The sequence below is a fragment of the Leguminivora glycinivorella genome, chromosome Z, assembly GCF_023078275.1.
Source record: "Leguminivora glycinivorella isolate SPB_JAAS2020 chromosome Z, LegGlyc_1.1, whole genome shotgun sequence".
Lineage (NCBI taxonomy): Eukaryota > Metazoa > Arthropoda > Insecta > Lepidoptera > Tortricidae > Leguminivora > Leguminivora glycinivorella.
In genome coordinates this window covers 38,172,779-38,298,855 of record NC_062998.1, presented here as the reverse complement: position 1 = coordinate 38,298,855, position 126,077 = coordinate 38,172,779, and the positions used below count along the sequence as shown (strand labels likewise).

The window sequence follows — 126,077 nt, the reverse complement described above, 5'->3', positions numbered from 1 at the left end:
TACCGTCCTTCAGGATATATTTCCGGTAGTTGTTCGTCATCATAACTTCGTCCGCAATTGCACAGGCAAAACCCTCGGTTTCTCCGAAGAGGTCCCCGAATCGTAACCAGTTCACCGATGCGAGCAGATCTACATCGGGTCCCGTGAGGGCCTTGTAGAACCGCCCGTGTAGCTGCTTGCTTTCCCATACCGCCTTGCGGTCCGCAGTATTTAGTACCACAGGTTTGCGCCAGTTCTCTTTCGCCAAGGAGAGCGGCGTGAGGTTTCCGTCCACTGCCACCACATCACGATGCATCCCGCACTCGTTGTTGAGGAAGTAATTCCTGAGATTGTACACCTCACGGTTGTGGAGATCTTTGGCGTTTAGGAAGCCTCGACCTCCGCACTTCCGTGGGATGTACAATCTCATAACAGACGAGCGCGGGTGTAACATACGGTGTGTGGTAAGCAGTGAGCGGACCCTCCGATCCAGGGCGTCCAGCTCAGTCTGGGTCCACCGTAGTATGCCAAAGGAGTATGTGAGTAGAGGCATTACCCAGGCGTTAAAGGCGCGCACTTTGTTGCCTCCTGACAAAAGACTGTTAAGGACTTTTGTCAGCCGACTGAAAAAGCGCTCCTTCACCGACCGTCTAATGCCAACATCCTCAATACCCAACGACTGTGACATACCAAGGTACTTATAGGTTTCTGATTCAGAGATAGATCTGAACGACATCGTCTCAGAAAGTTGTAAATTTTCTGAATTTACAACCTCCCCCCGCTGTACATGCATGACCGCACACTTATCGACACCAAACTCCATTCTGATGGCGGTACTGAAAACTTCTGTGGTTTTCAATAGCACCATGAGGTCTTGGGTGTACGGTGCAAATAGTTTGAGATCGTCCATGTACAGAAGGTGAGAGATGACTTCACCCTCTCCACTGCCTCATACATGCAGCCAGGAAGGATATTAAAGCTGCATCAAGTTTATACAGCTCCAATACCCTTCTCAGCCATGAATGAGGCACCGAATCATAGGCCTTCTTATAGTCAATCCAAGCGGCCGAAATGGCCCCCTTATTCCGCCGAACTTGTTGGCAGATGGTCATGTCTATGAGGAGCTCTTTAGTACCACGGGACCCAACCCTACATCCATTTTGAGCGGGAGCCAGAATGTTGTTAGCGACAATATGCGCGTTAATTTTTGCTCTCAAAATGGATGTAAGGAGCTTGTAAAGTGTAGGCAAGCACGTGATGGGTCTGTAGTTTTTTGCTTCCGTGGTACTACCGGACTTATAGAGCAGGAAAGTAACACCAGTTGTTAGGGAAGGTGGGAGAGAACCAAGATCGAGGGCTTGTTGAAATTGCGTTGCCAAACGCGAGTGCGAGCATCGAAACCATTTTAGCCAGAAGTTGTGCAATCCGTCCGGTCCAGGACTTTTCCAGTTCTGGGCCGTACGGGTAGCACAACTTACGTCGTCGGGGCTGATGGTGATAGCCCCCATAGGCTCGATGCTCTCGCACTCGCGTTCGACAACGGTCATCCACTCACCCTCCGTGTGTTCGACGGGCACCGACCAGATGCTACGCCAGAAATCAGACATGGCAGTAGCATCCGGCAGCCGCACGTCAGACACACGAGGGTCGGTTTCCTCCCACCTTCGGTATACTTTCCTTTGGTCGCTTTGAAAAAGACGATTCTGCTGGAATCGGTCCACACGCTTTCTGTAGCGGCGAATACGGCTTGCCCATGCATAGACTTTCTGCTTCAGGAAGTCGATGCGCTCTGTGACATTGGCCAAATAGTCGCGGGGCCTGATGTCCGTCCCCGCGAACGCCTGGTTCACAAAGCGCATTACTCGGGGGCGATTATTACCCCTCTGAAGCAGATCAGCTTTGCAATGAGAGTCCTAAACGAGTTGATACGACGTTCGATCCGTACTTGCCATGCAGGGACACCTTCGGCGGTCCTAGTTGCACGGTCAGCGTCCGGAAACTTGACTCGAGCAACACGGCACGCCGCGATGGCCCCGCAGTACATGATCGAGTGTGTATCATCTAGATCTTTACTAGTCCGCATATATGGATCTAGTAAAGCATTTAAGGCTCCTATTAGCGCTAGATTGCGTCTATTCATGGGCAGACGTGGTAATCGTGGCCTAGGATTGCTTGTCGAGCGATACTGCGTAATCGCCTCTTCCAAAGACCTCCTCAGTTGCTCATTGGCAGGCTCACTCTCGCTCTGACTCGCGAAGTCCCCGCCGTCGTTACCGGAATCAACCCGCGGCGCCTCCGGTGCCAGGTCGGGTTCGGGCACCGGGTCCGGCGACATGGCGGGCAAATCCCGCCCCGAGGCAGGGTCCGCGCGAGTAGCGAGAGCCTCCTGGCGGAGCCGATCAAGTGTGGCGTCATCCAACCGCTTTGACCGCTGAATGACGCGCACCTGATCCGATAGCCGCTGCTCCGATACGGTGGTGGATGGCTCGAGTGCCTGAAACAGAGGCAGCATTCTCGAACGGTACGCGGATAGCCGGGTTCCCCCCTCTGTGGCCCCGTAATAGGCGCGCATGACATTCTCGTTTATTTCTCGAGTCCATGTCATGCGACGCACTACACCACCGGCAGCGGGAGCCGTGGGCGGGGCAGGATGTCCCGCAGGCCCCAAGCGTGCCGGCAGCGGTGGCCGCCCTCGTCGCGCAGGTGGTCGTGGCGGCGGCGGCGGCGGCCCGCTCTCGTCGCTCGACTCGCTGGTGTCGGCCGCGGTGGCGAACTCGTCACTCGACGGCGGTTGCGAGGAGACGGACGAGGCGGGCGAGGGTGGTGGGCGTGCGTTTACTCGTGGTGACGCTTGTAGAGCTCGTGTTTTACTTCTCGTAATCATTTCTGTTCTATGTACATGTTGAACTTATTTCTTTTGCAGTATATTAATAAATTACACCATTTCAAAATTAACAGTTTACACAATCAAAGATATATTAACGAATTAGAAATACTACATAAAATTATTCACAATAAAATAGACTCTGACCTTATTAATAACATACAGTTCCGAGTGTATCCTAAACCATGTCGTAACCCAAGCCAATTTTTAGTTCCTACTGCTTCAAATAATGTTTCACAGCATAGTCCCCTGGCTCGTATGTGTAATTCTTACAACAAGATTTGTAATGATGTCGATATCTTTCATTTAAGTTATAACAGATTTAAAAACAGTGTAATAAAATTATCACATAGTTAAGTATACTTATGATCTCAATTTAATTTAATTATTAATATTTTCGCTCATATAATTTATATTTGAATGTTGTGCTTGGTTGTTATAGAAATGTAAATTTAATATTATTAGTTTAGAATAGTATTAAGATATTTGTATCCAATTTACATTTTGTAACCTCGCCGTAATAATAAATAAATAAATAAATTATCCCACCAAAAATATACCTATGAAAAAGGGGGCCAAGTTCCTATCGGCTATTTGTTCCCCTAAAAAAGGGAAATAATACCATATTATACCATATTTTAAGTTGCATCTGAACTTGGCATTGGATTAGATTTCAATTCAACCCTTTTTTAGGGGAACAATAATTAGCCGATAGGACCTTGGCCCACTTTTTCGCAGGTATGTTTTTGGTGGAATCTGGAATCTCAATACTTTTTCAAGAAATCTTACCTATTTTTTTCTTTTTGTCCCATGTTATGTAGGTATACATGACAATATTTTATACCCCCTCCCCTCCTCATGGTATCACTGGTTCATAAATATTTTTATTAAATTTCGATATTCGATTAAGCCAACTCACGCTTGACCGATTTCTTATGGCCGCTGTACACATATGGCCAACGGTTCTACCAACCCCCTTGGCCAAGCGTGTAGAGGGCTACTTGGCCGTAAGTTGGCAGTTGGCGCTTGCGCTTGCCGGCCAACCGATTGGTGTCGGTTTTTTGTCCACACATCAAAGGATCTTGGCGCCAATGGCCAACTGCGTTTACACGTTGGCGCTTCATTCAGTTGGTCGTCAGCCGTCAGAGAGGACAGTAGTGAAATATTTACGAAAATAATAAGTTTATCTATGCCAATAATAGTGTAGATTTCAGGAAATAAAACAACCTTGCAAATGTTTAATGTATTTCCTAAAAAAGATAAATGTTCTTATCATAATATTCAAAAAATTGTTAATATTTCAAATAATTTAATTTTACTACGGGGTTATTATTTTTTAATCAAAATTTTCTGTCAACGTCTATGACCTAGAATTTCCTAGACTTTTCCATTCCACGTCCATCTTTCATGAAGAGCCAATGCCAAGTGATTGGTTCGCCAATGTGTAAACAGCGGCTCTTATCTTGGCCAAGGGGTTTCACAAAGGGTTGGTGGAACCGTTGGCCATATGTGTACACTGTACAGCGGCCATTAAATTTCTTATGACAATATTTTATTCCCCGTCCCCATCTTCCCCCTTCCTCTTCGTATTTTCTCATAGTATCACTGGTACATAAATATTTTAATTAAAAATACGATATTAGATTCAGCCATTTCATGCTTGACCGATTTCTTATTTTTTTTGTTAATCTTCATATAAAGTACGACCTGTGTGCCAAATTTTATAAACGCTAGGACAATTGACAACGTTTCAAAATTTTCAATGTCCTCAAATCGAAAACCATTTTGAGACACGCCTGTAGATCACAAAAATATATTTTTTAATATTTTATTTCCTTATTTTTAGTAAAAAAATCTTAAAAATAGAATCCTTTCGCTTGCTCGTTTTTCAATTCCACACTCGGCGTTAAAATACAATTTTGCACTCTTAGTATAACAAATAACTACCTATAACCTACGTGCCTTGAAACCCACGCAACGCTCAAGATTCCACATTCTGAATCGGTCGACAAAACAGTTGGTATCTTATATTTATATATAGAATATTGCCTACTTTCAGTTTTTCATCCGGTTACCGAACATTCTGTATTTGTATGTTTAAGAGGCGTTTTTTTACTTATTTTGCGATATTTGCTGGTCAAGATGTGGCTAATATTGTATGTTCGAGCCAAAAGATAAACGACGGTCAACTTATGGGCAAAGGCTCGTTTTCTTAAATGTTGTTATAAATTTAAATAAAATAAATAGATGTACTATTTTTACATCAAACTGATTGTTTGTTTGTTGTTGATTTTTAAACCAAAAGATGAACGGAGCTTTTTAAATCTTAATAAGGATTTATTTAATTTTCTATTTGTATGAAAACGGAATTGTTCAACTAAAGAGTCTGTCCCCAAAACGTGAACTAGTCTAAGATCCGTACTATAAGCTCGATCTTCACCAACGTGTTAACCAGGTGAAAATAATATTTTATTAAATAAAATAAATTTCTGAACATGTCTTACTATGGCAACCTCAATAAAAATGGTCAAATTTTTTTTAAATCTTTGAAAAATAAATATTTTTTACTAATTTCACCGACGTGTTTACCAAATGAAACAAACTCCAGGAGAAAGTGTGCTCTATACACAATATGCAGCACCTCAGTTGCTTACCTTTTGCCAGTTGCCCGGAATAGCTAAACGGGGTCTAATAGAGTTTCTAAAATAAAGGCATTTTAAAATTACGCTCGCGGCGTACCGACGCCGCGCGTCTTAAAGTAATTTTTTTGTGGAACTTAACGTTAGTAAAGGTGGATAAAAGTTATATTTTTAATAATCTATATTAAATAGGCTATCATGTCATATTTTTTATTTATAGAAAAAGCAAACAGTTTGTCATTTATGATGACTTGAATTTGTAAATCATGGATGAAAATTTAAAATTTTTTAGTTTTTTTTATTTTATTTACCATTAAATGATAATTTTAGTACTGAAAACGAATTCTACGTTATTGATTTACTCTAAAACGATACCAAACATGACCTATTAACTAATCGGGGTAAGTTAGAATTTTTCAAACCAAGCCGGGTGAAGCGGTACTTTAACCCCCCCTCCCGGGCCCCAGGGGGGAGGCTCCCGAAGGCTCCCGATCTTAATCGGCTTATTTTGATATAAGGAACAACTGTGCTAAGTTTCATGCTGTGGTCAAAAAATTTAAGGTTTTTCAATAAACTCCCCAACTATGTTTGACAGCGGCTGCCAGGTATTAGGGACCAAAAAAAGGTAAGCAACTAAGGTGCTGCATATTGTGTATAGAGTACACTTTCTACTGGAGTTTGTTTCATTTGGTTAACACGTCGGTGAAATTAATAAAAAAAAAGATTTAAAAAAAATAATCTTGACCATTTTTATTGAGGTTGCCATATTAAGACATGTTCAGAAACTTATTTTATTTTATAAAATATTATTTTCATCTAGTTAACACATCGGTGAAGATCGAGCTTAGTACGGATCCTCTACTATAGGAAAATTTACTGGTTCATCTTTTAGGTTGGATTCCAATAAATGAATCTTGCATCAAATTAATTCGTTCAATTCATTAATATTGTGTCCAAAACATGAACTCAATAAATTGATTCGTTCAATATTTAGGTAGCGGTTTAAAAAATTAAAGCTTTAATTTTCAAATATTTTTTTTGAATTTATTTAACGATTGCTGTTTTTAAATATTGTAAACCATTTTATATTAATCTCTATTCATTTACAATAGGGGCAAAGTTAAACTGTTTCCTACAAATGCTACTTTTGTCCCCACCTGTTCATCTATTGGAATTACATCGTTCATATATTGGGCACATTATACTGCCCTTATGCTGGTTCATCTATCGGGGTCAAATCGTTCAGAGACTCTGTTCAACTACTGGGAAATTGGACCCCTTTTTAGATATAATAATTTTTATAAAATTACTGAATCATAATACTTTCGGGCTGCGGAATTAAATGCAGTATCGCATAAAAAAATATCATTTTTGAAAATGAGTTACATCATATATGTAGAAAAAGAATTTCAAAGTTGGGAAATTCGCTTAACTGTTCATCTTTTGGTGAGTTCACCCTATTACTACATATTTCACTGCACCAACTGGAGGCTCTCTTGATACTTTCTAAACGGATGAAAAGTCGCATTTTATCTACAAAGTTACTAAATTGATGGATTCGAATTAGTTTAATGTTTTGCAGTTTGTATTTTCCTCGTGTTGATGTGGTGAAAATATTTTATGCTTTGGCAACATTTGTTTAACCTTCGCGCTTCGTGACTTGAGACGGTGTTTCAACGCCCAAGATTTAACTTTTCGAAGACCTCTCGTGGTTCAGCACCTCAGCACAAGTGGTATAACTACAACTTTGCCCATTGTAAGACAAATAACTTCAGGTATGAATCAGTGGGCCACACTGTTATTTGCATTTCGTTTGAATTGAATATCTACATATCTATCTAGAACAGGAGAAATGTAAAAAACCCCCAAAATACCTATTTCATTTCCAGTAAAAATTGTGAATAGATATCTCTTACTTGCCCCAATTCGTAGGTTCAGGGACTTTGATGGGTAATCCTTCATCATATTCTGTCGAAGTAAAATTTCCTGGATAGAAAATGCTTGTGGAATTGCTAAATTTCGATTCTTGTGAAATGAATTTAGGGGGAGGATATCTATCGTACTTATCAAAGGTTCGTTTGGCATATATATTGTACAGCTTAGTCATATTTTCTTCTTTATCCCACGACTTTTTATCAACCCACACCAATAATTTTCTAACCCATTCGGGTACGAACACATCTTCAAAGTAGAATCGTCGACGCCATACTTTGTGCAATTGGCAGAACTTCTTATAAAATATGTCCGGATATCTGGGTGACAAGAACAAGAAAATGGATTAGGTACTGAAACTAAATTCGCAATGGGCACTTTAGTTAGGTCTACTTCTTTTTTTTACTAAGCTCGTTCACATGCCTGTAGTACGAACTAGGTATTTTCGTAACCGCTAACGAGCTAGGATTTGGCACGTAGCCGAATGGCTCGTAATAGAGAGAGAGAGTGAGAGAATAGAAATTATATATATATAGGTATATAATTTCTAGCACCGTATCCAGTAGGTACCGACGGAGATATCGAGGAACAAACATAAAACAAAACAGACGAATAGACAGCCCCCTTTTTTGAAGGGGTTAAAAAAACTAGATGAGGGCTATTGTTGACGAAATGAAAACGTACCTAAGGTATCTGTACACTATTCCGGGATAGTAAAATGTGGTACATTATTCCGGGATACTTTGGTTTTTGTCGCAAAATAAGGAAACTATCAGTAAAATCTTAAGTTAATGCAATATTTAATTAACTATAGATCAAATAGAACCGAAAAAGTCGATTTTCGGATATTTATCTTATCTTTTGAAGCCATGAGGTACCTCCAAATGCGTCAGTCGCAACCACGCAGTGGTTTCTATGGGCGTGTTTGACGGTGAGCTTAACGCGGCAGCGGAACTTCGTAAGGGTTTGCTGTGATGATGGTAAGTTTATTGATATTAAATTTGTATCATAATTGTCTTATAGTTATTAAAAGACATTTATATCATCTTTTCAAGTTAATTTAAAACATATTTTTATTAAAATGCCCGCTCCCGGAATAATGTACACCATTTTGACGAGGTGTACATAATTGCGGGAGTATCACGGAATAACGGAAACACAGTCCGTAATGTTTTTGTGTCCTATTACTATTTACGGTTTAGTATATTTATATATTTGATGTAAATACATTAAGTAAAGATTACAGATTATAGTGACATAATTACGGTACATATATTTTTTAGATTTTAATCTCATAATTGAATACGAAATGTATACTCATTGAGTAATACGTGCGAAATATTAGACTGTGCCATCAATATTAAATTTGTTTTATTTCATAAAATTAAAGCACAAAGTTTATTTATTTCAATGTTTTGAGTGTAATTGTTATATAATCTTCCAATATACTAAGAAAAAAATCTTGTTTATGTTTTAATATAGCCTGTTTTTGACTGCCGTAATTAAGTACACGACTTTATATGAGTGTATCTTATTCCGGTATACTTATATAAAGTATATTAAAATATATAAACTCATAAAATAAGGTACAAAGACCCGGATATTATGTTCTTAAACTTCCTTAGTTAGCTAAAAATTTTATACCGCATATTGGTTTGTCCGTCAGCCAGTCTGTCCGTCTACGATTTAGCTCAATCATCATTCGTACTAGAAAGCTAAAATTTACATGAGGACAATACATAATAGGATAGACATATATAAATATAAAATAGTACCTATGTAAACCGATTTCATCAAACATGGCTAAGAAGAACACTCTCGGTTAATTCAGCTCTTTCAAACGAAAAAAACTAATCAAAATCGGTTCATCCATTCGAAAGCGATGCATTAGACAGACAGACAGTGAAACTTATAACACCCTGTCGTTATATCATATAATCGTTATACCGTAAAATATCATATTTCCCTTCCCATTCCAGCTCACCAAAATATTGCCAATTATAAAAAATACACTCTGTATAAGCATTTATCAAAACGATATGTGCATTATATAATTATGTAAACAATATTTTTAATTCGTTTCTTTACATTATGCTTCAACAAAGTGGACTTTAAAGATATCCCGTAATAATGTACAACGACTCCCGGAATTAAAGCCATACCAAAATTGTATCCCGGAATAATGGGCAAACTAAGGGTTTAGTAAAACAACGGTAATTTCTATAAATTAGAAGTTACGATGCAAAATAGTGTCTTAAATCAATCGTAGAAGACTTATCCTCAAAATAAAATAGTTAACACCACTAGAAACCTCGCATTTTTGTTTCAAACCTCACTTAAAGTAGGAAACGTCTTAAGTTCCCGTAATATGGTACAGTTACCTTACATAAAGTCAATTAATAGTTTACCATTTTTTTGTTTAAATTAATTTCTTTTCTATCAAGTATTATGTTGTATCATATCCACAAATTAACTGAAAAAAGTGAATTAAATGAGTTAAAATTATGTTTGGCCACTTTTTATTGTGAATATCGTAAGTTCAGTGAGCGGAAGTTAGGCTATTCAGATTCACACTGTTTCTTATCTGCCGTGGCATACGCTATGTGCGGAGTAGGTAAAAGTAGGTAAGTTGTTCGTCTGTACTAATACACAAAAACAGACCTTATAAGTGTGCACATATCCCAACGCAAAGCATGACAGAAATATGTGTACTGTAATGTAAGGTATTCATCGGGTTTTCCCTTTCGAATTGTCGGAAGACGGTATTGCTCTAAGAACCTCTAGTTAATCACTTCCGCAAAGATTCGTAGGCAGAATAGTATAGGTACTTACAGACTCAACTGCCTTAAGGTCCATCTCCATGCAGTGGTGTGATAATGGGCAAGTTTGGGATCTAAATGTGGATAGTTCTTCTGGCCCTGCGTTGCTGCGGCAATTGCCAAAACTGTCATTCCCAAATCATAGCTGCTTACAATAGTAAGATATTGTTTGTATACCCTGAATACTGAAATAATCGATATGTTTAAAGGTTAGTTATTACATACTACATAGGCCGGGAGGAAAAGACTTGTTGGTCGACATCAAGTAATTTTCATGGATAATAATTAAGAGACTCATTACCTTTTTTGTACAGAGGTAAAAGGTCACGAACTTTAATTGTTGATCCACATCTAGTCCATTTTATACCGGACACGTCATAGAAAAGAATAGAATATAAATCATAGCTTAACTCCTCATGATCATCATCATCATAGCTTAACATGACATAAGTATTGTGGACTTGTACATAGCGCAGGTACTGTGTTTATTATTAGGTATACGGGCTACATTTTTATTTATATCTATACCTATGATATAGGTATATGAAAAAGTGATAAATTTGATTTTCTAACTGTTTAATTGAAACGGAAATTGAATTCCTCTAAATTTTGTACTGTACAGTCCGATTGATCCGTTATGAAATTGAGTAGGTAGAGCGCTGTCGAGCTCAAAATGGTCACGTTGTTCCATTTGTCGTATTCAAACATTCACGTCATTTTTTACTAATAGTCCGAGTTCTTAACCAGATGTACAGTCCGGTCTGGCAGAAAGCATGAAACTTGGCATGTATATAGCTTATAGGTTTATAAGAAAATATGGAAGTAGAAACACGCCGAGGTGTCAATGTTTCCCCTCTTTCCCCCCACTTTTGTATCCCTGATTCCAGTTTTTTAATATTTCCATTAAAACCGTGAAAGCTACCATCACGATGTCCAGGAGAAGTATATTCTTCATAAAATTTTCTACAATATTGTCTTTGGAAGTATAAAGCTAGAACTTATAATTTTCAAAATATGCTGATTTTCCCCTAACGATATTTCTCTTTGGTGACCTGAACGATAAGTAAGACTAGCGACTTTGCTTGGGTCAAACTGATCCAATTTAGCTCAATAGTCATGAAATCGCACGTCACTACCCCCCACAAAGACATGGGGAAAGGGCCCGTTTCCTCGGTGAAATCTATGCATTACTTCTTTTTGCTCTTAGTGACTAGGGCAAATCGTATATCATTTTCGTGTAATATAAGGACGAGTTTCTGAAAAAATCATTGCACCTTTTCATACAAAAATAACGATTTTATAGCAAAGTAATGATTTTTTTGTATTTCATTAAGTATGGAAGTTATGGCATTTACAGTTACATCGCAGCAATTATCAACAAATAAAACATAGGACAGATTAGCCAATAACCCAGTTCTGATGATGGAATCCTGGAGAAGTCGAGGGAACTCCTGAAATATTAAAGGCATAGGATATAGTGATTTTTGTGTTTCTATAAGAACAGCATGCATTTACGTTTAGAACAGTGACAAATCGTTATTTTTGTATGAAAAGGTGCAACGATTTTTTCAGAAATGATTAACTCATCCTTAAATTACACGAAAATGATATACGATTCGCCCTAGTCACTAAGAGCAAAAAGAAGTAATGTATAGTTTTCACCGAGGAAACCGGCCCTTTCCCTTTGTCTTTGTGGGGGGTAGTGACGTGCGATTTCATGACTATTGAGCTAAATCGGATCAGTTTGACCCAAGGAACAATTTCGTGAAGCAACATCGCCACAGGTAAAAGAGCAAAGTCGCTAGTCTTACTTATCGTTCAGGTCACCAAAGAGAAATATCGTTAGAGGAAAATGAGCATAGTTTGAAAATTATAAGTTCTAGCTTTATACTTCCAAAGACAATATTGTAGAGAATTTTATGAAGAAAATATTTCTCCTAGACATCATGATGGTAGCTTTAACGGTTTTCATGGAAATATTAAAAAACTGAAATCAGGGAAACAAAAGTGGGGGGAAAGAGGGGAAACATTGGCACCTCGGCGTGTTTCTACTTCCATATTTTCTTATAAACCTATAAGCTGTATACATGCCAAGTTTCAGGCTTTCTGCCAGCAGGGACTGTACTCTCATACTAAGTAGCCGTTTCAGCCCCGCACTATAAGTATTTTGAGGCTTGCGGTTTTGACAGTAGACAGACGACATAGACATTTGTATCTACATAATAATTATTATAATAAAATTAGAAAATATACACAGAGTCACTAAGAGCATCGATAAAAATGTCAGGATTTTGCGACGGCGATTATGATCATAGGTATGAAGATATAGTTAAACCATCCGACTAAGGTGAAAAAGCCATAACGTATAGTATGTACATATTAAGGTCCAATGCAGGTCCATAGATCAAGTATCTAAAAATGAACTCAGTCACTAAAAGCTTGTCAATTTTTGTAAGTTGAGTCAACCAAAACATAAAAAATACGTGATATTCAATTGCAACAACACAAAAATTATGAACAATCAGGGCCTGACTATCGGCAAGTACAAAATTTGACACGCTCGGCCTCTATACAAATATATGAATTTGTTTCTTCTATCTAAATCTGTGGTCCAATGTACTCACTCACTTGACTATCTCAACACCTCACTACCTACTAATAGGAAACGTGTAGGGATTGTCAGTCCCGTTAAGCGCGATCCGATTCTTTCTTCGTAGGTCAGCAATTCCCGTCAACTTTGTACAATGCCACGTCAGCAAATTTTAATTGATCCTGTTTTGTTACCAACATTTAGTAATATAATTCGACTTTCGTAAGATATATACAGGATAATTGTTATAATTAAGAAAATATACGAGTAGATACTAGAGAACCTTAATGACGAAATAAAACTTAATAAAATCTCAATTAATCAACAAAATCTTGGTAACAAAATAGGAATTAATAAAAACTAATTTAACTTTTCCCTTAATTTTTGTACAAAGTTGACGGGAATTGCTGACGTATCGAATCCACACTCGCGTTCGATACGCGCGCGACTCGCGCGAGTGTGGAGAGCGCTCTATAGGTATATAATAACTATAATAAGTATATCGTCCTTGCTTGTACCAACCTTCAGCAGAATTAGACATATTTTGTTCAAGAAACGTAAAGATCTCTTTAGCTTTAAGTTTACTGTGTTTACCCATATAACCATAATCGGTCGCCGTTCCTACGCAAATCCTCCTATTTTGTGTACACAGTACACACAGGTCTTCGGATCTCAATGCTTAGTCGCAGTACGGTCGCCGTTTAGTCGAGGCGACCCAAATGGGGACGATTGGTAACAGGCACAAATGGTCACAGAAGTGACAGAAGTGTGCACTACGCGTGCACACATTGTTACCGTTTGGCGACTACTTTCCCAAAATCATTCGTTCATTTCATTCTTTTCAAATGGCGACTGTCAGAGACGTCAAAGTATAAAAGAAATAAAATCATTTAACATTAAAATGTAATGGCGTAAGAATTTGTTAAAGTTAAATATTCTTTGCATTTGTAATATAATGTGGGCTAATTACCATGGCCAATTAAATTGCTCGAGTGATTTCATAAAATAAGTCTAAATTTATCAACGCGCCATCAATTTACCTCAGTTTAACCAGTAATAATATTATTGACTACTCGGTGTTTGCGTGTTATGTATATTGATTGGTGAAGTTTTAGTGCTCCGGTGCATATACTATACTGAAATAATAAAAATAATGCCTAGAAAACCAATAAAGATGTTAAAATATGGATTAAGACGGTAATATTCCATGTAAAAAACAGTCGCCAAACGGTCACCAAACGGTCGACAAACGGTCGCAAAATGATCGCAGCGTACACGCGTGACCGAAAGCAGTGAATATTTATTGTATTTTCAAAATGGCTTCTTGTATTCATTTTTTCCAGGTATCCTCAAACTTTATAAACAATTAAATATGCCGTCGTACTCAGTTGTCCTCACTAAAGAAGATTAAAAAAAATTGTAACGTGCGTACCGAGCTGCTGGGTTGTAAAGGATCGGGGATCATATTATTATGGTCTTCTATAGAGCAACTAGTATTTTGCGGCATTTCACAATTGACACTTGTTGAAGTAGTCGTCATTAATATTACTATCAACATTAATTTCAGCGATCTGTACTTCTTTTGTCAAGATTTTTGTATAGATAAGTGTCCACAAATTTGTAATGTTAAAGAGACATAAATAAAACGTAGTAGAGTAAATAATGTGTTTTTTTTGTAACCCAAACAAAATACTTGTAGATACGAGTGCGGAAAAGAGGAAAATCGATACGAGTAGCGATAAATTAATACACGAACGAAGGGAGTGTTTTAAATCGACAAGAGTTGTGAATGTCCTTTTCGCACGTGTATCGTACGACGATTTTCAGTACCTAAATCTAAGCTAAGAGTTTCGACCAGACAAGAAATGAATCATTGCTTGATTTGCTCGCACTACTGCGTTAAAAAAAGCAGCATCTGTACTGAAAAAAACTATCATTGCGCAACAGAAATTCTATTAATATCACAGTAAATACTCTATTTCATTTGATTCCTACTTTTATTGTGTAAAGCAACACTACACTTCATTTTTGTCAATAAGAATTAAAAATTATATATTTAATACATTAAGTAACTATAAAGTGCTTATCTATTTGTATTATCATTCTGCACTTTTCTTAACTTTCCCACATTTCTATAAAATGTCGAAGAGAGCTTAAATGGTCGTCGTCGTTTATTATTATTTAATTCGCTCATATTTAAATGATTCAAAGCAACCAGTCCACAACTTCACAAGACAGTTTGAGAAACCTTCGTATTTCAGATTGTCATTTGCGGATAAAGTGGTTTAGGAGCAGTTCGGTAATCAGACCTACACATGTGTGTACAAATTCTGTCAATGTCACTGTCAGAAACCGTTCTGACAGTGACAATGACAGCCACAAATTCGTCCACATGTTGTTACCGTTATGTGTGCAAACGTCGACTAATAAAGTGTCGTTAAAAGTCATTCTGACAGTGACATTGACAGCCACAAATTCGTACACATTTTGTTACCGTAACGAGTGCACACGACGACTACATTTTGTTATTGTATCAATACGGTCGCATTGTTTGCACGACGTTACCACGCGTTATGTCACATTTGACAGTTAGTTACTGATTTGAAGATTTTGCGACTGAAATGGTTGTATGGGTAGGTAACAAGTGTCACAACACAATTCACTACTATAGCTATAGTAATATAGAAATGATATTGCAACGAGTTTTATGACTTTTCAATCTTGCAGAAGCAGTACGACTGTACCTGGACTCGGCGACGAGTGATTTGATCTGCGGTAGCGGAGAATGGTTTTCTTTGGAGGATTTCTTAATGTGGCGCACTGCAAAAAACAACACCTGTTTACTTTCAAATTCAGTAGGTATTAAGATTCTGCGAGGAAATACTGCCAGCAGTGCCAGCATCTCAGGCACTATGCTGAGGCATGGAGTGTCTAAAGAAGGCGTACTTGACGCTGTTTTATTTCAATAAATAAGACATGAGAAATACGGACAAAATGACATCATGATATATATGTGGGTAAAACGACATACTTAGAGTCTGAAATAAACCCAATTTATATGATAACATGCATGTATTTTGTATATTGTGAGCTATACCGTAAATTCCTCTTTTTGACTTATTTGTATTGAAGTATGTAGCGATGTGGTTTACGACCAACTCTGTGCTCTATAGTAACGTAGCCCATGCAAGCGATGGTTGCTAACATTGCGGCAAAAACGATCACCAAAAACGACCGACTGACTTGACGCCTCTACTACACAAGACTTAAACATAAAAGAAAATACCGAACGCAGCCTACTAGGACTAGCTATTGATACCCATCTGGACTGGAAAAAACATATAGCCAAAGTAAAAACAAAATTATCTTCCTTCCTTTACGCATTGAGCATCTTAAAATCAAACACACACACCCAGTGCGCCCTGTCTGCCTATTACGCATATGCCCAGTCCTGGCTCCGTTACGGTTTGCTGTTATGGGGACATAGCAGCGACGCCCACGATCTTTTTATAACACAAAAAAAAGTATCCGCAATTTAGCAAATATTCCACAAATCGACAGTTGCAAACCTCATTTTCAGCAGGGCAATCATGGTCGCGCGATAAATGATAAAACATCGGACCGTCCGGGATATCGCACTTAAAAATAGTGCGATACTTTATCGGACGGCCCGATGATTTATAGTTTATCGCGCGACCGTAATTGCCTGCCTGGACCTTCAAATAATGACTCTCATCTCTCTGTATATTCTTGAAATAGCTGCATTCGTAAAGAATAATATACTTACACCTATTTGAATGTAATAAGAGTGCTCGTCGCAAAGATAAACTCATTCTTCCCGAACCAATTTTAGACATTTATAAAAAAGGACCATATTTGAATGTAATAAGAGTGCTCGTCGCAAAGATAAACTCATTCTTCCCGAACCAATTTTAGACATTTATAAAAAAGGACCATACTATCGGGCAATAATAATATAATGAATTACCTTCCCATATAAAATACATACAAAAACTTCAAGTCCGTTCTATTAAAAAATCATACTACACCATCGAAGAATTTATACAGGATGATTCAATATAAGTAATTACGCATAAGTACCAAGTTTTCATACCAAATATATAATAATACTTAATGTAGTTCATCATTCTCTTGCCCTTATCCCAGTCACTTGGGGTCGGCGCAGCATGTCTTTCTCTTCCATGTAGTTAATAAGTTTTCTTATTTTAACTATAAAACTCCCGTGAGACTCATACATATTTAAAAATATTTTAAGCGGGTTACTCACGTTAGTCGATATAGCGTTCGATATGTTTCGATCCAATTTTCGAGGATCTTTCTCAAGTGAGCTCCGATCTCGCCGCGGTGACGTCGCCCGCGCCGCCGACCCCCCCTCCGCCCGTCCTCAGCAGCCGCGCACACCGAGCAAGCGCCCGAAGTATGCGTCGCGCTCTCGACACGTAAAGGCGGGGGCCGTGGTCGCTACTCTTGAGAAAGATCCTCGAAAATTGGATCGAAACATGTCGAACGCTATATCGACTTAATACGTGAGTAACCCGCTTAAAATATTTTTAAATAAGTTTTATTATTTATATGAAATATCATAGCTAGAATATTGTTTCCGGTTACCGCGATAGTTACTCATGAAATAAAACTATGGAAACAGATTAAATCGTGTATAATGAATTTACAATTCATCCCGACGTTTCGAACACTTTACAGCGTTCGTGGTCAACGGGTGACTGAGGGAAAATTATAATGTGCAAAACCTATCCACATACAAGAAATATTAACGAACCATGACCATAAATAATATAGATTTCTAAGGCAGGTTCACACACTATAAATAAAGAAAGTTATACAATATTTAAAATCAGTTGTCGGCGCATGTGGCTATTATTCTTTTACGCAATTGTTTTGCAATGCCGCGCATAACATACACCCTGAGAACGACGCCTACTTGGTTCTTTAGACAGGAGGTCAACGACTTTGATAGTGTACTCAGACGAGGGCTTGAGGCCATTTTGAACGTACACTTTGAAGAGGCTCACAGTGGCGGCAGGCAACACTGCCTATTCGCTATGGGGGTGTAGGAGTCCGCGCCATGCAAGACGTCGGAGTTGTCGCCTTTCTTGCCTCGGCTCACGCGTCGTCGGTACTAGTCACTAAGATATTACGTTTACATGGTGACAGTATCTACGTCCCGTTTGTTCGCGAGGCGCTGGTTGAGTGGTCCTTTCGCTCGCCAGGAGGGCTGCAGCCCGAAAATCTTGCTTCACAAAGGCTTTGGGACGATATACTCTGCAAACAAGTCTATGCAAACCTGCTTAATGGCGCTCATGCATCAGATGCGGCACGACTGAAGGCTGTTGCGGAACCGGAGTCAGGCGCTTGGCTGCATGCACTGCCTTCGCATCACATAGGAACACTACTAGACAATGACACTTTGAGGGTGAGTGTCGCCTTACGACTAGGGTGTAAGGTATGTGAGCCTCACAAGTGTCCTTGTGGCGTAATGGTCGGGTGTAATGGACATCATGGGCTCAACTGCGTTAGGTGCAAGGGGCGAATACCGAGGCACCAAACTATCAACGAGCTTCTTCGACGGGCCTTGGCCTCAGCTAATATCCCCAGCGTTTTAGAGCCACCTGGTTTAAGCCATACAGATGGCAAGCGGCCGGACGGCCTAACACTGGTCCCATGGGCAAAAGGTCGGAGCCTGTTGTGGGATGCCACATGCGTTTGTACCTTTGCTCCCACGCATGTCAGCCACACGAGCAAAAAGGCAGGTTCCGCGGCCGAGACCGCTGCCAAATTAAAACATACCAAATATGCGAACCTGGGACCAGTTTACGACTTCGTGCCGGTTGCCGTCGAAACGGCTGGACCTTGGTGTACCGAGGCCAAGAAGCTGGTTGCTGAGATTGGGCGCCGGTTGAGGGACAGAGGGGGTGACCCCCGGGCTGGATCTTATCTGGTCCAACAAATATCCCTTGCCATTCAGCGTGGCAACGCAGCTGGCATATTTGGGACATTTGGGCCAGGTAGGGAACAATTCGGGGGCAGTCGGTAGTCCTTGGCGGGATTATTTGTAATATTATTTTTTTCAATATTTGTTATTATACTGTTTATTTAAGTTTAGATACATTTAGGTTTACTTATTTAGTTTAATTTGTTAGTTTATTTTAAGATACCTATAGAAATTGTATTTTTTCCAGTTAATAAAGAAGATTCAATATTTTAAAAAAATAGCATTACTATTAAAGAATATTATCCTAAACTAGAACTTCTTATTGACCTATAAAAAAAAAAAATCATACATATAAGACATACCTTTTTGTCGATAAATATGTTTTTAAAACACCTAAAATTCGAATAAAAGACACTGTGCTAACGCGAGCCCGCTCAGTCTGCGCCGACCGCTCGAAGACAACGGACCTGCGTTTGATCGTCCGGCGCACCTAGCTTTCGTTAGCAGTGCGATAGTTCCGAGTAGGGCTTGCAATATCGGACGATTTTCAATTCCGGAACTGGTTTTCGAGATTGGACTTCAATTCCGGAATTCCGGAACTAGTTCCGGAATTGAACAATTTTTTTTGGTTTGGTTTTCTGGTGGGTTTTTGATGAAATAATACAATTTTAAATTGAAATTTATTATTAATCGACGTTTAAGACAATAACTCCGTACCTGAAAGGCATATAACACTGAAATTTTCATTTTAGTAATTTTACAGGAAAGCCCATTTTGTGTCAAAATCGGTCTTGCAAGTTATTTCGAACTACAGTTAACGATACAAACGACGTTTTAGTGCCAGTTTTCTGGTAGTGGTCAACGTTAAAGTTATTTTTTTATCGATTGACCATCGAAATAATATAAAAGTAATAATTTACAAGAATGGCATAACGTCTTGTTCACATAACTGTAATAAAAGAAATATTGAATTACCTTTATCAGACTCGAGTAGGGACAAAAGATATCCAAGCTAGCCCAAAAAGACAGATTTTATGATTTATTCCTAGGTACATGTACACCTTAATTTTTTGTAAAAAAAAAATCATTCTTTTCATATTCATTATTTTCCATACATTTGCTTCTCAAATCCTTTGATTTTGTGGTAAGTGGTAATAGACTTCACGTCTTTGTGAAAAGTGTATAAAGTAACTACTACCTTATGCTTGTGAATGAATGTAATACCAAATACCACGATTGGCGTCTGAACAGACTTTATGCCTAAAATATTCAGTGCTATGATTTCTCATAGCACTGAATATTTTAGGCAAGAAGTAAAATTTAGATTATTACTGAAATTTAAGTTCGATCTAATAAATTGAGCATAAATAACGCTAATAAAATAATAATGTACCTAATGTTATTTATTTATATTTAATTGTCCTTCAGTATAGATAGCATAACACTCAACTCCCGGCTAGTAATTTTAAATTATCACAAAACACAACTTTCTACAGCAAATATTTACTTTAAACTGATTATATATTTCACTTATTAGCTAAAACAATTGAGAGCAAAACCAGAAAGTGACAATGGTATAATATTAGCGGGTTAAACTACACTATCTCGCTCTAACTAGCCCTGGATGCAACCTTTTGGTCATAAAATAGGCACTACCTGAATCCGAGCAGTGTCTAACTTATGAATTTACATATCTTTTATAGACGCGGTGGTAGTTTTGTAAAATAACCAGGCTGATATTACACGTTTTCGTCCAAAAGTATATCTTTTTTTAATTCCGGAATTTTCGAGATTATGTGTTTCAATTCCGGAACTGTAATATCGGAAAAATTGTCCGAAATTCCGGAATTTCGAGATTCCGGAATTCCGGAATGCAAGCCCTAGTTCCGAGAAGTGCCGTAAACTGCGACTAAACAAATCTTGATCCTTTTTACACCTTATGCAATTTTAGCATTCGACATGCTTTTCATATGATTTTGGATTTTAAGTTATACGTGAAGTTTGTTGAGAGTTTGAATTATTATTATATTTTGGGACCAGGATGAGGTTCTGGTTCTCATGATGATGGAGTCAGGCAGGAGATGTTCAACAGAACTGCTATTCTACTTATCATAACTCCACCATGTTTGGGCTCATTAGATTTGGGCTGATGAGCACCATCGATCTAGATGAGGTCCAAGGTCTCATGATGGAGTCAGGAGGTGGTCAACAGAACTGCTATTCTCCTCATCATAACCCCATCATGTTTGGGCTCATTAGATTTGGGCTGACGAGCACCATCGAACTAGATGAGGTCCAAGGTCTCATGACGGGGTCAGGAGGTGGCCAACAGAACTGCTATTCTCCTCATCATAACCCCATCATGTTCGGGCTCATTAGATTTGGGCTGACGAGCACCATCGAACTAGATGAGGTCCAAGGTCTCATGATGGAGTCAGGAGGTGGTCAACAGAACTGCTATTCTCCTCATCATAACCCCATCATGTTTGGGCTCATTAGATTTGGGCTGACGAGCACCATCGAACTAGATGAGGTCCAGGGTCTCATGATGGAGTCAGGAGGTGGTCAACAGAACTGCTATTCTCCTCATCATAACCCCATCATGTTTGGGCTCATTAGATTTGGGCTGACGAGCACCATCGAACTAGATGAGGTCCAAGGTCTCATGACGGGGTCAGGAGGTGGCCAACAGAACTGCTATTCTCCTCATCATAACCCCATCATGTTCGGGCTCATTAGATTTGGGCTGACGAGCACCATCGAACTAGATGAGGTCCAAGGTCTCATGATGGAGTCAGGAGGTGGTCAACAGAACTGCTATTCTCCTCATCATAACCCCATCAACATCATGTTTGGGCTCATTAGATTTGGGCTGACGAGCACCATCGAACTAGATGAGGTCCAGGGTCTCATGATGGAGTCAGGAGGTGGCCAACAGAACTGCTATTCTCCTCATCATAACCCCATCATGTTCGGGCTCATTAGATTTGGGCTGACGAGCACCATCGAACTAGACGAGGTCCAAGTTCTCATGATGGAGTCAGGAGGTGGTCAACAGAACTGCTATTCTCCTCATCATAACCCCATCATGTTTGGGCTCATTATAAATATGTGGAAGGTCGTTAATAATAATAAATGTTTTATTAGGGTACCCCTACATGTAAAGAGGGGACAGATATTTTTTTTTTTATCTACTACTTTTTTTTATCTGTATTCATATACATTCAATAATTTTTTTTTTAATCGGTCCAGTAACAACGGAGATATCGAGGAACAAAGATAAAAAAATAAAAAAAATAAATAAACATACAGACGAATTGAGAACCTCGCCTCAAATCTCTCAGATTTGAGGCGACGGTTAAAAAGTGACACATCATGAGCAGTTCCAATGCACCAAATGTCACTGTTCTGGAGTAAGTGCATGCTGTTCTTATAGAAATATGAAAGTCACTATAACTGTGATAATTTCCGAAAATATTAATATTATCAAAAAACGATCTTAGTAAACCCTTAGACTTATATTCACCGGGATATAGACCGTGATTACCTTTTTGATTTTTGTCGAGCTCCCGATATTTCGACGCAGTTGCATGCATCATGATCACGGAAAACTGACGAAGGCGGGTGGATGTTAAAGTTGTATAGACAGCGCGCGATCTACCCTCCTTCGCGCGCGTTTGCTGCGTTCACTTTCAGCGTTACCACTGGTCGCGTTCACACTCGATGGTCTGTCCAAACACACTACACTCACAGTGTCACTACGTTTGTTCAATTCTGACTTCACCGGCCAAAGAAGCCATTCAGAGAAGCCATTGAGATTCACAAATATAAAAATTTCAATCGTGAGGATGGCTTCAAACTATCTAATGTATGGAATCCAGTGATTTGTTTGTGTAAAAAACCGGTGAAGTCAGAATTGAACAAACGTAGTGACACTGTGAGTGTAGTGTGTTTGGACAGACCATCGAGTGTGAACGCGACCAGTGGTAACGCTGAAAGTGAACGCAGCCGACGCGCGCGAAGGAGGGTAGATCGCGCGCTGTCTAAACAACTTTAACATCCACCTGCCTTCGTCAGTTTTCCGTGATCATGATGCATGCAACTGCGTCGAAATATCGGGAGCTCGACAAAAATCAAAAAGGTAATCACGGTCTATATCCCGGTCAATATAAGTCTAATGAAAATAACCGTGAATCATTCAAAACTCTTAGTAACCCCTTATTAATTTTTAAATACCTATCCAAAAATATATCACACGTTGGGGTTGGAATGAAAAAAAAAAATCAGCCCCCACTTTACATGTAGGGGGGGGGTACCCTAATAAAACATTTTTTTCCATTTTTTATTTTTGCACTTTGTTGACGTGATTGATATACATGTCGGCGCAAGGCACCTGTAACCCTATAGTGGCTGAGGCCCGTGAAGGTGGCCCACATTCCTGGTCCAATGTTTACATTAACAGCATTAGCGGAATTGTCACAGTGATATCTTTGTTCTTTGAGACGGGGCGGATATTATAAACACCGCCGAACGTAGCCGTGGGTCCGATGTGGTACGTAATGAAATTAGTTGTTTATTATAAGCATTCCTTGAGGTGCCAAGAGGGCATTAAGATTTGGGACATGGTTGAATATAGACGCGCGACCGCGCGCTATCCCAGAACCGTGCCGTGAGATTACGTGTGCGCTTTAACCCTTAATAGGGCAAGGGACATATATATTTACCACCATAGTTTAGACTTTATTTGACAATTCGACAGAATTCAAATTTGACTAATTTCCGAAATTCTTCTGCCCTATTAAGGGTTAAGTACCGACTTGTACCACTTGACCCACGGATTCGTTTCCGTTTCTGATAACTTGGTGATGTTAAAGCTTTGATTGACTTGGTGTGATTTCTTTGTGATTTGGAACTTAATTAACTGTCGTTGTGATTTAGTAATATTCGTTACCAGTTACATAATTTATTTCATAAACATTTATTGGACTTGTGTCACTTGTGTGTGTGTGATATGCCCACCGTTTCCGCCCACCATGGAGCTGGTGCCAGGCCCCTGATGCTTTCGTAGAGCTACCGGCTCCGACATCAGAAGTGGGATCGTGAAAGAGGAAAATTCGGGAAAGCTGTGGAAATTCCGAAATCAACAATGTATTGGAATTTGATTGGAAATCGATTGGAGGTTGTTTTGTTCGTGATTTGAGGATCTACCGTATGGAATATGCAACCTATTAAGATGGGAATTTCCTAAAATAAAAAAATAAATAAAAATACCTGTTGAAATGTTATATGATGGAAATATTACACCTGCAATTGGTTTGATTACTTTCCGGAAGCGGAATAAGTGCTGCGATATTTAGTCGCGCGATGGTTGCAGAGTGCAGCAATTTTGACTGCGGACACTGCGATGCAGTACCTACGAATTTATCCAGACTGCACAGCAATCGTTTATCTATTGGGATGACAAGATAAGTAATAGACATTAAGCCTTTATACACTTCTGTGTGTTGTTTTGTTGAGTTTCAATGTTTTTGATAATATGATATGAAGTGTTAACTCTTGTGTTAACAGAAAGTCGATATAAATAGTATCGAACGTAATTATTTGATGTCGATTACATTATGCGACGAACTTACGGAATAATGTTTTATGACTGAGATTTTATTACATGAATGGACTATTCACTTGTTTTTGTTTTAGATACCATAGAGATTAATGTATGTTTTATCAGAACCTTGACCATGTCATTTAAATGGTTTCAACGATATTTTGTTGACCTGATTTTGAGAAGTTTTTTTTCGAAGATTTCTGAGAGAGATGCTGAGTATTAATTACTATAAGATGTAATTAAAGTTTACTGAATCTGAACTACACATTGTTTAGTGTTGTAATTAGAAGAGCCTAGCCGGTGAGAAACCATTATTAAGAAAATGTGTGTTTTTTTTTGTCAAGTAATCTGGATAGCGAAATATTGAGCCAATCATAATTGCTTTCGTTGAATACTTGATTAAAGGTATCAAGCTTTTGTATGGTTATAAATTACTTAACAGCGAAAATGATGCAGTCTAATGTGTTATCTACATCTCGGTGGAAAAGACATTACCATATGATAGTACCTGATGTTCAGTGAAGCACCCACTGTGCTGTCGTGATGAGAATTTGTTTGATTTGATTATCGGGTCGTCAAGTAACGTGACATATTTAGTTGAACTTCTTTGATAACATTGTCTTTAAAAAAAAATTAAGTAGTATCAAGATATTCATGAATCATCGATAGATTATTTTGGTTTGTTTCATGCAATTTGCTAAATGCTCACTGAAAAGAAATGGATTCTTATCTTTTGATTTATAAAGATGTGGCAATTATTAAAACCATGAAACAGGATCAACTGAGGTTTGATTTAAGAACTATTTCATTTATTAAGGAGACAATGACAAACTTTGTTTCGATAATTTTTAGAGAAAGGGACATTGTAGTCCACATAAAATAGAAGGCTTGCATTCTTTATGATATGTGTTGGCATTGGCATTTGTGGTGTCGTTGTTGCCAGATTTCGTTGTGTTGTGTTTGACTCCGGTTGGTGAGTCGTATATGTGAGAGAGTCGCTTGGCTAGTCTCGGCTCAGGTGGTGACAGAGTTGTCCAGTCTGTATGAGATGGGTACGTGTCGGCCAGCCTGTAGTGTGATGGCAAGCGTGATAATCTCAAGTAACATTAAAAAAAAAAAAAGTGGCAATCTTGGGTAGATTGCGAGTAAATAGGTACAACCATTGAGCAGAGAATGCACAGCGTTAGCGTAGTAGGTATACGCATTTGAATTTTGATTAAAACTGAATATGATTTTGAGAATGAATAGTTTGTCAATGCATCTTTAATCATTTTGTTGGGTTACTGCGTCGTTTTTAAGATATCCGTTGGATTGGTTTATTGCCTTAATATCTGGTAGACCAGAGTCGGCTGAACAAATTATATGTTGGGAAAAGTGAAACAATTTTTGGCGAAATGAGACCTAATTTGAATGAACTGGTTGATGTTTGATGTATTATAGACGTGGTCAGTTTCGACGTATGACGTGTAAAGTGCCCCTTGTGGACTATTTAATTGCTAAATAAATAATTTAAAGTTTAGAAACTTTAAACAAGGTTTACGAAACTAATAACATGTCCTGGTTTACCTAAAAGTTATTGCAAGTCTTTAAGCTTTTGATTTCACTGTCAGTTCTGTTAAAGAAGACAATAAACTTGAAACAACAATATTAAGGTACAGTGATGCGTTTCTGGAGAGATGAAAAAAAAAAATGACAAAATTATAATGTACCTATCTGTTAACGAACAAAGAGCTATTTATTCTAATGGCGTCATCAAATAACGTCTGTTGGGTTTAGCAAGCCCTTGTCCTTTAGACATTTATGTTGCTGGAGAATATTGCTACTGTACTGGTTGGATCAGTAACTTTATAGTGTGATGGTTGTTTTTGTAAAAGCAACAAAATACGTCGTTTTAGACCACAACCACAGGAAGAAAATATGATGAAAGAAGAAAAGCCAGTTATTTACAGCTTTTCTTACAATGCCGACATTTTACATCACGACTATCACGAGTTACAAATGTTGTTGTTGTTGTAAGAGTTCGTAGCTGATGAGGCTTCTGTACAAGTAAAGTATAATCGAGCACTTATGTTATTGTTTATAGAAACGGTACACGAATGGGTCCTGTTAGTATTTCTGTTGAAGCAAAATACAAGAGCCAGAGATTTTTAACAATTAATTAGGAGACCCTGAACTGAACATTCATAATCTAAAAAAAAAAAATAAAAAAATAAAAATAAGTTACAGTACTGTACTTGTACAGTACATATCTTCTAAATATACTTCGAAATCTTATGTTTCTTATCAAAAATGAATTAGATACACTGTTGACAGTGTTGACCATTTCATTTCAGTTCATTTAGTTATTTTTTTTGATAAAGCACATTCGATTACTTCACATTTTGGCTGAAGCAATAAAGTACCTACCTAAACATGATTCTTGGACATAATAAGTTTTTGCCGTTTCCTGAATAAACAATGATAATGTATTATTAATTGGAAGATATATTTAAATTGTACTTGAAGAAGAAAATTTAGTCCGGATAAGCTTCGTTGTGACATCGTGTGTGTTCGATGACAAAAAAAAAAGAATGTTATTACCTACTACTTAGGTATTACTTGAATATTGGTCATGTGAGACTGTAGAAGCTTTACTATCACAATATTAGTTTATGGCCGATGGCTAGCAAATAAACTTAAATTGAGTCACGAAGACAAATTTTCCCCGTATATATGGTATAATATAGCACTGGCATAGTATGCTTGAGCGCATAATGCTCAAAATTAAGAATTCTATTCAAGATAGCAATGAAGAGCAAGGAAGCAATGAAGAGAAATGGGGTATGGTGTTGAGCTCTTTTAATACAGTAATTAAGGTTATTGTTGTAGAATTATAATCCCAGTGAATTGTTTATAGCATATTGAAGAATACTACTGACCATCGTGACATTCATTTGGTGATTATGATAACCTAGTCATGCTAAATGTTAAAAAAAATATAAAAAAATTGTGTGGATGAATAGCACTTGAACAGCAGTATGAAGGCTATTTAAGCAGCAGTGTAAAAACAAATTATGAAGAAGCGTAGATAGTTATTTGTGAGTATAACAATTGTGAGGAAATCTACGCTGTGAATTGATATTGAATGCATTTACGAAATCACAAAGGAAATCAACTTAAGTCTATTTGAAGTTTTAAAGTCCATTTAAGATACCTTATTAATTTCCTTCGATACAAATTGATACTTCTTGTTGATTTCTTCGATTCTTCGACACAAATTGATTTTGTGCATTGATAACAACAAAATATGCACTAATAGGTGCGTGCGATGTGGCGCTACAATGTCAGATTGTTACGTTCTCATGAAATATGGTTAATGATCATCTGTTGATGAAATTAGTGAACAGTCAGGATCAGCCCGTGTCGGCGAGGTGTGATGATACACATGGATGCCGTGTTTCTGAGTTTTGATGTCACATGGTTGGCATTGTGTTTTGCAACGTTATCTACTGCCTTGGTTGCTAGCTGTAGCCGTAGGTCATATTCCTAACCCAGTGTAGCTGGTACGGAGACTGCGCGGTGGTAGTGACAAGCAGGAGGAATACGGTTGCTTTGTGATCTGTTTTGGCGTGTGGCCTGAATTGATGTTGAGACAATTGATTTGTGTCGAATTTGTGAAATTCGATTTTGGGCTGTTTCTGATCTGTGTTTTATGTGAATATTGGTTTTGATACATTGACAACTTGATTATAAGTTGTGGCATGGATTTTGGGAACTTAACTTTCTGTCATAGTTGTGACTTGATGGCAGGATAGCCGAGCAGAATGAGTGATTAAAATTGAACTTCTTTTGAAAGCCTGCGATTTTATTGGGCACACTGGGACGTGTGACAGTCAGGATCGCCGTGTCGGCGCAAGGCACCTGTAACCCTATAGTGGCTGAGGCCCGTGAAGGTGGCCCACATTCCTGGTCCAATGTTTACATTAACAGCATTAGCGGAATTGTCACAGTGATATCTTTGTTCTTTGAGACGGGGCGGATATTATAAACACCGCCGAACGTAGCCGTGGGTCCGATGTGGTACGTAATGAAATTAGTTGTTTATTATAAGCATTCCTTGAGGTGCCAAGAGGGCATTAAGATTTGGGACATGGTTGAATATAGACGCGCGACCGCGCGCTATCCCAGAACCGTGCCGTGAGATTACGTGTGCGCTTTAACCCTTAATAGGGCAAGGGACATATATATTTACCACCATAGTTTAGACTTTATTTGACAATTCGACAGAATTCAAATTTGACTAATTTCCGAAATTCTTCTGCCCTATTAAGGGTTAAGTACCGACTTGTACCACTTGACCCACGGATTCGTTTCCGTTTCTGATAACTTGGTGATGTTAAAGCTTTGATTGACTTGGTGTGATTTCTTTGTGATTTGGAACTTAATTAACTGTCGTTGTGATTTAGTAATATTCGTTACCAGTTACATAATTTATTTCATAAACATTTATTGGACTTGTGTCACTTGTGTGTGTGTGATATGCCCACCGTTTCCGCCCACCATGGAGCTGGTGCCAGGCCCCTGATGCTTTCGTAGAGCTACCGGCTCCGACATACATATTGTTACTAAATTTCAGCTTTCTAGTGCTTACGGCTACTGAGATTATCCGCGGACGGACGGACGGACGGACGGACGGACGGACGGTTAATTAATCTGCAAAAATTGACAAAAAACAAACTGCAAATGTCCAACACCATACAGCACAAATGCCTCACAGTCTTCGTCGTGCTTGTTCCATTATCAGATGTAGGTACTACTGGATCCCAAGCCGGTGGTAAAGTAAAGTCATCTTCTCTATTAAAGTTTGACCATTTCTTGAACTCAATGGCCTCGCGCAACATTCTGGGTATATAAGGTCAGTCGGGATAATATTGGGTTGGTAAGAAAGTAATGAGCGATCGATTGAATTCCACATAAAATTTTTGAGAGAGTTCTAGAATTTCCTATGGTCGAAAGTATATAAAGGGCGAGTCGCACAGTTTCTCGTCAGTTATTCACGAGCTGTCGCCGAGCTAATATAAGGAAGAAAATGGACGAATTAAAAGTGCATGTAAGGCATTGCTTACTATATGAATTTCAGTCTGGCCATTCAGCCGCCGAAGCAGTGCGTAATATATGTCAGCGTGTTGCTCCTGAAGTTGTGTCTGAGGCCACGGCGAAGCCATGGTTCCAGCGGTTTCGTAGTGGCGACTTTTCATTATCAGATCAACCTAAGTCTGGTCGATCGGTGAATATTGATGTAGCCAAATTAAAAACCTTAATTGAAGGAGATCCGATGCTAACGAGTCGTACTCTTGCTACCGAGTAAGGTTGCTCTCATGTCACCATAGAAACACATTTACACGAGTTGGGAAAAAACTACAAATACAGTGTTTGGATACCGCACGAACTTGATAGAGATCAACTAAGCCGCCGTGCCGATATCTGCATACAACTTCTGTCTTTTCGCCGCACATTCAACTGGTTGGACCATCTTATCACTGGAGATGAAAAATGGGTCTTATATATAAATCACACACGCAAACGTCAGTGGCTAGCTCCAAACGAAAAAGGAATAGAGGCACCAAAAACAGAGCCTCACCCGAAAAAATTTATGCTGTCCGTTTGGTGGGATATTCATGGTATTATTCACTGGGAACTCCTACCAAGTGGAATGACTGTTACCGCATCAGTATACTGTAATCAGCTTGAAAATTTAAACCAAAAAATCTGTCAGAATCGTCCACAGCATGCTAAAGTTTTTTTCTTACACGACAATGCTCGCCCACACATTGCAAAAGTGACTCGGCTAAAGCTATTGGAGCTAGGTTGGAAAGTGATACCTCATCCACCGTACTCTCCAGACTTGGCACCTACGGATTACGCATTGTTCAGATCGCTAAGCAATGCCTTGAATGAAAAAAAGTTCGATGATCAAGCCCATCTACGACAGTACATAGCTGAGTTTTTTGAATCTAAACCTAAGAACTTCTTCGCCGATGCTATTCATTCTTTACCAGAACGATGGAGACAAGTAGTAGATAACGAAGGCCGTTATATTTTTGATAAATGATTAAAATCATAAATTAAATAAAAATTACAAAATTGGTTATGATTCGCTCATTACTTTCTTACCAACCCAATAGTAACTACGGGGCAATTGTAACTAATCGAAATATCTTCCATATTTTAGATAATTTACTGTGGCTCCATATATGTCCAGATAGCGTATGAGCTCTTTCATCATTTCACCGTAGATGGGGTTGATAGTCCTAATGATCTCTGATCTTCACGACCGTGAAGTTTTCGACGAAATTGGTAGTATGTGCGTGAGAGACAGCCTCTCAAACATTCCATAAAAATATGATGGCACTCTAAATTAAACGCGTTATATTACCGAAGCGAAGGGTACCAAACTTGGTAACTCTGGTTAATATTTTGAAGAAGGATTCGGAATGAAAGGTGGACTCTTGAAAAAGAGCAAAAGGGAAGTTTTACGACGAGACAGGTTTATTTTGGACACAAATACCATGCTTAGTGTTTACAGATTTTGATATAGATGTAGGTTTCTTTTTAGAGCGATTGACGTGGAAAGGCTCGCTTTTTAAATGTTAATAGTGCGGTGCGTTTTAGTGCGGTTAAGAAAAGTCTAATTTAAAAAGAGAAACGCTGTTTTTGTTTAATGTTTACTTAGATATATAATAATATTAAAAAAACACGTACTTAATTGTTTTTATTATTTTGACTATGTGGTGAGAGTTTCTATAGTCCGATTAGTCGATCTAACAGGGAAAAAAGGCCAGGTAGACCGATCACTCGAACTAAGCGGAATGCGAATCCATACAGGCCGATTAGTCGATCTAACTGGAATTAAAAAGATCAAGTAGACTGACTACTCGGGCGAAGTGGAATTAGGATTCTTTATAGCCCGATAGACGAACCTACGGGAAAAATAAATCCACGTCTTCCGACTAGTCGGGCGGAGTGGAATTGCGATTCCTTATAGTCCGATAGAATAGACGAACCAACAGGAAAAATAAATCCATGTCGTCCGACTAGTCGGACTACGTGGCTACAGGGGTGGGTATCAGAAGCAGAATCGGATATTGATAACATTAACATCTCAAATGATAACTCTGAAGAAGATGATGTAGAATTGATTTCTGTGGAAAATATTTTAAATACGTTCAATTCTGACCGGTGCAACGGGACCAATGAAGGCATCTTAAGCAACTTTAATAATACCTTGCCAGTTCACATGAGACGTGCTGCGCACACATTCAATCTGGTCACCAGCAAAGATGCGGATGCTGCTCTACAAATAAGTATTTTAAGAATCCATATAGAAGTGCTATAGCCAAAGCTTGCAGTCTCTGGAACCAACAGTCATGCAGCACGGTAGCGGCAGACAACATTCAAGCCGAATTAGACAGACGACTCGTTCTGCCAAGTACCACGCGGTGGAACAGTTTATATCATGCTATATTGCCGTCCTAAATATAATTTTGGAAACAAAACGGCCGCCTCTCCACCGGCTCATGACTCAGCTGAAAATTCCAAGTATTCCAACATTCAATGACCAAGACGTAACAGTATTGAAAGAATATGCAAAGGTAAACTTTAATGTCTTTAATAACTTTATAATACTTATACATCGTGGCCCAGAATAATCCGAAAGATTTTAACAGCGCAACCTGATCGAACAGCAACAACCTGACCAAATTTAGAAACTATAATGATAAACTTTCAACTTCAAAAAAAAAAAATCTCCAAAAATTACAAAAATCATATTTTTATTTTATTTTATTTTATTTATTTAAGGGATAACAAACAATTGTACAAGGGATATTACAACAACTGTTACATTAAGTGTTATTATATGTACAATCAACAACATTATCCACAAAGTGCTATGCAACTTTTTATTGAACACCAACAATATATATGGCGTATTTCGAAAAATATGCAATATTGAGTCTTCTATCACTTTCTAAATTTATTGTCAGGTATGCAATTTTTACTTACATACCTATTAATATTCTTTTTCATCACATTTGCTGTTTAAAGGTATCATTGCGTCTACGTGTAGGTACTGAAGCATAATGTACTATTTTATTCCCAAGGGAATAATGGATTTAGTTTTAAAAATGAATACAATCAGTACAATACTCCAGGCAAAGGATATTTCAATCTACCTAGGATTTTTATTGCACAACCAGAATTTTACTATTAAGCTATAAAAGATATTATACGGTATGAAAAATGCATTTTATTTATCTTTTACGATTATTTCAGTGTGTTTCGCATTTATTTAGTAAATTTAACTCAGATAAATTTCTATAATTTACAATCTGACAATATGCTCTCTACTCGCGCTTGACCGCGTGCATACGCGAGACACCCACCGTTGCCTGGCAGCGGATAGTACAACAGATCAAAATATTTAAATGAATGAAAAATAAGTAAAATTTTAGTTCAATTATATGATTTATATGCTTTTTTTAACGTTGCATTTAATTTATATGCAGTATTTTCATGTTTGTTTTCGTTCAAAAAGTGTTTGTTATCAAAAACAATGGATTTAACATGAATAATCTGATGTAGATCAAGATACACTAACTGGTCGCAACGCCGCTGGTTGAAGGTTTTGCCTTTTGACTGTTTCCTCTGTATTTTTCTCTCAAATGTGATGAAAAGCATTGTGTGTAATTTAGGAGTCAAGGACATTAAAGACGTGTCTATTATTCACTCCTGCCTGCGGCACACACGTCTATAATGTCCCCCTTACCTCCCTTGTTGCACAATGTACTATTAATTTCAATAGTTACCTACTTACTTTTTTTACAAGACCCATATTTAAAAAAAAATACCCATATTATAAGTACTTATATTTTTTATGAAATTTGACATTGTTTTAAAAACATTTTTACTTCAATGAAATCTAGACTTTTATAAAAATGCAAAAGCGATTTTAATTTAAAACTAATTAAGGCAAAAAATTTGACCAAAGAACCAGTTTCGGTCCTAAAATAGTTCAACTTTGATGATAAATATCACAGAATCAATGAGCTGTGAAGTAAGTACCTAATTATGGGATGCTAGTTTGTTTAAAGACGATTCTGTTAATATGATATGCTTTAGAAACTATCGTAATATTCATAATACCAATGGATTCAAATTGAAGCTCATCGGAGTAGAGAATCCCCTTAAGAAATGTAGTTATTTCATGTATCATGGGAAAAATACAAATGTTTGCAAACAACGGTGGCTTTATACGTAACTGCAATATTTGCAGGTCAAAACGAAGTAATGAAATGTATAGTGAAGGTTAAATACGAATAAAAGCGCGAGCGGAGCGAGCGCGAAATTTTTTTCATTATCAAAACGCCGCTCCTGGCGGTTTGACCCTAGTGTAAATTCGCCACTGGCATGGACCCCAAAAATATAGTACTTTTGCGTACTATATATGCTTCATATAGAATATAGTACGCTGGGCCAAAATATAGTACAGTACTATATTATATAGTACGGTTGGCAACCCTATATGCAACTGTTGAAGGTTGTCAGACACGAGACTGATGTCACTGATGTTCATAATAACTTAAATAACAAACAAACAAACAAACAAAATAACAAAATAACAAAAATAACAAATAACAAATATAATATTTATTTGTTTGTTTTACGAAAAACACGAGATTAAATTATTTTAAAAAAATCTTTCGGTTATTCAGGCCCACGGTGTATAGGTATGTGAATATTATGTATTTCAAATTAATATGTACGTATATAATTATGTCATTGCATCACGTTCTTTATATTGTCATTTCATTACATATTTCAGGTTATGGCACCTGTCGCTTGTGCTCTCGATCACATCCAAGGAAAAGCTCAAGCATATCTCGGGTCACTGCTATTGCAGCAACTGTCATCAAATTAAAAAATATAAAATCTAAGGGCTTAGTAAATTGAACAGCTTTAGCCGATGCCTTGTTGAATGGTATAGACTATAGAGAAAAGGTTTGGATTGGACCACTTCTGGACGACGAACAGTGCCTGTAGGATCTCCAGAAGCTCGTTATACCGCTTTACAAGTTCGAGCCCGCAACTGTATAGAGCTGTGTTTCGGGCTTCTAAAAACGATTTTTGTCGTCAATGGGGAAACTGAATTACAAGCCAGCAGGGACAGCTAAGATCATTAACGCGTGTTGCGTGCTTGACAATATAGCCAACAAAGCGAATTGTGAACTGCCTCCGCTGAACCCACACGAAAGCGGCGGAGTTTGACACCCGTGAGGAGACTGCTAATATTTATTTGGCAATGGCTCCTGCCTGACAGGCATCGGCTACACGAAAGGCTGCAGCTGGGTCGCGCTTCTCGTCAAGCGCTTGTCCGGCAGTTAGCAAATTAAGTAGTTATGTTACGTCTATTTCAGTTCACACTTCACACCTTCACCATTAGTATAATTATCATTCATTTCATTACAAAACTCATTTTTTCCAAAATTTTGTGTATAACTAAATATATAATATAATAAAGATAATAATTATCATGCCATGGAAAGCGTTAATTTTAATGATGTTTATGTTCTGTTATAGACTCACCGTCAGTATATGGCTACAATAACCTGGAAAAGACTCCACGTAAAAAAAAAACTCATAAAAAAGTTGGAGAGAACTAAATGTTTGTTATCATCATCTGTAAATTTGGACAATTTAGATTCCAGTTTTCTGAGAAATATTGTATCCATATTTTTGACAAATAAATCCCGGAAATCTAGAGGAAAGCGGTGGAATCTAAAAAACCAAATTTCCGCTTTACAAAATTTTAAACGGTCACTTAAGACATCGTTTTCTGTGGCATATAATGCCCATGTCCAGTGTTCGAGCGCTTCAGCGCTTACTTAACTCTGTAGATATGAATCCCCATCCCCACACTCGTCTAACCCTTTTCTCCTCTTTCTAACCCCCCACTTCCCTAAAATGCAGAATAGAAGTTTGATTTTAGAAATTTTAAAATTTAACTCGAGCGAAACCGCTGATAAAAGCTAATATTAGACTTTAATTACCGGGACATAGACCGTGATTTGACCTTTTTGATTTTTTGTCAATCTCCCGATTATCTCCCGGTAAGTATTTCGATGTATGCATCACGAAAAACAATCAGTATGAAAGGTTTCAGGATCTCGAAAGTCAAAGTCTAATGAAAATAACTGCGAATCTTTCAAAACTCTTAAAATAACTTAATGGAAAGCGAGAGTAGAGGAAGAGAAGCGGGAACAAAGATTAAGAGCATTATTCAATAATTCCGTTCAACATCACTCATCTGTCGGAATCGGAAACTGAGCGAAATAGACTTTGCATCGTGGCGGGTGCAGGAGAATTGGTGTCTTTGAAACGTATTATTTAGGTTTTCCCATCACTAAATGTCGACCGTGACGTCACAATGAGTGGTAAAAAGTTGGAACGCTTGGTTTCAATACATATGGTGCTATTTGTTTCGTCTATAGTGTTTATTCATATCTGAGGTTATGCGGATTCGGATCCGGCACCGGAAATGGGTTCAGGTCTAAGCCAGACGGGTAACTTATCAACAAAGGGCAATGTTTTAAAGAATTTTATCTTCTCATAGTCATCATTATCAAATCCTCACCTTCAAATACTACTATTTTTTATGTAAATCTTTGATTATTAGATGGAAATACAAATCAATATAGGTACCGTTAAGGGTTGAGAAATTCCATCGATTCCTCATGAATCCCATCATTAGAACTCGACCGTTTTTATTAAAATTTACAACCCGAAGTGTCAACAAGGAGGATATAAATCATTACATTCGTCCCTCCCCATTCTTAATCACATCTCTTCGATAGGTCTTCGAGGTGGTCTTATTGTTCGTTGACTACGGCGCAGTGTTGTTGAATCCTTACATAATTATAATAAGAACGTTAGTTGGTCTCTACATTTTAGCAGCAATGTCTCATGGTACCAATATTTTTTGTCTAGTCAGTACTTGGAGTAGAAATTGTACCTGGCTCCCAAACATTCTAATGTAAATATATAAAACAGCTTATAAATAAAATATAAAAACTACAATTGTGAAAAGTGTGATCTGACATCTCACACATCCTCCTTTCCTTGTGGTGACAGTTTGTTGTACGATATTGAACTTCCTGTACGAAAGATACATACTTATCATTATCACTCTTTTCTTTGCTTTCAAGGGAAGCGGGGGGGACACGCGCGTGTAAAATAAAATAAATAAATGTATACCTATGTAAATTTACGAATTGTTCTGTGATTGTAATATAATATGTAAGATTGACCTGTAATTGATATTATTAATAAATATGAGTATGAGTATGAGTATGAGTAAACATTACTTTTAAATCGCTCCGTTTCAAAATTAGTTTTAAGTGGTCTAAAGTCAACTGTTTTGTCTATTTTTTGCATCAAAATAATCCACAAAGAACAGTGATTGTGAATTTGTTAAGGCTTGTGTAAATAAATATTGGACTGAAGTACAAACAACAAAAACATAAAGTAAATAAAAGTGCGCGCGAATCTAGTGACAGTGCAATGTATGTACAAAACGCGTAAAGTTATTCGAAATCCTGCGGCGCTTCCGCCTTTCTGGACTTAACATACGCCAAAGCTACTTCGCTTGGGCGAATTTCGAGAATTCGCGACGAACTGTGTTGAACTTTATGCAAAAGAAACTAAAATCATATCATATGATTATTTGAAGGGCTTACTGTTGTTAAATAAAATAAAGTGCTTATTAAATTCATAAACTAAAATGCCGCCAAAAACAGAAGTTACAAAGAGTGCTGGAAAAATGACGGCCACGCCCTGCGTGAGATGCAAAAAATACGAGTATAAAAATAAGCCTAATTTCATGTGTATTATGTAACAACAAATACCACTTTGATTGTGCGGGCTACCCTTAAAAATTATACCGCTTAAGAAGCGCGGCCTCTAAGAAACAATGGAAATGTAAATCGTGCATAGAAATAAAAACAGATCTACAATATCCAAATAACCAATCTCAGATCAAAGATAAACGAAGATCCATACTTTTTAATGATACTTCGAACACGACAGTATGTCCTATGTCCACAAAACCACGCTCTGACTCACAACACGGGCAAGAATTGATTGATAAACCTGCACAGTGCTGATGCCGACTATAGTCAAATATCAGGTAATGAATCTTCAGACGAGTCATTTTTTTCTCCCAATAAGTTGCCAAATACATGCTCAACCTTAACAAACAGCATAGAGTTTTTGAATGATACGGTTTATCACCCAACCGATTACATAGAAATGCAAGACACAATATCTCAGCTAAAATTACAACTGAGCGATATGCAAATAAAACTTGAGAATTCTACTATAGAAAACAAAGAACTGCAAATAACAAACTGCAAACTATTAAAAGAAAACAATGCCCTAAAAACATTATGTCAATCTCCGACGGCCAACCAGGGCAAGGCTGTAAATAAAAGAAGAAGACATTCGTCGTTGCCTCCAGGAACCACATCAACGCACTCTTCGTGTAAACCCGAATCTGACTGTATGAAAAAAATACTACATTTACAAGAAGAAATTGCAAACCAACAACAACAAGAACAATTACAAGAAGAATTACAAGAAGAATTGAAGACAATATTAAGAAATTGCAAAATTAGAAAAACAATATGAAGAAATAAAACTAGTGAACGCCGAGCTCGTTAACAAATTAGAACACCTGACGCATCGATCTCAAAGTCCGGATATTAAAAATACATCTTCAGTCCATACCAGTACAATGAAAACTTCAAGAAAAATATGCATAATTAGTGGGAATAATGAAAAGTATACCAGAGAGTTACTTCTAAACAACTTTGCATCAGATGAAGTTTACCACTATATTATTTCTGGTGGCAACATCAAGGAATTAGTAAAAGGGATTCACACAAAATTAGAAGACTTCACACTGAACGATTACTGTATATTATTTATAGGAAAATCAGACTTCGAGATTACACAGCTTAGCACTCATGCATAATTGAAGACCTGAAAAACCAACTATTGACCGTTCAGCATACTAATGTAATTATATGCCTTCCTGTTTTTAAACTAAATAGATTCGCAAACATATACATATAATAAACGAGTAGAAGCATTTAACAACCTGTTGTACCTGGACAATCTTGTTCACGAGCATGCATATATTTTAGACAGTAGTAGGAATTTAGATTACTCTCAAACAATGTTTTTATTTATTTATTTATTTAAACTTTATTGCACAACTAAAGAAACATGTACAAATGGCGGACTTAATGCCAAAAGGCATTCTCTACCAGTCAACCATTGGGTTAAACAGAGACATATATGTTGGCGCAGGAGAAATAATAGCTAACAGAGACAAATATAATCGTGACATCAAACATAAATTTACTAAACTCAGGTTGAATACTAATACTTATATAAATTTATATAAAGATAGACTAATATATATAATTACATATATATGATGGTGAACATTATTTGAATTCTCAGAAGATGCTTGCGGAGCAGTCGTTTGAAAACGAGTTTGCTTGGGGCTTGTCGAATAGAGAGGGGGAGAGAATTCCAAAGGCGGATTGCCTCGACGGCGAAGGAGTTAGAGACGAAACCAGAACGGTGAGAAGGAATGGAGAGTTTGAGAGAGCGGGAGGAACGTAGTTCACAGCCTGGACGGGGGTAATGAAAGTGAATTTACATTTCAGATAACTGGGAGAGTAGGGCTCGAACAAAATGGAGAATAACATGCTCAGGATTCTAAAAGACCTACGACGACGAATGGAAAGCCAATTTAACTGGCGACGATATGAAGAAATGTGGTCGTATTTGCGTAGGCCGAAGATAAATCGAATGCCATTGTTAATAAGACGGTCAAGTTTGTTGAGATGCTCCTGTGAGATATTGGTCATGCACGCGTCTGCATAGTCAATGACTGGTAAAATTAGCGCTTGCACGAGTAATTTCTTAGTACCGACTGGAAGAAAATTCTTAAATTTATAAAGATAACGGAGCGTTCCACACACCTTACGACTGACTTCAGATACCTGGTCATTCCAAGTAAGGCTTGAGTCTAAAACAAGGCCGAGATCTTTCACTTGCTTAGATATTGGAATGACGGTGCCATCAAACAGGATCGGTGCAACGGCAACAGCACCGAGCTTTACCAGCTGATGTTGGCTTCCTAAAACAATAGCCTGACATTTCGCTGAATTGACGCTGATACCGAAGCTACTGGACCATTCAGCTATGTGATCCAGGTCGTCATTAATCAGCGAAATGGCAGAGTCTATGTCTTCTACAGGAGCTTGAGTGTACAGCTGCAGGTCATCTGCATACAAGTGGTAAGAGCTACGGATTTTGGAGGTGATTTGATCAATGAAGACGGAGAATAAGAGAGGAATGAGAGGAGGAATGTTCTACAGAGCATCTGGAAAAATAAATAGGAATGGAATGAAACCATTGTAACTGACCTAAATAAACTAATGTTAGAAATTGACTCTTGCATGCCCTATCATATTACAAGCAGAAATTATATCGAACACAGTATAAACATGCCTTCAAACCAATGTCATACATCCCTGTCATAAAAAAGAAAGATTTTTTTCGTGCCAATGATTTCCCCTCTATGTAATTTCACAATCCTCCATCAAAACATAGCGAGCATTTTGTCAAAACAAGACTTACTAGAACTGACAATACAAGAATTACATGTAATGGGACACGACCCGAATGTACTATGTTTAACGGAGACATTTTTAAGTGTAGGTTATGAAAATTTCGTGCAAATTTACAATTTCGATGTCACAACCGGTTTTTTTAGATAAAAGCGAAGAGGTGGTACCTGTATTCTAGTTAAAAAGGGCCATAAGTACAAAGAGCTTACTTTTTTAAAAGACTTCGCTACCGAACAGGTATTCGAAGTATGTGGCTTAGAATTTCCACAGCATAAACTTATTGTAATATGTCTTTATAGAACCCCAACGTCAAACACAAATGTATTTTTAAATAAATTAGACAATCTTCTCCACGATTTGCAGATTAGATACTCGTCAAAATATAAAATAATCCTCGCTGGTGATCTTAATATAAATACTCTTAAGAAAAGCAATACATCAACCGAATTACAAGATCTTTCCAAAAACATATAACCTGATTTTACACATTAATGCACCGACCCGTAAGCTCACATTCATAGACCACATAATCAGCAATATTCCTAACGCAAAAGCAGATATACTTCCACTTCATTTATCCGATGATGACACGGCACAAATGTTGAGCTTCCCTACTCAAAAAGTCGCTGAGGCGCCAACCTCATTCTTCGTCTACAAAAGAGACTACTGCACTGACAACATTAGGAAATTCAAGGATTGTTTGAGCAGTCTATCATGGTCAGAAATTTATGAGCAAAGTGACCTAAATTTAGCATTTAACATGTTTCATGAACTACTGTGCCTGTTCTATAATCTATGTTTTCCATTAATACGAATAAAGATAAACAATAATAATAGAAATACACAAAACTGGATTAGCAAAGGTCTAAAAAAGCTGTAAAACTAAACGTTACATACGATATAGGTATTACAAACGTAAAATTGAAAGCGATAAGTTGTTGTACTAGGTATAAATATTCAAAAATATTAAAACAATGTATTTATTTATCAAAGAAAAAAGCAAATGAAAAATTTATAAATAATAGTTCAAATAAATGTAAGGCATCGTGGTTGGTCATTAAAAATCAAATATCCAACAAGAAGGCAAAGGGAATGATTTAACACATAAAACAATAACAATGATATATCTGACCCCGTAGAAATTGCTTCTATTTTCAATAATCATTACATAGATTCCACGCACACAGTTTCAAATAACCACCCTGCCACCTATCGCGCTATTAATCAAAAGGTGAACTCAATTTTTCTAAAACCCTTATCAGTAAACGAATTAAAAAATGAAGTTTTATCACTCAACAAAACAAAATCGGAAGGATACGATGGAATTAATTTACACATCACAAAGGTAAGTTTCAATGAAACTGCAAACATTTTAATAGTCCGAGTTCTTAACCAGATGTACAGTCCGGTCTGGCAGAAAGCATGAAACTTGGCATGTATATAGCTTATAGGTTTATAAGAAAATATGGAAGTAGAAACACGCCGAGGTGTCAATGTTTACCCTCTTTCTCCCCACTTTTGTATCCCTGATTTCAGTTTTTTAATATTTCCATGAAAACCATGAAAGCTATCATCACGATGTCCAGGAGAAGTATATTCTTCATAAAATTCTCTACAATATTGTCTACAGAAGTATAAAGCTAGAACTTATAATTTTCAAACTATGCACATTTTCACCTAACAATATTTCTCTTTGATGACCTGAACGATAAGTAAGACTACCGACTTTGCTCTTTTACGTGTGGCGATGTGGCTTCACAAAATTGTTCCTTGGGTGAAACTGATCCGATTTAGCTCAATAGTCATGAAATCGCACGTCACTACCCCCCACAAAGACAAAGGGAAAGGGCCGGTTTCCTCGGTGAAATCTATGCATTACTTCTTTTTGCTGTTAGCGACTAGGGCAAATCGTATATCATTTTCGTGTAATATAGGAACGAGTTAATCATTTCTGAAAAAATCGTTGTACCTTTTCATACAAAAATAACGATTTTTTATCAAAATAATGATTTTTTATGTATTTCATTAAGTATGGAAGTTATGGCATTTACAGTTACATCGCGGCAATTATCAACAAATAAAACATAGGACAGATTAGCCAATAACCCAGTTCTGATGATGGAATCCTGGAGAAGTCGAGGGAACTCCTCAAATATTAAAGGCATAAGATATATAGTGATTTTTGTGTTTCTATAAGAACAGCATGCATTTACGTTCAGAACAGTGACAAATCGTTATTTTTGTATGATAAGGTGCAACGATTTTTTCAGAAATGATTAACTCGTCCTTATATTACACGAAAATGATATACGATTTGCCCTAGTCACTAACAGCAAAAAGAAGTAGGTATGTTTAATGTTCACAACAATGCCGCCATTTTAAATTCTTACCTACCGAACGGACCGCACGTGAGCAGCCGCTATTGAGTTCTAATACGGCGCGTTAAGGTCGTCTCCAATAAATGGGCCTTGCACTCGCGGCCGGGCGGCCGGCAAATACTTGTAGCTAGGTGGCAGAATGAGCCGCCCCTGCTAAAACTGATTTATTTAATCTTCTTAAATAAAGATATATGACTCCAAAACAATACACCCTATCATTTTGTCCGAACTTACCGGATATAAACTATATAAATATATAATGCTGATTTCAGTACCTACCCCTCAGTATCCTTTATTATGAATGTTACTATGAATGTATTAAAAACCACAAACAACTTTACCTCACATATTGGTAATAATAACACTGTAGTTATAATCGATTTTAATTCCATAATTTTTAATTAATTTCACGTTAATTATTCTTTATTCTTTATTCTTTCTTTATTGCACCATGGTAATTACAAATTACGATATGCACTGACCACTGATGACAAGCAATTGCCTGAAGACACTGACGCATACTATGAAAATTACCTACTTATTAAATCGGGGTCTGCGGACGACTAACGGCTATGTTGTCATAATACAAGTAATCCCCGAAAAGAAAAGACGTCAAGATTGTTTGTTAATACTTATTGTTCTCTCTCTCCTTCTCGGAATGAACCTGTTGATGACCAGTGCTTACCTACCAGTATTTCACACGAGAAAATAATTAAAACGTAGATTAAACCTATTCCTTACACAACGATGCCTATTACATAATAGTATAGTACGACAGTGAAAAGCTTGACTATATCACTATTGTATACAATACTTTTTCTATGAGTCATCATCTTCATCATCATTATCATCAATGATTCACATTCAGATTCAGATCATTTATTCATAAAAGTCAAATATTTATACGTCAGTTATAATACATAGTATACATGCAGATCATTGTTAATTAATTAGGTACATTATTCATAATAATCATAATTGTAACTTCAAATGATTTACTTAGCAAACTGTGCTAAATACATTTTACATTTTGTTGGTACATCTTTATTAATTAGGTACTAAATTACATATTTGATGTGTTAGGGCCAATGGGTTTGTCACTTGCAGAAACTCAGGTACATTGAAACATGCAAGGTCTATTAACATAGTCTTTAGTTTTCTAGAGAATATTGAATTGCTTTTCGCATTTTTTATGTTTAGGGGAACATGGTTGTATATGTTAGCACCGACAACACCGAGCGCCGCACGGGCCTTCGCTAGCCGTCGGCTCGGAGCTATTAGCAGCGGCTGCCTACGCGACGTTCTGTTAAGAGTTTTGTAGTTATGCAGGTTTTCGCGTCCATAGTTACAAGCTGTCAGTATATATATACTTGGCAAGGTCAGTATTTTATGGCTTCTAAATATATCTTTCGCGGGATGATCGAGTGGTTTCCGGTCAACTATTCGTAGGGCTCGTTTTTAGGGTTCCGTACCAAAAAGGTACAAACAGGAACCCTTCTGGTGCGACTCTGTCCGTCTGTCTGTCCGTCTGTCACATTCCTAAATATCTCGAGAACTACTAATCAACTTGAAATTTGGAATAGTTATGAACATTGTAAACCTCTACAAATAGAAAGTATATTTTTTTTAAATTTATGAATTTTAACTGTAGAAAATGGCCAAATTAAATGAATGGGGGGCAAACTGTAAATTTCAAGTTACTAGATCAAGTGGGATATCGTTAGAAAGAGCGCAAATTGAACGTAAATAAACTATTTTTTATAATTTTTTTGTTGTGGAAAAAAAGAATTTTGAAAATGTAAAAAAAAATACCGCCCCCCCCTTATCTCCGAAGTTTACCAACTAAAAATTATGAAAATTTTAGGAAACATTGATTTATGCTAAATATTACAGGAAAAATATAATCGTGTTTGTATCTTGGAAACTTTTTTTTAATTCACAAAAAACTTTTCATATTTTTACTTTCAAGTTACCCACCCTTGCGAATGTATATCGTACGTCAAATTAATACGAGATGTTACGTAAACCGTCTTCTTTCCAATAAAGTAAAAACTGTTTAAATCGGTTAACATTATAAAGAATTATCCCTGAAAAACCAACATAGTATACAGGTCGCGCAAATTAGTTAGCGAATTCACGAAGAGATGGCGCTATACACAATAATGCTCATTATTTAGTACCTATACTTTTGTCTTCTAGTCAAGTCATTAGAGTTATATGAAAACATGAGATTATTTTAACTAGGTAGTTTGAAAGAAAGTTTGTACGGGACACTCGGTGGGCGAGTCCGACTCGCACTTGGCCGGTTTTTGTAATTTAAACAGTCTTTCCCAGGTGGCCGACGTAGCCCATAAGTCAATTCCTTGAATTAGGACGGAGTGGAAATATCCAAAACAGACTTTACGCATGTTACTGGCGGACAGGGTGGGCGCGAGTCTGGACAGGGCGTAGCACGTCGAGGACTAGGGCTTGCATTCCGGAATTCCGGACAATTTTTCCGATATTATAGTTCCGGAATTGAAACACATAATCTCGAAAATTCCGGAATTGAAAAAAGATATATTTTTGGACCAAAACGTGTAATTTCAGCCTGGTCATTTTACAAAACTACCACCGCGTCTATAAAAGATATGTAAATTCATTAAGTTAGTCACTCCTCGGATTCAGGTAGTGCTTATTTTATGACCAAAAGGTTGCATCCAGGGCTAGTTAGAGCGAGATAGTGTAGTTTTAACCCGCTAATATTATACCATTGTCACTTTCTGGTTTTTCTCTCAATTGTTTTAGCTAATAAGTGAAATATAATAATTTTAAAGTAAATATTTGTCATAAAAAGTTTTGTTTTGTGATAATTTAAAATTACTAGCCGGGAGTTGAGTGTTATGCTCGAATACTGGAGGACAATTAAACATAAATAAATAACATTAGGTACATTATTACGAGTAATATTATTATTTTATTGGCGTTATTTATGCTCAATTTATTAGATCGAACTTAAATTTCAGTAATAATCTAAATTAATCGGTATTAAAGCGGCATAAAATTTTACTTCTTTTCTCATAGCACTGAATATTTTAGGCATAAAGTCTTAAGTTCAGAAGCAACTCGTAGTATTTGGTATTACATTCATTCACAAACATAACGTCGTAGTTACTTTATACACTTTTCACAAAGACGTGTGCATATTTTACTAAACTCTATAAGTCTATTACCACTTACCACAAAATCAAAAGATTTGAGAAGCAAATGTATGGAAAATGATGAATATAAAAGAATGATTATTTTTTTTTACCTACGAATAAATCATAAAATCTGTCTTTTTGGGATAGCTTGGATATCTTTAGTCCCTACTCGTCTGATAAAGGTAATTCAATATTACTTTTATTACAGTTATGTGAATAAGACGTTATGCAATTCTTGTAAATTATTACTTTATCAGAAAACTGGCACTAAAACCTCGTTGGTATCGTTAACTGTAGTTCGAAATACCTTGCAAGACCGATTTTGACGCAAAATGGGCTTTCCTGTAAAATTACTAAAATGAAAACTTCAGTGTTATATGCTTTTCAGGTACGGAGTTATTGTCTTAAACGTCGATTTATAACAAATTTCAGTTTAAAATTGTATTATTTTATTAAAAATCCACCAGAAAACCAAACCAAAAAAAATTGTTCAATTCCGGAACTAGTTCCGGAATTCCGGAATTGAAGTCCAATCTCGAAAACCGATCCGGTCCGATATTGCAAGCCCTACCGAGGACAGCTTGTCGCACATGTGGTCGACGTGCGCGGCCCACGTCAGCCCGGCGTCGAGCACGTACCCTAGGTACCGAGTGTTGTCCACCTGGGGGACACTGACATTATTTAGAGTTATATTTATCGGGTTGTGAGTTTTTTTCAATTGAAAATGAATTATATTGGTTTTATCTAAATTTAATAACATTCCATTAGCCGAAAACCACTTGGCCATATTGTGCATTACAAGTGTAAGTTTAAGTTTTAAATTATCAAAATTATCAGCATTGACTATGATGCAAGTGTCATCGGCGAACATTACGTACTCGGGGTAGGCACACGCAGCTGGGACGAACAATATCAACATTCAGGTTAAAATCAATGTTAATAGCGATGTAATAGCGTCGTTCACCGTAGTCTCAACATCAAATTTCCTGTCAACCAAGCAACCAAGTGTTATCCGTAAGTGGCCGATCAAGCGACTGACAAAAAGTCACTTGTTATCTTTCGCTGTCGCATGATCGGCCAATGAGAGACAGTTATTATAGTTATTTGTTTTACAAGGGGTTGTTGTTTAACCGCACGTGCTAATATTGATACCCGAGAAAGCGAAAGATTCTAATATTGAACCACGAGCGTAGCGAGTGGCTCGAGAAGTGGAATCTTGAGCGTTGCGAGGGTTTCAAGGCACGAAGGTTAAACAAACTTTGCCCCCGAGTGAAACATAAAATTTTTCACCACACCAACACAAACAAAATACTGACTATAAAATGTCAAACTAAATAAAATCATAATTCATAGGTAAATTATACCTGTCAGCTCAAGATATCAAGTTAAAATTTGTATGAAATGACTGTGGATAAAATGCAATTTTGCTATCTGTTCGAATAGCAAAGTAAACCTTTACCAGTTGGTGTGGTGAAAAAATGTTTTTTATATAGGTACCATAAATAATCCTAATACTTACATAATTTGGATGTGCGATTTCCAATTTATGCCAGAGTGTAATTATATACCTAATAATTTAAACTCAATTACTTCTTCGATCGGGCTGTCGTTAATATTATATATTATTTATTAAATGTGCAATGTGCATGAGATAAATTATTTAATAAGTATTAGTGTTAAAAATTTGCATGCCTGCATACAGGTTGAATATGCATGGAAAACTTAGCTACAAGACCTACCTTGTTACTATTAATAAACACTAATGTGTTTCAGATGCAGAAACATTTGTATCGCAAATTAATAAGGTGCATTAGGGTAATTTCGAAAGTTCTCAACGATTTTTCTTTGTTAGCCCTCATTACGTGTAGGTACTTATCATATCTTATAGACGATCAACCTAATCGTGGCACTAAATTTTGACAAATGTAGGGCTCACAAGCCAATGGTTTATTTGTTTTCGAATAGCAATACGCCTTTGTCAGTTTGTGTGGAGATAAATACACCGAATACGCGGACAGTGAACATTAGTGAAAAAGTGTACCGTGTCCACATACATATGCTTAATGTATGAGAAATTAAAGTGAAATTAAATTAAATTAAAAGAATTAAAAATTCTTTATTCAGTTTAAGAATTACTTACATAATTTTAATACCCCTTTTTAAGTAAACACATACCTGTGATAAGGGGTACCGCTCTTCCTTAAAGTTAGTAGGTAATATGAAACAAGAATAATTTGAAAACCATTCATCTTGCTCTAATTAGGGTGACCATAAACCACTGTGGGATAGTAGGATCATTTTAAATAATCACAGTGCAACGTAAAAGTTGTAGGTAGTCATTATAGCCCCTCTTAGGTAAATACTTCCTCCAATATTTTCCAAGTTGACCTTGATTTCGCTTTCTGGATCCTATCAAAACTGATACTCTTTTTTAAAGGACCTTTATGAGGGGTGTCCTTGGCCTTTCATCTGTGTTCATCTTTCTTGTCCCATAAACATGCCCAGCCCAGTTCCACTTCAAAAACCTCATACAATACGATACTTAGGTTGTTTTCTTTACATTACCGGTAGAAAGTAATTTGTTACAGTATAGTTCTACGTGTATAAATAAATTAAAATGTTTTGTGTTTAACTGTTTAATGATTTAACCTCCTTTTTTTTTAGTATCGGGTTCTGTTTCCTGTTTTTTATCGGTTTCTGGACTTTGTTCTGATCCTGAAGAAAAAACAAAATTTTCTATCGATTCAGATAAGAAGGATTGGAAGTCATTGAAGAATTTTGATGGAAATCTGTAGAATTGGGTAAAAGCTCTTTCACTATACTTTCTGTATTTGGCCAAGTTTTCACGTTCGCCCTCCCACGTGTTCTTAGGCACCCAGGGCAATAGTTTTCTTATCCACAAAGGCACTTCTGCGTCCATGTATTTAAAACGGCTATACCAAACTCCAAGGGCGTCGTGGAAATTGCCTCTCAACCAATGTGGGAACCTAAAGAATACATAATGAATTAGTTTAATGAATTGTAATCGTGTGTTGGAAATAAATTAATGACTGTATTTAATTTCCGACAAGTTGCCACAGAGCGATAGTAGGTACTTGCAGTACGGAAATGTATGACCTTAAAGACCTTAAACACATATTATTATTATTAGGTGGGCTTCCGAGCAAAGCGGCTCTGTCGCAACGGCCGCAGCGTCTGAGCCGCTGCGTCAGTGTCGCTGTCGCAACTGACGCTGTCTCACTTCCGAGCGTCGCGATTATGGCGACAGTCGCAGGTGTTATCCCACATGGTGCAAACGTATTTATACATAAAGAATCGATCAATTCTGAAAATATTACAGTAGAAGAAGAGGAGGATGACGATCTTTTGCTTCTTTACTATTATATGTAGTATGGAGCGAAGCCTACCTAATTCAATTTTCAAAAGTAGAAAAGATGAAGGCGTTTATAGCATTCTGATAAAACAATATTTAAATGAGAATGATGAAAAGTTCAGAAGCTTTTGTCGATTTAATAAAAAATAGTTTAATTTTATTTTGTCATTGGTATATGAAGATCGAACTTGCTCCAAAAACATCCCGAAGCTGTATCGAACCTGAAGAAAAACTATTTTTAACTATGAGGTATGTATTTATTACATAAACTTAAAGTATTTTGATTTAAGTCAGCAACAATTGCAAAGTAGGAATCAATCAAATTTACACACCTACATTACAAATCTTCATAACAAACAAAAGATAAATACCACCAACTCTGATTTGGAACGCATTCGGCACTGGAGTTCCTCCTACGGAATAAAGGTTAATCCTGCGAAGACCCAAGTTATTATTATTGGAAGTCCTGGGTACATATCAAGGGTTGACTTCGAGCGTCTGCCTCCTATCTTGTTCGATGGGGTCCAGATCCCGTTCTCGTCCCAAGTTAAAAATCTGGGAGTTATTATGGATCGTACTCTTTCTTGGAGTCCGCAGCTTAACGAGGTTGGTCGGAAGATATTTGCATCCGTAGGGTCACTTAGGCGTCTCCGTAACTTTTTGCCACTGGCCACCAAGATTGCGCTGGCTCAATCTCTTCTTCTTCCTATTCTTGACTATGCTGACATCTCTTATCTGGATCTCTCTGAAGAACAATTAAATAAGCTGGAACGTCTCCAAAATGTGTGTATCCGTTTCATTTTTGGGCTACGAAAATTTGATCATGTCTCCAGTTTTAGGTCACAGCTCAAGTGGTTACCGATTCGTTTCCGACGTAATATGCATATCCTTTCTCTTCTCTATAGCACATTATTTTTCCCCAATACTCCTGATTATCTCAAAAAAAGATTTAGTTTTCTTTCTTCAGTTAGGTGTTCTCAAAATCTTCTTCTTGCTCCCCCTCGGTCATCAACCAAATTCTACAACAAATCCTTTACTTTTCAGTCTGTAAGGATGTGGAATGCTTTGCCTATTGATATAAGACGCGCTCAATCATTACCTATTTTCAAAAAACGTTTAAAAGAACATTATTTATCACTTTGTTAGTTTTGTTAAGTTCACTTATGTAAATTTATCTTTTGTTTACGCTACCCGGTCGTCGTATATTCTCTTGCTGATGGTCAATATTTATTTATTTTTGTATTTTACGTAGGTTTATGTAGTATATTATTGTTGCTTCAATTATGTGTGTAGTCTATGTAGTTTTATATTTTGTGATCTGTACTTTATACTTTCTTATCTACAATCTTAATACTTATGTAGTTTATTTTTGCACTACCCAATAAATTATTTCTTAACACCGTTTCGCTATCCGAAGGTTGTCTGTAAGAGATCGCTCTCTAGCGATAAGACCGCCTGTTGTAATCTGCTATTTTGGTCTTGGCTTTGTAAATTGCATCTTTTTTTTGTAGTGCACAATAAAGTATTTTATTATTATTTTTTATTTGTATGTCTTTCCCATCACGGAACGATGGTATTCCGGACCTTTGGGAGGCGTGCGCGGGGCCGAAGCCAACACGTAGAGGCCCTTTCGTCACTTTAATGAAATGTAAGGGCCCGTACACCGAGCGGATGTTGCCCTTGCCCGTATCATGGGACACACGCAGAGGCAACACCCGCCAGGGTGTAAGGACTATTTGAGAGTTAATGGAATCTAAAATGAACTGGTCTATTTTGATGAAAGTGATGGACTAAATACTGGGCTATGGATAAAAAACCGGACGCGTGCCTAATAAAACGGTATCCAATTTTATTTCCGGCAGACGGTGACTCGTCCCCACAAGATGGGCCCCCACAAAAAGCGACATCCAAGATGGCTCAAGGGCAACACCGGTGTGAGAACTCAAGGGTGTCGAGAGGTGTACACCGCTTTCTGCCCAGTGGCTGTGAAGCCACTGCACCAACTCGCGTCTTATGCAAATTTTCACTTCCACCCCTGGGGCATGTAGCCCTAACGACTCCACTCTGGACGGCCAGCCAAGGCAAGCCAGAGGTAGAGAGTACTGTCCCACCCACCCGCCTTACGGGTAACAGAACTCCCCAGGAGCACTCGGGTACGTGGGGTCGCTGTTCCCCAACAGCTCGCCACAAGCTGCCCTGCGTTGACTGATTGCACTGGTAAAACCAATGGGCGATGGGGTCGTCACATCCCTTATTATTATTCTCTTTATTCATTTCAATTCTTTATTATTATTATTATTCTTTACATATCTCGGGACCATGGGGTCCCGGACCTTTGTAAGGCATACGTGGGGCCGAAGCCAACAGCGCAGAGGCCCTTAAGAACAGTTTAATCTAAATGTAATGTGACACAAACCAGCGATTATCCCTGTCCGCACTATAGTAATGCACCCAAGGACAAGCCCCGGTTAGTGTAGAACTATTGTAAGATAAAGGTACAAAAAGAAACCGGGCTATTATGTTGAGTTGCTAGTGGATTCGTAACCGGTGCTATTGGAAAAACTATGGCACCTGCCTTACTCATATGTTACAAAACATGACAAAATAGGCAGGTGGTGACTCGCCAACTCACTATATGGGTCCCCGAAAACGGCCGCTCGCACGGAGCGACAAGGGCACAACATAGCGTGAGCGGCTCAGGGTGTGGAGAGGTGTGCGCCGCTTTCTACCCAGTCTGTACGAAACAGCCACTGTGCCAACTCGCGTCTTATGCATATTTCACTTCCACCCTGCGAGCATATAGCTCTGGCACCCCACTCTGGACGGCCGGTTAAGGCAAGCCAGAGGTGAGAGTCCTGCGACCCCTGCTCAGTGTTCACTCCGGCCGGCCAATGAAGGCAAGCCGGAGGGAGGGATCTGATCGACTCTCAGGGGCATGGGACCCAAGGGACGCCACTTCCCATTCAGCTCGCCACAAGCTGCCCTGGGGGCTTATTATTATTATTATTATAAATCGGTAGCTCCATGTTCTTGACCGTACACATCTGTGTTTACCTCTGAAAAAGGAGAGTGTATGTTGTGGAAATCGTTGGTTGAATGGAAAAATCTAGTCATTTAAGTATTTTAACTTTATCAAAAATCAATATACTTACCCAAATTACCCCCTACCAACCTAAAATTAAAAACAATAACACTAATCACATTTGAAAAGCCATCCGCAACGCAGGCTTCGTCAGGTGACCACAAATGCAAATCAAGACTCAAGTGGGACGGCGCAAACGTGCTGACGCATGTGGCGTCCCAAAAGAGACAACGGCCCTTCTGCTATGGAACCAATGTCAGACCGTTAGGCCTTTTTTCCATCTGAGCGGCACAATCCTGGAGGTTCCAAAACGCAACAAACGTGTGCCGACACCAAAGCCCGGCGGATTGCATCGTTTATGGCATGATGCCTTGAGAACCGTCCCGCGCTCTTCAAACAGCTGAAGCCATGGTGACCATCTTCCTCAATCATGACCCCACGAACGCACCAGTGACCTCGCACACCTTACACCCTAACCGCAAGGCCACAACGATCCTTAAGGAGTCATTGTCCAAAAGCGTGCCCAGCAAAGGGGAAGGCAATGCGTGCAGCCACGGTCCTGACTCAACCCTCGAAGCGGCTGTAAGGCGAGCCAAGTTCGATCGCACCGCTGCACCGCATGGAAAAATAGTTCTGAATGTATGTTTTCTGAGTTTGATGCATAAGTGGCAGCCTCTATTTGCGACATAGACTGTCTGACTCGAAGTGGACGAAATAGTATGCGACGGAGACGGGTCATGAGTTTCAAGGCTAACAAGGCTTAACAATTCATATTTTGTGAGGACACCATAAACTTCATTCTTTGCTTTGATTCTTAAAATCGGTGGAAGCTTTATCAACACACTTTACAAATGGTTTGAAAACGATAAAAGTTCTTCGTCGCCATCAAACACCTTTTGACAGATTCTTCTCTTTTTCTAAGGTAATCCAATATGTCAGTTTTCTTCTGCCTTTTAACAGACTTAGGGAATTTAATTGCTGAGTTCTGTGAAGTTGGGGAAGAAGTTCCTGTTGGTGGAATGCGATTACTGTAACTAATTTTGGAAATACTGCCTGACTGGTCTTGATTAATTTCCATGACATTCTCAATTTGTTGTACATTATGTGTGCCGGAAGATTCATTAAGATGTTCGGGCATCTGGGTATCATCCGTAGCCATTACACCATTTTCGATATTACTTTTCGTCAACCATTCATTTGGTGCTGTCTCTAAGTATTACGTACGTAACGAACAAGAATTTCCTACTGAAAATATGTTTGACCTAGCAAGTACAGAGGATGTTCATATTACGCTGTACACGTTCGAAATCAACTCAAAGAGTATTTCATGTCTGACGCTGACCAAGTTTCCTGGCAGGATAATTTAGTGACAAGTAATTAGTAATGACATACAAATATTTATGAAAAACTTACCGATTTTATTTAATATTGTACCAATTTTACCCCACACTTTATCCATTTTACCCATTTTTTACCCGACTACGGCAACGCAAAAGTAACCCTTATTAGGTCCATTTTTGTATAGCCTGATTCACTTAAATCGTAAAAACAGGATTTTGCGATATTAAATTAACAAGTGTCTCGTGTTCCTCGTCGGTAAATACGTTAATGCGGTCCATTTTTATGATTTTTTATGATATTTTATTCAAATTCCAACATTGACATAACCTTAAAACCACGTGCATTCGCAGCGAGGCGTCATCCATATATTACGTCACAGTGTAAGGGGGAGGGGGGGGGGTCATACTAAATGTGACAATCCCTGTTAAAGGGATACAAAAAAGCGTGACATAGGGGGGGGAGGGGTCCAAAAACCTGAAATTTGGTGTGACGTAATATGTGGATGATCCCCGACAGAGCGACAGTGCTGCGTATGCAGGGCATACTACGGCCGCTATCACCGGGTGATACTGACGCGGCGCCACTGTGGCTGCGTTGTGACTTTTCCTTACTGCATACGCATAGTACTATCGCTCTGTCGCCGCGTCAGTGTCGCTGCGTTAGTGACGCCGGAGCCGCTTTGCTCGGCAGTCCAGCTTTACTTCTGAGCGTCACTAACGCAGCGACAATATCGCCTGGCGATAGCGGCCGTGGTATGCCAGCGCTGCGGCCATTGCGATAAAGCCGCTATATGCTCGGAACTCTCGGAAGTCCAACAACCTATAGCTGTAGGCACTAGCAGGCACCTGCAGCTCTAAGTAGCAGGAGCTTGTTGCTTTGTATTTGTTACTTACAATTGTAAAGTTCTCAGTGCCCATCTGTACGCGCCGGTGTAGTAGAGGCCTGAAAGGGGATTCATTGACTCGTGGCTTCTCGCAAATGATACGGCTTGCAGCATTGCGACAATTGATGTCATGATATCGTAACCATCTACCAACATCACTATTCCATTCCGGATATTCTTCTGGTTAGGTTGAAAAGATGCTATCGGGGGCTCTAGAGAATAAAACAAAGGGCTCATTGAAAAGGATGGCTAAAGGGTTAATTTTTGGTTTACGATAATAATGTTTGGCAAAAACTTCATATTTCCGGATTTAATTATTAGAAGTAGGCAGGTATAAGTCAACTCGTAACATCGTCATCACAAAAATCTTTTTATTTGTAGTAGCATTTATTTATCAGAAATTTTATAATTTTTTTTGTTGTTTTCTTGACCATATTTTTTGAAGGTGGTTATAAATTTTAACTGCCATGAAGTTTGAACATTAGCTCAGCTTCCTCTTTGGCACCCTTCATTACATCTTCCACGTACAGTCCACCAATTTGAATCCTAGGCTACTGTAGAACCTTTTGACAGTCAACGTCTAAAGTAACTTCTATGGCCAAAAATGCACGGTGTCAATAAGACAGTGTTCTACAGTGGCATAGGACTCAAATTGGTTGACTATACATACGCAAGTCAGCAATAGTCGACTCAACATCTCATTGAGTCGAGAGCAAATCCTAGTCCTAAGCATAGTCCTAAGGTAATTTCGACGGAACCGCCACTACATACCGAGATTGGTATTCATATTCATTTATTTCGTAAATACACACATTACACGTCACAACAGTTTTCATATACAAAATTTAATTATGAAAACATACACATACCTACAGAATGAATTATAATGGTATGAGAAACCATTGAAATTCACAAATATAAAAATGTATATCTTGAAAATGGCTTTTAACTATCGAATGTAATAGAATCAAGTGACTTGTTTGTGTAAAAAAACCGGTGAGGTTAGAGTTGAACAAACGTGGTGGCACTGAGTGTTTGGGTAGACTATCGAGTGTAAATGCGACCAGTGGTAACGCTGAAAGTGAACGCAGGGTAGATCGCGCGCTGTCTACACAACTTTGATATCCAATTAACCGCTTATTTCAGTTTTCCGTGATCATGATGCATATAACTGTGTAGAAAGATCGGAAGCTGGACAACAATTAAAAAGGTAATCCCGTTCAATATCCATATGTACTATCAGCTGCAAAAGTGCATGGCGAATTTATCAATAAATTCATTCATAATTTCTCCATGCACTTTTGCAGCTGATTGTACCTACAGATGGCATCATGTCAAACAGTTCTTCAGAACACAACCCACTCACTCAAACATTTAGATCAAGAGCCCAGGCCCGCCAGACCTTCCTCAAATTCTCAAGGATGAAACTTTGGGACAATGTAGAGTTCACATCGGCGTTTAATGTGTGCATATTTTCTAGTTCGGCCCATCGGCCAATTTTTTGCTATCAAGTGATGAAGGTGAAAAATAAAGTGCTTACTTTCCTTAAATTCTCAAGGCTGATTTTTATATATGTGTTAGAGCACGTTGTTAGAAATTGGTTATCATCAATGCCAGACCGTTTTCGCCGGCCATAACTTTTACCAGACGCGACAAAGTTGGCAAAAAACGACTCTAACTTACCTCATTTTCTCAAGCCTGATTTTGATATATGATACGCAGGGACCTATAACTAGACCGTTTGTAAGCAGCCAGACCAATCGGATGGACCCAACCATCCGCCAGACCGACTTAAAGTTTCGATATGAGCATTAGTAGAATTGAAATATTCCGGGTCTATAAAAGCTAAAAACTTGAATTTTCTACATTAAGCTACGTGTATATTGTATACTTGACGTAATAAGCGACTTTCAAAAATTTTACTTCTAAGGAAATAAAAAAATGAAAGTTTATATGTGGTGCAAGATTAATTTTAAGCTATGAATTTTATTTACACTGCGTAAGTACATGTGTATTTTATTATAAATATAACTTTTACCAGACGCGACAAAGTTGGCAAAAAACGACTCTAACTTACCTCATTTTCTCAAGCCTGATTTTGATATATGATACGCAGGGACCTGTAACTAGACCGTTTGTAAGCAGCCAGACCAATCGGATGGACCCAACCATCCGCCAGACCGACTTAAAGTTTCGATATGAGCAGTAGTAGAATTGAAATATTCCGGGTCTATAAAAGCTAAAAACTTGAATTTTCTACATTAAGCTACGTGTATATTGTATACTTGACGTAATAAGCGACTTTCAAAAATTTTACTTCTAAGGAAATAAAAAAATTAAAGTTTTTATGTTGTGCAAGATTAATTTTAAGCTATGAATTTTATTTACACTGCGTAAGTACATGTGTATTTTTATTATAAATATAACTTTTACCAGACGCGACAAAGTTGGCAAAAAACGACTCTAACTTACCTCATTTTCTCAAGCCTGATTTTGATATATGATACGCAGGGACCTGTAACTAGACCGTTTGTAAGCAGCCAGACCAATCGGATGGACCCAACCATCCGCCAGACCGACTTAAAGTTTCGATATGAGCATTAGTAGAATTGAAATATTCTGGGTCTATAAAAGCTAAAAACTTGAATTTTCTACATTAAGCTACGTGTATATTGTATACTTGACGTAATAAGCGACTTTCAAAAATTTTACTTCTAAGGAAATAAAAAAATGAAAGTTTTTATGTGGTGCAAGATTAATTTTAAGCTATGAATTTTATTTACACTGCGTAAGTACATGTGTATTTTATTATAAATATAACTTTTACCAGACGCGACAAAGTTGGCAAAAAACGACTCTAACTTACCTCATATTCTCAAGCCTGATTTTGATATATGATACGCAGGGACCTGTAACTAGACCATTTGTAAGCAGCCAGACCAATCGGATGGACCCAACCATCCGCCAGACCGACTTAAAGTTTCGATATGAGCATTAGTAGAATTGAAATATTCCGGGTCTATAAAAGCTAAAAACTTGAATAACGAATTGAATTTTATATTATAAATAACGTAAACAAGGAAAAAACAAATTGGTACAGTGCATTATAAATTAAATATTCAATTCAAAGAAGTAAACAATCAATGTTACAACGGTACATAACTAAACGAATTTCCTTTCTCCTACAAAACATGGTAACATACCTAAGTGACGAACTTTAGAATTACAAGTTTAGGAAGTTTAAACATTTGTACTCAATACGAACATCATCAACCCCGTTATAACCCATGTCGGAGATGCTGAATTTTCAGACACGAATACATTTTTGGCATTCTTCAAATACATGTATGCCGTTATAAAAAGTTTAGAATACTTTACGTGTGTACACAACATATACACTTATACTTTCCACCTCATTTTAACTGAACTTATATAAATGCTTAAATAACTTTTGTAGTATGCGAGGGATTTGACATTATATGCAACATACACATAGTGCCTTTATACATAGTGTGAGGTCCCTCGCCCACAAATTAAAAAAGATCGATCTTAAAACTAATTTTAAACCACCTTGTTCGACGACCGAAAAAAAAATTTAATTTACTTTTCTTCTTTAAATTTATAATAAAATACACATGTACTTACGCAGTGTAAATAAAATTCATAGCTTAAAATTAATCTTGCACCACATATAAACTTTCATTTTTTTATTTCCTTAGAAGTAAAATTTTTGAAAGTCGCTTATTACGTCAAGTATACAATATACACGTAGCTTAATGTAGAAAATTCAAGTTTTTAGCTTTTATAGACCCGGAATATTTCAATTCTACTAATGCTCATATCGAAACTTTAAGTCGGTCTGGCGGATGGTTGGGTCCATCCGATTGGTCTGGCTGCTTACAAACGGTCTAGTTACAGGTCCCTGCGTATCATATATCAAAATCAGGCTTGAGAAAATGAGGTAAGTTAGAGTCGTTTTTGCCAACTTTGTCGCGTCTGGTCAAAGTTATGGCCGGCGGAAACGGTCTGGCATTGATGATAACCAATTTCTAACAACGTGCTCTAACACATATATAAAAATCAGCCTTGAGAATTTAAGGAAAGTAAGCACTTTTTTTTTCACCTTCATCACTTGATAGCAAAAAATTGGCCGATGGGCCGAACTAGAAAATATGCACACATTAACCGCCGATATGAACTCTACATTGTCCCAAAGTTTCATCCTTGAGAATTTGAGGAAGGTCTGGCGGGCCTGGGCTCTGGGTCTAATTCTACTTTGCCATAAATACGTTAAACCTTGACAACATTATACTTAATATGGGGAAATAATTTCCAAACAGTGGCCCACACTAATTTCGTTCCGTTTTAATAATTTTATGGAACGATTTATTTCTTCATCTATTTCAACATAAGTCATAGACTATTTAGTATGTTTTTTGAAAATATTCATTAACTTTGTTTCTTTAGACAATACATTTAGTAAAGCAGAAACAGTGGGCTTACTCCGGCCCAGATATCGATTTAATCTACTATGCCACCCTTCAACATTATTTGTGGTCATTATTTCTTCACTACAATTACATCTTTCGAAAAAGGCGTTTCTGCTATCCATTGCTTTATAAAGTAATTGTCAAACTTTTTAACATCGTCGCCAGATGGACTCATGCTCATTATGAACATATGACCGCTATGAGTAAAATGTTTCGGTAAACGAGCTAAACCAGCACATCGGGCCACGTGCCTCCTCTTCACTTTCGAGGTAATTTTTAATTGTTTCGCTTTGCGATACAGGCATCGGTTGTAGTGGTAAAAACATCCTTTGATTAAAATACCGGGATAAACTTTGTGGATTGCCCTCATTGCAGCTATTTCATAGTCTATAGTTATTTTTTCTGGTTGCCAATCGTCAAAAATTGACTTGATCAGTCTAAATACTATCTCATATGTTTTAATAGTTTTGTCTGGTAGTAAACAATAAATTAATGGATGAACAGCCGCGTCTCCTTCTTTGCGGCCATGAATTGTGTATAACTGTTTAAATGTGTTAGGGCTTGCTTTAAACGTGCCATCAGATAAAATGTGCTTAAAACTAGGAATTAATGCCCTCACGTTTTTATTGCAAAACAAAATAATTCTCTTGCCGTCATTTTCATCATTGTAGTCGGCTAATAAGAAGTCTTGAAATTTCTCAGGTATAACGACTTCCTGGCTGGACAGATACCGAAGTTTTTTTACACCTAGAACTTTATTTCGCTCATTAAAAAGGCCTGTTTTGACACTTTTGAATTCGGAAATCTTTTCAATTAAATGTAATCCTTCGTTTTCTAGCTTCCACACCATGTCATCATACTGCTTTTGTATGGATTCGAAATTAGTGCTGGTCCTTTCCTTTAGCTTGGCAAGTTCTTTCAGAACTCGATTATTTGCAAAGTCTGGTTTGCATGCGTGTTCTTTATTTTTAACAGTATTATTTCTCGTAGACAAAGTGATACTGCCTGTGCAACCGCCACTGCTGTTGTTAGTGCAGAGCCAGTACGTATTACCATTCGTATAATTTTTTTTTCTATGGTATGACCATTGACCAACCGTTTAAAAGTAAGGCCGGGGTGGCCTTACTTTTAAACGTGTACTCCTCTCCGTGTACTCACGAAATGTATTTCACTGTCACTCATTATTATTATTATTATTACAAGCCTATATTGTGTCCCACTGCTGGGCAAAGGCCTCCCCCTTAGATTTCCACTCGTCCCGGTTCTGGGCGATCTGTCACTGTCACTCATATTTACAAGAATTAAAAGTTTCGCAAATCAATTTAAGACTGGGTTTTGACAGTAAAAGCATAGCAGTTAAAGTCATTAAGTCTGTGACTGCCAATGGACATTGACAATTAAAATAGTTTATCAAATGGCCAGGTAGTAAGGAGTTTGAAGATTGATGCTCAATGATGATTAAAACATTTAGACTCAGTTACGTATGAGGAATAGATAGTATTTTTTCATAATTTCAAATGTAAAATTTCTTCTCTCGTAACTATGGTTACGTACGAAGAAAAAATAATCTTTATTCGAAACCGGTATCGTACAAAGGTCATTTTTTCTTCCTTCGTTACCAGTTACGTACACGGCCGAAGGGGACCGCTCAGCACTCGGGGACTTTTGAAATCGGCCGAAATGGATTAACCCAAGTTTGAAGTTAAGCGACACATATATCAATCCGTAGGCAACCCTATAGTGGGAATATTTAACACGGCGCGGTATTCCGCATATTATTATATCGACCTTTGTGTTGTGATTATCAAAACATTAAAGTCTGTTCTAACACATATATAAAAATCAGCCTTGACAATTTAAGGACAGTTGTGTATTTAAAAAAAACACCTTATAGAAAAAGATGGCCGACGGGCCGAATATGCAGACATTAAACATCGATACCTACTCTACATTATCTCAAAGTTTCATCCTTGAGAAAGTGAGGAAGGTCTGGCGGCAGGTCTTGGGTATTTTTAAATGGTTTAGATAAACAAACGTATACAAGTGTACATACTATGGTTTTTTGAAACTTGCGTCAGTGAGTTGCATATTATGATGTCGTACGTATAATTTGCATAAACTCAGATATTTAACTCCGCCAGTATTTATATGTGACAGAGTGTGTTGTGTCAGTTGTGTGACTTGTGTGTACTTACCTGTAGTAGGGATAGCCAAATCTATGCCCAATCGGGGTCTCCAAAAGAAGGTGCCCGGTATGGCCCCCTGAAACGTAACAAAGTTTTCTGAATCCCACTCGCACACTAAATTTGATTATGCACGCAGGCGGAGCGGGAGTTATAGAAAAAACGTTCTCCCAAGGGAGTTATGAAATTTCTAGCAGGTACCTTATTTCACTTTCTTTTATCGTTTTACTTTTTTTTTATATCGCAAGGGTGATGAAAAACATTGTGTGTAACGGGAGTATGAATATTAAAAACTCGAGTCTTTAAATCATGTTTTAAATCGCTCCGGCAAGCAGCCGTCGCAATTTACTCTCTTTAGTAATATCCAACTTCTTCCCCTTGTTGCACATTGTACTTTTTTTTATTTGTATACAGTATATTTTACTAGAATTACATCTTATCCTGAGTTGACGATAAACATGGTTGTACAAAAGTGCAAAGTTGTATAACCACTGTTAAATATGTAATAGATAATTTTATTTAAACTTTATTGCACAATACAAAAAGTACAAATATTTGTTTTACAAGGGGGCAAAGTTGTTGATTAACCGCACGTGCCAATATTGATATCCGAGCAAGCGATAGATGCCAATATTGAATCGCGAGTGTAGCGAGTGGTTCATAATGTGGAATCTTGGGCAACCCTCGGTTTCAAGGCACCAAGGTTAAACAAACTTTGCCACCGAGTGAACTCAAAATTTTTCACCACACCAACACGAACAAAATACTGACTATAAAACAACAAACTAAATCAAATCTATAGATTTATTCAATATTTATGATTCAAAATCATCATTTGTAGGTAATTTCTACCGGCCAGCTTGACATCAAGTCAAGTTAAAATTTGTATGAAATTACTTTGCACTCTTGTGGATAAAATGCAATTTTGCTATCTATTTTCGAACAGCAGCCTTTACCCGTTGGTGTGGTGAAAAACATCTTTATTCTTTAGATTAAAGATTGGGAATTAAGATTCGGGAAAACAATACCACTATAAGTATTCCAGAAAGATTGTATTAAGTATCATCTAATTAAACATAAACATAAACATAATTTTTATTGAAAACAAGTATTGCATATTTACATTACATCCAACAAATACTTAAAATTATCGATGATTTACATTTGCCCGAACTAGGGAAACCCTGTGTTTCAGGCGAGAGGTACGGCAAAACAAGGTTCAAACTTAATTTAATTCAATTTTAATGTTCACTTACAAAATGTATTTATTTGTCATTTATTCATTTCACTACTTAAGTTATTTATATAATATAACTATTTACATTATTATTTGCTTTAGCAGATCAATACCATTGTTATACATAATATATTAATAATCTTATTTATCTCAATGTGTGTTTAGACCTACCTATTACCTATCTATATATTCATTTTATAACTAATAGTAGATTCTCTGTGTCTTCGTACGTCATATTTTGGAGGGCTTTTCGGAGAGTTTCCTTACACTTCGTGTAGCTAAGTGAGTATAAATCTAAAATTGCATTAAGCTTGTTATATAAAAAAGGACCTAGAGCGATGAAAAATCTCATAGAAAAGGCATATTTCCTATGAATGTTTTGTTGACAAACAATATCTTTGCGCCTCTTGTTAGTATGTTCAGTGTTGTACGGGGTTGCGGCGTGCTGTTTTAATACAATGTTCAAAATAAACAATTGTCTAACAGTAAGGACCCCAAAGGACTTGTAAAGAAGGTTAGATGGGAAGAGGAATGGGCGGAAAGTAGCTACCTTTAGAACGGCTCTCTGGGCTCTTTCTAGGTTGAGAAGAGTAGTTTTAGCTAGTCCGCCCCAAGAGGAAATACAGTATGTGATCACCGACTGACATATCGCATAATAAACTTGTTTGATTAGTTGAGTTGACGCGACTGTTCGTAGTTTTTTGAAAACATATATCAGCTTGCGCACTCTACTGCACAATTTTTCGACGTGGTCTTTGAAAGAGAGAGTTTCATCGATTATAATACCCAAATATTTAGTGTTTTTTGTAATAGCTATTTCAGGACACGTGCATCGGTTGATTTCAAGGCTTGTACAGTTGTAATGGGCGTATAGTTTGTAATTATTTGTGTCGAGGTTATTTTTGCGCATGTTAAATTTTATATAATTAGTTTTAGCTGAGTTGAGAGTTAGTACGTGACGTTGTACCTAGCCATTGAGTGGCCTTCTGAAAACCACGTTGTGCATACTCATAGACTTGTTGTGTTGATTTCGCGGAAAAAAGTAGGGCAGTGTCATCAGCGTAGGAGATGATTTTTCCATTCTGCATTTTTAGATTGCAAAGGTCATTTATATACACTAAAAATAGAGTGCTGGATAAGCAACTTCCTTGTGGAATTCCATAATGTGTAGTTTTCATATCTGCGCTAATAACGTCATTGATTTTTACGCATTGCTCACGTTCGTTTAGGTAGTCTGTAAGTAGCATGAGCTGAGTACCTCTAAAACCTAGTTTTTCGAGTTTCTGCAGAAGTATGGGAATGGAAACTGTATCAAATGCTTTGGCAAGATCAAGAAATATTCCTATTGTCTGGTTTCCTTTATCCAGTTCCTGGACCAAGTAATCTGTTAGCTCATGTACTGCATCGCCGGTTGATAAATTAGATCTAAAACCAAACTGGGTTTTCGACAATAACTTATTTTTTTCTAGATATTGAATGATTCTATTATTAATAATTTTTTCTAATATTTTAGATGTTGAGGGTAATAAAGAAATAGGTCTGTAATTGGATATTTGGTCTTTGTTGCCAGATTTGTGAATTGGAATGATTAGAGATTTTTTTAGGCATTTGGGAAAGATCCCCTCAGTGAGGCATCTTTGGAAAATGTATGTTAAGTGAGGGAGCAGTAAATGCTTATATTGCTTTAAAAATTTATTTGAAATGCCATCCCAGCCAACTGCAGAGTCGTTTCTTAGGCTCATTATCATTCTTTCTACTTCCAATTCGTCCGTATTTAGTAGTACAAATGATTTTGTTTGATTTTGATCGTTATCTGAGCATGCTGGATCATGTTGCATTTGAGGCGAAGTGCTTTGGATTTTATTGGCTAGATCTTGTCCGATATTTACAAAATACTTGTTTACGTGATTAACAGATGATAGTTGCGATGGTAATATACTTAATAAATTTGAAGTTGACTCTCGTTGTGAGCTTGTATATGTTATGGTTTTTATACATTTCCAGAGTAATTTACTATTTGTTCCCGCCTTCTGCAGTTGTGCCTGGTCATAACTGTTTTTAACCTTTTTTAGAATGTCGTTGCAGAAATTTCGATATCTTTTATACGTTAACTGTATTGTTAAGTTATGTGGATTCGATTTGGCTTTTAAATGCAGTTTGTCTCTGTGTCTCATGCATCGCACAAGTCCTGGTGTTATCCATGGTTTTATGTTATAAAGGTTATTTTTAATACGTATCTTTGTTGTGTTGTTCAAAATTGCTTGTTGTGTCATTTTAATGAGGTATGACATGCTACTATTTACGTCAGTAGAATTATAAACTGGGCCAAAGTCAATGTTACGTAAGTCATTTTCTAGCTTGTTTTTATTTAATCTAGACGCAAAAAGTTGCTTACTCGTGTTTTTATGTGTTTTACGAAAGAGGGTCAGAAGTGCAGCATTATGGTCGGTAACTGTAGAATTGGTAACGATTGTAAGAGCGGGGTAAACTGTTTTAAGCATGATATGGTCCAAACAAGAGCCGCTTTTGTGTGTTGGAAGCATGTGGGCGGGAAGCATTCCATGAAATGAACATAGATTCAAATAGTTTTGCGACATGGGGTCGCTATTCTCCGGTAGAATATTAATGTTTATGTCCCCTATTAGTGCAGTAGTTTTAAAAGATTTTAGGGATCCCAAATAGACATCGAGGGACTCGATAAAGCTATTTGTATTTCTAAAAGAAGGTGGTCTGTATAAGGCAATTATGGCAAGATCTGTGCCGATTTTAATTGTTAGACGACTACAGTCTGAGATATCAGGTTCTTCAACTGATATATTTAAGTTGGTCTTGATATATACTACTACTCCGTCGTTTTGGTTGCAATTTGTACCACTATAATTATTATTAACTAGATAGTAACATTGGGACACTTTTGCACCTATATTTACATATCCTAACGCATCCTTCCCTGTTTCAGCAGATAAACAACAACTTTTGTCATCTAGTGTAATATCTAAATCTAGTGTAAATCCCTATTCGTCGCCCGCCGGGACTCTCATGTACTCGCCCTTCTTTTTGGCATTATTATTATCTTTATGTCTAAGAGCGTTTCAAGTTTCTCTCTTCTATCAGATGTTCTCAAACTCATATTCTTGCTCCTCCACCATCTACTTCTAAATTCTATAGCAACTCTTTTACCTTCCAGGCTGTATGGTTGTGGAATTCCTTAGCAGTAGAATTAAGACTAGCAAAGTCTCTTCCAATTCTCAAAAATCAGCTTAAATTATAAAATCTATCTCAATCTTATGTGGCCATTTTTATGTATTGTATTTATGTATGTATGTATGTATGTATGGATTATGTGTATGTAAGGTATATTTATTTATGTGTTCGGCACGTATGTGTGTTTGTGTTGTTTTTCTCTATATTTTTGTTATTGCACTGCCTGTTAGCTTTTGTTTCTATTCCGTTTTTCCAGCTACCCTAAGGTTGAAGAGATCGCTTTTTAGCGATAAGACCGCCTGTTGTTACCTAGTTATATTCTAACTCAACATTCTGTATTTTTTTACATGTAAAATGGTGCAATAAAGAATATACAATACAATACAATAATACTCTTTATTGCACACCTTGATAAAAAACAACAATACAAAACAAGGAAGCGACACGAACAAAGGTAAACAACAGGCGGTCTTATCGCAATATATCGGTCTTATAGAATATTTACTTATGTGAATAAAATAAAAGTATTTTGCATGGATTTTTGCATATTTTTTCTTTTGCAGGCTGACTCTAAGGAACAAGGTTTAGAAACATGGACTCATTTCTCACAAAGAAAGCAAAATTTGATATTGATGAAGATTTGAAAAATATAGGTACCTAAGTATACTAAATACTCAGATGGTAATGGTAAATGGGTGTGCTGCTCTTCTAATGCTTTTACATCTTCAGCTACAGTTATACTAAACCTAAGGTTACGATGGTTACTATAAAGTATAAAACCTAATAATATTTATTAATGAACGCCGATAGCATATACATACATACATCGTCTTCCGATGTTAAGAAAATGAAGCTTTCACTTCCTGAATCAATATTTTCCTGAGATATTGGATGATATTTAGAAAAAAACTGTTGATGATACAACAAAAGCTATGTTGCTTGAAAACCATTGGCTACCTCCCAAATCATATATTTCCCCATTGCGTTGTGTTGTGAACAAAAAAAGGGAAACAAGAAAATATGCACGGAGGTCGCACCTTGACAAGTTTCAGTGCCGGATCAAGACATTTTTCGAGGGGGGCAAAAACTGAGAACGGCGTCCCAATGGCGTACGAGGGCGCCAAAGGCGGCAGGTTTTTACTGCGTACGGCGGGCTTCGGCCAACTCTCATATTGTATGCGAGCTCCTTCAGGCGCTCGCGTTGCATCGCTTATGTCTTTAAAAATGATGCCGGCTTACGGCCGCAAGTATCGGACTTCATCCGACTTTAGCCGCCAACAAACTGTCCTCAGTTTGGCTGAATTGTATTATATAAAATAGTCGTACTTAAGTCTCTCTTGTTATAAATAAATTAAAATAATTTTTAAGAAAAAAAAACCGTCGCCTTTCGGGTTCTGGTACTACGAATGTTGGATTATGTAGAAATGCTGCTTTAATGCTTTAATTATTAGATGGCAACACAAATGAATATACGTATAACGTTAAGGTTTGAAGAGTTTCCTCAATTCCTCATGAATCCGATTATATTATAAGAAATCGAAGCTTGACAAACTTTGACTTCAAAACTTATGCTTAACAAACATAACTAAATAAATGTCACTGTTCTGAACTTAAATGCATGCTTTTCTTACAAAAATACCAAAGCACTATAAGTGGGCCGTTCAGGTTTGAGGAGTTTGGTTCTGGCCATCATCAGCAATTCCACTGCACTAAATGTCACTGTTCTGGACATGCATGCTGTTCTTATAAAAATACCAAAGTCACTATAAGCGTGCCGTTCAGATTTGAGGAGTTCGGTTCTGACCATCATCAGAAATTCCACTGCACCAAATGTCACTGTTCTGGACGAAAGTGCATGCTGTTCTTATAAAAATACCAAAGTCACTATAAGCGTGCCGTTCAGATTTGAGGAGTTCGGTTCTGACCATCATCAGAAATTCCACTGCACCAAATGTCACTGTTCTGGACGAAAGTGCATGCTGTTCGTATAAAAATACCAAAGTCACTATAAGCGTGCCGTTCAGATTTGAAGAGTTCCGTTCTGGCCATCATCAGCAGTTCCACTGCACCAAATGTCACTGTTCCGTACCTAAATGCATGCTGTTCCTTTAAAAACACAAAAATCACCATATGTATGCCTTTCAGATTTGAGGAGGTCCCTCGATTTCTCCAGGATCCCATCATCAGAACTGGGTTCTGAGAAAAATGGGACCAATCTGTATGCATATACATTCAATCAAAAAAAAAATTTCAAAATCGGTCCAGTAACGACGGAGATATCGAAGAACAAACATAAAAAAAAAAAAAAAAACATACAGACGACTTGATAACCGTCCTTCTTGAGATATGAGGCGACGGTTAAAAAGTATGAGAGCGCCGAAGCTTTGGACTGCCTAAGTAGAAAAGTAAAAACACTTTCTGGGGCCCTAAAATGACGACCAATACAATCGATCGGTATTAGCAAATACCTACACGCCAAATAAATAACTGAAGTATACGCTTAATATTTCGCTCATTGGTCAAAGTTGCATTGATTAGGAATAATAGGTACGTCAGTCAAGAAGGTCGAAATTGGCGCCAGGGGCAAGGTTCGCCGCGTTTCACTGGTTTATTTGTCGCACAAAGAACAGGGGTTTTATTGTAAATATTGTGTTCTGTTTGCAGAAGACTCTGGAAGTGGTATACAAACAAAATAGTATATTATATAACGGTAACGTTATGAAGGCTATAAAAGTTGAGTACCGCGGTTAGGTCACGAGGCTTGCCGAGTGGCCTAAGTAAGGTACGAGACTTTTATAGCCTTCATAATGTTACGATTGTATACTATACTTTTTCTACGACAGCCAAATACATACCTATTCGAGAATAATAAAATGGGTTGCTTACCTACTTCATATAATGAATGGGAATATTTGTGTGGATCTTAACTATTATATTCTGTCCACAATGTTGATGGCGAGAACTTGTTGCACAATTATTCAAAATATGCCAACAACAGAGAAAGTTGAAACATATTTTTGCAATTTCCATTGCAAAACAATCATAATTCATACCATTTTTGGTACGCTTTATCGACTTTTCAGGTAACAAATTGTCAGTCTCTTTGAGCGCCATAGCCTTGATTTCTTCGGAAGTATATTGTTCACCAGAATCACTCATAATTACTTAAGTTTTTGCACAATAACGTCGAATTAAAACAAACTACACAACACCGAAATAGTTCAAATACTTCCGTCAAAAGTTTACAAATGTCAAACATACCATAGACAAGAGAAATAGAAAATAAGCCGGTTTTCAATTACGAAAAATGTGGTTGCGTTCAAGAATATTTAAATGTGGAATGGAACATTATTGGATAAACTTATGATTTTTACCTTTGTTTTGCAATATCTAATATGTAAAACGCATTTCAGTTTATTTTTTCATCTTGATTTAAATTATGAACCTAAATATTTTATTATTTATTAAAAGTTACTTATTACTGCAAATGAAAACATACCTGATGAATGGAAGTTGTGCTTTTAAAAAAAAATTAACAGAACTCCTATATTCATATGAATACTGCTCAGCAGTTATCATATGAACCTATAGACAAATAGACTTTCTTATCGTTACTCAAATGAACTTAATTTGGATACCGCTGACAATAATCTAATTGACAGATTTAAGTGCTGGAGTAGAAAAACAACTTTAAAATTATTTGTAAAGGAACCTAAACGAAACGAACACTAAAAGCTTTCGATGACTTGCTAGGCGAAAGTGGTATCTTGATAACACATCAACGAAATCAATACCATGAACTAGCTGTTGAAGCTACCCAAAGAATGGCTCAAGTTATCGAAAATATTAGACAACGCTTACAACCAATTTTCAATACAATCTTTTTTTTTTGGCACCAAAGTATATTAAGCAATACCACTACGTGGCCACCGCAACGATCGCAACACTAAAAGCTTTTGATGACTTGCTAGGCGAAAGTGGTATCTTGATAACACACCAACGAAATCAATACCATGCACTAGCTGTTGAAGGTACCCAAAAAATGGCTCAAGTTATCGAAAATAGACAACGCTTACAACTAATTGTCAATACAATCTTTTTTTTTTGGCACCAAAGTATATTAAGCAATACCACTACGTGGCCACCGCAACGATCGCAAATTGTTGGATAAAGAAGATAGGGAGAGTGTTGGCTGATAAAAGCAACTTCAGAGCTCTTCTTAGATTAAGAATTCTAGAGTATAATCTGGTGACATAAAACTACTGCACCATTTTGAGAGTTGGAGCTCTATTACATTAGTACAAGTAGCTAAAATGAGTTAATTGATATTTGCAAAGAAATAATCCAAGAGGAAATTATAGTTAACGTGAAAAAAGCAGAAAATTACTCCATTTTATTCTATCAAACGTCATATTGAAGAAGGTTGTATGTAGCATTTGCTAATGCGTCCGCAAAAATGGATGAGATTTTTACACAACATCTAGTAATTCAGTAAATCTGTAAAACACGTTGGGCTGAGAGACATGACGAAAATTAAGAAAATTTTCAATTTCAAGAAGATAACCCCCCAAAAATCTGTAGCGCTTTGGAAGAGATTGCTACATGGCAAGACAGCAAAACGGCGAATGACGCGCACTGCTTGTTGCAAGCTTGTTGCAAAGTACTTGGTACTTCATTGTCTCAACCATCTGCTGGTGTGACGTATCCTAATTACTATCTTAAAGTACCTATTATTAAGCTAACAAGGTACGTAGGTAGCGCCGAAAGTTCTCGGCCTGAGTAGAAAAACTAATAGATGGATTCATGAAAATAATTTATTTTTCTAAGTAATTACCGCCTATTTCAATACACTTAGTACAACACGAGATAAGCAGCTCTATGCCTTTATAAAAATAAGTCGTATCCTTGGAGTCAAAAAATCGGTCACTGCAACTTTTAACTCCTCATCAGTGCTAAAATTGCGTCCATGTAAGGATTTTTTCAGGTCACGAAATATATAATAGTCGGGGCCATATCCGGTCTATAAGGTGGATGATCAAGTTGTTAGAAGCTTGCAATTTGGACTACACTCGCAGTGTGCACAGGCTTATTGTCGTGCAACAGGCGCACTCATTTACTGAGCATTCCTCTACGTTTCTCACGATTTTTTTGCCTAAGTGTAGTTAAGAGTGTAAAATAATAAGTCGCATTTATGGTGGTGTTGGGTTCTTTAAAATCGGCCGGACGACCAGGACGCCCTTCATCTTCTAGGGACTCGTACCCCACTCTTTCACAGTCGAGTATGAAGGTCCAGCAGTCCCGTACACACCGTCTAATCTTTTCTTAATTTCTTGTGGAGTACTTCCTTCTTTTGTTAAAATCTTTATGACTGCACGATATTAAATTTTTGATTCGGTCGACATTTTTTGTAAATTACTTTTACAACAAAATAGTTGAAGCACGAATAAACTCGTAAACAACGTTTTCAGTACAGATGGTCGTTTTTTTACGCACTAGTGCGAGAAGTGGTTCATTATATGGCAGGTCGAAACTTCGGAGGGCTATCTGTACTGAAAAACGTCGTACGATACACGTGCGAAAAGGAAATTCGTAACTCGTGTCGATTTAAAACACTCCCTTCGGTCGTGTTTTAATTTATCGCCACTCGTTTCGAACTTCCTTTTTTACGTACTTGTATCGTAATGTACTATTGTGACGATTAGAGGTATTTCACTATTCGTTAGCACTAGTTGGATTTTTATTAAGCAAGTCTAAACATGTCAGGCCGGGAATTTTTGGCGCTACCTGTTGAACCTTTTTACTAAGATTTATACTATTAGTATTTCTAACACTAACATATTTTTTATAACTGTCATATTATCTTCCTTCACTTTTCTTACTGAACTACACTAATGTGGTCGCATTATTTTCTGTAAATAAATTCTATTCCTTTTTATCTCTGCATTTTCCTCAAATATTAAGAGGTCATGGGCCCAGAAAATAATAAGTAGTCTAAAGAAGTCTCATATGAACAAGAAGGTATGCGAAGCCATGGCTACCTTGTCGCTTACTCAAGCATCAACTGAGCACTGCATGTACTACACAAGACATAACAACGACTTTCTAGTTGTAGCAATTCGTAGACGACTTCTTCATCCTGTCAAAGAGTGAAAGCTTGAAAACAAAATTCAAAAATGACCTGAAGAAGATGTTTACGGTCTGGGTTATGTCCAGGATTGCCTCGAGATGAGGGTAACCCAGAGCCAACGTCGTGTAACTCTTGACCAGTCTCACTATACTGACAAACTTTTGGAAAAATATAATCCCACCAAAAACATGCTGTAAAAAACTAGCCAAATCTCGATGAGCTGCTTGTTTATGTTTATCTCTAAAAAGTAATGAAATCTAGACAAAGTCGTGCCAAGTCTAAGGTTCCTTACTGCGATTTTTAACTATAAAACTCCCGTGAGACTCGGACATATTTAAAGATATCCCCCCCCCCCTACACGTAAAGTGGGGAGTGTTTTTTTTTTTTCATTTCAACCCTAACGTGTGATATATTGTTACATAGGTATTAAAAAAATAATAGGGGTTTACTAAAATCATTTTTTGATATTGTTAATATATTCGGAAATAATCGCTCCAAAAGTTAAAAAAATTGCGTCCCCACCCTCTAACTTTTGAACCATAAGTATAAAAAATATGAAAAAAATCACAAAGGTAGATCTTTATAAAGACTTTCTAGGAAAATTATTTTGAACTTGATAGGTAGAACAGTTTACAGTTAGTTAGTTACAAAAAATACGGAAAACTACGGGGCGTGGCCCGACACGCTCTTGGCCGGTTTTTTTAGTTTTCCCTTTATGTGGCCATTAAACCCTAACTCTGTACCAAATTTCAGCTCTCTGAGTTAATGGGAAGTACTAGTTCTTTTCTGATGATCATGAGTGAGTGTATTAGTGTTATAAATGCGAAACTTTGCTTTCGCTTAACTTCGGAACTAAATTTCTGCGTTCTGGTCTTATCCAGAGGTTCTCAAAAAGGGGCCTGAAAATGCGGCGAAATGGTTCCAGTAAAGGATGGTATGGTATGGTATGCTTCGCGCTCGACTTGGCGGGGGCACTGCCGTGCCCCCAGATACTACGTGCCCCCAGATACTACCTACGTATATAAGCTGATAGATCCCAATTTTAGTTTCCCGACACAAAATGTTTATCTAAATGTAACAAGTAATGTTTTGTTGTTGTTGTTTTTAATAGTTAATACTATTGGATTAACACACAATAAACGTATCTTTAAAAATGTGTGAATTATTTAAAAGAAACCAATATTATTGTCATATTTTATTTCTACTCACACATGGAACAACTCGCCCCAAAGTAGGGTTGAGGGTTCCCTTCTGAAATTTTGCAAAAAATGCATGTAAAAAAACTATTAATGTATTGGCAGAAATGACTTTTTCATAGATTTAATATCAAAATGAAACTTTGTCACTGTCATCATGAAATTCCACTCTCCCAAATAGGTGGTGGAAGACTGCTCCAGAACTTCGTGGCAGCGTAACGAAAACTGCCACGAAATGCTGCGGGATTGTGCCTTGGGCAGATGTATGTACTTACTAACTTCTTAACAAAATCATAGCAAGAATATGCCTAATTGACTTCAAATACATATATCCAAGCTTACCTTACTTAATCGAAGTGTCATGAACATAACGAAAGACAACAATTCTTTGTTATACATTATGAAGAAATGTATTAGCCTGGCGCTTTACTCCGTTTACACCTCCAATGGACAAATACTAAGAAGTTGTAGCATTAGCTCGTCTTAAATAGAGTATCGGTAGTTGATCTTTTCATATGGAATGTTGTTAGTATTTTCCATTCAGTTTTCACAATATACAGCGGTATATGAATGTGTGGGGTGCTGCTTTAGCAACATGACATTCCTAGTAAATAACTCGAGATTTTCGAAAGCAATCTGATATCATTTCAGTTCGGACTTTGGACAGGCACGTTATATCTAGGGTATGCAAAAACCGGTTAATAACCGAGACTTTTCCTTCAAAACCGGTTAACCGGTTATTAACCGGTTTTGAGGATTTTTAGTAAATGGCCGTACTATGCAATAATTACCATTATCTTTAAGAATTCTGATGTTGATGATATCGTAGCAGGTATTACTTGCACGATGAAGATCATTTTTATCCAGTTTTTGGAAATTTTGTAAATGCGGAAATTGCTAAAAAAAGGCTTGTGTGGTTTGAATGTGATTCGACAGTTGTGTTTTCTAGGCATGCGCGAAGGTCTACAGCTCCCAGAGCCCCTTGTAATACAAGCAATTGATGTAAGAAAACCAAGATCTCCATTTTACCTTTCTTTTAAAAAATATAGTTTGAAATATACGGTAGAATCCGGTTACAACGACGCTCAAGGGACCGCTAGGAAGAAGAGGGCGCGGAAGACCCAGGAGGAGTTTTGTTGACCAGCTCAAGGAGAAGGCCGGTGTCATGTCGTATCAAGTACTAAAGAGGAAATCGGAAAATAGGGAAATGAAATTTTTCTTTTGCTGTCACCTTCCGAACTAAAACAAGTGAAGATCTGCACGTCATCAAAAGCCGTGTGGGACAAATTAAAAGCGATTTATCAAAGCACCGGCCCTGCGAGTAAAGCAACCTTGCTAAAACAATTGGTTCTAAAACGGATGACCACAAATGAAGATATTCGTGATCACTTAAATAATTTCATGGATATCGTGGATAAGCTAGCCGACATGGACATAAAAATACCATCGGAATTGCTCAGCATAATGCTACTCTACAGTTTGCCAACTACATTTGAAAACTTTCGCATCGCGATTGAATCAAGAGACGCCCTGCCCGATCCTGATGACCTGAAGGTAAAAATTCTAGAAGAATATCAGGCCAGGAGTGGTAGTGAACAACCAGAGCACTCCGAAGCGTACCATTTCAAGAAAAAGAACTCGAAACCGTACTGCAAGAGCTGCAAAAAGAAAGGTCACACTACTGAGGCATGTTGGAGCAAAAAGAAGACTTCAAATGAGAAGATGAAAAGAAACCAGACTAGCAACTTCAACGTTTGTCTGAGTACCGCAAATTCAAGCACCGGAGAAGATATTTGGTGTTTAGACAGCGGCTGTTCTTCCCACATTTGCGGCGACAAATCTAAATTCTCTAAAATAACCCCCAAAAACGGCGCGCTTAAGTTGGCATCAAGAAAACACACGAGTAATATTGAAGGAAAAGGAAGAGTAACAGTCAAAACAGAAAAAGGTGATGGTTACAATATAGACGACACCTTATTCGTTCCTGATGTATCAGTAAACCTAATGTCTGTTGGAAAGATCACAGACAAAGGATTTAAAGTCATCTTCGACAAAGATAAAGCTCTCATCACACAGAAGAATGGCAAAATATTACTGAAAGCACAGAGAAGAGACGAATCGTACTACCTTAAATTCAAGAAAGAAGCAACTGCAAACTACACGCAAAAAGGGCTTTCTGACATCATGGAGTGGCATTTAAAACTTGGTCACATAAATGAAAGAGATCTTAACAAGATGGTCGCAGACAACCTTATGTACGGATTGAACCTACGTAAAGAAAAATTAAATACCTGCGAGACATGCATCAAAGGCAAGATGTCAAGATTACCTTTCACAAGACATGATGATCTTTATACGACGCAACCGCTAGAAATTATACACAGTGACGTCGACCCTTCGAATGTGAGTCACTGACAGGCTCAAGATACTACGTCACATTCATAGATGATTATACTCGATACTGCTACGTATACTTCATCAAGAAGAAAAGCGACGTATTCAAATGTTTCCAAACTTACAAAAACGAAGTTGAAACGCTCCATAACAAGAAAATTCGACACCTGCAATCTGATAACGGGTCAGAATACCGCAACAAGGAATTTGACAACTTTCTCGCATCGCATGGCATTCAAAGAAGATTGACCACTGCTTACACGCCCCAAATGAACGGCATAAGCGAAAAGAAGAATCGTTCCTTATTAGATAAAACCAGATGTCTGTTGATAGAAGCCAATGCTCCCCAAAAACTCTGGGCAGAAGCGGTATCTACGCAAATTACCTTATAAACCGTAGCCCTTCAAAAGCATTAAATGGCACCATACCGTTCACGAAATGGATGAATAAAACCTGGAAACCATCTTCACGTTTTTGGCAGAAAGACCCTCAAAAAAAAAAAAGACCCTCGTTTTGAAAAAGAACAAACTAGGAAAACTGACACAAAAAACCAAAGAGGGTGTATTTGTGGGATACTCGTTGACCTCTAAAGGCTACAGAATCTACATACCCGAAGATGACGACGTGGTAATAAGCAGGGATATCAAGGTCATAGAGAAAATGTACTTTAAAGACGAAAATACAAGCTATGAAGACCTCGTACGCGAAGAGGAGCGCAACACAAAGAAATCTGAAAGAGGAAACAGAAATAAACATCAGAATAGTCATGGCAGACGACATATAGAGGTAGAAGTCACGGATCACAGGCATGAAGATCCCCTCAAAATTCCAGTGATATCAGCTCAACAAAACAGGCACAATGCAACAGATCCCATTCAAGAGGACGAGCCAGAAGAAGCAGACAACTTTGATGATGCTCCAGAGTTTGCTGAGATGCCCGAAAACGAGATTCAGATGCCCGAAAACGAGATTCAGATGCCTGAAAACGAAAGGCAGATACCTGAAAACGAGAGGCTAATATCTGAAAACGAGAGGCAGATACCTGAGAACGAGAGGCAGATACCTGAGAACGAGAGGCAGATACCCGAGAATGGGAGGCCCCAAAGAGAACGGCGAAAACCTTCATGGTGGAAAGACTTCATACTAGGTGACAGAGAAAAAAGTCATGCTCACAGAGACAAGCAACCTCTTTGACGAAAATGAAAATGACGAATACTGGCATGACGCGATAAAAGCTGAAATAAGAGCACATGTCAAAAACGGGACATGGAAAATCGGAAAGAAAACCAAAGATATGAAAGTTGTAGATTATAAAATGGTACCTACTTAGAAATAAAATCGGACCCGATAACAGCGTCACTAGAAAAGCAAGATTTGTTGCAAGGGGCTTCACACAAAGACCAGGAATCGACTACAACGAAACATACGCTCCCGTTGCGAAATTAAGTTCGATCAGATCTGTCATTGGCATTGCTATGGAAGAAGGGTTACAGTTGAACCAGATGGACGTAACAACGGCATACCTAAATGGAGAACTGAAAGAACAAATCGTTATGAAATACCCAGACTACCTAGAAGATTATCTGACAGAAATTATGGTCGAAGAAAGTACAAAAGATGATTTAACCATCTTCAATAAGACAATGGACATGCTGATAGAAATAAAGAATACTCCAAAAGAGAAAGTATGCTGCCTTATTAAAGCACTTTATGGACTCAAGCAGGCAGGGAGGCAGTGGTACAAGAAGCTCGACACAGAATTAAAACACATTGGATTTAAAGCATCAGAGGCTGACCCATGTGTATACGTACTAGAGAAAAGAGGAGCTAAAGTCATAATAGTAATTTATGTCGACGATCTACTAATTGCCTACTCAAGTCCAAAGATACTAAATGAAGTCAAATACCTACTAAATTCCAAATTCGAGTTGAAAGATATGGGAAGACCAAAGAGGCTTATCGGCATAGATTTGTCATATAAGAAGAACGAAATAAAAATAAACCAAGAAAAGTTCATTGAAGACACTCTTAAGAAATTTAGAATGGAAGACTGTAAACCAGTATCCACGCCATTGGAGCCCGGTCTGAAATTAGAAAAAAGCAAAATTGAGGAGACTCAACAACTGCAACTCTCATACAAAAACTTGATTGGTACACTCATGTACATAGCGACCTGTATGTAACTTTAAATATGTGTACAAAGCGCGAGAACTTAAAGTGTTAAAGTGGACTTTGGTTTGAGCTTCGTTATGGAAGAGTAACAGCATCCAAGTGTTATGAAGTAAGTAGGTGCAAAACAACTGATGGTTCTCTGGTTGCAGTGATTTTTGGGGCAAGATCAGTACAGACACCAGGAATCAAACGTGGTCAGACTACGAAAAATATATGAAATATTACATAAAAGCTGGTAAATTAACGAAAAAATGCTTTGCTGAAGTACAAATTCAAATGTTTTGTGCAAAAGTAAATCACAGTTATTTCTGTGTTGCAAGCAGTGATTTTGAAAAAAACCAATAAAGTGACAATATTGCCTGTTACTTATAATTATATTTTTTTTAGGAGTTTGATTTAACCAATAGTTTCATTTTGAGAAAAAAATATTGTTCCTAAGTTGTATGAAAGTGTGCCTATGTAATGTAGCAACTAGCAAGTAACCAAAGGAGTCATTGTTTTAATTACTTTTACTAAAGTTGGTAATAAAATTTAACATTAAACGAAAAATGTGCTAACTTATTATTTTCATATTATTCAGTTAGGGTAAGTTGTCAAACAATGAAACACTAAAATTTCAAATATTTTTATCTGTGGTATTTTGAAAGGTAAATAAAAAACAAATAACTATTATATAATAACAAATAAAAGCTTTTATTTAACTTGCAATGTAAGTAGGTATGTATTGGGACTAGTTCAGGCTATAAAAGTGGAGGGAATCGTGAAATGAAATGAAATGAAATATTTATTTTCCAAGTAGGCATATTACAATGCGCTTATGAACGTCAAATAAAACTACGCCAGCTCTAACCCTACGCCTCAGCCTCGAGAAGATTTCAGTCCCCCCTCAGTTGGAGGAGGGTATCCACTATGGGACCGGCAAGAAACTCGGCGGGCCACTTCTTTTCAAAATATTACATCTTATAATTAACATGCATTAAAAAAAAACAAGATACAATTTATTAAGCAAAAGTATTCATAAAAAAAAATATTAACACAAGAAATTATACAAAGTACAAAGCTATTATGATTATTAATAAGAGATGTTAGAGATGTATAGAGTCTCTAAGTGTCAAAGTACATCTAAAAAAATTATACAAAATTATACGAAACACGAGCAAATCACTTAGTATACCTTTGTCGATATTAATTAATCGTTCCTTATCAGAGGGCATATTTCCCGATAAATGGAAGGAAGCCAATGTTGTTCCAATACATAAAAAGTTATCAAAGACTAATATTGAAAACTACCGCCCTATTTCAATTTTAAACACATTTAGTAAGATTTTTGAGAAAATAGTATATGATCATATTTATCCTACAATAATGCAAGGCATCAGTTCGAACCAACATGGTTTTCTTCGGCGTAGATCTACAATTACCAATCTTACAGAATTTACAAATTATGTCCTTAAAAATATGGAAAGAGGTGGACAGGTTGACGTGGTGTACACTGATTTTGAGAAAGCTTTCGACAGAGTAGACCACGTCATCCTGTTAGCCAAACTAGAAAAACTAGGAATACATGGCTCTCTACTCAGATGGATAAGATCCTATCTCTCTAATAGATCGCAATTTGTCACAATTGGTGGTTACAGATCAAATCATATTTATATCCCATCTGGCGTCCCTCAGGGATCACATTTAGGACCTCTCTTCTATAATGCATATATATTTGATATTTACACTTGTATCGAATCACCAGTGCAACATCTGTTATACGCTGATGATAAAAAAGTATTTATCAAAATAAAGGATGCTTCTGACAATCATATTTTACAACGAACATTAGATTCACTATCAGAATATTATAATAAAAACAAAATAACGGTCAATGCTTCTAAATGTCAAGTAATTACTTTTTCAAGAAAACCATCACCGATTCACGCTAGCTATACAATGAACCATATCAGACTAGAAAGAGTGCAAGCAGTAAGAGACCTAGGAGTCTTATTAGATAGTAAAATGTTGATGTCTGATCACATTGATAATATAATAAATAAAGCATACAAAAATTTGGGTTTCGTGATGAGAGTCTGTAAGGCATTCAACGATCCTGATTGTATCAAATTAGTTTATTTTACCTACGTACGTAGTGTCCTTGAATACGCATCCAATATATGGTCTCCTAATTACATTACCTACAAGTCACGAATAGAAAGGCTACAACAGAGGTTCGTACGATATCTGAACTACCGTACTAAACAAACATCCATAAGCTATGATAATAGTTGTAAACGATTTAACATGATGAGTCTGGAGGACAGGAGAGTGTTACTAGATATGGGTTTATTGTTCGATATAGTCAAAGGTGACCTAGATTGCCCCAATCTTATAGCTGAAATCAAATACTTCACACCTAAAGTAAATACTAGGCATCAACGCCTACTTAGTTTACCTAATTATCATACTAATTACGGCAGGAATTCTGTGTTATATAGAATTTCCAAAACTTACAACGATCAGTTCAGTGATATCGACCCATTCGTACATAATAACAAAAAATCGTTTAAAACCGCAATAGCGAATAAAATTGTTAGTGATTAATTGAAGGAGTAAACACACACACACACACACACACGCACACGCACACGCACACGCACACGCACACGCACACGCACACGCACACGCACACGCACACGCACACGCACACGCACACGCACACGCACACGCACACGCACACGCACACACACACACACACACACACACACACACACACACACACACACACACACACACACACACACACACACACACACACACACACACACACACACACACACACACACACACACACACACACACACACACACACACACACACACACACACACACACACATAAGTTTGTAATGCATACTATATATAATATGTAGTTTTTTAATTATCTAGCATCTAAGCCATCCGTATTCTTTCATTTGTAATATGTTAGGGAGACCTGTTATTGGCTTCATTTTTGTATCCTAGTCTTAAGCCTATGTTCTTTTGTTAAAGCTGTTGGTCTTCTAATAAAATAAAATAAAAAAATAAAATAAAATGAAGAAAAAAAACGAATAACTAAAATAACTTTAGAGTTGTAAAAAACTCTTGTCTTAACACTTTCGCTACCAAGAACCCGACTGTCGGGTACACCGCTCGTAGAAGCGTAGCCGATTACATGGGTTTCCCCGTATGTAGCGAAAATGTCGTAGCGCCGCGTAGAGCCCGGTTTCGAAAGTGTTAAGCAAAGGAGAAAATATATATATATATATATATATATATACTTAATCTACTTTTTTCCTTGGAGATGTATATGGTCTCCAAGAGTCAGAAAGAAAATAAACAAACAAGGACCGAACAGAGTGCCTCAACGTAATCTCATTCAAAATTAATGTTACATAGAATAGCATAGCCCCTATTAGCTGAAACAGACCGGTCTTCACAAACAGCACGAATATGGCGCGCATCTCAGCCATCGCCTCCCTCAACCTTCATTCGGGAAGGTGGCGACCCGATCAACGACGTCACCGTAAGCAAAGACTTTTTAGCGAGCATGACATGTTCAAGCTGTCCGGGCTGTATTAAATATTCCAATAATAAGTGAATACGGTATACCTAGATGTAAGACACAACATTCCGTGCTTGTATGTTACATAGTTTAAATTGACTTAATTGAAAACAAGATCTTGGGAGTGTCTTTTGTACTATTAGTACATGTCCTATACAAGCCTACATTGTACAGTAGGTACATAAAAGTGTTTCGTGAGAAAACAGAGTGTTTTGTAATACTATTTTCATTATAGATGGTGCTATTTTTACGCACTAGTGCGAGAAGTGGTTCATTTCTTGTCAGGTCGAAGCTTCGGAGTGCCATCTGTACTGAAAAACGTCGTTTGATATACGTGCGAAAAGGAAATTCGTAACTCGTGTAGATTTAAATCCCTTTGGTCGTGTTTTAATTTATCGCCACTCGTTTCGAACTTCCTCTTTTCGCACTTGTATCGAAATTCCTTTTTTAATACCTAAATAAAGGAGTGAACGAAATCGTAATGAATTTTGTTTCAACGCGGGACAAACTGACCCTACATATTTTTCCATTGTTGTTTGAAAGTAAATAAAACTCCATAAATATTACAGTATTCAGAAAGTTTTATTTAACTATTTAATACACGTTATTATACAAGGTCTTTGTTCACTAAATGACCAACAGCATGCATTCGTCTGCCCGCCGCCCGCCCAGGAAACTGATGTTCAGTACAGCAACTACTAAAATCGATAGGAGGAAATCAAGTTGGTCGCAGATCACAGATCTGAAGAATGCAGTCCAAGGCCTGTTAACTCTTTTAGTAAGATAAGACCCCTTGTAATGCGCATGTAGTAATCGGTCGCTAATCCGTGTATACCAGGAATAAAAATATTAATATTTTTCTGCTAACTTTAGGCTTTAGCTAATAACCTCCTTTATGCAACCTATTTCTAGTGAGCGTCAGGACCCCTGGACCACTACAGATATTTGATGTTTAGTACATACTAAAATGTAGTACCTATTTGATACTATTTGGTACCTGAGTACATATATTTGGTACCTCCACTGATATCGAAAAATCGAGCGAATAAAGTGGCCAGACATTCTGACGTCAGGATGTCTGGACCATTTTTGGTTTACATAGTTCTAGACAACACTACTAATTGATATCTTAGTCAATATTTAATACCTATTTGGTACCTGTCAATATATTTTTTTTCAAATTTTTTTGGCGTACCAGAAAAAAGTTATGACGGAATTTAAAGTTGTGAGCCCAGCCGTGGCGTTGAAGTATGTAGCGCCTGTCAAAAGTATAGAGGCAAATCCGCCAGCCCTCCTGCGCGCGTCAACTTAAATAGGAATTTAGTTTTAGGCACTAAATTTTAGTATGTACTAAACATCAAATATCTGTAGTGGTCCAGGAGTCCTGACGCTCACTATTTCTAGCTTTCTGGCCACTGATATTTTGATTGATATGTGTCAATGTCGATATATGAAAATTTATTGAAAATTGTTATTATCGCTGTGTATTTATTTTCATGTGAATCATCATCATCATCATGAAGTTCACGCAATGTTAACGGTTGTATTCTTCAAGCTTGTGAAATGCATATACTCATCCTTGACTTCTTTATGAATTAGATAATGTATTGAAAAGGGATGGATATATGCTAGTTATTTCCCTTTTTGGTAGGTGGTCAGTAGGTTCTTGTTTTTCTAGGGATGTTACTTTGTCGATTTGACTATCGATAAAATACACACTTACTTTAGTTATACTTCAGTGCTATACTTCCGTGGCATCAACAATCTACCAACTAGATGGGACATTACTGATTAATTGTTGCAAATAATAAAATTATTAATAAATTCATTAAGTCTTATAATATATCTTGGTGCAAGACTTTTCCGCCAACCCAATAAAATACATATTATAGTGAAATTACGCACTAGTAGAGGAGTGGAATGAGAATTTGTATGGGGGGGGGGGGGGTCATAATAATTCCCACAGAACCGAAGTTTGGTTTTTTTAGTTCTTTGTGTGTGTCTTTTTGACATACTAAAAATATAGTAAAATATATTTATGAAAAATGCGTTTTTTCGACCGACAAAAGTTGTATGAAAAATTACTATGGAAAAAAAATTCTAAAATTTAAAAATCGTCTCTGGTATCAACTTATGGGAAATTAGGCGGCAAATTTTTTTATAGCGTTGATGTTTAGCAAAAATATAAATATTTTTCACTATTTTGGTAAAATAAAAAATGATAAAAATCATAAATTTGATGAAAGGAAGTAATTAAAACATAAATTTCAGCAATGTAATTTTTTTCATATGTCCCACACCCAGGGCCGGATTAAGGGTAGAGCGAGTGGAGCGGCCGCTCTAGGCGCCGAATGGTAAGGGGGCGCCAAAATCATCATTGCGTGGGCGCACAAATAGCCCAGTATGGCGAGAGGAGCCGGAAATTAATTTTATTCAGCTATTGAAAATCTAGATTTGTGATTGTGATTCAGATTATCTGAAAAGTAGCACCATGTACAACATTCATAAGGTGCATGGGAGCTGTTACTAGGGCGCCGTGAAAGATGTTTCTAGCTCTAAGACGAACCATATTGTTGCGAGGCCGAACGACAAAGTCAAAGTTACGGCGCTATCCAAACACTCAGTATTTATCCACAATCCAAAGCAGAATTCCTCTTAAGATAATCGATAAGAATAGCTACTCGCCCAGCGGTGAGCTATTAATATCGCCGTGTCTCTTTTATTTGCACGGGAGTGCTTATCTTTTGTTCGTTTTTATAGCCGATAGCTCATAGCTTACTAGCTCGCGGTGGGACCAGTGCCTAAAGTCAAAGGCGCAAAACGTCTCAGAGAGGCACAATTTTGTATGAGTCAAAGGAGCGTAAGCGTGATGATGAACGAACTTCTAAGCACTAGGAAACCGAAGGGCACATAATGGCAAACCACCGATGCCCATTATGGCATCCCGACGCTGACGAATGAGTTACTGTGGCCTAATTAACTCTTCGTGTAATAAAACTAAAACTGATGACGAAATAAAAGGCCTAGAAGTCGAGAACGCCAGCACCCTGTGAAATCTAAATACCCCAAAATATGCCAAAGTTCTGCAATTAGAGTCGAACTTCTCAATGTCTGTCCAAGTTGGCCATTGCTTTTTTCTCCCATGCCTTGCCGTGGCCCTAAACTGAAGCTCAAATCCGACTGTTATCAGTTCTTGGTCTGCCAGAGCTTGGTCTTTGGCCTCTTTTGTTTCATCACAGTAATTTGTTCTTGTCCTAATGAACTCCTTAATGAACACGCTGCGCAGGAAAGCTTTAACCTCGCGCACGTTTGGCCTACGAAAGACAGGGGCTTATATATAACACCCCCCCCCCCCCCCCCTTAAATAATAGGAAAAAATTTCGCGCTCGCTTCGCTCGCGTTAACTGTTTTTATCTAATAAGAATACATGTGATATATTTTACTTAAATACTTAGTCAAATGGTTGTGAGGTGTCAGACGGGCACAGGGAATCTATAAGTATGGCGTTTTGACTTCGGATTCGGACTCCAAAAATATTTAAACAAGGGGGCGCCAAAACTATATCTCGCTCTACCCTGATCGAGTGCGCGGGCCGGCGCTGCCCACACCATGGTAAATACGGGTACGATCCGCCTGGTGATTAACAGTTACGGTAGCCTATGACGCCTGCCAATCTAGAGCCTCCACATGCGCGTTGCTGGCCCTTTAGGGTACCTTTCCACTAGAGATGCGCAACGTGATAGTGTTTGATATCCACCAATCATGTTCACTGTTCACAAAGCGTAGCGCTAGTAGGAACGGGTTCGACTAAGCTGATTGTGGATATCAGAAGCATCCATAACACATCTCTGGTGGAAAGGCACCCTTAACAGTCCTCAGCTAGCTCGCAGGATAACGCGCGTCCTCGGGAGAAAAATCCTCCTAAGCCTACATCGAAAACAGATGCCTTAATCTCGCTGTCCAAGGCTCTAAGTCACGCGGCCCCGGTAGCCCAAAGAAGCGCTGGCTGGACGTCGTGGGAGCGGACATACAAGAGAACAATCTCACGTCTAAGTATGCTGGAGACCGGGCAAAGTGGAGAAGACTGACCGCTAGGCCGGGAAAACGCTAGGTTGAATTAGAAGAAGCCGCAGTGTGCGACCATATACGGGTCCAGGGTGTGTGGATGCGCAGATTTATGACTAGAAAAACCGATGATTATTAGGTTTTGGTTTTCTCTCGTGTTCGATATAATGCTTTATCGACAGTTTTTTAATGGGATGCGACAATTTATATACTTTTATTGAACCCCACCAAAATACAAGTTCATGGTAAATACGGTTACCCAATAGGAGGATTTTTCTCCCGCGGACGCGCGTTATCCTGCGAGCTAGCTGAGGACTGTTAAGGGTGCCTTTCCACCAGAGATGTGTTATGGATGCTTCTGATATCCACAATCAGCTTAGTCGAACCCGTTCCTACTAGCGCTACGCTTTGTGAACGAACAGTGAACATGATTGGTGGATATCAAACACTATCACGTTGCGCATCTCTAGTGGAAAGGTACCCTAAAGGGCCAGCAACGCGCATGTGGAGGCTCTAGATTGGCAGGCATCATAGGCTACCGTAACTGCTAATCACCAGGCGGATCGTACCCGTATTTACCATGGTGTGGGACATATGAAAAAAATTACATTGCTGAAATTTATGTTTTAATTACTTCCTTTCATCAAATTTATGATTTTTATCATTTTTTATTTTACCAAAATAGTGAAAAATATTTATATTTTTGCTAAACATCAACGCTATAAAAAAATTTGCCGCCTAATTCCCCATAAGTTGATACCAGAGACGATTTTTAAATTTTAGGATTTACTGAAAAAAAACAAACTTCGGTGCTGTGGTAATTATTATGACCCCCAAGGCTATATCTCCTCTACTACACGCTTAAAATACGCGCACGGAAGTGGCGGTGGATAGGGCACGTGCTACGCAGAGCAGATAACCACCTGCCCAAGCAGGGTCTCTGTCTCTGCTGGCAATCACCTGGCAGTAGACGGTCGGGACGGCCTTGTACCACGTGGAGGCGGTCAGTGGAGAAGGAGGCTGGCGCAAGTGGACTAGGCTGGAAGGATTTGGAAGCAGTCGCCCAGGATCGTGAAAAGTGGAAGATTCTTCTAAGAGCCCTATGTCCCTAGTGAGGGATAACAGGAATACATCATCATCATCATCATCATCATAGTGAAATTAAAATAATTTATTTAATGTAAAAAAAAAGAGAAATAAAGGCTATATTATATTATTGGATTATATACATGACATGTTTAATATTACACACGATATGCTTTAACAGGTACGTGTGGCAACTGATCTTCTAACCCAAATATTGATTAATCATTCTTAATACATATTATTAAGTACTTTAAATACCAGTGACCACTAATTCAAAGTTATTGGCCCTTAAATAATATGGTTTTAGTTAAAAAACTTCTTATTCTGTCACGAGGCATACAAGCCTGTTTGATGATGTGGTGGATGCGTGCTGTTAGATATACCTTACAGACAGCCTTTATCAGTAACATCCTGTGATTGTTTTCAAATTCTTGTTCATGTGAATGCACAGTAAGTTTATCAAAAGGTCTAGTTCCTATAAATGTCCCTCCGACTTTATTTATGATAGACATTACATGTTTTTGACGGCCTAAAAATTCCGCGCGCATGGTGGTTTTTTGTTGCCTTATAATTCTCTCAGTGGTTTCACATATTTTAAACACATCTTTGGATGGCATTATCAGTCCGCCTCGGTCTTTAATACTGATCAATGTTATTATCTCTGAATTGTTTTCACTGCTGTACTGACTTTCTATGCATTGTTCACACTTTAGAGATTTTTGTAGCCCGGGATTGCAGTCGACTCCCTTGTACCATGCAGTAATAGTTTTCGGATGTGGCAAAACGTCTTCGAATTGTTCCCGAACGAACGAGTACGCTTTCGGCGAAAGGTAATGTAAAGTCACTGCAAATTTTTTTATTTCATTTCAGAGGGCATTGTTTGGGCTGGTGTCTCTCTCGCACGTGTGGTCAGTGTTAATGAGGTTACCAGTAGTATTTTTATCTCTATATTACCTAACTTTATAACTTCTTATATTATTTAAGTGTTATATTCAGACTAGGGTTTCGATATATTTTAAAGAATTGGCAAATAATTACAATGAAATTATTTTGATGCCAATAAATCAAATATTTGCTTAATTAAAAAAAAAAACCTTCAATTGGGTATTAGTAGGTTTGGTAGTAACTTTGAATATATGCTGCAGTAGATTCTTTCGGGGCTATAATCCGCAAACGTACCGCGTCTCTCATGCACCGGGTACGTGATAGTCCCAACAGCCTGCTTCAGCTCATCTCTGGATATCCTGCCGGTACATTCTGGAGACACTGGAATTTCTTGCATATGGGTTCTAGAGGCGTGGTGTATAATTTAATGTAAATATCGGAATAGATTGAATAATTTTAATTTTTATGTTTTTTGACTTTTATTTAATGTTTTGAATTTTATTTTTAATATTTTTAATTTTTATTGACGATTTTTAATGTTTAAATTCTGTTGCTTTTATTGTATTTAATTGTATTCTTTTACTATGGGTTTTACCTGGGGCCTATTGCATAACAATTTACAACTCATATTACAAGCGGTACTTGTAATACAAGTTGTAAATTGTTATGCAATAGGCCCCTGAAATAAAATTTTTGAATTGAATTGAATTGACTGGTATCCTCAATTTATGACAGTTATGACGTCACTGAATAATGTTGACATTGTCAGTAAGTGTGAGAGGGACACCAGCCCAAAGAATGCCCTCTCATGCAGACACACTTTTTGGCCTAACTACTCAACCTAGCTGAATATCTCTAAATCTATGGTCAAAACAAATAACACTAGGAATTACTAAATACTGTCACACACGTGTTCAGTTATTATCTTAATTTTTTTTAATAACTCAATAACCGTAAAAGTTAGGACGCTTGTTTCGTAGAGAAATTAATAGTTTTTGATCTAAAGAACCTTCCCTTAAAGTTAGCGGAATTTAATAAAAACAGGGTGTATAATTGTAATCTACTCGCAAAGCTATTTAATTTCATACGACACACGGTATGATTAAGCGCTCGGTTTCGATTTCACTATTTTTCACATGAAAGCCCTCTTAAGGTATGAAATGAATATCGATAGGTTATTATTGTGAGGTCGATAGAACTACACCACATCACTATGTCAAAAACATAACCTTTCTCAGTTTGAGAAAACTTCGAAAAAACATGCATAAATCCATACAGAATTGAATATAGTTTTAGTTGTGTAAACTACCAATATATACATTTATATTTCGTTCGGGTCCACCAATAAATATTATCAAAATTTAAGGAAACTTACCGATGGAATGTTATAACCTCTTGCATATTTTCTTTCCGTCCTGTATGTGATCTGCACTCCTTTATCACACAAGCCATAATGAGGAACGGAACTTGCAACTATCACAAACGTACATTCACCAAACTTTTTCACGATCATTCAGGAATTCTCAGAAAATTAAAAATTATCGTCAAGACGAAAACTGAATTCGTGAGAAATAAACAATGCAATATAATACGACTATGTACAGTTGTCAAAGGTAGACATTGACTGTCAAATGAGAAACACATATTCAATTTAGCCGTATTATAAACCTTGAAAGGGAACCATTTGACCAGTAGCGGCTTGCCCTAAAGTGCGCTTGTGCGGTGCACTCCCAAAAATAATCACAATTAAACTATAGTAATACATCAATTATGGTACCTCAAATTAATGTATTATACTATATAAAAACTATCGCAAAAAATGTCAGTCTTGGGCGGAACGGCGCCGTGTGCGAACTACGCACGGATCACATGTTTATTTTTATTATCAAGATTCGCGGGCAGTTTTAACAGTAATTTAGAACGATATCAGTAATGTAGGTATTATTAAACTGATGTATAAGTTAGTGGGTATATCTCTTTAATAATATTTGAAACTGTGAGTGTGTTCTTTGTTTAAATATCGACGGTTTAGTTTTGATTTAAAACCGTTACTGTTCCCGTGTTGTTCATATCATACGTTTGTGTTTGAATTAAAACTGTTTGTACGAAATGGCTTCGAAAAATGAATCAGACGAGGAATTGGCTAGCAGAATGAAATCGGAATTAAGAATTGAAAGTGTTAACGATGATTCGGACGATTCAGCAAGTCAGTCGGAGGATGAGTCTGGGAGTGACTGGGAAACCATGTCGGAGAGTGACTGGAGTATAGACAGCGACTGGAGTATTGATGGTGACACAGTGAGCCCATCGGACACTGAAGACGAGTGCTCGGCCTCTTCAGCGACGCCATCGTTGCTGCAATGGAGCAACGACATCCAACCCGCTAAAGTATGCCCCTTCAAAATGAAGCCAGGCCTTAAGGAGAGCTGCGGCAAGACGCCCGTAGACTTCTTCAAGCTACTATTCAATAGATCTTTATCCGAGTTTCTAGTAAATAATATAAACAATCACGCACTGAAACTCCTAAATCCGGATGTCCAGAATCAACAAGGTAGACGCTTTAAGCAGGTAACACTGAACGAGTTTTACGTTTTCCTCGGGTTACTTTTGAATGTAGGAACTATGAATGCGGATGTAATTGATGCAACGCAGCCGCTTGTTGAAGACCCCGAGGAATACATGAGCCCTGTTAGATTTATGTTCATTTTAAAATGTTTGAATTTCGAACATGAGCTGCCTGGGAAGACTGATAAGATGTCTAAAATCTCTCATATGATAGATTACTTCAATATTATGATGAAAAAGTCGTTCATCCAACAAGGGTGTTATGTATAGAAAAGTCAATCACTGTGCCTTGTTATGAAAATGTATACATATTAACAGATGAGTTCGGATTAGCGCTGAAATTGGCAGTTTATCAATCAGAACAGAAACCCGGTCCTCACGTGGCGAAGACTTTGCTAGAAGATAAATTAGATGTCGGCCATTCCGTGTACATGAGTGAAGATTACAATTCTCTTGAATTAACCAGGTTCCTAATAAATAGAAAGACTTATGTAACAGGACCGATTAAGCGTAAAAGGTTCGGAGTTTTAAAAGAAGTTAAAGATAAAAAGTTAGAAAAGGGGGAGAAGATAGTTAAGTACAATACCGACGGGATCTGCGTAGCGAAATGGAGGGAGCGACGTGAAGTTATAATGGTGTCTTCGGCAGTAGCGGCTTGCCCTAAAGTGCGCTTGTGCGGTGCACTCCCAAAAATAATCACAATTAAACTATAGTAATACATCAATTATGGTACCTCAAATTAATGTATTATACTATATAAAAACTATCGCAAAAAATGTCAGTCTTGGGCGGAACGGCGCCGTGTGCGAACTACGCACGGATCACATGTTTATTTTTATTATCAAGATTCGCGGGCAGTTTTAACAGTAATTTAGAACGATATCAGTAATGTAGGTATTATTAAACTGATGTATAAGTTAGTGGGTATATCTCTTTAATAATATTTGAAACTGTGAGTGTGTTCTTTGTTTAAATATCGACGGTTTAGTTTTGATTTAAAACCGTTACTGTTCCCGTGTTGTTCATATCATACGTTTGTGTTTGAATTTAAACTGTTTGTACGAAATGGCTTCGAAAAATGAATCAGACGAGGAATTGGCTAGCAGAATGAAATCGGAATTAAGAATTGAAAGTGTTAACGATGATTCGGACGATTCAGCAAGTCAGTCGGAGGATGAGTCAGGGAGTGACTGGGAAACCATGTCGGAGAGTGACTGGAGTATAGACAGCGACTGGAGTATTGATGGTGACACAGTGAGCCCATCGGACACTGAAGACGAGTGCTCAGCCTCTTCAGCGACGCCATCGTTGCTGCAATGGAGCAACGACATCCAACCCGCTAAAGTATGCCCCTTCAAAATGAAGCCAGGCCTTAAGGAGAGCTGCGGCAAGACGCCCGTAGACTTCTTCAAGCTACTATTCAATAGATCTTTATCCGAGTTTCTAGTAAATAATATAAACAATCACGCACTGAAACTCCTAAATCCGGATGTCCAGAATCAACAAGGTAGACGCTTTAAGCAGGTAACACTGAACGAGTTTTACGTTTTCCTCGGGTTACTTTTGAATGTAGGAACTATGAATGCGGATGTAATTGATGCAACGCAGCCGCTTGTTGAAGACCCCGAGGAATACATGAGCCCTGTTAGATTTATGTTCATTTTAAAATGTTTGAATTTCGAACATGAGCTGCCTGGGAAGACTGATAAGATGTCTAAAATCTCTCATATGATAGATTACTTCAATATTATGATGAAAAAAGTCGTTCATCCAACAAGGGTGTTATGTATAGAAAAGTCAATCACTGTGCCTTGTTATGAAAATGTATACATATTAACAGATGAGTTCGGATTAGCGCTGAAATTGGCAGTTTATCAATCAGAACAGAAACCCGGTCCTCACGTGGCGAAGACTTTGCTAGAAGATAAATTAGATGTCGGCCATTCCGTGTACATGAGTGAAGATTACAATTCTCTTGAATGAACCAGGTTCCTAATAAATAGAAAGACTTATGTAACAGGACCGATTAAGCGTAAAAGGTTCGGAGTTTTAAAAGAAGTTAAAGATAAAAAGTTAGAAAAGGGGGAGAAGATAGTTAAGTACAATACCGACGGGATCTGCGTAGCGAAATGGAGGGAGCGACGTGAAGTTATAATGGTGTCTTCGGAGCACAATGGGGAATGGAAAGAGTATATAGACACGTACAGACAGAAGAACAAGCGTCCTTCTTGCGTGTTGGAGTACAACAAGTACAAAGATAGCCCTGAAAAGCATGAAGAGATGCTGGGGCAGTATTACTGCAGTATCCTAGCAGAAGACACGAGCGAATAACAAGTTCAAGATATTGGGAGTCCATATTCTGCAGATGTTGGTATTGAACGCTTACATCTTGTATAACGAGTACGGAGGGCAAGCGATGTCGTTGATAGATTTCAGAACGATTGTTGTGAAGCATCTGTTGTCGCATGGGAAGCGGGTCCGCGTTTGAGTTTTTAAAGTGTAAAAGTAGTATGAAAGAGCTCGTGTTTTTTGTTTCGTAAGAAAGTTGATTGTGTTACTAAAGTGTTAAGTTGTATAATTAAGTTTTATTTTCATCTTTTTACTAAATAAACGTTGATATAAACATCAAAAAAAAAAAAGTCCAATCAAACAATTACTTATATTTCTTAAAAGTTCATTATACAGTCTATATTAATCCGCCAATTCCCTTCCTATAGATTCTTTGGCGGGAATTTGAACTGAGAGGGCGGAAAATTTCAAATATTTTTCAAACTTTTCAAGATTCTGTATATATATATTGTAATTTTGTCTGTAATATAGTATTAGTGTAATATACTGATAGAAAATGAGTGACGGCGAGGGCGGGGGTGAGAAACCCCCGGCCCCCAGGAACAAAAAGAATAAAAGGAGTAAGACAATGGACCTAGACAAGGAAAATGGTAATGGCGTCGGCGGCGGTGAGGAAAATTCTTATTTACCTTACTTCAAGCCTAATTACAAAATACTTTACCCAGAAAACTCACTCAACAGTGAATTTAAAGTTTTTGTTGAGTCAACCGGCACGGACAAAATTGGAAATAAAAGCCCGATTTACCTGAATCATATATTCACAAATGGAATCAAAGGTGTGCAGGCTATTCGCAGAGTTAATGCAAATAAAATTGTAGTGGCCTTTAAGCAATTTAACACGGCGAACAATTTCATAAATAACTCGGCTTTTCTTGAAAAAAATGGCTTGCGAGCATTCATTCCTGCGGCGCATATAGAAAAAACTGGTATCATACGATTTGTTCCAACGACCATTTCTAACAAGGATTTGTATTCGAAGCTGTCGTCGATTTACGAAATCATTTCAATTCGACGATTCACAAAAAAAGTAGGTCAAGACCGAGTGCCTTTACAAACTGTAAGCATCACATTCTTGTCGAACACATTACCGGATAATGTCCAATACGACCTGTTCTCGTACAGAGTCTTTGACTATGTTCCTCCTCTGCAGCAATGTTACAGATGTTTTAAATTTAATCACTCGGCCAAGATCTGCAGCGGCAAACAGCGCTGCAGCTGTTGCGCTGGTGAGCATCACTACAAGGACTGTGAAACCCCAACGGAACTTAATTGTGTTAATTGCAGCGGACCTCATATGGCGATTTCCAGGGCATGCCCAATTAAAATGCAGAAAATTAATGAAAAAAGGAGTAAAATCACTTACGCCTCCACTGTAAATACTGTTGTAAATACTGAACACCTGACTAATTTCCCAGCCTTAAAGGCTCCGCTGCAAGCAGCGCAAAATGTAAATACTAATAATGTAAATACCAATGTAAAAAAGAATGTAAATAAACCTGTGACTATAAATAAGTCACAGACCCCACCGGCACTGCCCACTGTTGCCGATGTTAAGGCGCAGTTACTGAGTAACGATGTTCTGGCCTCAGCTGTTGTTCAAACTTTAGTTGATTTAGCAAATAAAGTTGACGACTCTCCAATTAACACCAAAATAATTAAGGATATGCTCTTAAAGAATTTGTCATAACATGGATTCTTGTCCCTCTCATATTTCACAGTTAAGAATTGCTTTACATAATATTCAAAGTGTTAAAAATAAAAAACCTTTACTTATTCAGTTTTTAAAAGAAAATAACATAGATATTTGTTTACTTAACGAAACGTGGCTCACAGATGGTTATAATTTTAATATTCCTGGATACAATTTCTATAATAAAAATGCAAAAAATAGACATGGTGGTGTAGCCATACTTATTAAACCATTTTTAAAGTACAAAATACTACAAACAGATTTCTATGAGGATGTACAGACAATTGCTTTATCACTGTCGGTTGAAACAGGTAATTTGACAATCTTATGTGTTTACTGCCCTCCAACAGGCGGTCTTTTAGAAATTAATAAATTAAAGAAAATAATTCTTGATCTACCTAAACCTATATTCGTATCAGGCGACTTCAACGCTCATCATATAGCATTTGGCTGTGCGTCCACCAAACCGCGTGGCCGGCAATTATTTGACATGATAGAAGAGTGTGATTTATGCATTTTGAATGATGGTAGCTTTACAACTCTTAATTATCCAAATCGTAATCCTTCTGCCATAGATGTTAGTTTAATTAGTCCTAGTGTTGCCCCTCTTTGCGAATGGTTGGTAAATGATAACAACATGGGAAGCTATCACTTCCCGACCATAACCGACATTACACTTTCAGTTGATAGATATCAAGTAAACTCTCCTATTGATAAATATTTATACAGCAAAGCAGACTGGACAAAGTTTAATCAGTTATCAAGTAGCGTCTTTGAAAATTTTACTGTTGATTATGAAAATCCTTTAGAGTCATACAATCAATTTTGCATAGGTCTTGATACTCTTAAACAACAATGTATTCCAAAATTTACTAAAACATCAACTTTTAAAAGCAAACCTCCCGCTCCATGGTGGAATGAAAAATGTGAGCAGAGTGTCATCAACTCTTATCAAGCTTTAAAATACTATAGAGCTAATCCTACTATAGATAATTATATAAAATACAAAAGACTTGATGCATTAAAAAAACGAACTATTGCAGAGGAAAAAAGTAATGGCTGGAAAAGACTTTGTAATTATTTCAATAGAACTACGCCAATAAGCATCATTTGGAACTACATATTGATATTGATATTGATATTATTTATTTCATAAAATTACATTGCTTTATACATTAGTATGTTAATATATAAGAATTAATATTATGATCGTCAAGAGTTATGTACATTTGCAATATGATATATTTTAACAGGACACAATTAAAGATTTCATAAATTCATCTATACTGTATATAGTGTTTGCTAGTAAAATTTTCTTTAATTGCGACTGGAATTCCGATACACTGGCCATGTCTCTCACACGTTTAGGTAACTTATCATAAAGGGACGGTCCCATCACCCTGGGGTCTTTGGTACACAGGGCCAGCCTCTTATGGATGTTAATTAGACGATGAGCATTTCTTGTGTTATAAGTGTGAACTTCATCGGCTCGTTTGAATGTTTTAATGTTTCGCTTTACGTTCATCACTGTGTCGTGTATATACATCGAGCATACAGTTAGAACGCCTTTTGATTTAAATAGATCTCGGCAAGATGTATATCTAGGTACTCCTGCCACGATGCGAAGAGCTTGTTTCTGTAGAATTAGAACCCTTTTACTATCCGTAGAGTTACCCCAAAGGATAACACCGTAGGATATGATAGAATGAATATAGGCATAATACACCTGCAAGAGGGTTTCAGTACTCACAAGTTTGCTGAGCTCGCGAAGAGCGTATATTGAGGTAGCCAACTTGTTACAAACTAGCTCAATATGAGGTTTCCATGAAAGCGTGTTGTCAAGTTGGAACCCTAAGAATCTCACGAGCTTGACAACCTGTATGTCTCCACACAGGGTCATCTGTGGATGGTTGACGGTACGACCACTGAAGAGTATGCATTTTGTTTTTTCGGTGTTCAGCTTGAGACCGTTAGAATTAAACCAAGTTATCAACTGTTCAATGACAAGATTTAGCTTAAATTCTAATTCAGCATAGGTTTTGCCTGTCACCACAACACTTGTGTCATCAGCAAATTGTATTACGTGGCCTTCTGTGATCGCTTTAGGCAAGTCATTGACAAATATCAAAAAGAGGACATTTCCAAGGGCGGAACCCTGGGGCACTCCCACGGTGATACGAGCGGGTGAAGACCTAAGTTTTTCGTCCGGACTTTGCACCTCAACTACTTGCGACCTATCTTCTAAAAATGTTGATATTAGACTGTGAGCTTTAGTTTTAATGCCAAGCTTGTCTAGCTTAATTTTAAGTAGGCTGTGATTCACTGAATCGAAGGCTTTTGATAGATCGCACAGCAGTCCGGCTACTTTTAAGTCATCGTTCATGGACGCTATTACTTTATTTATAAGTTGCAGAGAGGCTGAGGTAGTGGACTGTTCTCTTCTGTATGCATATTGTTGGGGAGAAAGAATGGAATTTGTCTCTAGATATTGAGTGATAGAAGATGCCAATATCGATTCAATTATTTTAGATATAGTTGGTACTATTGTAATTGGGCGGTAGTTATTAGGCTCAAACGTATCACCCGAACCCTTGTATATTGGACAGACCCGTGATTTTTTTAATATTTCAGGATATTGGCCAGATGAAAATATTTCGTGGATTAGGCAAGAAATAACTGGAAGCAAAGGTTGCCAATATTCCGCGATCAGACTACCGGTTATCCCAAACAGATCAGGACTATGTTTATTCGAAAGTTTATATCTAATCGTATTAAATATTAAAGTAGGATCAACGTGAGGTAATTCGTAACGGCAGTTTGTTAAGTCATTCACGTATGTTAATGCGCTATTTTCGTTTGGCGGGTATAATGCTGAGAATTGTTGTCCTACACTTAAAAAATACCGGTTAAATGTGTCAGGTACTTCTTTTTCGTCTATAGGGCCCAAGTCATTTTTGAGTTGAATGCGTTTGCAGTTGTGAGTTACCCTATTAGATTCTTCCTTGATTATTGTCCAAACTTCTTTTTTTACATTCCTACTATTTTGTAATCTGTTTGATATTATTTCTTTTTTGGTGTTGATGACAAGACTTTGAAATTTATTTTTTTGATTTTTTATGCAATCTTTTAATAAATTTTCATGTGGGTAGTTTTTTAACAACTCACAGTACCCTATGATTTCTTGTTGACAATTTTCAATTTCGCGTGTGAGCCATCTACATTGGTAGGTTTTATGTTTAACTCTTTTAATTTTCATTGGAAAATGTGTATTGTACATGTTACTAATTAAGAAGATTACTCGAGTTATTTTACTATTTACGTCCATAGATTTGTCGTGAATTAGATTGTCCCAGTTGTGATATTCGAGCGATTGACGAAATAGTCTCTTAGTTTCATTGTTTATATTTCTTGCTCTAATAGTTAAGTAGGGATTTTTGTCATTAACATTTGGCGCATTACAAGTTACCAGTTGCGCGAGGTGGTCCCCGATTCCTGTAGTGAGAGGGGCGGCCGAAACCGAGCCGGGCGCGAGCGAGGTCGCGGCGGCGTCTATAGACGAGCTCGACCCGCCGCAGGTGCGAGTAGGGAAGTCTATAATGTTACGTAATCGGAAAGATTTTAGAACATCACAAAGTTTTTTATACTTAGCACATGGTACCAGTGCGTCGAGATTCCAGTCACCTACCAATAATATGTTACTATATTTTTTTGTCACAAATGTCAAAATATTATTTATAATTTTTAAAAATATATCGAAATCGCCATTATTGGTTCTATATAATCCAATTACTAAAATATTACACGAGGTCAATAAAACCGCAGTACAATCACAATGAAATTCCTGTGTGAGCGAAGCAATATTAATGCGTTTAAATGGTACGCCGTCTCGGACGAACGTTATCACTCCGCCATGTAAGCGTTTTTTACGGCAATAAATTTAAAAAACCCCCGACACAAAAAAAAAGGTGAATTAAATTATAAATTAAATAAAAAAAGGGTGAAAAAAAAAACTAAAAGTGCGACCTTTCAAAAAGTAATAAAATAACTAAATAAGTAGCTCTAGGAATACCTACCTTCCTTCTTACGAAATACCTACCTTCTTCTTCTTAGGAATATCTATCTACCTTCTACCTTGTTAGTCTTGTTACGAAATACGTAACATGAAAACCTAATTCAACTACGAAATTCTTAAACGTTAAAATTTTGGTACTTAAACATAAAATTACTTGAATTTTTAACAACAGGAAATATGACAAAATAAATTATTAATTATTATTCTCTTTATTGATTTCCATTCTTAATTAATGGTAAAGTGTTGTCGCGTCGGGGGACCGTTCTCAATATTAGCCTATCCTTTATTTCAAATTGTGAAGTCCATACATTATAACGTAGCAGATCGCAACGTTCGCAACACTCTCGTTTTGAGACACGTTTGTAGTGCGGTGGACAGCACGCACAAGGCGGCGGCGCGGGGCGAAGTGGGCGGGGCGGCGAGGAGGCGTAACGTTATTAAGTTTGGTGACCCGAGCGGGCAGACGCGCGAGGGCAGACGTCGTTGACGGTTGTGTTTCCGATGCAGTTTTTAGAGTCTTATTTTAAGATTGGTCGTTGAAATTTTTGCTCAGCACTTATCTAGTTCGTTTGGTTGTAAACATATTCAGTCGTTACTTGTAATTCTAATACTTCCTTTGACATTTTGGTTGTATAGTTACATTGTTCAGGTACTTAGTTTAATGTATGTACCTCATTGAATTTTTTGGTAAACATTTATTAAGTTAGTTTAGCTGTGTAAATATCAATGGTAAATATTTAGTTTTTAAGTTTAAGTTAGACACGAAAAGAGCGGTCCCCCGACGCGACAACACTTTACCATTAATTAAGAATGGAAATCAATAAAGAGAATAATAATTAATAATTTATTTTGTCATATTTCCTGTTGTTAAAAATTCAAGTAATTTTATGTTTAAGTACCAAAATTTTAACGTTTAAGAATTTCGTAGTTGAATTAGGTTTTCATGTTACGTATTTCGTAACAAGACTAACAAGGTAGAAGGTAGATAGATATTCCTAAGAAGAAGAAGGTAGGTATTTCGTAAGAAGGAAGGTAGGTATTCCTAGAGCTACTTATTTAGTTATTTTATTACTTTTTGAAAGGTCGCACTTTTAGTTTTTTTTCACCCTTTTTTTATTTAATTTATAATTTAATTCACCTTTTTTTTGTGTCGGGGGTTTTTTAAATTTATAATTTAAGGTTTTATTTCTTTCTTTTTATAGGGGGCTTTTTCTTTTGTCATATTTCTTGTGTTTTGGAATTCAGGTACTGAATTGTATGTTAAAATACTTACCTAATTTTTTTTACGTTCAAGATATTCGTAATTACCAATCCAATTGGATTAATTTTTCATCTTACGTATTTCATAAGTAGTTTATAAAAAATAAAAGAAATGGGTTTGGGCAGAAAAACTAAAAAAGCTCAAAACGAAGCAAAAAGGCGCAAATTAACTGAGCCTGAGGAGAATACCTGCGAAAAAAGGGCATTTTGCTGACACAAGCTACTCGAAAAGCTGAACTGCGTAGACAAGAGAGTTCATTAGATAGACGGCGTCGTTTGGATAGTGATACAGCGTCAACGTCTTTACGGCGATCAAAAGAAACTAGCGTCGAACGTCGTTTACGTAATGCTAAAAATGCCAGATATTCTAGTGATTCCCGATCTAATGAAACTCCAAATCAACGCGCTTCCAGGCTTACCAGAAACTTACAGCGTACTGCTAAGTCTCGTTTAAATGAGACTCCAGAACAAAGTTCTGTAAGGCGTGCTGCGGATGCACAGCGTACTGCTGAGTCTCGTTTAAATGAGACTCCAGAACAAAGTTCTGTAAGGCGTGCTGCGGAATCACAACGTATTGCTGAGTCTCGTTTAAATGAGACTCCAGAACAAAGTTATGTAAGGCGTGCTACGGATGCACAGCGTACTGCTGAGTCTCGTTTAAATGAGGCTCCAGAACAAAGTTCTGTAAGGCGTGCTACGGATGCACAGCGTACTGCTGAGTCTCGTTTAAATGAGACTCCAGAACAAAGTTCTGTAAGGCGTGCTACGGATGCACAGCGTACTGCTGAGTCTCGTTTAAATGAGACTCCAGAACAAAGTTCTGTAAGGCGTGCTGCGGATGCACAGCGTACTGCTGAGTCTCGTTTAAATGAGACTCCAGAACAAAGTTCTGTAAGGCGTGCTACGGATGCACAGCGTACTGCTGAGTCTCGTTTAAATGAGACTCCAGAACAAAGTTCTGTAAGGCGTGCTACGGATGCACAGCGTACTGCTGAGTCTCGTTTAAATGAGACTCCAGAACAAAGTTCTGTAAGGCGTGCTACGGATGCACAGCGTACTGCTGAGTCTCGTTTAAATGAGACTCCAGAACAAAGTTCTGTAAGGCGTGCTACGGATGCACAGCGTACTGCTGAGTCTCGTTTAAACGAGACTCCAGAACAAAGTTCTGTAAGGCGTGCTGCGGATGCACAGCGTACTGCTGAGTCTCGTTTAAATGAGACTCCAGAACAAAGTTCTGTAAGGCGTGCTGCGGATGCACAGCGTACTGCTGAGTCTCGTTTAAATGAGACTCCAGAACAAAGTTCCGTAAGGCGTGCTACGGATGCACTGCATACTGCTGAGTCTCGTTTAAACGAGACTCCAGAACAAAGTTGTGTAAGGCGTGCTGCGGATGCACAGCGTACTGCTGAGTCTCGTTTAAATGAGACTCCAGAACAAAGTTCTAAGTGCTGCGGATGCACAGCGTACTGCTGAGTCTCGTTTAAATGATGCAAAGTTCTGTAAGGCGTGCTGCGGATGCACAGCGTACTGCTGAGTCTCGTTTAAATGAGACTCCAGAACAAAGTTCTGTAAGGCGTGCTACGGATGCACAGCGTACTGCTGAGTCTCGTTTAAATGAGACTCCTGAGCATCGTAATTCGAGGCTTGCCAGAGATGCAGCAGCTACAGCACTTTTTAGAGTCAAATGTAGGCGAGATTTTAATAACTCGATAAATAATTTTGCTGATACAGTTTGTTTAATTTGTCATAAGCTTTGCTATGGCAAGCAAGTACAGTCAGTAACATTAGGCGATTTACCAGGAAATATCGTACCAAATGAGTTAATGGCACAATATGACGTTATCTCTGCCTGTCACCGATGTGTCAGAATACTTCGTAGAGCAAGAACACCTACTCAAGCCTATTGGAATGGTATGTCATTAGACGAGATTCCTTCTGAAATAGCGACATTATCCGATGTAGAAGTACGTCTGTTAAGTAGGATAATTCCATTCGTGAAAATGGTTAAACTTAGTGGTCGCTTTGGACAACATGGTTTCCATGGTCAAGCAGTACTTTTCGGCCAAGACGTTGACGAAATCTCTGAGCAGCTTCCTCTCAGAATTAGTAGTGCTGGTTTAGTAATTGTTTGCGAACAATTAGAATCAGTTCAACGATTGCGTCAATTTTCTGTTAATATTCAAAAACTGCGAGCTGCTTTAGATTGGTTGATTGCCAATAATCCTTTGTATAGAAACGTTAGAGTAAACTTTGATAATGAAAATTACGATGTGAATGAAATTTGTCATGTGGAACAAATCGACATAACACGACACGAAAATACAAATGACGCATTTAGTTTTCAGGATATAAGTAATAATCGGCGTATACTGAGAGGTTCATTTCATCAAAGTCACAGTAAATTCCTTGCTTTTTCTCGAGGAAAGCAGTGTACCGCGAATGCGGCAGTAGCTATTACAGTTGCAACTATAAAAGAAACTGAAACATGGTCTGCAAATATAATAGATTCAATATTGATAGCAGGTGATCGTTTGTACTCAAATAGTATACAGTCCCGAAGGGCTCCCAACTCTGTCGAAGCTAATGTAGAATATTTACGTGTTCAAGAGTTACAAATTAATTTTGAAGTATTGAGTCATTCATGTCTAATACATATTCAAGAAGAAACAGCTTCAATTTGTGGCAATTTGACAGAAAATATTGATGGATTTCCCAATCTAAAGAATGGCTTAATTCAGTTTTTTACAGAATCTGGTGTTGGTGAGGGAGCTATTGTGACATGTAATGGGATATCGGTAGCAATCTGGAAAAGAGACAATAAATATTATTTGTTTGACTCTCATTCAAGGGGACCAAAGGGTCGTGTAGCTCACGATGGAACAGCTTGCTTGATGTCTTTCACCGATATTACACAATTGTGGTCGATTTTAAAATCAAATATACCCAAATCACACGGAAATAGGCCAGACGATGATCAATATAGTATTACAAAAATTATCCCTAATGTAAATCCGTTAAGCCAAAATATAAATGAACTCCAAAATGAAATTTATACTATAAGAAATACCCAACAGTCATCTGCATCATTAAATGATTTGAATAATGACAATATTGTCATTACTTCGTCAGTTTTACGTGTTGTAGATGAACCTATCCCGGAATTATCCACTGTTATTGACAACAACAACTGTGATCAGTTACCAGTTCATCAATTGCGAAGAAAAACCGAGGCTCCTTTACAAATAAGCAGGGAGAGAAGAGCAGAAGAACTGGCTTGGTTCCACTTATTTCCTTACGGCAGAAATGGTTTACAGGAAACTCGATCTCATCCGATTACACCATTAGACTACTGTCAAGCTAGAATAATGGGAGCCGATACACGTTTTCAAAGACATGACTATCTTTTCTATGCCTTATCGGTTATGGAATTCTATAGAGCAAAGCAAAATGTAGGGGTTGTTTTAAGAATGCGCCAGGGAGAAAGTCGACCTGAAAACCTGGTTGAAAATATTCACCTTAATATGCGCAATATGCGTGGGTCAAATGCATACTGGCAAAGTGCATGTTCCAATCTTATTGCCATGGTTAAAAATCTAGGTCCTCCTACATGGTTCCTTACCTTAAGCTGTAATGACCTTAATTGGTACGATATATTGAAAGCGCTCTTAATTGCTGCCGGAAGACCAAATGAAAGTCCAGATGATTTATCATTTAATGACAAAGTAGCATTAGTTGACAGTCATCCTGTGACTTTAAGTCGGCAATTTATGATACGAGTAAATGCTTTTATGAAATATTTGAAGAATGACGATCAAATTCTAGGAGGAAAGCTTATAGATTTCTGGTGGAGGATTGAATTTCAGAACCGCGGAAGTCCTCATTTGCATATGTTGTGTTGGAATCAAAATGTTCCTGATTTTGATACTCCTGAGGGTAAAAAATTAATTGACGACACTGTTTCTTGTTCGTTATATAATGATGATGAGGAACTAAACGAAATTGTGAAAAGAGTCCAAATTCATTCACATACCCAAACCTGTTACAAAAACAGGGAGGACCAACACTGTCGGTTTGATTTTCCCAGACCAGCAAGCGATGAGACAGTTTTATTAGGACCTGACGAAACTTTGCGTAACAATGGACGATTTTGTATTTTGAAAAGAAATCCTGAAGAACAGTATGTAAATAATTACAATCCGCAGATATTGAAACTTTGGAAGGCGAATATGGATATCCAACCATGTGGTAATGTTAAAGCTGTTGCTTATTATATCGCCAAATATACTTCAAAGCACGAGCCACAGGATGTAGGCCATGCAGTAAGAGAGGCCGTTAGCAAAGTTCGAGCCTGTCATGGAGATATTGGTAGGCAATTATTTGCTGTTTCTATGGCAATATTAAACCACCGCAGAGTGTCGGCGAGTGAATGCGCATACAGATTATGCCATTTGAAACTGAGAGACAGTTCTCGAAAAGTAGTTTTCGTGAATACATGCCGACCTGATGAGCGCTACCGAATTTTAAGATATGATAGTGACGAAGGTCAAACATATCAAAATATATTTGATAGATATGTTCAAAGGCCATCAAATCTGGAGCATCTAAGTTTAGCAGAATTTTCCGTAAATTATGAACACACAAGTAGATTTGTAAGCGACGAAGAAAATGGTGATGGCGAAGCTTATGAAGATCTAGAAGAGGGCGCTGAAACCACTCAAATAACCATTAGACTTCTTAATGGAAACATGATGAGAAAGCGAAGAAAGCCAGCAATTTTGAGGACTCGTTATTATACGCAAACAGGAGACCGAGAAGGCTATTTTTATAGCTATCTTGTAGCCCATGTGCCGTTTAGAGATGAAGGAGATCTGTTAAGGGGCTATGAAACATGCGAAGCAGCTTTCATGTCACAGCGAGATCGGTTACGTCCTTTTCATGGAGATTCCATTGAGCAATTTCAATTTATTGAACGCGAACTTCAGCAAGTTATTGGTCAAGTTCTAGCACTAGCTGAACCTCCAACATCTAATGATTTAGGTGATCATGAAACAGAAAACCACGATGTAGGTGCAATTATTGACGGATATGACCCAAGAATGGCTGACGTTGATATCGAAGTAGAAGAAGCTCAAGAATCAATAGATGTCAATATCACAGACGCAGAGTTTCATTCCATAGTTACCAGCATGAACATAGAGCAAAAAAAAATATATGATGAAGTAACGAAACGAATTCGAGATGAGGTGACTAATCAACCAAACACAAATGCTCCATTAAAATTATTCGTTACAGGTGGTGCTGGTAGTGGCAAATCTTTTGTGCTTAAAACTTTAGTTCATCAAATTCGACGCTGTTACGCTCCTACAGTAGACCAATTAATGCATGCAAGTTTTGTCGAAATCACAGCACCTACAGGAGTTGCAGCGCGTCTTGTTAACGGCAAAACCCTACATAGTGCATTTTCTCTCGGAATCGAAAAAGGTCGAGCCACAGTTTACAGGCAAATGACAGGACAACGTCTGGAGGACTTGCGAAGAAAATGGCGTTATATCCGTTGGCTTGTTATCGATGAAATATCGATGGTGTCCTATGAAGTACTTCGATCGATACATCTCCGCTTACAAGAACTAAAAAGCAATACAGATATTTTTGGAGGAGTAAATATCTTAGTTTTTGGAGATATAATGCAATTGGCACCCGTAAAAGGCAGTTGGTGCTTTAAGCAACCTCTTGTATTTCAAGGAGAGCCCCATCTGTGGCGATATTTTGGACTCTGTGAACTCCAAACCAATGTCAGACAACAAAATGATACTCAATTTATTGACATTCTCAATAATCTACGGGTGGGAGAATTGAGTATGGAGCAGTATGAAATTTTACTTGAGAGAAGTAGAGTGCCATTGACTGAAGATTTTGCCGACGGTAACGCTGTACGGATTTTTCCTACTGTTAAATTGGTGAATAGTTACAATGACAAAATGGTAGAAACAATGGCTGAATCAGTAAAGGTTTATACTATAAATGCTCTCGATGAGTCAAAAGAACCTAACACCTATGGGCAAAAACCTAACCACGTTTCTGTCCCACAAGATCCAAACTGTACGGGAGGGTTACTCAATTCTATTAAAATTGCAGTCGGGGCTAGAGTGATGTTGAGAGTAAATTTAAATGTGTCTGAAGGATTAGTTAATGGTAGCATGGGGATTATCAAAAAAATTGAATGGAATGGACTTCGGCGAGATCAACTCGAAGATGGAGAGCTTCCAAAAACTATTTTTATTAAATTTGATGACGATTCCATTGGCAGGAGTACTAAAGACGAAAACGGTTGGATTCCCATACGACCACAAAGTATCATTTTTCAAGGTCTCAGAGGGTATGGCAACATTGAGAGAACAATGTTTCCGATTATCTTAAGTTGGGCTGTTACTGTGCATAAATTACAGGGCACCACAGTTGAAAAGGCTGTAATTTATTTGGGCAAAAAAACTTTTGCAAAAGGCCAAGCCTACGTAGCTTTAAGCCGTGTAAAAAGTTTGGATGGTGTCGCTATTTGCGAGCTCGACCAAAGGAAGCTGTTTAATAATCCTCACGACAAAGTGGCTTTGGCAGAATTGCACAGACTGAGAAGCAATATAGATTAAACATTGGTGATCCCTAAATATAGTCAACCCGTTTATTTCCATCTGCTTACACTAATTAAAATGTTATCGTTATGTAATTTAGCCAAAAATTTATTCACGCTTTGACAAGGCACCCTCACTCAAGCAAATACCTACAATATAATTTCGTAATTTCTTACTGATACACCCTGTATTATGTATAAACTATGACAAATTTCAAATCTAAGATGAAATGGTAGGTAGGTATATACTATACAAAGTGTTACCACCAAGTGGGCTTTTGTTTAAGGGAGCGTGAAATAACATAGTTATTTAACTTAACCATGACCTTAATTTAATGAACAAGTAAGAAATGTTGACTTTATAAATTTTCTAACATAAAATTTATTGCGAGCAATGTACAGCGCAGACACTTGTGAAATAAGGGCAATGACAGTTCATAAGTATTAGCGACGTGCGTAATGACAATTACGAAGTGGACGCAGTACATTGAATGTGCAGATTTCGGATAATTAATTTTGCAGTTAATTTTAATAACTACGCTCTTCTGATATACGCAAACGACTGTTAATCGATCATATTATTATTGGTTTTAATGAATGCCCGGGTGGTGGTAATACACTGTATAGTACTCTGTTATAAAACCTTTTGTTTATTAATATCTAAATTGAGGTAGTTATGTCTAATTAATACGTGCTGATCCGTCATTTTTCAGCGGAGGCTATCTTGGATTTAATTTTTTTATTGTGTATAGGCAGTGTTTTGTTACTCAAGCCCTTTTTTGACACCCATATCGAGAGAGTTGTGACATAATTTACAAGAAAAAAAAAACCGCCGCCTTTGGGTTTCTGGTGAAAGCTACTTGCGAATGTTGGATTACATATGTACAAATGTGTCGGTATTTTTGTAAACTGCTTTTAATGCTTTAATTATTTGTTGGCAACAAAAATCAATATACGTATACCGTTAAGGTTTGAGGAGTTTCCTGAATTCCTCATGAATCCGATTATAAGAAATCGAAGCTTGACAAAATTTGACTAGAAAACTCAATATGCTTAACAAAAATAACTAAATAAATGTTACTGTTCTGAACTTAAATGCATGCTGTTCTTATAAAAATACCAAAGTCACTATAAGTGTGCCGTTCAGATTTGAGGAGTTCGGTTCTGACATCATCAGCACTTCCACTGCACCAAATGTCACTGTTCTGGACGTAGGTAAGTGCATGCTGTTCTTATAAAAATACCAAAGTCACTATAAGCGTGCCGTTCAGATTTGAGGAGTTCCGTTCTGACCATCATCAGCAGTTCCACTGCACCAAATGTCACTGTTCCGTACGTAAATGCATGCCGTTCCATTAAAAACACAAAAATCACCATATGTAGGTATGCCTTTCAGATTTGAGGAGTTCCCTCGATTTATCTAGGATTTTCATTTTCATTTGTCCAGTAACGACGGAGATATCGAGGAACAAACATAAAAAAAAATACAGACAAATTGAGAACCCCTTCCTTTGAGATTTGAGGCGGCAGTTAAAAATCAGCACCGATAGCATGGTCGCGCCAGGCCGTCCTTTTCGCACTTACTAATAGTACGAATATCACAGAATATATAATAGTATTAATACAGAAGGCTCACTCCTTTGATGTTCATAAAATGCCGCCATTCTACTTAAATTCTTCTACATTAACAAACGGACCGCACGCGAGCAGCCGACATTGAATTCTATTGCGCCGCGTGAAGGTCGTCACCAGTGAACGGGCCGCGAAACTCGCGGCCGCCGCCATGTACATGTAGCGCGGCGATAAAATCGCGGAATGAGCCGCCCCTTTAGGCCTAGCACATGATTGCCGCGAGAGTATGTCGCCGCGAGATAGATGACACGTCTTTGTCGTAATTGTATTAATGAAATAAGAACCGGTAGTCTATCTCGCGGTAACATACTCTCGCGCATGCGCGGATCCAGGGGGGGGGGGTCATGGGGGTCATGACCCCCCCTGGAGCCTAAGTTGGCCATACAAATAGACCACGTGACCCCCCCTGGGGCCCCGGGCCTTTACCACGTGACCCCCCCCTGGGCACGAAGCTGGATCCGCGCTTGCTCTCGCGGCAATCATGTGCTAACCCTGCTGGTTTTATAATTTATCGCGCGATCGTGCTTGCCTCTGTAATCCATAATAAATAAATAAACAAATAAATTTGTGGCGGCGGCCATCTTGGACCAGCGGCCATCACCTACAGCTACATACATACAATCACGCCTGTGTCCCATGAAGGGGTAGGCAGAGCACATGAAACTACTCAGGTTTCAGTGCCACTCTTTGCAAATAAGGGGTTGAAAGAAAACGAAACTGTGACATTGCAGAGACAGGTTGCCAGCCTCTCGCCTACGCCACAATTTAACCCACATCCCACAGTCGCCTTCTACGACACCCACGGGAAGAAAGACCCTCACCTACAGCTAATATAAATAAAAACACTCGACTAATTCACCTTTCATAAACAAAAAAATAAATCAAAATCGGTAGATCCGTTCAGGAGCTATGACACGATATGATGCCACAGACAGGCATACACATACACACACACATACACACACACACACACACACAACACAGACAGATAGATACGTCAAACTTATAACACCTCGTCGTTTTGCGTCGGGGGTTAAAACACAACTTTTTATGATAATTGGTCAAGTGCGAGTCGGATTTCGACTCTTCCATACAATTTACTCATGAGCGCCTGATGGAGTGTGATAGCAACAATTTCACAAACAAATAGTAGAAGTTTAGTACATTTCGTACTTTCAAGACGTTATATCTCGGAAACGATAAGAGATAGACCAAAATGGACTTCAGATTTGGGCTTTCGGTGGCACAATAGTGCCACACGAATTTTATATTTTCGTATATATAGACATTTTTTTGGACCGATTTGGATAATTTTTTTTTTCAAAAAAATCTAACCCGGGTGTAAAATCTTTATTTTTTGAGCTAGAAGGCTGAAAAAAATACTACTTGGGTGTTTTTGTAATACATTTCGGGCCGCTAAGAATCAGCCACATACCATTGTAATTTTTTTTTATAAAAAAAAAAACTAATTAATATTTTGAAAAACCTCCGACATAGTGGACCGATTACCATCAAACATGGCTAAGAACACTCCCGACTAATTCAGCTTTCAAACAAAAAAAACTAAATCAAAATCGGTTCATCCGTTCGAGAGCTACGATGCCACAGACAGACACACACACAGACAAACAGACAGACAGACAGACAGACAGACAGACAGACAGACAGACAGACAGACAGACACGTCAAACTTATAACACCCCGTCGTTTTTGCGTCGGGGGTTAAAATATTTTATTTCTAATGCATTGTACATTTTGGTGCATGATTTTTATAACGTGTTTACTCAAACTATTTGTATTACGCTGCGGAATAAAACCGTTAGCGCCTATCAATGTTAATAAAAAGGTTTAAAGGTATGAATACAAATAAAAATAAATCATATAGTGATGAATTTGTCCCCTCCTTTTTAGATAAGTTGTCTGATGACAGCACAGTTTTGTTAGATAATCTTGATGTTTACTACAATCTCAATAATAACAACGAAAATACAAAATTTCTTTTGCAACCATTTTCAAGAACTGAATTCTTATCAAGTCTTTTATCACGTAAAAATACTAGCCCTGGCTTAGACGATTTTCCCTATATATTAATAAAAAATTTGGATTCAACAGTACTAGATATTTTATTAGCCATCTTCAATGCATTATGGTCGAAACAAATAATTCCGCAGTCTTGGAAAACGCAATGTGTGATCCCAGTCCTTAAGCCTGGTAAACCTCCAAATAACGCCGATTCATATCGACCTATATCCTTGTCTTCATGTATAGGCAAAATATTTGAAAATATTATTAAGTGTCGACTTGACTGGTTTGTTGAATCTAACGGCATCATTCCTCATGTGCAATATGGCTTCAGGAAGGGTAGGAGCTGCGCAGACAGCTTCCTTTCTCTCATATCTGACCTGAAATATGCAAAAAATAGTCATTCTAGTGCTGTATGTGCTTTCTTAGATGTAAAAGGGGCATTTGATAATGTCCAGCCTAGTGTTCTAGTTAAAGTCTTGACTGGCTTGGGGATACCCGGTCTACTTGCAAAATGGATATATGAATTCCTAAGTAACCGTATTTTATATGTGAAACATAATAACATGTTACATGGACCAAGATCTGTATCTAAGGGTACTATGCAAGGTGCAATTTTATCCCCATTGTTATATAATCTGTACACTAGTGAGATTTGTAAATATGTAAATACACAGTTTGTAAATATTTTGCAATTTGCAGATGACCTTGTATTATACTCAGTGCATCATAGTGTAGACATTGCCATAAATAGGGTAAACTATGCTCTTGAGGAACTTCATTCATATTACTCAAATAAATTACTACTACAAATAAATCCCTCTAAAAGTTCCGCTATGATTTTTAGCAAAGATTTACCATCTTTTCATATTTTATTTAACAATGAAATAATTCCCCATGTTGATCACCATAAATTTTTGGGTATAGTTATTGAAAGTAATCTGTCTTTTGAAAAGCACATTAAATATATTTCACAAAATTCAGCAAAGGGTCTAAACATAATGAGATGTTTGGCAGGAGTATCTTGGGGGGCAGACCCAAAAATACTCACTATTTTGTATAAAGCCATAGTTAGGAGTCATTTTGATTATAGTTGTTTAGCATATTTAGATAGTAAGTGTGTACAAAGATTAGATATTATTCAGAACAAGGCTTTGAGGATAATTTCAGGAGCTATGTGCTCCACCCCTATAAGGGCAATGGAGATAGAAACTAATATTATGCCACTTACATTGAGAAGATTACTACTTGCAGAAAGATTCGGTGTGAAGCTACTAGCTTCAAGTAATCAACATATAATGAAGAAAATCATACCTTGCGAATTAAACTGTAGGGAGCCTCTAACAACAGGTGCTGATCTTCTCAATGGCCATCCTCCCGAACTGTCTCGCATTTTGCTGGAATTAAAGAAAAATTACCCATCAATATACTGTATTTCACCTTGGCCATGCTATTCTCATACATATGATTGTTTGTTTTGTGAGGTTTCAGTAATTAAGGATTCAGTCAATAATAATGAGGAAATGTTAGAGTTTTTAAGTAAAAATGAAGAAGTCTATAAACTTTATACTGATGGTAGTAAAGGAGATCACCATGTACGTAGTGCTGTTTATAATCCTCAAACCAAATTTGTCCAAAGCTTTGTTCTGAACGGTAACTTTAGTATTTTCTCTGCAGAGGCATATGCAGTCTTAGAGGCCATTAAAATTATAAGTCATGTAAATAGTCATCAAAAGTTTCTTATTCTCACCGACTCTTTAAGTTTAATTAAAGCTTTAGAAAGTTTTAAGATACATTTCAAAAGTTTGTATATAATTTTTAAGATAAAAGAAATGATTACTATTTATAAGAAAAAGGGAATTGAAATTTCCTTTATGTGGATCCCTTCACATAAAGGAATAACCGGAAATGAGATAGCTGATAAGGCTGCAAATGAAGGACTTAACCCATTAGATGTATCATTAATGATAAATATACCAATGACAGATTGTTATTCGACAATAAATAATGAAATAAGAAGTTTGTGGAAGGAGTTTTGGAAAAAAGATCAGGAAATTAAAGGAAAATGGTATGGAAGTATCCAAGCAAACTTACCAGTTAAGCCATGGTACCACAAGTTAAGAACAGCAAGTCGCGACTTCATCACAACTTTAAACCGCCTCCGTTTTGGTCACACTAAAACACCTGCACACCTAGCCAAACTTGGGATCATTGGTGATGACAAATGCACCAACTGTGGTAACATCTGTGATGTACAACATATAGTCTTTTCGTGTCCAGCATATTCCATGGCTCGTCTCATTCTGGCCACTGAGGTAACTGAAAAGGAAGTGCTTGAAGTCACAGACGACCCCTCCCGCCGCCTAAAAGTGTTGTTGCAAAATGTGGAGTATTATCAACCAATTTATAAGTTCGTTAAAAACACTTTTGGTTCAGTTTGACGTTACACCGGTTTGACAGTATGCCAAAGACCTTTACAGGGGACAGCTCAATCACATTTTTTGCCATACGAAATTAAACCTTATTACTGAAACAGAAAGTCGATCGTATCAGACTAGCGAAAACGGTCCACATGAGAGGGCATTGTTTGGGCTGGTGTCCCTCTCACACGTGTTGCCAGTGTTAATGAGGTTCCCATATTAGTAGTATTTTTATCTGTATATTACCTGACTTTATAACTTCTTATTTTATTTTAATGTTATATTCTAACTAGGGTTTCGATATATTTCAAAAAATTTGAAAATAATTATAATGTAATTATTTTGATGCCAGTAAATCAAAGATTTGTATAATTAAAAAATACTTTCAATTGGGTGTTAGTAGATTTAGTAGTAACTTTGAAAATTGACTGGTATCCCCAATTTATGACGGTGATGATGTCACTGAATAATGTTGACATTGTCAGCAAGTGCGAGAGGGACACCAGCCCAAACAATTACCTCTCATGTGGACACACTTTTTGACCTAACTAAACAATCTAGTTTAATAATTCTAAATCTATGCAGTATGCAACGAAAGTGAGTTTTAAATGTGTGAACTGTGAAGTGAACCAACTTAAAAAACCGTACAAACGCATTACCATTAAAATAAAGACAGCTTTAGTGAAACTAGTGATATTAAAATATGAACTGTGAAGTGAACAAAGAACTGACTCATCACCATCAAAAATAAAGACTTGGCTTAAAGGTCTTAGATACCAGGCCATAAAATTACAAAAAAAAAAAATCCCTTCCTATACAATTCCCAAAGACCTTTACAGGGGACAGCTCAATCACATTTTTTGCCATACGAAATTGAACCTTATTAGTGAAACAGAAAGTCGATCGTATCAGACTAGCGAAAACGGTCCACATGAGAGGGCATTGTTTGGGCTGGTGTCCCTCTCGCACGTGTTGCCAGTGTTAATGAGGTTCCCATAGTAGTAGTATTTTTATCTGTATATTACCTGACTTTATAACTTCTTATATTATTTTAGTGTTATATTCAAACTAGGGTTTCGATATATTTTATAAAATTGGAAACTAATTATAATATAATTATTTTGATGCCAATAAATCAAAGATTTGTATAATTAAAAAATACCTTCAATTGGGTATTAGTAGATTTGATAGTAACTTTGAAAATTGACTGGTATCCCCAATTTATGACAGTGATGACGTCACTGAATAATGTTGACATTGTCAGTAAGTGCGAGAGGGACACCAGCCCAAACAATTACCTCTCATGTGGACACACTTTTTGACCTAACTCCACAATCTAGTTTAATAATTCTAAATCTATGACAATTCCATACGCACCGCGCTCAACGGAGCGCTTTGAATTGCGCTCCTATGGAGAAATATTCAGTACATTCTCTAATACGAAATTCAGTAAGAGCGAAAGAGAAGTTTAGTCACAGCTCCGCGCGTGAGACAGAAGATTATGTATGAAATATTAGGTAAATCTGGAGCGCCGCTCCTAGGGACGTTTGACCACAGAGCTATATCAAGATAGAAAGAAAAAGTATCATATTTAGTACCGCGAACGGCAGTCTGCTCGACAATTGGATGTCAAAATTAGTTTTCCATTGCGGTTTTAATTTGACGAGCTCGATTTGGCGTGCGTTCAAAACAAACGACCTATAAATATGAAATAAATGCTAGAATAATGTGTTTGTAATGATTGTAATGAAAATAAATTGATTTGGTCTTAGAGTACGAGCGATGTAAAAATAAGCCATGAATTCAAACTGTCGAGTCAATTCACATTTGTGGTATCAAGTATTTATCTATTTATTCAACAGATTAAAAAGTATGCAACACAAATTAAATTACAAATACATTCATGCAAAAATCTTAAACTAACTTATATTATAAATATTGTAAACTACATTAATAATTAACTAGGATAATCCAATCATAATAAGAACACCAATAAATGCGAAATGTTACACGATCGGTCTCCCTGTCAACCGCCAAGCTTTTTCCTTCTATCTCGATATAGGTCTGTGGGTTTGTCCTTGATTACCGTCTCGGTTGCATCGCGCAGGCGCGAAATGCGTCGCGGTCATCCGCGACCCGCGTATTTCGCGCGCTATTTTGTTAATTGTTAGTAAACAATAGATAAACAAGTTTTATTTTGCCAATTTGCAATGCAATTTTGTCTTATTTTGAAACCGTTTAAATTGTTTTTATTGCAAGTGTGTGAGAATAGATGGATACAATGTGACATTTATAAAAGAGTGTGAAAAAACTTTTGCAACGCGATTAGAATTAAAAGCTAAAGGACCACCGTGGCCTGACCTTAAACTTACGCAAATATGTTTTTCAAAAACCAAAATTTTACACGTGTTTTTAAAACGGAACAGTATGAAAAAACACCGTGGTTATGTGGATGTGAAAAAAGTGACAAACTGTTTTACTTTCCATGTCTTTTATTTGGAGCGGGCGCGGACGGCGGAGGTGGTGAGTCTGCATGGACCGATACCGGCGTCAGTGACTTATCACATCTTTCGATGAAAATAAAAAAAAACATTCACAATCCCGCATTAATTTACTGAATGAACTGCAGTTTTCGTCTATTCATTTTTATGTTTTACTGTTATTATTGTTATTAACCCTGAAGCTGGGCAGCTATATAAATTAAATAAAGAATATTTTTCACTGAAATTTAAACTTATAGTTCAGGCATTTATTGGAAAATTGAAGGAAAGAAAAAAAATGCATCTCTCGAGTCAATTTAATATGATTTAAATTTAATCACATTGAATAAATACAAACAGGAACACTAGACTTTATGCCGTTGTAATAGGAATTACAAATACACAGTTAATAGTGTTGATTATATTATGTAGTCTACATACATGTAGGACCTTGGTCCTTACGATGATTATTTGGGTGAACACCCACAAATTACAGCCGCGAGCCGCCTCTGCATTTGACCATCGTTTAGTGACCACCTTCGGGAAAACGAAAGAATTTCCGGACTTTTGATTCATTCGCTCATGTACAAAAAGTAATAGTATGTTGTGAGTAAGATACATGTCATCAAGCTCAATCAAGCTCTTATTTTAGCATGGCTTCCATGCTTTAGTTATACTTCCGTGTTTTACCAACATAGTAATTAAGATTCCAAAAAGGATCCTTCGTGCTATTTATTATTATTTTACGAATCGTCACAGAAAACAAAGTTCACTTCTTTACGCCCAAAAAACTAACTGACAGCTCGCCTTCGCGCGCGAACTGACTGACAACCCCCTTGGGGTTGCCAACATACAAAAATTATATCAATGTTTGGGTAAAATTATGAGATATTTAACATTGTCTTACAAATATTATATAAATAATTTGTGAAGTTACGAGATTCTTAACACGTGGTATTCTTACATTCCCGGACAACACAATAACGATAATTACGTACATACTTTACACATTTACGTACATATCAAAAAGTTGGAACTGTGCCAATGTGAAATAAAAACATAGGTGTGTAACTATGTAGTAATACACAATAACATAAATAAATTTAGGAGGAGTTGTTAGAAAAGTATTCTGACGGTTGAGCCAAGGATAGTTTTATTTACCCGTGGTACAACCAGTTGGACCGACGGTTCATATAACTACTAGTTGTACAATTGCCCCTCAGTTGTACTAAGGGTCATAATAATATATGACAGAAAAAAAAGTATTCTGACAGTTGAACCACGGACAATTTTTCTTACCCATGACACAACCAGTTGGACATAGCGGTTGGACCATGGGTCGGGAGCGTTTGTGTGTATATACCTAGTTTACTTTAGACTTTTATTACTTTCCTGTGATAATATTCTTATTTGTGTATATAATTATTAATGTATAATTGTGATAATACTGGCTTAACTAATACGGGTCCCCTGACAACTGTCTCCCTTCCTGTGGAAAACCTGGTACCATGCCCACACTGCACACGTTGTTTTAAGAACCTCAGAGGTTTAAATGTGCATACAACTCGTAAGCACATCAACCTCGCTACCCCAAGTACACAGCCGGCACTTGTTTCCACACAAGCCCAGCACCAGCAGCACTTATCAGAAAAGTTAAGTACTCTTAAACAATCAGTTCCAGTTGTCAAGCGTATTCCTCGTGGTGCACGCATCCAGGTGGCACAAAAACTCGCCGAAGATATAAAATCCGCCATAACCCAAATTACGCATGAGTCCTGCCTGGGAGCATCTCCTGACCTTTCCCTATCGGATACTTTATGTTAAGCAGACCACGCAAAGAGGTATTTCTCTAACATCCCTAATTAAGCAGAACTGCCGCAACCCCCATGAATTTAATGATTTACCTAGATCCATCCTAAGACATAATATGTCCCTGATTCGTACCTAGTGTAGAAACCAAGATCGGGGAAGGGAATATTAAAGGAGCTGCTCGGCTATTATTCTCTAGTGACATAATAGCCCCAAACACAGCCGATACCCTTGAGGCCTTACGAAGTAAACACCCTACCGCGGACACCAACCTATCTCTCCCCGATCCTCCTGGCCTATCCGATCCAAGTCTCCAAGTGTCCTCTGACGATATCCTTAAAACTATTTTTTCTTTTCCAAACGGTTCTGCAGGCGGTCTCGATGGGTTATCTCTTCAGCACTTAAAGGATCTTATGAGTCACATATGCGGTGACACTGGGGATTCACTCCTTAAAGAACTGACGAATCTGACCAACTTTATGCTCTCGGGATCGGTGAACCTTGATGTAACTGACGTTTTGTATGGTGCCAACCTGTGTGCATTATCCAAAAAAGATGGCTGAATTAGGCCAATAGCAGTCGGTTCAACCTACCGTCGCCTGGCCGCCAAATGCTGCTGTGCTGCAGTATCATCAAAATTGACCGGTTATTTTCAGCCAGTGCAGCTGGGTTTCGGCTCGAAGGGCGGTTGTGAGGAGGCAGTGCATGCTTTACGGACTTTCATCATTAATAACGTAGGTTGTGAGGTGTTGGTGAAGGTTGATATCAAAAATATGCATTTAACTGTGTCGACCGTGGTGCGCTGCTGACACAAGTCAAAGAGAAAACACCGGAACTGTTCAATTTTGTATGGCAATGCTACAGTAGCCCCTCAAAATTAATGTTCAAAGACTCCCTGTTGTCTTCTGTTGGATGTCAACAGGGAGATCCCTTAGGTCCGGCTCTGTTTGGTTTGGCAATCCATCCGATCACTGAGAGTCTAAATAGTACTTTTAATGTATGGTATTTAGATTACGGTACCAATGGGTGGTGATGTCGATGTGATATTAAATGATTTGCAAACCCTGACCAATAAATTTGCTGAAATAGGTCTCGAATAAAAAAATTCTAAATGTGAGTTATTTTTCCCAGACACATATAGCCAAAAACAAGCTGCACTATCGAGGTTTCGTACATTCGCACCAGACATCAAAATTACATACCCCACTTCGCTTCACCTCCTAGGATCACCAGTACTTGACGAATCTTTCCCCGAGTTCATTAACCAAAATGATCAAAAATTTATCACCTTTTCCGACCGGTTGCGCCAAATTAATTCCCATATGGCTTACACCTTAATAAAGAACTGCCTTTTTATTCCAAAATTTACATACGCACTTCGTTGCAGCCATCTTTGGTTATATCCCGAATAGGCTAGTTTCCTACTAGTCAAATCAGCTTCTTTTTAAGAACTGTCAAAACGATGTGCTAATATGGAATTACTATGAAATACTGAGGAGTGACGTCACGGTCAATTCATTTACTTTATATCTTTCTCTTTGACTTATTAAATAGAAATTTTGTTTAAAAATAACTACTGTCCATATTTTTCGTCTATAATTATGTGGTACTTTATTTCGTGCATTGCATAAAATATTTTAAGTATAGGAAACTAGCCTATTATTAGAAAAATGGGACATAATAATTAAGATCACCCTTTCATCTGTCATCAATATCGATTTGGACAACGACCAGTGGTCCTTCCTCCCTTGAAATTTGGGCCTCGGTTAAAAATATCCTATACATAATATGTACATACGAGTATAACAGTAAGTCAAATAAGGTAAGGTGGGGGAAGATTGAAGGGTTTTTCTTGCGGGAAAAGATGGAAAGCCGCCCGTGCTGCTTCATTATACGGAACATATTTCATCTTATTACCCCTCAAGAAAAGCCCTTCAGTCTTTCCCCACCTTACCTTAAATATAAATAAAATAAATATAAATATTATAAGACACTAGACGTGCCCGCGCGGCTTCGCTCGCGAAAGTGATCGATATCCTAATAAGGCCCTGGTTTCTCTGGCCTGTCACACGCGACCGGCGGCGTCTGGATGTGCGCCGCACGCTGTGCCACACGCCGTCGGTCGCGGGTGCGTGGGTTTTCTGAGCCTTGGTCGCCCGCGACGGAACTCAGAAGCTCTCGTAGACTGCTTTTTGAACTGTTGTGTTGTGCTCTGAGCAAAATGAATACAAAAATACTTACATTATTAGAAGATGTTCATGAAATAGGTAGGTACGTAAGTACCTATTGATATTATCCAAAAAAAGAGACAGTTGAACGATATTTGTATAAAACCGGCAAAAAGAAAGTGCAATTTTTTAACTTGGTGCTTTTAACACTTTCGCTACCAAGAACCCGACTGTCGGGCACACCGCTCGTAGAAGCGTAGCCGATTACATGGGTTTCCCCGTATGTAGCGAAAATGTCGTAGCGCCGCGTAGAGCCCGGTTTCGAAAGTGTTAAACACTTGCAGTGCAGTAAAATAGTACATTACGATACAAGTGCGTAAAAAAGGAAGTTCGAAACGAGTGGCGATAAATTAAAACACGACCGAAGGGAGTGTTTTAAATCGACACGAGTTACGAATTTCCTTTTCGCACGTGTATCGTACGACGTTTTTCAGTACAGATGGACCTCCGAAGTTTCGACCTGACATATAATGAACCACTTCTCGAACTAGTGCGTAAAAAAACGACCATCTGTACTGAAAAAGAATTTTACATCGTATTTTTTTTTTTTTATGGGATAGGAGGCAAACGAGCAGACAGGTCGCCTGATGGTAAGCGATCACCGCCGCCCATGGACACCCGAAACACCAGAGGTGTTGGAGGTGCGTTGCCGGCCTTTAAGATGGGTGTACGCTCTTTTCTTGAAGATTTGAAGGTCGTATCGGTCCGGAAATACCGCAGGCGACAATTCATTCCACAGTTTAGCTGTGCGGGGCAAGAAGTTTCTGGAGAAACGCACAGTTGAGGACTGCCAGCCATCTAGATGATGACGATGGAAATGTTGTCGCGTAGGGCGATGGCGGAAAGAAGCGGTAGGGATTAATCCGAACAATTCCTCGGAGCACTCCCCGTTATATTCGATTATGTCGAAAACACTTCACAAAAGTACAATTCATCATTATCTTTAGTGAAATCATTTCATTTTCCATATCAAGACGCCACCCGCCGTCCATTGCTATTCAACAAATCGAATACAGACCGTCGCGTGCGGCGTGTGACCTTCGCCCGTCGACCTACCCGCCGCCGGCGACGTTTCAGAGAAACCACCCTCAAACATTTCCGAACAATACATTCGAACGTCGTCGGTCGCCTACCCGCGTCGGTTGCCAGCCGCCGGCGGCGGGTGGTCAGAGAAACCAGGGCCTAACACTTTCACTGTCCTTGCACCCAATGTGGTATCACGATTATCCTCAATTTCAATTAGGGAATGCAATCGGTAAATAGTTTGTATGAAAATAACTTGTTATTTACCGGTGTCTCGGTAATTCCCATACAATTATTTACCTATTTACATGCCCTAATTTCAATGCCTATTTTACCCATAACAGTATTAGGGTACACTTTTCAGTTAAGAACCGTGAACGTGATTTATCTACTTACAATTCTAGGCATCGCCAAACCAAAATTCGTCACATAAATTTTCGGCTTTAGCCATGTTTATTCCACAGTTGACACATGACTATCAAGTAACGATACGCCTAGAGATGGGTCGTGGGTAAATACCCAATCTACCCACCCAGGTATTTACCCGGTAAATACCTATCTACCCGGTATTTACCCGTATCTACCCAAACTGACGGGTATATTCATTTCATGTTGCACATGCTGATTTGTGTTAAAATGTAGATAAATACTAAGTTAGTGGTTGTAATTATTATACACAATTTAAAAGGAAACTGTTCAGTCAAATATACAATAAAGTTTACAGAAGTTTTAATGTATATTTTTAAAAATAATTAAAAAAGTATGTTTTATGTGTACTTTTTAGATTGCATTAAATAGTCGTATTTATACGATAAAGATAAACTTCCTTGTACTGGTTGGAGGGGGTTGTGGTGGGGTTAGGGGGGTAAAATGTATTTTTTTAATATTTCATGAAAACTATCATTAATATCGAAAAGTATTGTATGTACGAACTAAAGTAGACACAATTTCCTACAAAAAAGTTATATGCATTTTTGTCATAAAACATACTACGTATGAGTTATGAGCTTCAAAAAGAGATTTTTAAAATATTTTTATTCACATATTTTTATTTACAGTTTTAAGAACCCCGCAGCAAACATAGGGAAAAAGTGGTTTCAGTCAAATCGCATGAAATTTTAGTATGATATAGATTTAAGTCTCCTGATTATTTTTTTATAAGGGCACAACTCCCTCAGACTTATACTTTCAGAAATAATCGAGTATATATTTTTCTATTTACGCGACGTGTTTTTAGAAATCAATATATTTAAATGATACTCACTGACAGTTACTGACAGTTATTAATAGTTTCCCGATATCGGATTGCAATATCGACTTTCTGTAGGTTGTCGATTGGAATACGTCTCAAACCCCGAGGAGCGACAAGATTATTGCAGACAAAGCAAGGATTTCTTGCTGCCATCATCTAGTATGCTTAACATAAGTGTTGTGCTTAATTAAAATGTGCTTATAATTAAGTACATAATTATCGAAAATAATAAATCATCTTTATAATGTAGCTGTCTGTCACATTGACTTTCATTTTATCAGTTATCTATGTTACGAACTCTATGCAAAACAGAGCAAAGAGGAGGAATTACGTAAAATAGGTAATTTACATATACAATATTTTGTATAAAACAATTAAATTAATTATTTTCGAAAGTATAAGTCTGAGAGAGTTGTGCCCTTATAAAAAAATAATCAGCAGCCTTAATTCTACATCATACTAAAATTTCATGCGATTTGACTGAAACCACTTTTTCCCTATGTTTGCTGCGGGGTTCTTTATCAGACTTATAATTTATATTAAAAGCATTTGAAATTATATCCGTATGTCAGAGAATGATATTACACGATTTTTATTGTTGGAGTGATACACTAAAATCACATTTTATCTCATAGCAACCTATTTGTTCTCAATTTGAATAAACATTATGTGTACAATTACAAAGACTGACTTAAATTAATCTATTTTAGCCCAAACACCATTTAAAAACGTCAAATTTGGAAGAAAAATGAAAATACCCGCGTATTTACCCGCGGGTAGGTAAATATCGGGTACTTACCCGGTAAATACCCACCGTCGGGTATTTACCTGGGTAGTTACCCATCTCTAGATACGCCAGAACAAAATAGGCCTTTTATTTCCTATCACTTCGAACAAAATAAACAGCTATACTACTGCAGGTGTACCAACATAACAAACTCACAAAACATAATAAACTTTCATCAACTTGAACCACTTGAACTTACTCGCGAAACGAAAGACCGAGTAAGTGCCGATTGGATCCCGAATATAGCCGAAGTCTTAGGCTCCCCACAGACAGTCTTAAAAATTCATAATCTTAAAAAAAAATTGTATGCAAATTGACAGTTCAAACTGTCAGTCAATCTGTCAGTGTCAGTTTGAACTGTCAATTTGCATACAATTTTTTTTTAAGATTATGAATTTTTAAGACTGTCTGTGGGGAGCCTTGCCGAAGTCTTGAAATGGTGAAGTTTGTGAAATTTTCGTTAGCTAATTGTAAAATAAATACGCGTAAGCGGCAGTTTTCATATACATTTTCTATTCCTATATTTAGACAATAGATTTAAATAGTTTTCTATTACGATACTTGCGTTGTATCCGAGAAACGTGGTCCAAAAGTTCTTAAAATTTGTAAGGCGCCATCTCGTTTCTTCCCTCGTTTTTTATCCCTTTCTGGTTTTTCGTTTTTATATAAGTAGATTCTTACACAGATTGACTGAGGCCCACGGTAAGCTCAAGAAGGCTTGTGTTGTGGGTACTCGGACAACGATATATATAATATATAAATACTTATATATATAGAAAACATCCATGACTCAGGAACAAATATCTGTGCCCATCACACAAATAAATGCCCTTACCGGGATTCGAACCCGGGACCGCGGCGTAGCAGGCAGGGTCACTACCGACTGCGCCAGACCGGTCGTCAAACCTTACCTACTTTATCTCAAAATAAATAGTTGCATCTTAACCTTGATTGAGGCTGATCGTTATTTAATTACTATAATGTAACGCTTTCATTAAAATGTAACGAGTGATTCTGGCTCAACAATTTCCAGTCGAATAAAATCGAATGTAGGTATGCTGAACTTGCTAATCCTGCTTCAAATGACGTTCTAGCAGCACAGGTCATTTTGCAGCGTTAATGAAAACATGATTGAATCATAAATTTTGATTGAAACAAGCCGACCGTGCTACGCAATTATTTATACATTATATTCAAATTAATTTTAGAGGACATAAAAAATTCAATTCGTTGGAGTCCTATCAATCTCTACACCTTATAAGACAAAGTCGCCCGCTCGTTTGTGTTCGCAATAAACATAAAAACTACTGAACGGATTTTCTTAATTCTAATCAAGTCGGACAAAATTCCACTGGTTGAGAACTTTAATCGAAAACACTGCCCATGCCGTTTGAGCTATATCAAAACAATGTATGGCGAAATTGTGACTCTCTCATAGATGTACAAAAAAGTTCGCGATAACATATCGTCGCTGCACGTGCAAAAATCGCTATGTGTTTTAACCTACTTTACAGGAGACACAAAAAACTGTTTATTTCGGCAATTATCGAACATAAATAAATCAATATTTTTATGGCAAAAGTATTTTCACTTTTGCATACACTAAGGAATAAACTGAAATTACATTTTGGTTGTAATAAGGTTTAAAAATATATTTTTCATAAATATGTCACATAGCGATTATAATTTGAGTCGTTAATAATCTGTCAGTGTCTTACAATTACATAGATTTTATTCTTGAGGGCCTAAATACAATTTGTGCACTTTATCGTTACATGGTTATTTTATAATAAAGACTGTATCGTTAAGTATAAAGCCACCTTTCAGTAGCCGTATTTATTTGCTATTTTTTTTTCTCATAACAAGACATCACATAATAAGGCATTTTGTCCTAGAAACTCGACGTAAAGCATGTGGTTTAGGCAGTATTGACTTAATCCTCCCGAGTACCAATTACGATTTCGGACAAATGCTACTAGAAAATTCACAAACTGCGTACAATACGATACGATTGCGAAAAAAAATTGTACGCTGCGAACCTCAACTACACATGATCCACAAAGCAGAATATCTAGACATAGTCTAGCCACTGTTATTTTAAAAAAAAGTTTCGGATCTTTGTATGGCGGCCATTTAGAGAATGTGGCATGGCGCTTACGCTAACTCCGACTTTGATGTCGAATTTATCTATCATACAGTGTTTATAAATAAAAAATAAAATAAAAATAAAATAAAATAAAATTCATTTATTTCAGATAAAAAAATCCATATTATCACACATTTTACATATAAACAAACATTTAAACATAAAAATTATTTAAAAATTATTATTTTTTATACATTTCAACATTAAAAAAATTAAATAAAAAAAAAATTAAATAATTAATTTAAAAAATTTATATCGATCTGGTTTAGGCACAGTTCAAACACCATGAATGTCTAGTAGGCTTTGGCCTATGGCTAATTTTTTATCTGTTTCTCTCATCCTGCTTGCATCAAAAGTTTACGGCAATCCGAAACGTTGCTCAAAAATACGTTTTTTAAATTATATAAATTCACCGCATTTAATCTGCAAATGCCTAATTGAACAACCATGAAGAGGACTCTTAAAGAATATGTTTTGGCAGCATATTAATTAACCTTTGTTTGTTGAAATCGTACAAAGAGTCATTGAAATATTCTCAAATTAAGCCAGATAGGGGTTGTCCGAAATTTATTTGCTAGACCTTAATAAAAGTACCATAAACTCCCTAAAATAAAATAAATATCAGACATTATTATATCAAATAGTGCTTACCACTACCTTCAGATCATGCTCTCGGAACATAATAATACAAAATTATGCACATGTCAACATTTAGACCAGGTTTTTTTTATCCTTATACTTAACGATACAGTCCTTATGATTCAAATTATTATGTTGTTATAAACTGAAATAAATAGCATACGCTAATGAAAAAGCGATCAAGCTCACTGGTGGCGAAGCCGGGAAATTATGTTGTTTTTTATCAATTTTTAATTTATCTATTTTTTTTTCCAGAAAAAACACGATTTAATACTGATGACTTAATGACACAATACTACAACGATAAACTGGATTAAATACATTTATTACTACCAACATATGCCAATCCATACAAAAATTACAATATTATTTTGTAAACATTGTGTATAAGGTTTCATTATGTATGTTTAGCCATAAAAAACCGGACGAGTACCTACTCAGTAGTCTTGACTCGAACACCGCGGGTTACGTACCCATACATTCAACTTATTTTTTTTTACAATTTTGTAAATAATGATGTGTAGTTTATACGATATTATTTTACAAATTTCATAGTTAAGGGCAACCGGAAGTACCCTATTAATTTTGACTTCCTTGAGAGTGTAGATTTTTTTTTCAAATTAATTAACCTATGTTGTATTTACTTAGAAATAAGGTTTTTTACAGCTTTCAAGGAACGGTACAGTACATTTGAGTATAGGGTTTTTTCCGAAATAAAAAATATTGACTAATAGATAAATGGATAGACAAGAAAGTAGGTACATAATTGTATAAGGGTTCCATTTTTCCCTTTTGATCCTAAAAAGATAAAAAATCTTTTTCATTCTAAACTTTATATGATTTCTCAAGTCAGCTTTTTTCACTTATTAAACATTTCATTTTCATGATTTATTTAAAAAGGGTTCCGGTAGGTCTTACCACACAAATTTTCATACAAAACGATGTCTTACCACATCAAGGCAATGTTAAATCAGTTGCTGTTTTTTTGAATTACTTAGCATAACTTTATCTTAATTCGTTTAATATAGGTTAGTTTTTAATATAGGTACGTTTACACACACTATACCCTACACGAAATTTGTCAGTAGACTAAACAGTAATACATTTCTGACAGTCAATCTTAAAAATCAATTTGGAATGATTTATTTTTAACAAAAAAAAGTAACTATTCGGTCAAAGTGAGTACTTTCAAACATAGTCTCAATAAAAAGGGAAACTACACTGTCTGTCTCATTTATACTTATAGAGGTTATACTTGACTACAAACCCACCTACCATAAACCACTGAAACAAGTTTTAAGAGAGTAGCCTACATTTTTATAAGAAAATCCTGCTATGTGACGCAAAACACACGATCTGGAAACATTCACGACTTCTACAAATAGTACAATATTATCGCTATGTATGAGATTCCACAAATCGGGCTCGGGCACAAGTATCTAACACATCTTTTTATACAATATTTCCGAAAATGTAGCTAGGTGTCAAAATTCACATAGCAATTCCAAAACTGCTGTTATAAGACGATAATGTAGTTATGTGATTTATTGCAGTTAGCGATTATATGAAGCACATTCAATGTATGGGCAGCACATACCTACTTATGATAAAACCTGTAATACTGAAATTAGCTGTTTGTTAGAAATAAGGTTTAATATGGCATTGAAAACGAAAAATCATTGAAAATCACATAGCGAATTTTGTACGCGCAGCGACGATATGTCTATTTTTTACTGATAATTTACTATAATCATTTATACGATAACCCCGTGCGTACAGGGAAGGGCATACTACGAACCGCTGTTTTTACAAACAAACAAAAAGAACATATAGACAAATCCCCGATAAACGACGAATCAACGATGTCCCGTGTGGTGAATTTCACCATCCCTTTCCTTCCCGTAGTTAGAAGTCGACTGTGAGATATGGGTTAAATTGCGGCGTGGCAACCCGTCACTGCAATGTCACAATTTTGTTTCAATCCCTCAATACCCAAGAGTGGCACTGGAACTTCAGTAGTTTCTTGTGCTCTGCCCACCCCTTTATGGGATACAGGA

The 126,077-nt window shown here is 37.4% G+C and overlaps 2 protein-coding genes and 1 long non-coding RNA gene across 5 annotated transcripts; 1 reads left to right on the top strand and 2 right to left on the bottom strand.

Annotated features, from left to right (window-relative positions):
• Positions 1-46,605: 46,605 nt before the first annotated feature.
• Positions 46,606-89,084, bottom strand: LOC125241096. 2 transcript variants are annotated; one of them, XM_048149411.1, is made up of 5 exons: positions 88,397-89,084; positions 61,084-61,150; positions 54,409-54,610; positions 47,860-48,706; positions 46,606-46,705 (listed from the first exon to the last, which is right to left on the bottom strand). In XM_048149411.1, exons 1-4 carry the CDS (start codon positions 88,532-88,534, stop codon positions 48,364-48,366), a joined length of 750 nt encoding a protein of 249 aa, XP_048005368.1. In that variant the 5' UTR covers positions 88,535-89,084; the 3' UTR covers positions 46,606-46,705; positions 47,860-48,363. The 2 variants fall into 2 exon arrangements, with proteins under 2 accessions (XP_048005368.1, XP_048005369.1); XM_048149412.1 differs by having other exon boundaries at positions 54,409-54,457.
• A 753-nt stretch (positions 89,085-89,837) lies between these two features.
• On the top strand, positions 89,838-92,280 carry LOC125241414. 2 transcript variants are annotated; one of them, XM_048149890.1, is made up of 2 exons: positions 89,838-90,181; positions 91,704-92,280. In XM_048149890.1, exons 1-2 carry the CDS (start codon positions 90,018-90,020, stop codon positions 91,915-91,917), a joined length of 378 nt encoding a protein of 125 aa, XP_048005847.1. In that variant the 5' UTR covers positions 89,838-90,017; the 3' UTR covers positions 91,918-92,280. The 2 variants fall into 2 exon arrangements, with proteins under 2 accessions (XP_048005847.1, XP_048005848.1); XM_048149891.1 differs by having other exon boundaries at positions 89,838-90,221; positions 91,744-92,280.
• A 17,038-nt stretch (positions 92,281-109,318) lies between these two features.
• LOC125241528 lies at positions 109,319-111,642 on the bottom strand. The gene is made up of 3 exons (XR_007178746.1): positions 111,331-111,642; positions 110,551-110,633; positions 109,319-109,616 (listed from the first exon to the last, which is right to left on the bottom strand). It is a non-coding gene; the product is annotated as an uncharacterized LOC125241528 (long non-coding RNA).
• Positions 111,643-126,077: the final 14,435 nt, after the last annotated feature.

What these genes read in the sequence shown, in the direction of transcription:
- LOC125241096 (XM_048149411.1), bottom strand. Translation starts at nt 88,534, where the DNA reads ATGATCGTGAAAAAGTTTGGTGAATGTACGTTTGTGATAGTTGCAAGT. An exon ending in TTTGGCTATCCCTACTACAG is followed by an intron (nt 54,611 to 61,083) that starts GTAAGTACACAC and finishes TTTATTCTCTAG; the next exon opens with AGCCCCCGATAGCATCTTTT. An exon ending in GCACTGAGAACTTTACAATT is followed by an intron (nt 48,707 to 54,408) that starts GTAAGTAACAAA and finishes TGTATTCTTTAG; the next exon opens with GTTCCCACATTGGTTGAGAG.
- LOC125241414 (XM_048149890.1), top strand. Translation starts at nt 90,018, where the DNA reads ATGAGTGAAGATTACAATTCTCTTGAATTAACCAGGTTCCTAATAAAT. An exon ending in AAGTACAATACCGACGGGAT is followed by an intron (nt 90,182 to 91,703) that starts CTGCGTAGCGAA and finishes TACCGACGGGAT; the next exon opens with CTGCGTAGCGAAATGGAGGG.